The 121,896-nt window shown below is 37.2% G+C and overlaps 5 protein-coding genes and 1 pseudogene across 8 annotated transcripts; 1 reads left to right on the top strand and 5 right to left on the bottom strand.

The window, feature by feature from the left end:
* Positions 1 to 257: 257 nt before the first annotated feature.
* LOC105053003 (probable carboxylesterase 16) lies at positions 258 to 9,989 on the bottom strand. Its single transcript, XM_010934001.4, has 2 exons — positions 8,944 to 9,989; positions 258 to 1,006 (listed from the first exon to the last, which is right to left on the bottom strand). Exons 1-2 carry the CDS (start codon positions 9,756 to 9,758, stop codon positions 469 to 471), a joined length of 1,353 nt encoding a protein of 450 aa, XP_010932303.1. The 5' UTR covers positions 9,759 to 9,989; the 3' UTR covers positions 258 to 468.
* Positions 9,990 to 11,341: 1,352 nt separating this feature from the next.
* LOC105053004 (serine/threonine protein phosphatase 2A 57 kDa regulatory subunit B' theta isoform) lies at positions 11,342 to 19,235 on the bottom strand. The gene is made up of 3 exons (XM_010934002.4): positions 19,096 to 19,235; positions 17,174 to 18,940; positions 11,342 to 12,178 (listed from the first exon to the last, which is right to left on the bottom strand). The coding sequence occupies exons 2-3, from the start codon at positions 18,365 to 18,367 to the stop codon at positions 11,819 to 11,821; spliced, it is 1,554 nt and encodes a 517-aa protein (XP_010932304.1). The 5' UTR covers positions 18,368 to 18,940; positions 19,096 to 19,235; the 3' UTR covers positions 11,342 to 11,818.
* Positions 19,236 to 26,848: 7,613 nt separating this feature from the next.
* Positions 26,849 to 28,179, bottom strand: LOC140852098 (uncharacterized; annotated as a pseudogene).
* Positions 28,180 to 30,142: 1,963 nt separating this feature from the next.
* On the bottom strand, positions 30,143 to 70,746 carry LOC105053005 (probable thimet oligopeptidase). 4 transcript variants are annotated; one of them, XM_010934003.4, is made up of 20 exons: positions 70,551 to 70,745; positions 64,370 to 64,491; positions 63,447 to 63,610; positions 62,544 to 62,634; positions 58,844 to 59,023; positions 54,417 to 54,497; positions 49,325 to 49,405; positions 47,956 to 48,048; positions 44,172 to 44,252; positions 43,929 to 44,091; positions 43,675 to 43,795; positions 43,506 to 43,578; positions 42,026 to 42,133; positions 39,627 to 39,724; positions 39,492 to 39,537; positions 32,530 to 32,626; positions 31,772 to 31,845; positions 31,590 to 31,694; positions 31,410 to 31,490; positions 30,143 to 30,385 (listed from the first exon to the last, which is right to left on the bottom strand). In XM_010934003.4, the coding sequence occupies exons 1-20, from the start codon at positions 70,672 to 70,674 to the stop codon at positions 30,275 to 30,277; spliced, it is 2,094 nt and encodes a 697-aa protein (XP_010932305.1). In that variant the 5' UTR covers positions 70,675 to 70,745; the 3' UTR covers positions 30,143 to 30,274. The 4 variants fall into 4 exon arrangements, with proteins under 4 accessions (XP_010932305.1, XP_019708938.1, XP_073100153.1 ...); XM_019853379.3 differs by lacking the exon at positions 44,172 to 44,252; XM_073244052.1 differs by lacking the exon at positions 54,417 to 54,497.
* An 8,195-nt stretch (positions 70,747 to 78,941) lies between these two features.
* LOC105053006 (uncharacterized) lies at positions 78,942 to 90,030 on the top strand. Its single transcript, XM_010934004.3, has 6 exons — positions 78,942 to 79,172; positions 79,305 to 79,441; positions 81,284 to 81,642; positions 81,943 to 82,039; positions 82,118 to 82,405; positions 88,822 to 90,030. The coding sequence occupies exons 1-6, from the start codon at positions 79,028 to 79,030 to the stop codon at positions 89,833 to 89,835; spliced, it is 2,040 nt and encodes a 679-aa protein (XP_010932306.1). The 5' UTR covers positions 78,942 to 79,027; the 3' UTR covers positions 89,836 to 90,030.
* A 6,094-nt stretch (positions 90,031 to 96,124) lies between these two features.
* LOC105053007 (F-box protein SKIP14) lies at positions 96,125 to 100,396 on the bottom strand. Its single transcript, XM_010934005.4, has 2 exons — positions 98,997 to 100,396; positions 96,125 to 97,222 (listed from the first exon to the last, which is right to left on the bottom strand). Exons 1-2 carry the CDS (start codon positions 99,753 to 99,755, stop codon positions 96,761 to 96,763), a joined length of 1,221 nt encoding a protein of 406 aa, XP_010932307.1. The 5' UTR covers positions 99,756 to 100,396; the 3' UTR covers positions 96,125 to 96,760.
* Positions 100,397 to 121,896: the final 21,500 nt, after the last annotated feature.

Here is a 121,896-nt window from a genome sequence, read left to right as displayed (position 1 = left end):
GAAGGGTGACTATCAACGAGAATTGGGTTATTGTATTCATTTCTGTTAGGAAAAGCACTTACGATGAGCAAACATCTATCTGGTTGCACGATGCTGAAACTTATTAACATGCAGAGGGTGCAAGGCACATCAGAGAAAAAGCACTCATGGCATGCTTTTGTCAGTTAAGAATCAGCAGCAAGGGATTTGAAGAGGAAAAACTGCTGTTTTTCTGTGATTGAACTGCAAACATGAAAAATATATACTGGGGAAGCTCATAAAAGGGAATAAAAGAATCAACAACTAAAGGGAACGGCATCAGATTGAACTGAGCCTACTCTTCACATATTACATCATACAAAAAAATAAAGGTTATGAAAATTTTTTTCTCACAGTAAACTCACTAATCAAATTCACCTTAAGAGAGCCTGGTTTGAAAAATGTGCAGTGATGCCCTTCCCTCGTATATAATACACAAAACTACCGCGTCTAATATGAGAACTCGTGACCTCGGATTGATATATACTTCTTCACCCATATGGCAATGTCCTCCGCACAAGCTTGTGCCTGAGGTGTCTTGAGGAGCATGTCGAGTGTGGCAAATTCATGAACTGCATCTTTGTATTCAAGGACTGGTGCATCAACATTCACTTTTCGGAGCTCCTCAGAGTAAGCAATCGCACGGTCCCTCATCCAATCATGCTCGGCCACCACCGTCAGGGTTGGGGGCATGCACTTCAATGGAGGCCCCCTTCCGGGCACGAGAGGGTTTGCAGCTGGATGGTCTAAGCTGTACTCGGCTTCAGGCAAGAACAGTCTCCAAGCAAGTACGCACATGGACTTGTCATAAAAATAAGAGTTTGCAAGCTTTATTTCTGAGTGGGTGGGTACACTGCCAATGAAGAAGGGATACATTAGAACCTGGGCTACAACCTTGACAGGCTCAATGAGCTTCCCAGCTTCAACAGCCTTGCGAGCCACAAAGTCAGCAATATTTGCACCACAGCTCACACCAAGGAGAACACATCTGTGTCAACACAATAATAACTATATATTGAGCCAAATACTATAATGGAAACATAACAGCAACTGTCACAGAAATTAGACTACATAGAAATCATAGATCAAAAAAAATACAGTACACACTTTAATAGAAGATTGAGGAAACCAAACACCACAGCTAGATTTCATGCTACTCAAATAGACAAGAAATGCAGACCAAATTACTGAAATCTGTTTAACATAGGCCACTTATCACAAGAAAGGAACTAATCTCTAATCTAAACAACAGTCAACTTGGACTTTGCGGGTATGACTGTGTGACAGTTAACAATGGGCTAATACTACATGGAGCAATAGTAGAAAGTAATGGCCCAAAGAATCATTCCATGCCATCAAGATATATAACACTTTGGAACTCTTTAGTAGCACATCAGTCGAATTATTGCACATAAGATGAGGTATTCTCAAATGGTGACTTCCATATTGGTTCTTAAGAATTATAAATGCAACAACTGTACCAGGTGAAAAGTCACAGTATAGATTACAACTAATACGTTCAATGGACCATAAGACTGGTACAATTTGGATAATATGCCGGTGTCAATTTCAAATGACGCATCACCTTTGGGAGTTATATGTTGGCATCTGCTATAGAAAAATCAGATCTGGGTTGCTCCTACTATCTCCCCAGCCTTAATTAGATAACCAAGTTTAGCATTTCCAATGGTGTACATGATGATTAAAGTATTGGCACTGTAATGCAACTAGATTAACAGTTTTGCAACTGCCTAAACATTCATAAAGACAATTTTTTCGTGAGATATTATGAAGATGGTCCCCAAGATGATTCATTTCCCAGAAGCTGGAGATTGCAGCTTCCTAATGCAAATCCTCTTCAGTTTCCATGTATCATATGAATATCATCCATTCCACCTTTTCTTCATTCAAAATCAACAGAAGTATGGTGTGATCACAACAATATCTATATTTCACTCTAAGTTAATCCTGCAGGCTAAAAATAATTTGCAAACAATTAGAATCAAGCACTATGAAATTCTTTGATACGCTACGGGACATCCAGGCCTCTTCTGGTTGTCATTTCTTAATTTTAGTAGTCAACAAACCTTAAAAGAATTTGGAACCCAGACCCAATGTGTCTTTCTTCTGAGCCACTTATAACACTAAAAGAATGGTGATACATGAGGAATTAGTAGTGAAAATCCTTAAAGCCCACCATCACTAGGATGATTGGAAGTTGAAACCGTAATGGCCGAGGGCTATACCTGATATGGTAAAAGGTCACACAAGCCACAAGACCCTAAGCAGAATCTTAGGAGTTGAAGCGGCTCAAAATCTTAATTATGATGAAAAACTTTTGGCTTATAGATGATCCTATCCGTGAACTAGGAGCAACTTCCATTGTTATCATTTAAGGTGATGCTGCAACACATGAAAAATTTGCCTTTTCTTGAACTTCTCTATATCAAGAAGCAGGATAAGTCCCTTCCATTACTCACCCATTCATATAGCATCAAGAGTTCAAGACAACTAAAATAATCAAATGCTCTATTCTATATTTTGAATGCATAATCTTAATAGCATTCTCTTTCCAAAGGTTCACAATTGAGTCTAAGAGTCTGACATTTTGGTCAAATTGAAATTTACAATGAATCTAATTGATTATCCAAAGTATTTTCAGCCAAAGATTTTAGGTGATTATTCTGTCATCGAATGATGTAACGTTTTAAAAGGCATTTGGTAGGTATTTAGCAGCTGAGGAAGTTCATGGTGTATGGTGGATGGCAGGTGCCATGGTAGGTAACTTTAGACCAACGTGGGCCTTCAAAATATATTAGTTTTTTTACTTTACGAAGAAGCCCACATAATGTCTAATTCAATAATCAATATGATCAATTGTTAATTATATTAAGATTTAATAATTGTACATAACTATATCAATTGTTTTTCTTGTAGAGTTGCATTTAACCATAAAACTATGCAAGACTAAAGCTGAAAGAATAATTAGCTTTTAACCACTATCCAAAAACAAATAGAAGAAGCACAATGGTAGCTAGAAAAGCAGTCTTTCTTTCAGCTCTGAAGAGAGAAGTCAGGGAGGCAAAATATAAGCAAAGCACAAGAAACAAAAAACAAAAATATTGGGGGTGGGGGGAGGAATCTCCTTCAGCGGCCAGAAACACCTCTCTTTTCCATCAGCCGCCAAAAGAAAAGAAAATGGAAACAGGCAATAAGAACATTAACAAAATAAAAGAAAAAATAAGTGGCCAATATAAAAAACGGGAGCAAATTCCTTGACCTAAATAAAACTACCCACTCCTCTAAAATAGATAAGTCAGCCACCATCCGGGTATGGCCCCACCATACATCGACGATCAAGCTTGCCACGGACCTGGACACCATGCCCGACCCCCAAGGGTCTTGGCATGGCAACAACGGCTCAAAACCACCATGGTGGCTGCCAAAAACCTTTTCTTCAAAGAACAATGGATAGCAGCAACCAATAACAATATGGTTATTGCAATATACTGTTCATTCAATGAATTAAATTTTGAAAACGTGGATTAAGAGACACAACAAGGCCAATCAACATGTTAAACAGTTTATCAAGAAAGACATATTAGCATTCAATCTATCATAAGGTTTTTTAAAATTCATCCTAAAATTAAAGTTTTTAGTAGTACGTGCATTCTGACCACTACAGTAAAGCAAATATATTTTTTAAACTAAAAATTCTAAGCTCCTCACTCTATCTCAAGTATTGAGGTATCGTTTGCTAATGCTAATGTCAGTGCTTGGCATGCACCGGCATGCAAGTGTCATATATCAAATTATTAGGCATTCCCCCACCCCCCTCTCTCCCCTACCCCCTTCCCCACTACCACCCTCACCACTTCAATTATTAGGTTCAAGTCAAGCTAGTGACTCGAAAAACTCAGACTTAATTCATGCCTATCCAAACTTCTTAATTCAAGCCTGTATGACTAAAGGCTCACAAACATTTTTGGTCAAGCCCAAGCTAGGGTCATCTAGGCATATGCCTAGTCCAACATCAACCCTAGCATCAAGATATGATCAATAAAAACTTGAAAAAAATTTTTGGCTATCTGTTGACACCATTCCTTTGAATTGGTGTAGTAGTTCTTGCCAAGTTGTCCTTAGGACAAGAGGAAGCACATCATGTAACTTACAAAGCCACTTGAGACAAGGGAATAGCTACCTTCTTGATTACATAATTTCAGCTCATGCAATTATGAAGAAACACAATGTTCTAGGAGACTTGGAAAGCATCCAGAAACAGAGGGATAAAAGCAAGGTCAGATACAGAATTTATTGTCATTCTAACAGGCAAACCTAAGCCTCGTCTAAAAGTTTTTGCTTTTCTCCAATATCTTTGGAATATAAAGTATATAGCTGCAGTTGTTGCTACCACAATCATCAATGATGATTCAGTTCACTTAGCCTATGTTTGGAGAACAAACATGAGCTACTAAATAACTGGTAATAATGTTGAACAATTAGTGTTGTTTCTTAAGGATTCCAAGTAAACTACATGAATATTTCAGAGTTAAGCACCCGGAAACAAGAGGTGTAACAAATAAAACTAGGAGTAGATTTATCATTTACATCGCTCTAAAATATCTTGAGATCACACCAATTTACCTTGCCCCTTCTCACTCACATCTTAAATGCTCAATGCTTGTTATAAAGAATGAGATGCGGTATTACGGGTTGTTACTGCATGTATGATAGAATGCATAGCTCTGTATGATATGCATCAAATGCTATTATGCTAGTATGTATGCAAAATGGAATTTCGCATATGCTTGTTTTGGTTCAACTCAAATCAGGTTGAAGTTTGTATAACTTAATTAAGGATAAGTTCAAGTTTAGGCAGGTTGCCTAAGTCCGTTAGCCCTACCGTAACCTATCCTGAATCAGTTAATTTTTGATAGCATATTCTGAAGCAACACATCTGAAGTTTGAGATATCTACCCAGATTTCATTCTTACAATCCAACATCAATATTCAAAAAACTGGAGTACAATTATATCCAGTCTAAGATCAAAATGATTTAATCGGTTTGTTTTGCTTCAACATGTATGTTATAAGAGTTAATGCACCAGGTAAAGAATAACATGTGAAGAGAAAGGGGGAAAATAATTGCTTTTCCTTGCACGTTCCACATTTATATATCAATCTCCACTCCAAGTTTATTGCAAATAAGAGAAACTAGTATTTAGGCGGTCAGTTTAAGAAAAAATTATCTAATGGACTTATCAATGGATGAATTGTTTCTAAGTGAGTGCTAGAGACTTGAATGGATGATTGTGATCCTGTTGATGAATCAAGAGGAACTACAATCTGATGGACCATTATGATTATCAGCTTATGCACAACATGTGAGACAATTTGATAAATTTGCAAGGAATAGTAAGTGGATGATTTTGATCCAACCTTATGGTAGAATTTCACTTCACTAGCAACATAATTGACTGGAATAGATGCAGGATTTGATGGAAGGTTGTAATTTAAGATGAAGGAGAACTGATTGATGGCAGTGAGCCCATCATTAGTTTTGTGAAGTAAAGAATCTAAATTTCCATTTCCAAAGTTGGTATAATTATGTCAATTGATAAATATGCTCTCAATTCTGATGATGCCCTACTTCTCATTAACCCATAAGAGGTGCAAAAATTGAAATGCCTTGGACCCAATGAGTGGAAGAATCATAACGACACCCTTCAGAACTCACCCATTTGAATTATATGTGATGACATATGCTCATTATTAATCAACTATTTAATACCTCACTCATTCTCACAGAACTACTTGTGCAACTTCTCCAATGTAAATTTTGCATATCCTAAAGGAAAAACTATTGTATTTCTCTCTTCTAGTGATCTAAGTCTAGCAAAATACTATAAAGTCACAAGTAGTGCAAGACTAGTAAATCAAACTAGTAGCATTGTAGCATTAAGAAAACTAGAAACAGAATAAAATTCACATAGACTCATGTAACAATGGGTCCTGACAAAATTAAACAAATAGGTTCAACAGGTAAATGTCATTTAAAGGGAAAAAAGAATAATCAATGAAGGATGATTTAATATTTTGGAGGCAAGCCAAAACACAAACAAATAAGATGGCTTAAGTGAATTTGATCCATTATAGAATTGAACTATTGTTAACTCAATCACATGGCAGGGAGTTAAGCAAGTTTATATCAGTGCAAACAAGCACATAACATGAAACAGGAATTTTTACATTTTTAAAATAGAAGTTATTATTTCCCTCTTCCTATCATTCTAGAAAGAAAGGTATAATAGGCATCTATGAGAATCAAAATTCTATTATATCTTCTCTACCACTAGCATGAGAAATTCGAATGAGCCATCACATACAGTGTTGGCAATAAATCAGGTTGTTAGTTCTGGATCTGTTTTTGAAAAAAGAAAAGCACACATAACCTGTTTATAATCAGGCTGAAAGGTATAAAACCATATCCAACCATTTGTATAAACTCATGTGTAACCTGCTAATCCAATTAGTGCTCCACTTCTCAATAATATACCCGAGTGAAGAAAACTACAATATGGGCAAAAACGGGGAGCAAAGGTTGGTATCCAAATAAAATTTAGTGGAGAAGAAAATGTGATATATCTTAAACATGCCTCCATATTCTTAAATGGACAGAGTGTGTCTAATAAAGCAATTGGTAAGACTGCAAATAGTCCATCCATACAGAACCATATTCCATAATATTTTTCTTTATTTATAGCAAAACATGATTCATAACCATGCTCAATATATGCATTGTCCCTAGCATGAGTACTTTCACATCACTGATTGTCCACATAACTTCTTTTACTCTACTTGGCTTCACATGCATTTGCCCATACATTTTTACAAGCAGAAACAAAAAGCTCTGAGGTCAGGCAATGGATCATACTTTAAAATTAGGTTAGAAACTCCAAAATCCTTGTCATAATATTCAATTAACTCTTCTTTAATAATATTGATCCTTCAAATCCAGCCAAAGACCACCTCGCAAACATGAATCCCCAAGACCACCCTAAGCATGACTTGTATGAATTCCTAAACGTCTCAAGCACAATCTAGTAGATTCCATTCTTATACTAAGCTTACTCAATGCAATCATAGCTAATACAACTGTTGGGGTAGATCCTCGTCACTTGCCCGACTAGCCAGCTTCCTTGACTCTCGACCGACTATCTGCACTTCGTTGACCAGGTTGCTGCGATTCAACCTAACTTCGATCAATAGGCCTAGCCCCAATCGGCTTTCGACCGACTAAAATCGACGATACGTGGCCGACCAAGAGCAACGGCTCGGTCGAGTCCATCCTTTACGGACTTGGTTCGACATGCAGTTTGGACACAACTTACAGGTTGGCCGGCGATATTCGGCATGTAGCCGACTACATATCCGGTATCCTACCGACTGATTTAATCAACGATTGGATAGCACCGCTCAACAGACTCCTTCGGCCTACTACCGAGTCCACGAGCATGGACGTCAGCCGAGCAGCTGAACATCAAACATGACCTCCACACTATCCCATCAGGTCACATCAAATCCCACTATCCAAGAGCTATATCTTGCGCCGCCAGCTGCGTACTGTGATAAGAAACTACGAAGTCATTGATTATGCCCATGAGATCATTAATTACACCCTATATGCGATAAAGCGCGCTGCCGCAGCCACCTGCCCACCGAACAAAAGGTACGCCCACCGTCAGAGCCAATAGGTCAGCCTGTATTGCTCAGTACGGCCAAAAAATTCGAAATGGACCTTCTCGCTCTCTCCTTACCTTGATCCCTCTATAAATAGATGTAAAAAGGGACCCTCCAGGGAGGCAATGCATGCTCCAATGCTGAGACTCTGCTCCTCTTTCTAACAAGTTCCATCTCTAACTTGAGCGTCGAAAGAGAAGCAATCTCCAATGGGACTTCTCTTACAGGTCTTGCACCCCTGGCGGCCCGGTGCTCCACCAAACCTTAGCAGCTTCGGTATCAAGCGGAGATCATTGTCAACGCACATTATAAGTTCTCGCTCTTGTCCTTGACCATCTCTATTGTGCCCTATTTTCGGTGGACTAACTCCTTTCTTCGGCTTTCTGCCGCGCAGTGATCCGGTGCAGCGACTCGGCTCCTGGCCGACTATCCCATCAGAGACAGACCGCAACAACAACCATTCCACCACACATCCATTTCAATATCCTCATCTTCTTATGCTCACTGTTCTCTATTTTCCCCTGCTATGATTTGATCTTTGTGATAAAGTTATCTACCATCAAGATTTCCGTTCAGGAATTCATGTTATTCAAACTTCAAAATAGCAAGGTGTAAACGCATCTCCACTTCAATGACAACATTTCCGTTTTGGTTACAAAATCCTTGTCATTTTACCAGTTTACTCAATCAAGTGCATATTACAGCCATTAGTTCTATTAAGCTATAAAGTATGCACCATTGTTTCCATAGGTAGGCTAGTATGTTACGGCCTTAAAAAAAAAAAAATCGATGGTTCCACCTAAGAAATTGAAAGAATAAAAAAAGGGTACTCCGCCCTAACACTTCAACCGAAAACATGAAGCAATTTAGGACTTTTGGTAAATTAAATCACTTTCAAGAACAGAACATTTAATATTAAGTTTTGTAAACTTTGTGTCTTTGGTCGCATTGGATGGCAATAAATGTAGTTTTCCGTTCTTCTCAGTAAGAACAATTCAAGCAGAAGGCATCTACAAAACAACTACTTTTCAAGAACATTGCAACCAAACCACATTCTATATTATTTTCTCAAGAAGAAGAATGCAATTTATACAATCTCCAAACTCAATGGAATATGAAAGAAAACATGAGAGAGAGGGAGAGAAAGAGAAGGTAGAATATGCATCTTCTGAAAAGAAAAATTACCTGGAAGGATCAGCATGAGCTGCCAACCACGGCTCCACCGTTGACGCCCCAAACGTGTCAACAATGTCCGCCCTCTTCGAATCACCATCCCCTCCTCCCTTCACATCGCCCAAAGATTTACTGCACTCCGCGAGATTCGCCTGCTTCCCCAACCAATTCAGCACCTCCAGCCCGTCCTCGAACGCCGCCGGGTACCGATTCTCGGGCGCCAGCCTGTACCCGACCGCAATCACGATCACATCGCACAGCTTGGCGATCCGCCGACAGAAGACATCGTTCGCCGCGCACGTATTGCTCCCAGCGATGAACCCGCCCCCGTGGAACTGGAGGATCACGGGGAGCTTCCGACTACCACCTGAGCGGTGGCGGCCGTCGCCCGCGACCGAGGGGAGGTACCCGCGATAGGATCCACCGCCGACGCCGTTCTCGGCGGCGGATCGAGGCGCGTCGAAGCTGCTTCGACGGGCGGCGCGGTCGTTGGCGGGGGCGGCGTTGCCGCCGCAGCTGTTGCGGCGAGGGGGATCAAGGGATCGGACGGCGGGGTGGGGTTTGGGGCGGGGGAGGGAGGAGTCGGGAAGGAAGATGCGGAGGGAGAGGGAGGTGAGGGGATCGATATGGATGTCTTTGGTGGCGACGCCGTCGGGGCCGAAGGAGGGGTTGGCGGGTGCCATCGACTCCTCCGGGCGGGATGTGATGCCGAAGTGGCCTGCGGTGGCGGTGGCCGCCGCGGCTCCGCCGTCGATCCAGCCGTGTAGCCGGTGCTTGAGCAGCAGCTTGAAGAAAACGCTGTACAGCTTCACCGCCACGCTCGGCATCTCATCCAATCAATCTATAAATCCCTCCTTCTCTCTGCTTTTATTTTCTATTGGGGAGGAGGAAGAGGGAAAAAAGGAATAGGATGGCGTGGTGGACAGATGGGGTTCCAAGTTTGAATTAGGGATGGGGCGAGTTGAATTATGGGATATTTCTATTGCTTCTGAGTTGAATAAATCAGAGAGGAAGAGGAGGAGGAAATGGGGGTTTGGCTTCTCTGGATGCGTTTTTGGGTCCCTGCCATTCGCCGTCATCAAATTAATTTTTTCCTTTTTTATTTTTATTTGGCTTTTACTGCGTCGGAAAGCCCAAAAAAAAAAAAAAAAAAAAGGGAAACGTATAGGGATTGATTTGCGGTGTTATTGTACATGGGTGTTTTCTACTTTGGAAAAGGTTTGGCCCAGATGTTTTGAGTACGTAGGATCAGTACCTCTCTACCGCTTAAATTTGAGATTTGTGACAGGCCTGAGTTTTGGGTTGAGATTGGGAATTCCTAGCTTGAACGGTCATTGGATTTGCGACAATAATAGTGCCATATATTCAGTATATCTTATTTATAGTTTGGTGAAGCTTTTTCAAGCTAGACATGGCAATCTTGTGACTTGTCCTTTTTATTACTTGTCGAATCTTGTGAATTTTTTTTGGTAAAAGAATCTTGTGAAGTTTTGCCAGTGAGTAATTGGTTTTGCATTTGGCTGTGGGAGGAAGGTGCCTGCTAACTTGCTAATGGTTCTGTCTCAAGTGATCTAAAAGGAAAATCCATCCTATCCGGAGAGGAAGGATTAGGGCTTTCTACTTCCATAGAAAGAGCTATAATCTGCAATGTGCAAGATTTTATTCTGATGAACAGAAATTCCCTATGGCATGCTATTTACATCATACAATATTGTATAGCATTCGATGGCCGCCATCAGAAGATGAACAGCTATCAAACAAAATAATCATACATATCATACACAATGCATCACTGTTGATGGCCATCGATCCTTTAATAGCAGTCATGGAGTGCAAATTGCACACCCAAAGGATCCAACCAGCACTTAACCCGAAGTAACATAAGCGCTGAGGGACTTAGTTCATGACTCCATTATATAATTAGATCGAGTCAAACACACCAAGCCGTTGAACTCATCCCGGTCCCTGCACAACTTTGAATTGGTCCTGACGGATTCAGAACCCCTTTTTTACACGTGTTCTGTTTTTTAATCAGTCCGGCCCCTTGGGCTATTTTTCTAATTTCAGTTCGGACTCTAATTACAGAACATTCGTTGCACTTCATTCTTTTAAAAAATAAAAGAGTGTAACCTTTTGTTTGTCTCTTTATCCTTCCCGCATTTGCATCTCATGGGGGACGACAATTACTCATGGAAACTTGGCTCAATTCTTTAGCTGGAGGCAGCAAGTTTGCACCATATAGATAGCAGGGATAATACTGCCAAAATAGCAGAATAAGAGAATTTTCACACTTCCATGTACATTATTTGTTCAGATTCCATATTAAACAGCAGTTCAAATAAATCTAGATCCAAGGAACTAAGGTGTTCCTGATCCATTTCGAATAAAAAAAGAAAGAAAGAAAGAGAGAGAGAAAGAAGTGAGAATAATTGTATTCATGAGTCATGTGAAAAAAGTTTCATTCATCAACCATCAATTTTTCGTAAAAAGGACAACCAACAACAAATGAGAACTGCTCGCAGAAATATTCCAACAAATCATAACCAGAATCTGAAAAGAAGGTAAAGTAGACATCTGCATATTTGGAAGATAATAACTCTTTCACATATCGAGCAGAATGACGGAACTGATGGGTTGCGTTCTGTTCTACTGTGGTTGTCGAGCAGTTTCAAGAGGTTTTTGGCATTTTTGTTGCTTCATGTCTTTCGTTACTCCTATATACAGTTTAACCCTGTACAGTGTTAATGGATCTCCGAGGACCTGACAACCCAAACAATCCAGAAGCAAAAGGTGAGCAACAATCCATGAGGGATCAATATACCCATTTCCACGATCATAATCCAGTCAAATGATTGAGAGTATACTGAGCTACCAAATTGACATGGTGTCAACGAGAAGAAACTTGACGGGGCATGATACGAGGAACAAGAACAGCCTCATTATTTGCAGCTCTCGAAGTCGCAATTTCTTCTAGGCGCTTCCATGTGGCTTCACGTTTTGATTTGATCTCCTTTTCTTTCGCTTCATCTTCCTCAAACTTCTTTAAACACTCTGCAAATAGCTCAGGATCATGATCAGAGAATATCTTACGAACATTCAACGTGAGGCTCTGAACTGCTTGATTCCAGTGGGACTTCGCATTTCTCTCTAATGCAGGGTAGATGATTGGTAAGATCACATTACGGTTTTGTTTGATTAAGCTTTCAATATGATCATTGTTCCACAAAAATAATGATCTCTCTGCAACCTGCAGGAGGACCAGAAAAGGTTTCCAGCATAATTTTAGTAACAAGTTATTTCGAACGAAACAATTAATTAACATTATCAAGGTCTTCAAAAGCTTATTCAAATGCATGTTGGATGACAATTTTAATTTTAAACAGAAAGAGTGATATCTGAATATCCATGCCTTTCTAATTTCAAATAGCCATGTAAATATGTTTGGTCACCTTTAACACCAAAAGCATTTAATTTTCTTACAAAAAGCTTTCAAGCAAACTTGAAGATAATATATTTTTTTCAATTTTATATCTCAAAGATGCAAAACATGAATCATCAGTTTCCAATTGGCCATCAGACATAGAAACCGCAATTCCCTATGTCTGGTCATACTTGACAATATTCATAACCTTCGTTAACTTTGTTACTGTCTCACATCGTCATATTGGTAATAGAAATGATATTAGGGTCTATTTGGATATTCCTGTAGGAATATGCTGCAAGAACTGGGCCTGTTGGCATACCCAGCTTGTATCTTCTAAGAACCCACTGAAGCCCAAACATGAAGCCCAACTTGTAGGCCCATGGACCTGTAGGAAGCAAAAAAACACCCATGAAGGTTTTTTTAAATTACCACAGGATTTGGGATGGGCAGTGTTGGGTTGATATGGGCCATGCTCAAATGGACTCCCCAGTCCAAGAATTCAGCAGGAAATTCCATCCAAATCCTACTGGATTAGCCAAATAGACTCTTAGTAGGAATTTTCTGGGTTTCCTTCAATGAAAATAACAATTCCTTACCTCCTAAAAAGAAAAATCTAAAAGTATCTAGTGCCAGAAGTTATATTGGTGCCTTTGCTCACCAAAATCCTCAAGAATGAAAAAAACAAACTTAATAAACACTATGGGTGTGGTCAAAATAAAATGTAAGGATGCTCTTGAGATTGACGATTCATTTGGATTATTATCTTTCTGACAGGTCACTTGACTTTGTGAGATTCATCAAATTTGTAGGTTAATAAGGTGAATTTTTCCATAGACCATTCACAATTTCTCTCTCGGCCTCCCTCATCATATTCTGAGAAAATCAGCAATGAGGTTCTTTCTCCCAAGTATGCAATATAAATTTCAAAAATATGGAGATATATGTATACATTCACATTTTGAGATGTATTGCCAAAGTATCCTCTTTTTTCATTTTTCTTTTTTTTTTTTGGCTGGAGTTGCGATCCATGCAAGTCCACATAAACAGAGAGCAAACAGTCTGAAACCTAAAGCAGATTTCAAAAGAAACAGCTTGACTAGTAATGAGGTCTAAATGGATCATATATTGTTCACTGCATCTAATATTTGTGAGCTATCATATATGGAATGCAAAGTTGGATGGAGCTCTACACCTGAGAGTGTCCATCAGACGATGGATTCATATGAAGAAGAATAATAAATTGGTGAACTGTAAATCTACCTTATAGTGAGATTTGCACACCAAAAGAGGTTCATCGTAGAATCTCATTGCCATTGATCGTGTAGACCAATTCTACACACCTAAAAAGTCAAGTGTTGTCTTTTTTTTTTTGAAAAAAAAAAAAAGACAAAGTTTTCAGGTGAAACCCAGGAACCTGGATCCAGTGAAAAAATGTTAAACCTTAGTTAAAATGTTTTCCATGAATTAGTGTGATTTCTCGAGCCCAAATAGATAATAGAAAATTCTTTTGGTACATAGAAGAGTTAAAGAAAGAAAGACACAGCAACTTTCACTATTCATTACCCAAAAGTGATTACACCGTCTTCTTCTTTTGTAGCTGGAGAAATAATAAAACTTCTTAAATAGTAAATACAACTCCTTATTTAGTAAGGGCACCTGTAAACTTCCACTCTCGTAAACAAGAAAACAAAGCAAAATTGCACTATCAAACCATTCCTAACAAAATATTAGTTTTTCAAGACATGGCAAGATCAATCTCTATAAAGCCCAAAACCAAAAGCATCAAAATGAATTCAAAACATAATCCTAATGACTTAAATTTTTTTTTTAACCCAACCTAGATCTAAAGTAGGATACCCACCAAAAACCCTGAAAGGCACTACAGAAATTGCAAAAATATATAAAATCCAGGTCATGCTCCTACAAGACATGAACTTTAAAATTAAAAAAAAAAAAAAGGAAAAGCCTTGATAAAACAGTCTAGATCAAATTTAAATATAATTTACATCACCAATCAAAATCATCACAATGATTTAAGTATATACATAAATAGTCTTCCTTGCCATAAGCAATTAAAGAACATGTCTCAGTCAATGAAAAATTCCCAGTGTTGAAGAAACTGCAACTACTTAAGCCATGGTAGTCTGCAACTCTAGTTGCTAAGCTGCCTATGAAGGGAGCATGACCCATAGCGGACATGGATGGCTAAAAGAGGTTAAACGACAGCTCACAGTGGACAAGGGCGAAAAGAAACGCAAGTCCAACACTAGTTAAAATAAACAGCTTAGCAAAACTGCAAGAGCCTATGATCAGGAAGGATGTTGGAATTTAAACATTCATATTTGTGAACAGTTTATGTGCGTAAAGATAACTTCAGAAAGCATATTGTGGCAGCTTGGGAGGTAACAACCAGGAAACAGAATACCCATTAGAATATGGGAAAATTAGGGAGAACAAATGGCTTGAAGGGCACCTTGCCAGCTTTTCCAAAAGCTTAGCTTTAAAAAAAGAAGGTTGCTCAGGACAATTTTTCCCAGAGGGGATAAAAGGATACATTCAAATGGTGCCATGCCTGACTGTATGTGCATTAATATTGCATAAATAGGATGACTACATCTGCTCTAATAACGTATAGATGAGATGAAATACTGAATAGTGGAAAAAACCCACTGCTAAAGCTGATTGAATACTTAAGTGGTTCTGGTACATAGACCAATAGGGACTACCAAGGGGCTATGGGATTGGGTAAAATCATCTAGGCGACATAATAGAAGAAAGCAAAGCGAAGAGAGGGGATTGAGAGATAATAAGCAGCTTCTTCTTTTATGGTGGATTGGGTAGCTAAAAGCAAGAATGACCTTGTACTTGTAGAGATTTAGTGAATACAGCTGAAATGGACAGAGAAAGAAACAAGTGGAATAGGATAAGAAGATAGATGTGTTTTACAAGCTTGATCTGTTTAGGATTCATAAGGGACAGAGAAATGAATTATTGTAATCAACCAAACTACTCAAATAAATTCACAAAGAAGTAAAGAAGCTTTCTTAACCATATCAATAAGATGTAAGAAAGTAAGTTCCAATTCATTATATCTTAATCATGAACAGTACTTCTAATTAACTGTTTAATTGAAGATGTATCCTACATTATTTTATCTGTCAACTGACAAACTGGAATGCTAGAATGTATTGATCAACCACGATAGATGCTGCTACGAACTTTGAACTGTGACCTTTTGTGGTCAAAATATATTTAAATACAATAAATGACAGCCAATAAGATGGGTGTTGTAACTCTAGCAACCCAAATAAATCATATCTAACAACCTATATTTAGGTAGTCTTTGGTCATTCCATACTTTTTCCTAACCTGAGACAAATCTAAGCCACTCTGCATATCCAGTGCTCAACAAATCATTACAGGACATACTCATATTATCAGAATATGACCATATCTGTTACCAATCCATCATTCCTGGAGTAATCTCTGCTACCTCACACAAAATTTGTGTCAAGTTTGTGCATGTATGCATGCATATGTTTATACATCTACTACATGCATAAATACATGCATATATGTATGTATATGTAGTTGTAAGCATGTACATATATGCATATTATCTACACATACAAAATATATAATCATTGTATATCTACATAGTCATTGTATATCATTGCCATGACTAATAACATCTATCCTTACAGAAATTGACTTAAGAATCAAGTATGATTTATAAAGTTTGAAAATGCTATAAGAAAGACTCTAAATCTAAAGTCAAAAGTTTAAGTTAGTGCTTAGTTCCTGCCCAAGCATTGATAGAGTGGGGTGAAACTTTAGAAGGCCAATGGCGATTAACGAGACCTACCTTCTTCATTGTGCAATTTGAATCATGCAACTCAAAAGCAACTCTCTACAATTTGAAGGAAAGGGTCAAGTATGATTTTTAAAGTTTGAAAATGCTATAAAAGTGACTTTAAATCTAAATTCAAAAGTTTGACTTGGTGCTTAGTTCCTGACCAAGGCATTGATAGAGTGGGGTTTGCCATGAAATTTTAGAAGGCCAATGGCGATTAAGGAGACCTACCTTCTTCATTTTGCAATTTGAATCATGCAACTCAAAAGCAACTCTCTACTATTTGAAGGAAAGATCTACAGGGAGCTCAAAATAATCTCCAAGACCCAAATTTTAACCCAAGGAGTGAAAAGCATACTCACCAAAAGAAGTAACAAAAAGTAGCAACTGCAATCAGAGATGAGACAAGTTGATCTAATTGGCATTTTGCACTCAAAATCCATGGTTTAAACTTTAAATCATCGGGGATAGTATATATTAAGCCCACAAACATTGTGATTCCTAACCATATTATTTGAAAATGTTCCAACTTCCCAAAGAAACAGTCCTGTTTGTTTATTCATCTTATAATCCAACTACGACAATCTACGCGAGCGAAATATGCCTGAAAAGGTTTAATTCATCCCAAAACTGAACCTGATTTAGATATCACAGATGCATCTTAAGCCATACACAACTATAGTTATTCAGGTAGTGCTATTCCGATGGCACTAAATGCTGCACATAAGTAAAAATTCAGCATACAGACAGAGCCAAATTAAAGTAGTTCATAGATCTCAAACCTTCTGAACAATAAAGAACTATATCTTTTTCAAACAAAAAGAATTCATGTCTCCCAAGAACAAAAGAAGGATGCACCAAAAAGAAAGAAATTCAGAAGCAGAAAATGTGTATTTGGGCTAAACAAGTAGATAACTCAGTTCAAATACTCCCAATTAAAATTGAAACTGTGTTATGCATGTTACCTGAAAGTGAGAACTACTCAAGCAGCAGGCGATCTGGCAGAAGAGTGGAACCATACATCGCTGAAATTCTGCAGGCTGAGTTGCCTCTAGAACCTCCTCCAACTCCCCCAAGAACATTACTTCTTTTGAACTATTTGTGATGGGCCAGTATTTCAACAGACCCCTTATAACAGTATCCGCAAGCTTGCAGTCCTTCTCAACAAACTGAGTGATGCAGTATGATAACTGTTGATGGTACATAGCTATGCACTTTGGCTTGTGAAGTGGGATTAATGCTCGAACAAGGAACAATTTATGCTCTTCTTTCAGTGGCAAAGCAAATCCATTGATAATACTTCCCAAGATCTCCAAGAGCTCTGCAATCCCATTGAACTTTTCTGTTTCAAAGATAAACCGATAGAAAATATTGTTAATACTTTTCCTGATGAACGGGCGGTGCACCATAAATTTTCCATAAATGCGGTGAAGTATTGTCTTCAAGTACTCCCTCTCTCTAGGGTCTTCAGAGTCAAAGAGATCAAGTAGCCTAAGAATAAAGGAATGATCTACGTATCTTTTAGCCAACTTGGCATCGGTCTCAGGAGATGCAACAAACCTTAAAAAGAACTCATAAACAATTTGCAAGTGTGGCCATGCTGGCTCCATTACTGGCTCTTCCTCTTCCAAATCAAAGGCTTCCAAAACCTTATTCTCTCTGGGAGGCGAAGTGAGGCTCCTGAACAAGTTTATTGATACCATTCTGATGATATCTTGCATGAGGTTCTCAGGAAATTTCCCATTAGCCGAAGTGACATAGTCAACAAGCTCCAACAATGTCTGCCGCTTTATATCCTTCTCTTTCAGATTCTTTGTTGGGTCAGTGAAGTTAAACACAACACAACACAAATTCAACTTTTTGATAAATAAATTCTGCTTTTCAGAGTTTGGGACATCCCTAAAGCTTGGTAATGCTTCATAAGACAGGGAGACTGAACTGCCATTCAGCTTCGAGTTAAATGCTGGAGGGTGTTTGCTACCATGATTTAACCCCTGATTCAAGCCAGGAAGGACCTGACTGTTCAGACCCGACAAATCACTGCTTCTTGAACTGGTAGAAGAATTTGACAATGAATTAGCTGATCCACCACTCTGACCCCGATTATCTGCAGATTTTGATGGCTTCCGAGGGAGACGCCCTAATATTTGCTTAATCATAGCTAGAATAAGGCAACCAAACTAAGAAAAAGGACAACTTTGACACCTTAAATTCTCCTACAGGAAAAAAAAAATGCTTTTATAATGCCAAATGTTCTCCAATTCAAGAGCAAAGGATCCTCATCAGTTCCGAACAGCCTTAACCTTCAGATTTCTCAAGCAATTGGCTGTCCATCCTCAAGCCAATTTCCACAATAAGTGAATCGATACTGGTTCTTGCCTACATACACAGTTTTTCAGAAAAATCCACATCCAAAACGACAAAGTTCAGACACAGGAAAGCATTATAAGGCACAGATCAAGCAGAAAAAGACCATTCACTCCATTCCAGAGGGTCCTTTCTTCCTCCGAGATAGAAGGGTTCAGAGAACGATCAAGGACGCTCCTTTTTACCTCTTTTCTTCTTTCCTCTTCTCTACAATCCAACAAACTCGATCCCACCCACCACCCAGAAATCGAAATCGGTCCAAATTAAAGCCCAGCAGAATCTAAAGCCGCAATCTTCCGCCCCCAGATCGACGGGTTTGAGCCGAATCGAGGCACCAGAACAATCTAGAAGGATCAAGATAGCATCTTTTCGGGAAAAAATTGAAATAAAATACCCGTTAGGACGAGGTCAAAGACGAAGAAAAGGCAAAGAACGATCAAAAAAAGAGCTTTTTTTCCCCCATCGACGGAGGAATCCGATGCGGAAACTAGAAAGAAAAGGGGTTTTTTTCGATACTTACAAAGCAGGTTCTGGCTCTCTCTCCCTCGATCGGTTACTGGTCCTCCTTGCTTCGAGATTGGGAGAAGAAGACCCCTCTCTCCTTGGCTTGAGCAGTTGGAAGGGTACAGTGCCCGGAAACCAAAGGAAGCCTTCGGCTCCCCTCACTCGGTTTTTATGCACTTAATTAATACCCATAAAATAAAATAATAGTAATAATAATAATGGTCATTTTTTATAGTATTATCATATTCTTCAACAAAAAATAATAATAATAATCTTCATATTTATATTTATTTAGTTATTATACTATCAAATATACGGTCATCCATATCAGTTGGAATGTTCCTTCCTTCTTTTTTAATTATTTAGATGCTATAATGTTATCCAATGATCATATATGTTGTTTAAATATTATTTTTATAAAAAAAATATGATTGAGATCTAAATGTCAGTTGGTAAAAAAAAATTATAAATTTTTATAATAGAAATCAGATAGACTGTTTTGTAATAAGTCAGTAGTTGAGATGATAGTTGGTTCGATTTTTTTTTTTATTTATAAATTTTTTTATCTAAATAAAATAGGTAAGAAAAAAGAATTATATTTTTTTTTGATAAACAATTGAAACTATATTTTCAATTGCATCCCTTTATATATCTTAATATGTTATTTTTTTGTCGCATGTTATTTTTTTCATTATATTTTTTTTATTCTATTTTTTATCAAATTCTAATAATAAAAATATTGGTTATATATAAAAAAATAAAAAAAATTATGGACGCATTGAACTATTGATATCTCCCCTCCTCTACCATTATTGCCTTGTTTCAAGGGTTGTAAGAGTAGAACAAATAAATTTAAAAATTTGAGATAACAATTTACAGAACATCAAAATGATAAATGAAGAATTATAGATACTAATCTTATTAAATATGTTAATGACTGATTATTGTGAAGATTTATTATTTATTTGTTATGAGCTAACTTGGTACCTTCTATGAATCACGTGCACGTAATGAAAAACATTCTCAACTCTTATGCAAATATTAAAAAATATAATAACTTTATGAAAAAGTAAATAATTTTGTGTTTATTTTTATTTTTAATTCATATCTTATTTGTTATGGTGGTAGATCCAATGGAATAAACAAATTATGTTGCCAATCGTATATATTGCATGTTTTAGAATCATAATCCTTTTAAATATTTAAGCAATACTAAAAATCACAACCTAAATAATATAATATTTATATCTCTCTCATCTGTAATTGTATATGATAGTAACAAATAACCAGACATTATAATAAGGAAATCTTACATAAGGTCTTATCACTTTTTACCTAACAAGTTGCCTTTGACTTCTATTCCATTTTTTATTTGTCATCTTCCCCTTGTGGCACTACCTCACATACCATGCTTCATAACATGGGAAACTTTTTTTATAGGCTCATATATTTCAACAAAATATCTCTCAATAACTTCATGTCTATTCCTAAGTTTTGCTTTCACTAAATTAATTTGTATTTGATAAACTTTATCCAAAGCAAATATAAAATATTACTAGCTACCTAAGCGTATTCTCCATCTGATAAAAAAAACAAAAGTACAAAAAGCGAAAATTCGTATATCATAATTTCCAAAAAATCGATATAACAAAATTCAAAATCTAAACACAATAATCCCAAATCCAAAATTCAAATTCAATTCATGATCAAAATACTCCTCCTAAAAAACAATAAAACTCAAAATTTTAAAATTCAGAGGGTAGATCCACCAAAATTGAAGAGCCACCATAACCATGAGCACCGCAACAACGCTATTAATATCAATGCCAACAATAGGTAAAAAAATCCACAATTCCACTGGAAGAGGAGCACTACCAACACCATAGCATCGTTTTGTGAGCCACATAGTCAATTTTAAGTAGGACAGAAAATGGACAAGTAACGTCTATATTGGGCAAACTATCATCATCATAAATCCATCACCCGCATTTATCACTATCTCATTTTAAAATATACATAAATTTGTAAATGACACATAAAATAATAGCAACAAATGTATAGAGGTTGAGCAGATATCAAAAAGGTTTAAAAAATATTATACAAAAGGAAAATCAAGGCCAAATCAAATAATTTAAAACAAATTTTGTTTCAAACTTTAAGATTTTGAACTACTTAAGTGTTATTCTTTTTTTCTTTAATAATATCTATTGCGGCCAAAAACTCATGACTCGACATGTGAGGTATTGTTCTTTCTATCCCATAGGCTTCACGGTTTTGTTCTTCAAAAATCGCCTCACATGGAAAAGATTGTTCTTTTCTATATAAACTAAAGTCTCTCTTGACTTATTACCAATATGGGATTAATGATGTTCTTCTTTTTACACCACAATATAGTCCCCCAGTCAAAGAGATGAAAGGTGCCCTCCTCCTTATTTTTATCACAACATGGTATATGGACGAGAGGAGCTCCACAATTATAGGGGTGGTCCCCTATCTAGCATGCCATTATTATGATCAAGAGCTCATAGCTCGGCATGTAAGATATTATCTGCTTTGATCCATAGACCTCACAGTTTTGCCTTTCAAAATATGCCTCACGTGGAAAAGATGGTCTCTTCCTATATAAGACAAAAATTTTCTTAACTCACAATCAATATGGGACCAATAATACCATCTCTTCTACACTAGAACAATGTACACTAAGATAAATTGTTTTCTTAAACCTCTTAAATCCTAGCTAATAAAGAATCACTGAAATAGTTGTTAGAATTTCAGCTAATAAAGAATCATTACTTGTGTTTTAATCATGTCAACTAAGATAAATTGCTTTCTTTTTTTTAATCATCACATCCTGATTTTGTTAAAATGTAAGGGGAATGTTAAAATTTAGCTAATAAAGAATCTCAGGCCAACGATATGCTTAGTAATATTCATAACTTTGCTAGTAAAGCTGAAGAGGAAAGTTTAAAGGAATTGTTTCAGAAAATAAGTGACCAATTCTCAATCTCTTCCTTTAGATGGTTTAATAAAATTAACTACTTTCGTGTTAGATTACCTTTTTTTTTTTGGTACAATGCAAATCCATTTTGGTTGCCGCTGTTGAGTGGTTTTTGTTGCATGACATGTCTCTGTTCGCATTTGTTTCTGTTTCCATCTATAATATTGTTTGGTTAAGATTTGATCATCTTATTAGACTAGATGTTCAGCTTTCAATATGGAGTCACGGATCCTTACTCAAAATATCGAGTTATGGTTCTCCTTACATGTATCTGTTTCACTATTTCAATGAATGTCAAGGATCAGCTTGCCATAATTTGCTAAATAAAAGAAAAAGTGTCCATAAGAGTATAATTCTCCTTTTATACAAATAAGAATACCTCACCATTTTAACAAGATTGGGATCGTCAAACTAATTTTCTGTATCTATCAGTAGAACTAATAATCCTGCACACAAAATATTTTTGAGCGTCTCAAACCTTTCACGTGGTAAATATCGGCTATTTGTTAAAAATTTGGTTGGTTGTCAGAGGTATCAACCATCCCTTGCTTTAAGTTATGTAATCTTCAATATTGGCAGGTAAGCTAGGAACAATTGTATAAACTGAGTTTTTGACAAGATTAAGCTTGTTTTTGACAAGATTAAACTAATCTCATGAGGTTTCATCTGACATGGAAAGAGTCAAACAATGCTGTGTCTTTCGACTTAAATACAAAGTCAACTCACAACTGCACCAATAATAATCACTACTTGTATTCAAGTCAAGAAGTCCTTACAATAATTGATAAGGGAAGCAGGCATAACAAGCCTCCCCATTAAAGCCAACTAGACCAACTAAGCATGGGCTGGACAGCCAATAGTCTCATCCTTGTGGATAATAACTCCATTGATAAAGAAACTCTATGGAGTAGTATGTCTTCATCAACTTTTTACTTTTGAGGAATCTATAAAGAAACCTACTAACCAAGTCCTCTGAAACAAGCCATGAAGAAAGAATTCTTCACTGCTAATTAATCTCAGCACTCACATTAAGGGAGTGAAAGGATTCAGTCACCAAACACACTGGTGCCTTCCCTAAAACCCCATCCCCTTGCCCCGATCCCAGTAACTTCAACTTTAAAAAGTGCCTCCATGCTTTGGCCATCAGCTTGCCACTCTGCACATCATGGGACAAAATCATTTCCCTTCTGCTGACACAAAAGACTGTCACGTCCAGAGAGATAAGAACCGTAGCCCTGTCTTTCTCACAATAATTTTACAAGACTAACCAACAACATCTAAAACTTTGACCATCCAAGATCCATGTCATTATAGTTTGATATTACAATCATCATTTTAGCCAGCATATTTCATTTGAAAATGATGTAGCCCAGCTGTAATTCTCTATTATTTTTAATCTTCAAGGATGGGTTTCAAAGAAAGGAGGAAATGAATGGTTCATGGCCATTGAAAAGTGTCTTGAAACAAATAACTTAAATAATTTACTTTTATGGATCAGATTATGTTTTCCCCTTCTCAAAAAAAATATGCTAGACAGTTAATTGTAGAACAACACTTGGCTCATGGATTAGGTCTATTATTCATTCAATCACAATGACTTGAAAGTAGGAGAATCATCCTTACTGATGGAAAACTGCTAGCAATAACTAATTTACAGAAGGAAGGTAGCCCATAGGGCATGCTTTTTTCGCATCGGCAATATGCGAGAAATTACATCTTGCACTATATGCACCATGCCAATTACCATATCTCCCTCTAGGCTCCATTCATCATGCACACATCTCAGTGTTTAGCACACCGGAAGACATGGAGATCGCCATGATGAATGACCATGCTGGGCCAGTGTAAGATATAATCTCACACTATGATTAGCATGCAGCCTATCATGGTGTCATACAGATGAAAAAACATGCCACACTAATTATCTCACTAAAACTGTCCCACAAGATAATCTCCAAAAATCTTCTTTAATGGTTATTTAATATCAGAACTTATTCCGATTCATGAAAAGCATGACGACAAAATATTTTCAGGTATCAATTCTATAAGATAATTTTTTTCCTTTTTTTTTTTTGCAGGTGCTTCTAGTTTAGCAATTAACGCAGTTAGAGAGAACAAAATTAAGCACAGCAAGTTACCTAGAGAAGTTGTATGTGCGACCATACTACATATTATGCAACGCATAACTACCCCAGAAAATATCAACCATGCTTGACATAGATGCGGCTTACAAACAATTTGCTTCTAGAATATAAATCAGTAAGCATATTTGCACCCAAAAGCTGCAATTTCATAAAATAAGATGGATAAATGGGTGGCATCTTTGAAAACAAAGATCAACAATCTAATGCCGCTTAGTTGAAATGATCCAGGGCAAGGTTCGCTGTACCGGTACCGGACGGCGTACCGGTGACGGACCGATACGGTATGGTACCAGTACCGTACCGTACCGACACACGGTACGCCCATAATTTTTGATTTTTTTTTATTTTTAAAGTTAATAATTGATAAATACAACCTCAATATGGCATTATATTGCATATTATTGACATATTTGGGTTCAATTTGGAGTTAGATTGCGGTACAAAAACTCTTGATCCAAAATTTCAAACATATATTTATTTACATTATATTTTAACTATGTCATCTTAAAACTAAAGAAAAAATATATAAAATATATATTAAAATGTATCAAAATATTTAAGTACAAAGCGCAATAACTGATATACGAACCTTAAGTTGTACTCTGCATTTAATTTCTTGTCGAGTGTCTGTGACGCTCGTAGATATCTGGATCATCAACATAGTCTGAAGGGACATCAGTCCAACCCTCTAACCCAGCTTCACCGTACTCTCGAATATTCATCATCCCATAAGGCATCCTCTCTGGATTGTAAGACATCTCAGACCTCTCGCTAAAATTCTGATTCTGAGAAGTATCCTCGAGATGATGGTACGGTTGTGGAGGAGCCCATCCAAATATGCTAGTAGCAAAATCTGATCCTGGAGCTGCTCCAGGCTGCATAGGGTAGTAACCACTAGAAGATGATGCCTCGGATGCACCATATGCATATGGATCATAAGGTGGCTGTAGATAATAGAATCCATAATGCGAGGATGATCCAGATATATCCATGGACCCTACTCCACGTGCAAGATCGTCCGTAGCTGCATCATGTGCTGGACGACCTCTAGGAGCCCGTCATCTATATGAAATCGGCTCCCCACGATCTCTACCGACTCGTCCACCATGATCCCTATCCTGTATGACATGCGTAAACTGAGACTCACCGGTGAATCGAATATCACCCTGTGGCTGTGTCTCATAAATGGTGGTCTCATGTCCTCCAGTTCCTCTCTGATCATCAGATCCATGGCTACTACTACCAGTATCATCATCACTCTCTCTGGTGTCCGTATCTGAACCAGATAGCTCCTGTACTCTCGAGAGTGGTGCACGTGCAACTGTCTTTTCCTTTCCCCCCTTGTGCCCCTCTGTGACTGAGTTTCCTGTGATTGGGAGGATGGATGCCTTCTTGCTGGCTGCCGGGAGGAACGTCTATACATCTCTCGCTCGAATCTCTGGGAAGATGTATCGGATAGTGAGTCATGTGATGAATGAGTCCCTTGTGTCCTCTCAGACTGTGGCTGATCAGCTGGAACCCTATGTGGAATATTTTTTTCTGTCCATTGCCCTGGATCCACCCTGATCTCCCTTGCCACCACACTGGCTGGTCGTGGAGGGGATCCTGGCTCATCAAGCTCTGGCTCCTGCTGCTGACCTGCAAGCCATCCGATGATCGAATCGTCATCCTCATCGGCATAATCATCCAGCGTCGGATCAGTGTACTTCAACTGAACTTTCTCCTGAATACATTTTAGCCTCAATCTTAGATTGTAGTGAACATATACAAGATCGTCGAGGTATTTTTGTGTCAGACGATTTCTCTGTTTGCTGTGGATAAGGGCGAAAGTGGACCAATTACACTCACAGCCACTAGCAGAGACCGTCTGAGAAAGAATACAAACAGCTATATGTCTCAAATTTTCTGCTGACGTTCCAAAATGAATCCATCATTCAGTTACAAAAGCAAAATTATATATCAAATTTGATGATATTATTAAGCAAAATTACATATCAATCTACATTGCTCATTATTGATATATAATTTACCTGGATTCATCTGCTTTTTACTTATGACAGCTGATAGGACTCCAAAACTGTCTGATCCCTCTCTAAACTGTTTTGTCTGAAATAAAATATATTTATTATTTATAAATATATCAGATCGAATTCAGTTGAATAATTACATCTGTCTTAAACTAGCATATCTCTTGCAGACACAACGACCCGATTTATGAATCGGGCACCATCTTATATATGACATTGCGAAGAGCAGCAAGAAGCTCGCTATCCATATGTATCCCCGAAATAGTATACTGAAATCTCGGATTCAAGTAATAAGCTGCAGATAAATTTCAAGACTGATTAAGCACAATTTTATTTTCATGCTTCGAAAAAATATTTTAAAACATTCTTGAATCCAAACTTACCAGCTAGATGCAAATCTCTGCTCATCTGATAGTCCCAACAGCGCTCAATAATTTTAATAAATTCTTGAGCATGCTTGGGATCATTCTCACTGATCTGTTTCTTTGCCCTCTCCATCATGTAATATAGGAAGCCCATCTAGGGGTATCTCTCGCTGTCCACGGCACGAAACACCTCATATAAAGGCTTGATAGCCTTCACTATCTTTTCAGCCCGCTGTCAAAATGACTGACTCATCATCAAGTTCTCCACATGACTTCCATCAGTGCCGGCCCTCGCATATCTGCTCTCCTGCCACTCGGCACTGACAAACATCTGACGCAGGGCTGTTTTCTTCTGAAAAAGACTATCAAGTGCTATGTAGTTGGTAGCAAACCGAGTGATACTCGGTCGTAAGATCTCTCCCCCAGTATACGTCCGCATCAATGAAACAACCCATGTATGGTTGTAGATGAATCTAGTAATGGTCTGGGCAATCTCCACTACCTGCTGCACCCTGCGAATCTTTCCGATATCCATCAATATAAGATCAATGCAATGTGCAGCACATGGGGTCCAGTATATCTGCGGTCGCTGCTCCATCAGCAACTCTCCGGCAGCCTTATATTGTGGTCCGTTATCTATGATGACCTGCACGACATGCTGCTCACCCACTGAATCAATCATCTCCTCCATCAGATCAAGGATATATGTGGCATCGTGCATCTTATCTGAAGCATCGATTGATTTATAAAAAAATATTTTTCCATCACAGTATATCAAAAAATTAATGATGCTCTGCCTAGTAAGACCTGTCTAACCATCACACATCACTGTCAAACCATATGTAGGCCATTTATTTTTGTAAGAAGCAATCCATCTCTGCAGATCCTCCTTATTGCTGTCAAGAAGTTGACCATAGATGTCCTTAGATCCTGGAGGATCTACACCCTGGCCAACAGCCTCTATGGCTGAAATAGCAGATCGGTAGTAAGGATTGGCTGCTGCATTTGCTGGAATATGGCTGAAATGAAACCATGATCCAATAGCTCGCCACATATCCTTCTTCTTATCTTTTTTCAGCATACTGTCAATTCTCTGCTGCTTTGAATCCTTGCTGGGCAAAGCATGTGGATCCAAATCCTGAATGCTGGCTCCTTCTGGAATATCTCTGGAAGACCTCTTCCTACTACCAAAAGCTCCAAACAAAGAAGACATGCTGCGTCTACTCCTTCTACCACCAGGCTCTCTGACTGAGGTAGTCCTCCTGAACTCGAATTCTCCCCTACCAGTCGCTGATCCAGATCCTGATTCATAGCATGATGGTCCGAATCGATCTTTGTATCGAGCCATTTCCTCCTGCTGGTACTGATCCGCCAAGCTCGCATGAATGGCAGCCTTAATCTGTGCCTCATCATCTGAAGCAGAAGCCTCCTCTGACTCTCTAGAGTGATAAGAAGGTGGCTCTGCAGCTCGACGGTCTACTTCGATCTTTTTCTGCTTTGCCCTTTCCTTCGCTGCTTTCGAATCAACAAAGTGCTTTTTCATCAATTATCGGACCTCTTGCGGATATTTTCGACACATCGACATATCAGGATAACCACCAGCTAGATGCTGCTTCAACCTAGTCACTCCTTCCTTGAACTCTGTGTTGCACCATTTGCATCTCCAATGATGTCGAGCCGAGAGCATCTCGCCATGATCCCAACCAATGTCACGCTCTTGATTTTTTTTCTTACTCATTTCTGCAGATATAACAAAATACTAATTATTTTGAATTACCTGTAATATAACACTAATTACATATATTTTTTATTTAATAATATTTTTTACTATTTAAATATTTACAAAAAAAAATTAAAAAAATCTCAAGTTAGATCGAAATATTTTAATTGTTTTGAATCATTCTAAACATTATTCTCAATTTCAAAACTAACACTGATTTTTTATTTTTTTTTAAAATTTTTATATAAATAAATATATACTATAAAATAGTTGATTAATTGAAGTGAACGAACGTCATGCTCTAAATTTTTTTCTCATAAATATATGCAAGTATAACAAAACACGATAGTTTAACGATAATTAAAATAATTATATATAATTTTAAAATAATTTTAATAATTATTTTAAAACTTATAAATTCGAAATAAATATGTTATATGTTTAAAATAATATTTTTAAATTAACTAAAATATAATACTATTTTTATATATTTTTTATTTTATAATTAAATTTTTAAATTTAAATAATTAAAAAAAATAATTTTTTAATTTCAAATATTTGAAAAAAAATTAGAAATTAGATTTAAGTAGCTTTAATCATTCTAAACATGATTCCCAAACTCTGATTTTTTTCTCTAAAATTTAAATTTTTTTAATTTTTAAATAAATAAATATTTAAAAATATTTTAAAAATATATAATTAACGAAAATTAATAATTTTGGTGCCATCGTGTAGATCTTTCAAAGATCTATCACATATAATTAAATCATCCCAAAATCACAAAATTTTGATATGATTTTTTCTTATTTTCATTCTTTCTCATTCTTATCCTATTTTTAACAACAAAAATAAAAAAAAAATTTATTAAGAAAATAACATATTATCTTACCTCCGACCAAAGATCAGCCTCTCCTCGAACCGCTCCTACAATTTGACGAATTTTTTTTTTTCTATTTTTTCGAAGGTCTCAACGATTTCGTTGAGACCTTCGCAACCTTCGGATCTTCGAAAATTCTCTGAGACATCTCAAAGAACTCCAAAGTCCAAACCATTCTCCTTTTATCCATATGATCTCGGACCCCGACCCCACCCCCCTCCTCACTTTAGGCACATGGGACGGTCGGTACGATTCGATTCACACTGAACTGGACTGAAACGAACCATACCGTCCGATTTTGAACGGTATGGAAGCTAACCAAACCGAACCGCTCGGTTCGATACCGGTTCGAGGTATTTCTCGAAAAAAAAATCCGAACCGGATCGTTTGAGCACCGATCCAGCTCGATACGTCCTGTATCGGATGGTTCGGCCCGGTACGGCGAACCCTGATCCAGGACATTTCCTCGAAGACAAACTGATCACATAAACCACCCAACAGAGACACTTGCCTTCACAACAACCACTTGAACGTTGCATCATCCTTCGTATCCAAACATCTGGTGTCTGATCCACATGCTAACAACCAAGTGGATGTGCCCACCGTATCTTCTCAGTTTCAATTGGATTCAATCTCATCCACAACAATGCCGGCACTGTCCATTCCAATACCAACTAAATCTAGAGCACAATTTTTTGTCCAAAGTCATGGTCGAAATTTTCAGAATTGCCGAATCAAATTTCAATGCCATGATATCCTAAGCTGGAGACCATTTTGATGGCAAAAGTATGAACACCAAAAAATCAGCAGACAACATTAACCTAGGCTTTGATATGGGCTATTTCATCAAGGCAATTCATCGACCATTTCTGCTTCTTTGGTTGGCTTGTACTTTATTTCTGTTACTCAATGCTGGTAAGAAAATGGGCGAATATTTGCAAAATACTTTGAACCAATAAATTGAAAATACTCTGCACAATTTTTTTTTTTAACCCCAGCATGAAAGCATCAAAGTAAAATGATTCTAGAAAGATTTTTGTTCGACAAATAAGTTACATGCACTTTCACAAATTATTCTTGCTTTTGCATTCAACGAATGGCTGAATTGATGGTTCCCTTCCCAGATAATCTGATAGAATCTCGAGGGGGTCCTTAGCTCCTCCTGGGGCTAATACCTGCGTAGCACAGCAGTTCCTTACTTTAATTCCAGAAGTGACATCACATGCAATTAAGAATACTGGAGGACGACACCATTGTGCACTAGTTTCCAAGAAAAAATAAGAACACAAAAGCCCATACATGCTCGTGCATGCAGACATATGCACTCATCTTTTGAACGAAAAAATATGAAGAAGAGAATAATGTGGTGTAGAATACAAGGTAAGCAAACTTGGCGTTTTCCTGATGTATCATTAGCATGTACTGATTTGTATCATAAGCATAGTGTCAATTGGCGTTAGGGGCTCTACAAACCATTTTATCTGAAAGATTTGCACATCATGCCCGTGTCATGCATCACAGAATCACAGGATAAATAAATACAGTTGACTAAAATGCTCCTCCAAACTTGATCTTGTGCATATGAATACTCTTGTGAACTTGGATATCATTATAGGGCCCATGAATACTCTTGTGAACTTGGATATCATTATAGAGCCCTTCTTCCTTTGAAAGAAGGGCAAAGGAAGAAGGGCTCATAATCCATTTCTTTCAACACGCCCACATGTCGGAGACTACACAGACTTCTGATGCATTATTTCTAGCGTTATGTCATTTGTGTTAATGATTATCTAAGATCTTATACTTGATGAAGGATAGATCTGTACTGTTACATTTCAAGTATCAACACACGCATGCCCAATTTAAGTCTTGGAACCTAAAAACACAGCAAAGACATCTCAGTTTCTTCTGAGACTACAGGGAGTTACTTATTTAACATATTACATCATATAATGATGCTACAAACTAAGTGGTTCCAATCCACGCTTCAATTAGACATCAAATCAATTAAAATACAGAGCCCATGCACATTGAATGGGTGAAATCAGATTATTCACATTACTGAACAGAATATGCTGTGCTAATGCTCTCAAAAGTAATTCATTTATTAAATCCAACAAAAATGTAGAATGGTATCACCACAAACATGGCAACAGAACTAACTATTGCAAGTTTGACAAACATAGAAGAGGCTCTTACCTTATTCCTGAACTGCAACCCAGCATACTGGTTCATCAAATTATCTTGAAATTTTGAAGCAAATATATCAGCAGCAAAGACCTATATAATCAACAGCATATTATCATTTGCTACCAGTTTCAAAGAGAAGGCGAACATGCTGAAACACTGCATTAAATAAAGAAATGAATTAACACCCACTTCACTCCAGATATAAGTATAACAGACAGCTTCATAGCCGATAGCAATTCGAGGGAAACACGAGGCTGGGTTGGTCCCTTCCAACAATGGTATTCCTAACATTACCTGGAAAAAAGCAACCAATACAGTGCAACAGAACAGACATACAACCATCATAAAAGCATTCTTTGATCCAGCTATACCTTAGGATGGAGATGCTTGAGTAACTCTACTATGTCCACATTCTCACTTGAGTGAATAACCTGATCAACCAGACCTGATAAGGACAGTGGAAAAGGTTGTCATCTATACTTGATGTTTGCATATCTTACATCATGATTCCTACTTTAGCATATAAAGTGTCAAAATGTTGAAATAATGCAGCCAATCCATTGCGATGGGAAGCAAATCCCAGAAATAAACATTTAAAACAGGCCTCCAACCCAGAAATAGAGAACATGGTCTCCAGAAGGAACATAGGGATTAGGAGAACATGGGGGTCAAAACACAGATATATATATATATATATATATATATTAAAAAAGGGATTGCCAACAAATATATGTTTATATGCTATGATGGGACATGGTCAACTAGACAAGCTAGACCACTACGATTCAACCACATGTTCAGGAAATTACATTGGTCATCAATTACAAACTTTAAGATCCTAAGACTCATATACAACAAAAACAGAAATTAAAAATATATGTATATGTATGCATGTGTGTGTGTGTGTATCAAAAGACTTCGTAACAAAACTAAAAGAAAGAAATGCATGTTCTACAAGTCATTAGTAGTTTCAACATATGTACTTAGCATAGAATATTAAGTTTTACAAGCAGAAAATCAACTTCCTAGGCCAAAAAATATTCTCACATCCTTTGCAGTGCATTATGCATCTCATCTATGAGTGGTATTATAATATCCTCAATATCATATGCAAAAGAGTTACACTTACAAAGTAGAATTTCTTGCTTTAGTTTAAGGCCAGAAAACATATCTCGTCTTCTCTTCAGTGACTTACACATCTGACTTGTGACAGATCTTGTGATATCCTGCTTACCATAAATGTAAGGTAATCTTGTTAACTTAGGTTCATGGAAAATTTCATAAACTTGATCATTAAGAAGTACGTTGCCATTGTCATGGGATCAGTCGGATGCACTGATTATTAATATAAAAATCAGCTATGTATCCTTAAACAGATAAAGAGCGCCAGCATTATCTATCTGTATAACAGTTTCCCTTGAGTTCCTCGCAAAACATTTTAGTTTCCATTTACCCTTCCAGAACTGTCTGTGGTACAAGGAAAACCATGCAACTATTTTCAAAAAGGAAATCTGATGCCAAATTGCATGGAAGTCCAGAGAAATGTTTTATCTCAAAAATTGAAGTAAGAACAATATAAACTCTAATCAATAACACATGCAACAAAAAACACGTCAATTGACTGGGGACTTTGAAGCATCAGGAAGTGGCTGGATGATCAGGAAAGATATTCTGAAGCAGATGAATAAATGAGTAAGGTTCCTCCTACAAAAAAATAACTATAGTAAAAATAAATACAAGCCTAAGGGCCTGTTTAGCAATCCAGAAATACCATAACATTACTCAATACTATGGAATTTTCAGTCTTTAGGGACGAATTATCCTAGAATGGTGTTTGGGTGACAGTCTTGGAGTAAAAATTTTCTGGAGTACCAGTGCCAAACTCTGGAATTCTATCCAACATTTATCAGGCTCTTGGGCTTCCCCATCCATATTCTCATCGCCCGTCCTCACTCGCCATGCGTTCCCAACCTTCTCCTTTTGACCACCCCTCCAGCCACTCCGACCTCTTCCACATGATCTTGACACCCTTTGGCAAACTCCGATCCCCAGTATCTCCCTGTCAGTGACCTTGACCACCTCTGAAGACCCAGATCAATTTCCCCTTCTGGTAACCCCAACAACCATCATCATAATCACTGTCAGTCTGCCATCACCTCCACATCAACACCATCACCACCACCACAATTATTACAGCTATCACCTCCACATCAATAACATCACTGCTGCCACAATTATCACAGACATCAACCCCCCACTCCAACCCAACCAACATCATCGTCACCTCCATCGCCACCAAATCATCCTCCACGACCATTACCACCGTCAACATTAACACACCAGCACAACCACCAACATCATCACCAACTCCACCACCGTAATCACCATCAACATCTCCACCAGTAGTGCTAGCACAATCACCATGAACATTACCATCACCTCTTTTGGCACAACCCCAACCCAAATCAAATTTGGGCTCCTCCTATCTTGATGATTCTCAAGGATGAGATCCAAGGAATGAACCACATGGACAGTCAAAGGTCAAGATTAGCCAAGAGATTCCCGCTGCCTATGCATTCCATGCAGTCAGCATGGGATAGCCTTAGAGCTACCAACCATGGACAGAGAGATGCAGGATCGAGGTATGGATGAGTCTATGGTCAAAGTACAGCATAGGCTGGCCATGGGAGAAGAGGTGCTAATCTGGGTAAGGGAGGTGACTCGTGGGTTTTGGGACGTGGGTCTCATGATGAAAAAGAAAATTTCCATAAAGATTATCCTGAGAACCCAAGCGGCTAACAAAATCATATTCCATAGAAAACTTCATGAAGTATTCTGCTGATGGACTCAGTTACGATAGTATATTATTCTCTATTAACACCTTTTAAGGCATACACACAAGGCCTAACTCTAAAACAAACTGCACAGATTTGGTTTTGTGAAATTAACAGTCTGTTTTGCAGTCAAATGGCAATGCCGACATGTACAAGTTCAAATCTGACCTACTTTTAATAACCTAACTCTAGATCATGGACAATAAAGCCTACGAAGCAAAACAGCAATAAATAGGAGTACGTGCACCTAAGTATAACAACCATGCATTTCAACTCTGCATCAAGGTAATGCATATGTATCACCAATATCTGACTCACATCACATAATCTTGAAACAACAATAACCAACAAGTTTTGCAGTAACTCTCCCAGATTATCATCAGATTTATCTTATAACTCATACTAGATCTTCAATAGGGAATAAAAAAGTAACTTTCATACACTTAATTCTATAAGTTTACATTTAGATTGTTCTGATGAACAAGGAAGCATTAATAAAAGGAGAAAAATCATCAAAACTAGCTTATAAAGCATATAAAATGCTTTTGCATGAAATGACTCTCATATGCGATCTGAGCAGTCACCTTCAGCGTTTGGTTTACCCGAACATCTGATCATATATAATATAAAAGACGTAGTGCCATGTTGATACTACAGATACATGTACAAACCAATATTGGCTAGAATTAGACAACACCTACATGTCTGACTAAAATAAATTATGGTAAATATCGACTCAGCGATTGATAGAGAATCAAGCAACATTTACTGAAACTTAAGCAAACTCAAGTACATATGTGTAACTTCAAAGTGGTTCTTACAACCTGAAGAACTACAGAAATTTGATTATTTAGCTCAACTTCAAAGACAGAAGATTGAGGAAGAGAGATCACAGAAGAATTGAAGCAGCAAATCCATCTAGTATGGTTTTGATTTTTCTGCAAAAAAATGCAGCAACATTCGTCTTTTGTCCCACTCACTCCTAGGCTGAGGAATTGTGCACAAGTCAATGTCTGTAAGATCAAACTATGTTGAAATTATATTAATTCACAGGAAAAATAAAAGTTTTCCAATTCTCCACCTCCTTTCTAACCAAGGTTCACCATCTCAATACTGGACCATGAACTAGTATCATTCTATTAAAATGTCGGTACATCTAGCATGGTGCCCTATTCAGCATACCGAGAGTCAGTACATCTCTCTGTACTACAAACCAGTTTGGTACCAGTACAATATGGATACAGTCAGTATGCACCGATACCAACCGGTACAGCAAACTTCGTTCCAAACCAAAGATAAAGAAATGTCCAAAAATAACATGACATAAACACATCCAAATGGGTTAATATTTTGAGATGCGGTAAAGTTATTGCCAAACTAGTAAACCCCGAGATGACATCATTTTTTTTTTCCTGCTGTATGTATGCTAATTATTATGGGATCCAAATCTGCTTCTCGGGACGACTGCTCCATTGGGGAGACATGAGATGAATAATGAGTTAATTGACTATGACCCCATTAAATTCACTCTCAGCAAGGCTATTTTTTTTTTGTGTGTCCATGGCTTCCAGCAAGCTCAAGAGCCCACTGTTAACCACCCCTTTAGTATCAGGGCACCTCTAATTAAGAGACCTCAAGAAAACGTAAGTCAAAATGCAACATTATATTATTTCAATTCAATCGATTTTACATGGCTCAACCTGGGCATTGCCCTAGTGTAGATTAAGTGAACATATCTGCATTTGTCAGTTTAAGAGTCTAAAGTGAGAGATTAAGAACAGAAAATCATGGTATGAAGACCTTAAGTTTGAATCAAGTTTTCCCAGTATAAGGGTTTAGAGATCCATCTTGCATTTGGTGTCACCTAGTTTAAAGACTTAGAAGTCGCTCATGAATTTATTTCTACCCAGTTCAAAGACTTAGAGGTCTATCTTGAATTTAACTTTAGCCGGCAATAGAGACTCCGAGGTATGTGGTGAATTTGTCCAGTTTAAAGAACTACCCCAACTAGTTTGAGAATAAGTCTTAGTTAAGTTACAGAAGTAGAAGTGTATCTTGATCTTAACCAGTTTAGAGTCTTAGAGGTCTATCTTGACTTCCTCTAGTTTAGCAAATTAGACATCTATTTTGATTTGATCTAGTTTCAAAGCTTAGATGAGAAGCTATTCTTGAAGGTCATAACTGAACTCATTAAGTCTAATTTTTTTCCTAGAGTTAGACCAGAATTGGAAGTTTATGATCACAAACTCATTCTTTATATTTAGGGGTCTGGACTTCCTACACCCAAAGGTCATAATTAAGAACCCATTTTCCTGATGATTTGGGCTAAACCATCCTGAAGGACATAGCTATGCACTCATTCTTTGTGGCAACATATCAGACTTAAATTACCGCAAAGTACATGGTTTTGGCCTATTCTGCTATTAAGCCTCATGGTTGACTAAAAAAGCTCATGGTTTGGATGTTATTATACTTAACTCATGAATCTATCATACATAATAAGATTGGTAACTCATATATAATATTTACTTATATTTACTGGTAATTCTTAAATTTTTTTGATCAAGCAAAAGGTATTGGTACCAATACAGGAATCGTACACCCTACTATTGACTAAAACCATGTTTAAGCCTTTAAGGACCTTAAAATAATTAAAGATTCAATAAAAATAATCAAGATAAAAGTTAAAAAAATAAAAAAAAAACTAAGCATTCTGATATGGTATCGGGCTGCCATACTGTCCCAAGAGTCGTGATGTTAGTGTCCTGGAACCATATTGACCCGGAATGGAGGTTAGTTTCAAGATTTAAAGTTTAAACCAAGGTTTGCTGAACCGGTACCGCCGACCGTTTCGGCCGGCCGGCGGTACGGTTCGGTATGGTTTCATACCGTACCGAACCGACGACCCGAATCGGAAGAAAAAAAGAGAGAAATAGAGAGAGAGAAAGAGGAAGAAAAAAAAAGAGGGAGGGGAAGGAGCCGGCGGGGCCGCCGGACGGCCTCCGACTGGCCGCCGTGGCCGTCGGAGGGCGCCGTCCACGTGCGCGGCGCCGCAGGCGTGAAACAGGGGCATCGCCCCTGTTTCGCAATTTTTTTTTAAAAACATGGTTTTAAGTGAAGTCGGCAAACGATTTGCCGGCTTCACGATTTTTATTTTTTTTTAAAAAAATTCTTAAGTCGGCAACTCGTTTGCCGACTTCACGATTTTTGTTTTTTTTAAAAAAATTCTTAAGTCGGCAACCCAGTTGCCGACTTTATAAGTTTAAAATATAAAAAAAAATCGAAACAGACGTCGTCTGTTTCGAAAAAGAAGAAGGGGGCGGAGCTGCGGAGGGGCTCTGCCCGCTCGACCACCCTCAGGCCGTCGACATCGGCTCGTCGGCCACCGAAAGCCTCGCAACAGAGGCACCGTCTGTCCGATAGGTTCCCCGCCCCCCCTCCGAGCGCTTTCTCTCTTTTTTTTGCTCTTTTGAAAGCCCTATCGGGCGATACGGGGCTCGGAAGCCCTCCGACGGCCGCAGCCGGCCACCGCCGGCCTCCGGCGGCTCCCACCTCCCTCCCTTCCCTCCCCTCTCTCTCTCTTTCTCACTTTCCATTCTTTATTCTTCGGTACCGCCGGTGTACCGATTTTACCGGCCGAATCATGCCGGTTCTCCGCCGGTCCGGTACGAGATGGGATGTACCGGCCGGTTCGGCATGGTATGGCAAACCTTGGTTTAAACCCTTGAATAACGAGCTTTTTCATAAATTTCTATTAAGCCTCCATTTTGTTTTGTGATAAAGAAAGTTAATTTGCAAAAATGTCATAAGAATTATTCGCTATGTATATTATTTTCATTATGTAAAGTTCTACACATTCTACATAAGAAATATGAAAGTCTTGAGCATTCAGTTGCAAAAAGGCAAGGCAAAGACACAAGCACTTAGAAGAATATGACCAAGCAGCAAGATTTAGTTGTTTTAATAATGACTACAATGGTATCAATGCCCCGTCTAAGTGACTAAGGTTGCAAGTGGGAGCAAGCATGTGGATTAGTGAAAGTGGTAAATCATCTAAAAGGAGGTTTGCAATTCCAAATTGTTAAGGTGTTCAATAAATGTACTAGAGCAGATGATGAGACTTGTACTCCTATGTTCTCAGACAACAAATTAACATATTTGAGGAGTGATGATACTTATAATTGAGAATTTGGGATATTACTGCAGGTGGAATCACAAAATCCGATAAATGTAGAGGCATATTCATTAACACCAGGTAAGATATTCCACCCATGGTGCTCACATTAGTGCCACCAGTCATGATCCTTTTACCCAATGCTAGGAGTATGTAAGAATGTGCAAAGACAAGATAAAGGGGAAAATCAGGAAAATCAGACACAAGAAGCAGAGCAGGCTGAGTCATCCAAGAGATATCCTCGAGGCAGAGTTTGAAAAGTCATGGAGATGACTCAGCTGGGGATAAGGGATCTGAAGCATGACCACTCTTATTCTTCATAAACAACTAGAACCATAGATTTCATTTCATCTTTATCCACCATATGCATTCCTGTGTCTATAGTTATATCATTTTGACAAACTTTTCTACTTCTAATAGAAAATCTTGGAACACATAAAGAATAGAAAATCTATGAGAACATAATGCACATTTTATTAGACATTAATATAAGAAGTGCACATGAAAGCAGAGTAATTTAATCTCCAAATCAAATCAACTCAAAAGGATACAAATTCTACTTTCAGGCAAAACTTTGGTAAAATATTAGGATAGATTGACCTATGAAAATTTGGAACAAAAGAGTATTAGAATTTACAGGACTCAATAAAATTGGTACATTTTGTTTGCAATTTTCCAGAATTTCAAAAGAAAAGATGCATTACTACGTTAAAAGTGAAATCAACAACCACAACACTAAAAAACAAAACCTTGTTCCAGTTATTTTGGGTCAACTTATGAATCCTTATTGGCTTATCGATCCAGGTTAAAAACTACAAAAGTGGACATGATTATAAATTTACTATTTCCATGAGTTCAAGAAACACTTGAACATGCGCTTTGACTTGAATCTGGTCTCCACGAGGATTTTGAATGTCACATCTTTTGTACAGTTAGAAGAGTAAATATGCCAGTAGCAAATTTATGGAAATACAAAGTTATTCATAAATATTTTGCAATTACTAAATAGGGGAAAAACAAAAAAAATAGAAGGCCAAATAAATCATAGGGGTTTCAATAAAATAAGTGGGTAAAGTGTGTCACCTGATGAAAACCAGACATCATTTTCAGAGAGATGCTCTCATAACACCTACACAAAAAATCTATTTTTCAAGCACCAACTGCAGTCATAAATTTTATTGAAACAAAATAAAGAATATTGGCACCAACAAAAGTTACCAATTCTCAAGAACATGACCAGGAATTTCAACGAAGTCACCTTCGACACCTAGTCCAGAAAACCTTGAAAAAGTTGCTCGACTGCAAATATGATGGACCTAGGAAATAGCCATAGCATATGCACCATTTGTGGAAGTCAAACATCAAAAACAAAGCAGCAAGCAGAATCAACTATTGGACACATATTATGTAATTAACTATACAAAGTGTAATACAATGAAATCTGAATATTCATATTCTTGATCCAGGGCTCATGCAATACTCAAGTTTGGAAGGTCAACAGAATTTGAAGTTCTAACTGCGAACCTTTTGCTATGACAAAATTCCAGATGATCAATTCTCAGCAAAATAAGCATATTAGTACCACTGATATAGAACATAACTGTTGTACAGAAGGCCATGGTTATGAAGATTAGAACATTTAGCATCTTGTGTTTCTTGAGAAGCATGATAACTTGCTTTCAATTAGTCTGTGTGTGCACATGCATGCGAACACATTTAGAAAAAAAAGGGTGCCCCACTGCACGGGGATCTTGCCACTGTGGTGTCTAGGGAGGGTCAGATGTATGTATGCAGCCTTACTTTCATGCATAAAGAGATTGTTTCCATGTTTCAAATCCATGACATGCAATCACAACGGAGCCATCTCACCATCAAGTCAAGACCCACCATCATGTGCACACATTTGCTTCCATAATTTATTTGACGCCGTGTTAGGTGTCACATTGAATCATAACATCAATGATAGAGACCCAACCCAAACATAAGTGCAGTCTAGATTTAAAGCCAACCTGAACGTCATATGGCTTTGCTCTAGTCAAGGCCTAATCTAATCGCAGTTTGGGTGCAGCCTTGTCGCCATATCTTTCCTCAACATGAGCAGATATCTGATACTGATTCTATTTGTTTTGATCACTTGCACTCTAGCTACATTATCTATCAACAAGATGAAAATCTGTGCTTTTTGTGAGAGCAGCATTATGACAATATTTATCACTTGCAAATTTCGTATCTATTTAGTTCATAGAAGCCAATTAGTATGCTAGACAAGCACCACCATCTTGTCCAAGGTTCGCTATGCTGGTCCTAGGGCTTGGACTAGTCGGCTAACTATGGTTCGGTATGCCCCCGCACCATTCCATACCAAGCCCAAACCAACACAGCAGAGAGGGCGAAGGGAGAACAGGAGAAAGGAAAAAGAAAGGGGGGGATGGAAGGAAAGTTTCCAACTTCATCCGATAATGGCAAAATAAAAAACAAAACAGGGGCTTCTTAAGCCCCTGATCTAATCGCAAGGAGGGAGAAGCCCCTCCTCTGACTTTCCAGCGGGCATAGCGGCCTCGGTGGCCTCCAAAGGCCCTCTCTGCTCTCCCTCTCCTTCCCTCCCTCCCTCTCTCTCTCTTCTTCTCTTTCCATCTCCCTCTCCACCTCCTTCGCTGGTTTCTCATTTCGATTGCTGAAACCATCCCGATCCACTACCAGCACAACTCAGTACGCCCATAACCAAGGCAATTCAGGCGCAATCCTTGCCCGACGTAATTTATTTATCCTTGGTTCACCCATCACTTGACTATCACTAAATTATACTACAAGTGGTGAAGCACATCAAGCAATATTTGTTTACAAAACATGACAGATAATCAATGTACATATGCAGAGAGCACTAAATTTTACATAATTCTTTTGGAGTTCAGCACTGTAATTTATACAAGGATATGGATGGCTTGTACATCTATCTAGAATCTAAATGAGCTATTAAGTCACTATACAACTATTGCTTCCATGCAGTAATCTTTAAATTGTTGGAGAGACTAGTATAACCAACACAGGTCACTTATCTGAACTTAGAAGATCAAATAATGACCACTCAATAAATGGTCGAGGGAGCAGTTATAGATTTAGAAGGCCAATTTCATAAATGCATCACAATTCATTTAACAAAGCCCTAAGTAATGTGAAAGAAAGGATTTAAAACAAAAAAAGCCAAAAGGAACTCGATATGACCAAGGGATATGAATCCATCAGGATTTTATATTTGAAATAGTTCACTTTTACATCATGGTTCCAAAAATTGTTTGTCCAAAGAAATGTCATTATTCCAGCCAAAAAATAGATTTTCCACTTATGAAATTTTCCTGATAATATCTAGCATCATATTTGGGAACAAAGAAAATGACATAAACATCAGGTACTAATTTAAGATGGACAATCAAGCTCAAAAATGGCATCCATTGACTATCTAGAAAAATGATTACTGAACTGATAAAGACATTATTGCAAACCATGGAATAATTAAGAATAGCATTGAAAAAGACTACAACATCTATAGAGATATATGAAGCATATAAATAAAATTGAAAATATAAATAAATGCATAGCAACATTAAAGATCAACATACCACATGGCTGAACTCATGGCAAAGACTAACGACTTCGGAGAACCTCAGTAGCACTGGTTTCCCATCTATTTGTGTTGGATATTGAGATATCAATAGCGCAATTGGGATCTATGCAGAAAAAAGCAAACTAAAGAAATTAAATGTGATTCAATATGACAACAGAATTCGTTATTGGACAGCAAGGTTTCAAATACTGGTAATGGACCTTTTACCGCTTTTTTGTTAGAACAATATGGTACTGGGAACCGGCATACTGTATGAGACTACATCCCAAACTAACACACTGTATCAGTGCCAAAAACCTACTGGAACAGCATTGTATAGTTTGTACTATCCCATTCCAACGGTACTCGAAACCAAGGTTGGCTATGATCATATACTGGCGCCCAAACCACTTGGCTAGCGGCGAGGTTCGGTATGCCCCCATGCCATCCATGCTAGGCCTGAACAAACACAGCAGAGAGGGTGGGGGAGAGGAAGAATGAGAGATAGGAAGAGAGGGGGGGAGGGGGAGGCTAGGGAGGCTGCTGAAGGGCCATAGAGGTGTCTGGAGGACTGGAGGAGGGGTTCCACCCTCCTTCGAATCGAAAACATGGATGACTCCCCCAAATTTCTTTTTTACTTGCCAACTCACACTGAAGTCAACAACCCTATGAGTCGCCCCTTGTTTCGATCCAAAGGAGGGTGGGAGCACTTCCTCTGGTCCTCCCAAAGGCCTCCGTGGCCCTCCGATAGCCTCCACCCCCCCTCCTTCCACTCTTTCCTTCTCCCTCTCATCCTCGCCAATTTCTCGTTTCAAACACTAGAACTGTTCCGATCTACTGCCGGTACAGTTCGATATGCCCCAAATTGGGCGGTTCAGGGTGGCTCCTCAATCCTTGCTCAAAACCTTGTTGGACAAAATAGTCTAAAAAATTAAATTTCTGAATTAAAAAGAACAAAAACATGCATGAAAAATGAAGCACAAGATCTTTAAAGATACAACATATTGCAATAGCCAACTTAGCATCTACATGCATTTTCTTTCACAATGACAAATCAAGACTGTCTTAAAGACCTTTATCAAGTTACAGTGTTCAATCTTCAGTGCACAAGAAATAGTTGTCCTTGATCAAATTAGAAATAAAATGAAGCTATGAAATGCAAAGGCACTGCACAGGAGAAAGTTTCCATCATATTATTCTTTCAATCAAAACTAAACTCTATTGAACTCTTATACTTCAAAGAAGAACAAGAAAATGAAATCTCAAACCAACAAAACAACTTCCAATACTTGCATAATGAAACAAACCCTAAAAAACAGAGGAAATACACTAATCGCATAACACCATCATACTTTTTTGCAAATAGATCATACATGAGTAAATCAACCAAAAGGCTCAGTTCCATGAAATTGAAAAGATAACTAAAGATTGACATAAATAAATACTTGCATAGACACTGCGTTTTAAATGATTGTTCTATGTCAAAGGCCATTTACCTGATGTGTGCCATTAGAAGACAAGCAGCCATTTTGAAGTGGCAGAACACAAGTATGGGCAAATTTTCCTTCTCTAAGAAGCAAAGAATAGCAATTTTTAGCTCCTAATTGATTAATTGTGCAGATTGAAACAATAAGCAGAGATTCAAGCAGGAGAAAGAGAATGAACCTGGAAAAAATATCAAGATAAACGTAACCCAAAAGCTCATTGGAACTATAATCAAGAACAGAATACAGGCAGACAGTTTCATGCCAGACATCCACATCTTTAATTTCCTCAAATCTTAGACCTACAAAAGATAGTCTCATAATGAACAAAAATGTCAATAAATTTATTTTGTATATTTTTAAAAGCACAATCAACCAATTTCATCCTGCAAGAATGATTTGAGTTCAGAAATTGCTTTAAGAATCTGATAATACCAAATAGATCTTGAAATATTTTGAAAATGCCAGTCAGAACTAAGTTGACAGGAAAATATTGTTTAACTTCTCCAAGGTCTAGATCAAGCTGTTCTTCTTCCACCCTCCTCATGTAATATAGCAGATCTTCCATTCCAAAGGGAGAATCCCCTTCCTCCTCTCTCTGCGCCACAAAAAGATTGACTGGTTATAATTCAATGAATAAAAAGAAAGCAGCAGCACTATAGAACAGTCAATGCCAACCTTTAGATCCCTAAGTACATTAAGCTCTCTAGTTGCCAGGTTGCTCACTTTGATGGAAACATGCTCTAAAAACTCAAAAACCTGAACATTTTTAAGAAAATTCTATTAAATTTTTATTCGTTGGTGACCAAATTCTCAATATCAGAGTTTCAGCAATAAAATCAGTACAAGTGTCAAACAATATAGTGTGATATCAGCTTTATGACATGTTCGTGAGTGCATGCATAATTAACATCCTAAATATATTTCCAAGCAGAAAATCTACAAGCTATCACTTTAAGAATCAACATTGAATTTATTTCACATTGAATGCACGCATCCAAATAACAATTCATAAAAATGGCAACAACCTATATATGCAGCACTAAAAGTCACTTTTAACTAAAAAAAATGAGGGAAAAAAAATCAATGTCACATCATGCAGTGGCAAATTGTGGAACTTAGCAGGTTGGTGGTCAATACTGCACGACAAGTTTGGAATGCTACTACACTAACATGTAGATGGGTGTTCAGTGTTTCAATAGAATTTGCTCATCTAAAGAAAACCCTTTAATGGCTGGCAAAGTCTCAAAAACATAGAGAAAGATGCAGCATGTATATCTTGTAAATTTAGAATGTAACACAAACCGCTTTGCATTAAACAATAAAAAACTAATTGATGTATCAACAAAAGAAATAAAAAGGAGGGGGAAAAGGCAGACAGGTAGCATTTTCAACTGGCTGTCCATGGACAAGGACATAACAAACAATAGTTAAACCAGTCTTATATGTTTATATATTTTTGCTCCAACTTAACCCACTCCTGGTTGGGCCTTCTAATGACCTAAAGCAGAAAATCTTAAGCAAAGAACAAGGACTTCAGACTTTATTTCAAATAAAAGGAACTTAACCCAAAAAAAATTACTCAAATAGGATGTTGGCTAAATATATTCCACCTCAAATCCAGGGGTCCACTTACCTGCCATAGTTCAAAACCAATCACTCCCAGTCATGGCTCATGCCACTATAGCAAAAGAACATTGCAAACTAATGCTTCCAATTGTTTCAGTTGAAAAATTGTCCTCATGGCAAGCCAAAAACTAAGCATGAGATAGTCATGCCTTAATGAATTCATTCAACACAACAAAATGCAAATCAAGCTATTCTTCCTCTAGCAAAGCTGACGATAAGAACATATTCAAATGTGATACTATGCAGAATGATTTCTCAAGCAAATTATCTTCAAAGAGAAAAAAAAGTAGCCTATTGATGACAACTGAATGCTCCCTTCCACTTGAGTTCAGTTTCATTGGTCTTCTTTAGTAACTCACTGTAAACAAGATATGGTTCCACGGTTGACAGTCAGAGCACTCATTTGGGGGATGTACAGTGGTGTGCAACTAGATAAGCTGCAAGTCAATTTGCTTCAAGAAACTAGCAGGCATTTGGTTACCTGCAAGTCAGCAACTGACTTGCAACTTTTGGCCCTTTTGCTGCAAACGCAGCTCAATCTGGTCATGAGCGCACTTGTAGCCATTGGCTATGAACTTAACTTAGAAGTTAGGACTGAATGGCATTTGCTTGTTACGATGGCACCCCCTCATCCTCTTTATGCACCCTGTCCGAAATTAGTATAATGTTAAACCATTAAATGAGCAATATGCTACAATAATATTATGATATTATATCAGATTATATTATCATATATTTGTAATATATATAATATAATAATTATAGTATACTAGTATCATTCTATTGTAATTATATAATTAGCAACTATAATAGTTTTATACAATTTCAGATGTAGTATGGTAACATAATAACAATAATAATAATGACAATTCAATATATAATATGACAATATTATTAAATTATATGTTCAATAAAGCACTCCAATATTATATAATAATAAATAAATAAAATTACACAAATAATATAATAACATTATCAACATTTCTATAATATTATTCTATGATATTCTAAAAAGCATTACACTGAAACTATTATTTTATAATATAAACATTCGTACGACATAAATATTAAATTATTGACATATTATGTTATACCATCATGTTGTCATTGTTATCAATCCAAAAAGTTCTATATTATCAATAACATTATTATGACACACTGTTCTCAAAACATATTTTTGTTTACAACGGTCGTATTTTACTATTACGCTTTATATTTAACACATACTGTAATAGTATATGCAAAGTTTCAGGAACTAGTACCCAGGCCCGTACCGATTTCTGATCAGTACGGTACCATACCGTACCATACTGATAATAAAAAATTCAAAAAAAATCCTATCCAACGGCCAACAAAAAAAAAGAAAGAAAAGAAGCCGAACCATATCATACTGTCCGGTTTAGGCCATTTTTCGAAAAACCGGCCTAAACTGCACCGATTTTCCGCTAGTATGGTACGGTATAGGGCAAGATTTTTGCTATCGGTACCAGTGGCCAAACCATGATTTTTGATACCAGTAGCAGTGGCCATTCCGGCCGGCCGACGGCACAGTCCGATACGGTTCCGTACCGGATCAGACCGATGCGAACCAAATCAAGGAAGGAAACCGGGAGGAGGAAAAGAGAGAAAGAGAGAGAAATAGAGAGAGAGGGAGGAAGAAAGAAAATGAGGGAGGGAAAGGAGTCGGAGGGCCCGTCGGATAGCCTTTAACTGGCCGCCGGACGGCTTAGTCCACGCGCGTGGCACTGTGGATGTGAAATAGAGGCAACGTCCCAATTTCACGAGTTTTCTTAAAAAACAAAAACTTAAGTGAAGCCGGCAAATGATTTGCCAGCTTCACTATTTAATAGGTTTTTTTAAAAAAAATTCAAAACTGGAAGCCCGCAATCAGATTGCCGGCTTCACTAATTTTAATTTTTTTTAAAAAATCTTTTAAACAATGAAGCCGTCAAATGGTTTGCCGGCTTCATTGTTAAAAAAGGGCAACGCATGAACAAGGGCGACAGCCCCTGTTCCATGATCGCGATGACCCCCGTGCGGCTTCTGCCACTCGATGGCTACAGCGGCCACCCAGAGTCCTCCGACAGCCTCTCCACCATCCCGTCCTCCCATTTTTGGTGGTCTCCCCCCTCTCTCTCTCTTTCTCGCTCATTGCAGTAACCCCATCAGGCGAATCGAGCAGCGACGGCTTCCGCCACCCTCCGACGGCCGTAGAGGGCCACCGCCGGCTTCCGACGGCGTCCTCCTCTCTCTCTGCCTCTATTTTCCTCTCTTTCTTCCCCGGCAATGGCGTGTGCCGTTTTCTCCATCGGAACCATCCCGATTCCCCACCGGTCTAGTTCGGCACACCCTGAATCGTCCGATTCAGAACGGTTCTGAGAACCCTGGCACAAGGTGTACCGACGGGTTTGGGCCAGTATAGAATACCATGAGTATATGCAATTTATTATATATTATATTAACAATTTAACATAATGTAGTAATAAGTACATTATAATAATCCAATTATATATCATATTGACAAGATAACATGTATACAACAATTTTAAATTGTAACATTTGAAAATTATATAATACTATAATGATACAGTATATTATAATATAATATTAATATACTATAATAGTATCATCTGAATCATTATTCCACTAGTTAGTTAAATTTATAAGCAATTCCAACTCCACAAAATGCATATAATCATGACCACAAAATCTTTTAGAAAAAAATCTAAAAATGAACATATGCTAATATCACTGATTTTAACTTAAAATCAGATGTCGATCGAAGAAAGCAATCAAATCACCAGAGATATGTTGGTATGGAGCAAAAAAAAACCTTCAATGATGTCCTTGCCATTTTAGTTTCAACAGCAAAATCTGCATAGTTAGAATAACCAAGTAACCGAGCAAATTTATGGCGCAGTTGGACCTGATCAAAAGATAAACAATGTAATGTCAATCACACTATTAAATATTTCACTAGGTAACAAAGAGAATTACTGTTACTCTTTTGAAATATCATTATACATATATTATTCAGAAACTGGAAGGCAACCTGCATAAGACTGATCCCCATGAACATCTAGAAAGATAGCATTCATATTCTCAAAGTCATGTCAATATCCCTAATTCTATTATCTTCATCATTTTTTTTTTGTTATTGTTGATTCAAGAAATTGACAGCAATTTTACCAATATTCCACTTAATTTTTCAAATACAAGGACAAAAAACAATAACTACACAGGCAAGGAGATAAAAATGGTGAGAGACAGAGCTTTATGCAGTGGAACTAGAGCAGAATGGATGAGTGCTTTTTCGAGTGTTTTCTGGTTGTCAAATAACTTTGAGACTTACAAGAAACAACTTTGAAGACAAAACAAACAAAGTTATAGACACTGAGATTATGAGCAATAGGTCATACAAAAAATCAACCAAGACCTATGGATGGCAAAATACGGAGCACTTAACACATGCGAACATTAACAGCAAGTATTTATTGAACCACACAGAAGGAGGGACACCTTGTAACATGAAATTCTCAGTGAAATATTCACCAGCAAGATAGCTTACTGAGTCGCACAAAAGACATGATGCAATCCCACCCTTGCTAGCTTTAGTGGAAACCTGGAAATATTTTAGCAACACCAGTATGGTTTGACTTCCTTTGTTCATCGATGCTCTGGGTTCCTATAGTTAGGCTAACTTCCTGTAAAAATCGTTCATCACACCTCCAAGACCACAATCAAGTGATTATAAAAAATCCTTTTTGTAAGCATTGGTATCTTGTCATATTGACAATGAGGAACAATATTATGTTGTGGAAGCAAACCATATCCTGCATGGCTTCAATTATAGAGGAGAAAGGCTAGAATACTCCAAAACTATAGAAATAGAAGCAAATGGCATGTTCAAATAAGTATTATAGATTCTTGACATGAATGGCATGTTCAAATAAGTACTATGGATTCTTGACATTCATGTTTTGTATTGACTACATGATAGTTGGTGACCTGTCCATTCATCTAAATAAAATTCAAGCACTCATACAACCATAATTTATGGAAGTTACTCAAGAGAGAGAACCTTACCGAGGCTATAATGAATACATTATAAGCCATATAAATATAGAGTTTATGTACTATTTATTACTCTAAATATATTAGAAAAGTAACATAAAAGATTTCCTGAACTACCAAAGCATTACCAAATTTTCTAAAACATCAAGGTTTTCTTTTCCACATCGCTGGCCATAAGCCACAGCAACCAGCTTTCTGGTAGATCCTATCTGCAAGAAATAAAGGTAAAGCAATAGGAACAACAAATGGTAAATAGTAAATTTATTGCATATTCTAAATAAAACGGTAATCGATGCTAAACAGTTTAAAAAACAATAAGAGTATAAGTTTCTAACAAAGGCAAAAACCATGGTATCCTAAATCTGAACCTTCAACTGAAATTTTAGAAAATCATGGTCAGGTTGGACAGTTGGCAAATTACCTGACAGGTGAGGACTACTCAGAGATTTACACTGAAACATTTTACTTAAACAAAGCACCAGAGCACTGCCTGCAATTTTGCAAGTAATAACTGGACTTTTCCTATCGAACAAAAGATTCTGATAAGACCAAAATTTTGAACACTTGATCACACTCTAGTCAAGGCCTTTCCAACCACAAGAAAGGTAACAAAAATAATCCAAAGATTTCCTTTTAACAAAAACAGGTGATTTTACCATTCAAAAACAATTATGTACCTGAGAACACCAAACAAATGCAAGCCCAATTTTCCTCTCATGTCTAACAAGAATTACAAAAAATGATGGTCATAGGACTCTTAAAAATCCCAAATTACATATTAAACTCAGTTTTTTGCTCGGGTGGGCTAGCAGAAAGCCATCAACAAGAGTCAACTGAGAACAATCAAATGCCAGCTGATGATCTAATTAACAACCATAACAAGCCTAAAAGCAAGGAATAAGAACATCGAGTTGCCACTGCTGTTTAGGCATAGGTTCAACAAAACTTCAATAAAATAAATACCTGGTTTTTACAGAGAGTCTCTCGGATCAAATTCACATGAACCCCTGACTAAACATTGGATACATCATCCATAATGCAAATCCAAAATGTTTGACTCCAGAAAGTAAGAGAAGAAAAAAAAGGCTTTCATCCTAGGGCCATAACACTATCACACTATCTATTCCACCCCTTCAAGATCTAACTCAATCATCAGAATTAATTGATGACAAACAGCAGACCTATAATGAGAGATTTCAAGAAACAATGTAGTGAGATCTTCCACAACCTTGATCCTTATCACATTTGTTCATCAAAAACATTAGTTGGAAGCATATTTTTATCCATCTTCCTTCAGCTAAGCAATCTTCCATTGGTGCTCCACAGAGAATCTCTTATGCATAAAACAAAGGAACCTTCACTAGACAGTAGATACATGCACAGATGATGCACTTTCCATCCAACTCCAGCATTTGCTAAGCAGATATTACATTCTGCCCCACAGAGGTGCAAAATATTTCCCTTTATAATGCTCATGTTTGAATAGTTTCCCCTGGAACCATTCTGCTAACGTGTCTAGCACTTGAAAAATTGTAATCACTCTGCAACTAAACCACTGAAACTAAGATTCCAATCTACCCTGTGCTGATCATGAATTGAAATCACTCACAAAAATCAACTGTAGACAGCTAGATGCTAAGCTGAACAAGTGCCTGGTATGGATAGCTCCTAGCATGATAATCAGGTGTGAGTTCATTGCCATCTGATTGCAAGTGACTAGTTCTGGATAAGACAGTGCATTTGTAATACTGGACAAGATGACTTTTGAACCCCATTTAGGTATTTTAACATTAAGCAACAAGATTTCTCCCATTAAGTAGAAGTGATTTTTGAAAGTCAAGTGCGATCAGTCAGAGCCTGATATCATTTAAGGACCATCCTTCAACTTAACATCCATCCTTTTTGAACTGGTGCCAAATTCCTGAGAAAAACAAGTTCAGGCATGAGAGGAGGGATTTACCATGAATACTAAAGCCAAACTTATTAGCACAATTAAACATCACACAACCAGAGAGCAATCCTAAAAAAAAATCTCCTATATTTCAAAAGATTCAATGTGGAAAGTGAATAAGACAAACCTCAGGTTGGTAGACCTAATAAAATTAGATCATTATGTAATCACTGAATGGTTACGAAAGCCTAGCATCATTACTCCAAGTACAAAAGTAGAAGGTCATCACTTGCTACTTCTCCTTGGGCACCTAAAAAGGGGGGTTTCGAGGCTCCTGTCACTACAAGATTTTGGGAGAGATGTATGCAGCCTTACCCTGCATATGGAGAGTTTGTTTGTGTGTTTTGAACCTATGACAGCCAAGTCATGATGGAGCAACCTTACCATTGCATGAGGCCTGTCTATTGAGCACCTAAAGAATATGAGTTCCTTGCTAATATCCTACATCCAACAGATTGCGCAAAAGAAAACTAATATGCAATGCAAGGTTGGCAAAATCGGTACCATGACCCATATTGGTCAACTACCAAGTCGATAAGATATAGTACCACACACATGCCAATTTCTGTTAGGTGCCAGGTTCACCGATTCAGGAGTTTGCCCATAAATCTAAAGAAAGGGGGATGGAGAAACAAGGGCCCGCACCTTACTAGTGGTTTACTTGAGATGATGGTGGCTGGAGAAGTGGTGGAGGACCTCATAGTCGCCGCAAGCATCGAATTTGAGCAGATCTAAGCTATCGAATGACGTTGAGCATCTCAAGGCAAATCATTAATAGATGGGAGTTAGAGCTAGTGGAGTCAGAGGAGGTCTTAGAGGTAGAGCAATCATCAAAGAGATGTCCAGCATGCCTAGGGCTATAAATAGGTCAGGTTAGGTCGAGGCATGCATAACCTCCACCCGACGAATTTTATATATGAGCCTTGATATTGGACTTGGACCCAATCCAATTGATGATCGGATCAGGTCGGGTCCATGAAAAATATTTGGACTCAGCGAGCCATTTAGATCGGGTCGAGGTCATATATGATCCAAACCTAGCCCAAAATATTTAGGTCTCTGTCGGATCCCAGTCTACATTCGTTTACTAACAAGAATTCATGAAGGAAAATTTTGTTCTTCTGAATCAAATTGAATTTTGATTGCCAAAAATTTGTTTCGAAGCGCCATTCAAGGGAAGACGGTCTGATACTTTCAGTCAAGTGCTTTTATATTTTCTAGAACTTTAAATGAAGTGTTCTTAAGTTTTAATGTAAACTTCAGAAAACTTCAAGCAAAGTGTCATTATATTTAAGTTTTAATATAAAGTTAGAAAAACTTCAAGCAAAGTATCGTTATATTTTTAATATAAAATTATCATAGTTATATGAACCATTTAAATAAAATGTTATTATATTATAAATATATCATAGTTATTTAAAAATTTAAATTTCTTAAAACATCTTAAATAAACTTAACAAAAAAATTAAGCAGCTAGCAAGCTCATGGAGATTCCCTTAATATATTTATAAAATTCCATCTGCACACACATATACATGTGCATTTGTATGTATATATGTGTGTGTGTGTGTGTGTGTGTAATGTATGTATATGTATATTCTTTTGCACCTAAATATGTGTGCTTGCATATTTATACATAAGTGCATGTGTTTTGTGTGTCCGTGCCTAGATTTTAGGAGGCTGCCATGTCCGACACTTGAGACTTACAAGGTACTTGGCACTAGTGCATGGAGCCAATATAAACCAACAGATGAATCCTACAAACTGCAAAGGTTGAGCTAGCCTTCCAACAAATTTTAGTGGGCCAGCTTCACAAGACCAATCAAACTATCTTGTAAATTTCTCCATTACCTTCTAAATGAATTGCCTCAACCAGATTACTACCTGACAACTATAGAGAGTGCGAGGATCCGTGCGGATGTGTATTTAATCCTACATCGGTTATTTGCTGGAAAGATCTTGGATACTTATACAGGACCAAAGAACCCATATGATACATTCCGAATAGCCTTTTTGAACGAGGTCCTGAGTTGTTACAAATAGTATTAGAGCCAATCCAGCTCATAATCTATATGGACTAGGGGATACCGCAGCATGGGTTCATTGATGCTAACCATGGGCCGATTATAGTATTTATAAATGGATACATGAATTTGGATCCTTAGCCTGATGAGAATGCCAGGACTTAAACAGAGGGAGTATGTGAAGATCCGTGCAGACGTATATTTAGCCCCACATCAATTATTCGTTGGAAAGATCTTGGATACTTATACAGGACCAAGGAACCTACATAATACATTCCGGCTAGCCTTTTTGGATAAGATCCTGGGTTGTTGTAGAGAACATGCACACATATAAACTTCTAAAAGTTCATGTAAAAACAGCTGGGCCAGGTCTTATATAACACTAGACCAGACTACCACTCTACAATCCAAGGTTGGAAAACTTGCTTTCAGTTTCGATTTCAGCTGTAGCAAATGAACTTCAGTTTCAACGATTTTAATAGTTTCAAATCTCATTTAAGCAGTTTCAATTAAAAAGCAATAAAAAATAAAAATTCGATTATTATTTTTTGGGGGAAGGGGGATAAATAATTCAGCCAATTTCACATTGAATCATCAAAACATTGATTACTCAAATTAAAAATCAAACAAACAGAGAAATCTAACATAAAATATTTGCATGCTTATGAGGTCTGAGTTCTATCACAAACGAACTTTACCCAAAAGTGTTACTTTCCTCTAAATCTCTCCGTAATCAAACATTGCAATGATTTTGAATCTTCCCAAATTCATAAAAGTCCCGTTTTAACATAGAGAAGGTTATTCACAAAATTTATAGAATCAAAGCAAGGGCAAAAAATTAGCATACGGAGTTCAAACATAACTTAAGTTGGGTCCAAAAGCAAGTTTGCATGAAAACACCAGAAATGGCCTCTATTTTGGATGGATTCTAGCAATTATGTTTCAGTTTGGGGTGTTAAGTTTGTGTGGAAAGTTCAGACCATGGGATAAAGTCAAGGCAGTATACTATCAGAAAGAGAGTCAAGGTGTCCTCTCTGGACTGCAACAAATAAACAGAACAACAATAAATCATAATGCAGTTACTTTCTGGACCATAATAAGGCCAATTCAATGACATATAATTATGTAGTCAAGTAATGCTTCAAGTCAAATATTGCAAATATAAAATGGAGAAATGAAAGATGCCAAAAGGAACAGCACTTGAACTTTAAACTCAACTCACAGGGGAAAAAGAAAATGTCTTACCATACAGTGCTCAAGTATTGGAGTAACATGATAACTTTTCAAGAAAATCTTCAGTTTTGCACTTTCAGTTTTCTCCAAACTCTAGGTAACACAAAGAATAGAAAATATAAAAAAAGAAAACAATATAAACAATATAACATACATGTATACAATGAAAATGAAGATGAAATAAAAGAAGACCAAGGTGACACTATGAGAATAAATATGCTCATTTGCAACAATTAGCAGAAGATTCCAAAACAGAAGATATATAATTATAAGATATATTTAGCACCATATTTCCTTATCACCTGCAATTCTAGAAATTAATTTGTACTTCAGAAATAATGAATTATGATACAAAAATATCAAATTATGGAACACGAACAGTTAAAATATGGCTGGTCGAGGACAAGCCACGCTCCCATGCAATCACCATCAGGCCTTTAACATGAACTAGCAATAGCTCACTAGTTTCACCCCTCCTTCTAACAGATGAGGTTCTAGGTTTAAAACTTGGGACTTGGCAGAAAGGTTTAAAGTCTCAAATATACTGCTATCCTAGTATGGTATGGTCTAATAGGGTACGGTTTGCACTATTGGTGCCAACACGGTATAAATGAGATGCAGTACCAATGCAATAGACTTGGTGTAATACAGTATTAGGGACATACCAATAATAATACCTTACAGCTATGCTACGGTATGATGGAAACAGATCGATAGAGCACAGTACTTCAATCTGTTGCTTGGGAGGTTGTTTCTCAAGTATTTGAACCTCAGTAATTCCACTAGGAGGGCCTCCCTACCTTTTCCTCCAAACAGAAAATGTCTTAAGCACCCATTAAGTCAATTATAGTTTCTCTCATGCCTATTAATACAAATAAAAATTAACAAAAAAGGCAATGGCAGAGAATCATGAACTCTAATTACAAGGTTTAACTAGAGAGATTTAATGTGCTCATCAAAGCACACAATGATCCATATAAAGAGCAGAAAGAATCCTTTTACTAGCAGAAACATGAAACATCAACATGCTGTAGACCCCTCGACTTTTGACAGTCTAATAGACTAAATAAGTTTCAAATTATGTCATACTCAATTCTGATGCATGAGATCTTAAAACAACACATCATTTACGTGTTTGAGCACTTAAGTTAAGAAGGAACATTTTCATTTTGTTATTTGGGTGGTAAGACCTTTTCCATCCGAGTATTTAGACTCTTCACACAAATGCAAAGTCCCCGTTGACCCAGAGGAGAGCATTAACGATAGCAGTATGAGGTGGCAAAGACCCTGCCACCCAAATATTCAGACAGCATCTGGTTTATTGACCTACTTACTTTCTAACATAAGGCTTATCAAAATAAGCCAATACTGAGCTTTTCATGGCGAGTTTTCTTTGGTCCCATATCAGGTATCATAGCATAGAGATCCCCCAAGAACACCTCATAAATACCTTAGTAGCAGGAGGCACCTCCTACACCCACTGCACACATCCCAAAACTGCATTCAGCATGTCCAAACCAGATAAGACTAGGAAATGCAATTCAGAAGATCTCAAAGTTGATCAGAAAAATGGAAACACTTATATCGTGCTTTATGCATGTTATAATCCCTTTTTGGAATTAGGAAGCAAATTTCTGCCAGATGTTTTCATTGGAAATAAAAATATCCAACAGATATAGAAGATTACCTATAAATGTCAGATCCTCCGTCTTTATCTTGTAATCAATGGCTCCTAACCTACGGCTCCTCTTCATTCAAAGACCGATCCCTAATTTTTAGGGTTCTTTCCATCCCTCTAATATAAATCCAAAATAGGTTCGGATTGGGTACGGGTAATAGTACACCCCGCCCCGAACGCGATCCGGTTATCTTTTGTATATAAAGCCAAACACAAAACCCTAGCCATCTATCGGCTCTCTGCAGCTCCATCTCCTTCGGGCTCATCCACTCCATCACCGTCAAGCTGCTCCCTGATGACGCTAATGACAAGGGCGAGGACGAACTCGTCTTCAGCAAACTCTTCCTCCTCCTCCTCCCTTCCCACCCACTGCCGTCGAATCGTGCCCTCCTTCCCAAGGCTACACGCTCCCTTCTTGAGATCAGGATCAAGTTCCACTAGCTCTTTCCCCTTGCGGCTTTGGTCCTTCTCCATGCCTCGTCAACGAGTATGCCAACGATAAGAAGCATCTCGCTGTCCATGGCCACGGCGACAAAGTATCCACAAACGGCTCCAGGCCACCACCTATAGGAAACCGTGTCCGTGTCAAGTCCCACGAGAACTCCACCATCCGGTGCCATGGGTGGTCCTTAAGATAAAATTGCTTCGACCCACTCCACTTCCAGAACAGCCAAAGCTGGATTTGGAACTGGAGGATCTCTCCATCCTCATCATTCTCCTCCTCCGTCGTAGCCGCGGCTCCGCCACCAATGCAACAAAGGTCCACACAGAGGGAGATGCCCAGGACGATACGGGACCAGCAGAGGGCAGCAAGGCCAAAATGCATCTCGTAGATCAAGGTCATCAAGCTCGAACCCGTCACCATCGATGCCTGTGACACCCCAACAGCACTGCAGGTAAGCCTTCTTCCCACATTTTTCCTTTTTTTTTGCTTTTAGCTTCCTTCTTTTTCATTTCATTCTCTTTTTTGGAGATCTATGGGGAAGGAGAGAATCCTAGAAGATCAGAGGGGTTTCAACCGGTCAGTGGCGGTGCCATGGTGAGTTGGAAAATTTTTGTCGAAGCAGGTATGGGTTTCGTCTAAGCTTCCCAATTCGGCCGCTTCAAGCCCCCGACCTCCCATCCGATTAAGGTAAGTCTTTCTCCAAAATAGATTGATCATTTTTTTTTTTTGCTTTTCGCTTGATCGGAGATCGAAGGGACTCGGGATTTTTGATCAGAAGAGGAAGAGGATTTCGAGTATATCCGATCAGATCCATCCTTGTAGCCCGACCCAAGATGAGTACGGGATGGATATGGGTATGAAATTTTTTCCTCGCAGGGCGGGTAGGGATATTGGCCAACCCAACCCATTGCCACCCTTAAACTCACCCCTATATTGTCTAAAATTTTATCCATTCATAAGCCTACGGGGCTACAAACCATGTAAACAAACATACATGAAATAACAAATTGATACATACCCAATGTGCATAAATGCATCCAACACTTTTCTGGTCATTTTTAACTCCCCAAGTTCTTATTCATGCAATACATTGATATTAATAATAATCAAGATTCATGGACTCAGTATCGGAACCCGTACCGGCCAACCAGCGGTATGGATCGGTATGGGTCTGTACCAAACCAGACCAACACGAACCGATACAGGACAAGGAACAAATCGGGAGGAAAAGAGAGAAAGAGAGAAAAATAGAGAGAGAGGGAGGGAGGAAGAAAGAAAAGAAGAGAGGGAAAGCCATCAGAGAGGCCGCTGAACGACCTCCGACTGGCCGTTGTGGCCGCCGAACAGCGCAGTCCATGCACACGGCACCGCGAGCATAAAACAGAGACGACACATCGTCCCTATTTTATGGAGTTTTTTTTAAAAAAAATCCGAAACAACATGAAGCTGGAAATTGATTCGTCGACTTCACTTAAGTGAAGCTGGCAAACCAAGTGCCGGCTTCACCATTCATCGTCCTTTTTAAAAAAAAGATAATGAAGAAACAGGAGTGGTAACCATTGTTCCGCGGCCGTGGCTCTGCCCCTATAGTTTCCACCGCCTGATGGCCTTGGCGACCACACGACAAGCTCCGACGGCCCCTCCACCGACTGCACTTCCCTCAGATACGTCGCTCCCTCCTCTCTCTCTCTTTCTCACTTATAAAAGCCCTATCGGGTGATGGTCAAGCTGCGGGGCTTCTACGGCCCTCCGACAGTCACAACGGACCACCGTCGGCCTCCGACAGCGTCTATTCTCTCTTCCTCTCCTCTCTCTCTCTTCCTCTCTTTCCCTCTCTTTCTCCCTCAGCGCCGGCGTCTGCCACTTTCCCAGTCAGAACCATCCTGATTTCCTGCCGGTCCGGTTTGGCACGCCCCGAACCGTCCGGTTCGGGACGATTCTGAAAATCTGACTAATAATTATCACAAATGCCATAAACCAATCAAAAATATGCGCTCAAAATAATGGATACAATTTTATACGCTTCAAAGAATCAAAATTACTGATTAACATACACCTTTGAAGCAACAAATGAGCACGTTATGCCATACAAGTGTTCTTTTAATTATTTCCATGTAATTCATCAATTAATCTTTTCATTTATGTAATCCCAAAACACATTCTATTACCAAGGTATAAAGAGACAGTTCGCAGAACTATTTGATTATGATTGATGCAAATAAAGATAATAAATTCAGGAAAAGAAGCATGAAGCTAGTAGATATGGAATGAATAGCAAAATGAATTCAGTGAAATGATAGAATTCTGAAAGCTAACCTTGATGAATTGGGGAGGCATCCCAGCTAGCTCTGGCTCACCAAAGAGAATGAAACTATTATCACTATTTAGGTTCTGGACATACCGCAAACTTAGTTCATCTATCTGTGATTTTAATTTCTCCATTTCCTCTATCTTGCTCATAGTCAGGTTAACACCATTCCGTTCAAATTCTCTAACCTGTCACTGGACAATGAGGAATCAGTATGCAAACTTATATTGTTTATTGCTAGGAACAGATGACTGAAAATAGAAAAAATAAGATGCCTGCATATCATTTGACTACAAAGAATCATTTCTGTCACTGTATTGAATACTTAGAGCTAACAAACACTATTTAGTTATATAAATGAACATATACCAGTTATGAACCCAATAATGGAAAAGATCAAACAACCACCTTCAACAGGTCAAATGCTGGTAATGAGTGGCATCAGCACACAAAGTCCAGTGAAATGCACTTATAGGACATCCTGACTTCTAAGCTACCAAAAGCATCACTCAAACTCTAACTTGAGTCATGTGACAGAGCTCTGAATAGTAAATGCTTCTTGATTTCCTAGAAGATATTCAGCTCTCTAAAAAGGATGTAGATCAGTCACTCGGATTCCTAGGCATCAATGACACAAGCAGCTATTGAAAGGGGTGGTAAGGAAAGTGAGTAATGTTGAGATCTAAAAATGTGACAGAACTAACAATGAGAAAAAAACTGACAAACTAACAATTGGAGGCATACATAATGTCAAAGAAACATAGCAAAATAGATGAAAAGAACCACTGACCAAAGATAGCTAAGTTTTTGACCCCTTCACATGAAACAACAAGGCACACTACATATTGACATAATAAAACTGGAGTTTTATTAATCTCGTGGTTGATTTTTGTCCAAAGTATCTTCCATCCTTTAGTTGAAGACATTGTGTCTTCCTTTCTTCCAATAACTTATAATAAGCAATTGGTGAAAAGGATTATTGCAGAAGCAAAGTAGGAACAGGGAAACAATGCGGAAACAATGATACAACAGTCAACAATTGAGGTAAAAATATTTAATCAATAGGGATTGGTCAGATATGTGTGACTAAGATGGAGCAACAATGGGTACAAGTACAACTACTAAGTACTTCGCATTCAAAAGCATTTCTTAAGTGAATGTGTCATAATAGATAGGAGCACCTTGCAACTTAAGCAAGAAGATGCAGTCATCAATTAAAAATCATACATGTCAACAAGGGCTAAACAGTTAGATATTATGTATGTGGAGTCAGTAGTATACCATGCCAACCCTTGCTACGTGCTAGCACAAATTGGCATGGAAAAATATTCAAGGATGATGGAAAATGCATCTTAGAAATCCTATAATAAAAGTAAGAACTAAACATGCTTTTGACATTCAAACATGGATTCTGGCTTTGAAAACACGGAAAGAGAGAATCCTAAATCATTCTAAAGGAGCACAACATTGTTGAAGAAGAGATCTTAGACATGTTACACTAATTTAAGATTTTGGAATCCATAAGAACAGATCTTATGGCACAATGCCCACTTACACACTATTTCGGGACTAAATTCAAGTAAAGCTTATTAAAATGTCTTAGACTTCCTACATCCAAACCCTTCCTATTGACAACCCTAACTATATATAAGAAGCACATGAAACCACCAATTTCCTAACAAAAACCCGAGTATGTATGACACAGTACAGATCATTACTTCTCTTAAAAACAAAGGATTTCTCTGTGCATATGCATTGATAGCTAGGCAATACTAGATTTATGTGTTATCTTAGCTTTAACTATTAATGTGTCATATCTTTTAATCAAATATGTAAAAAAATGCATTTCCACCTGATAGCCATCATATGATGGCATTTATTCAATTACTCCACCAAATTTCAAGGCAGTAGTATAGAAAGGATAATTCTGTAAATTAAATCGGCTACTTATGTGCAAAGACATTCTTGTCAAGCTTATGTTAAAGGTAGTACAGGCTAAAAATATTAGCTGGGTGACAAACTGACTACACTCTGAGAAGCAGATAGAAAGAATACCGCTCACCGTGGCATTTATGTGGACAATTTTGTTGTCACTAGAATCATCTTGAATTCTTAAAGAATTCTTGGAAACTAAAGTTTAAATCAAAAGGTCTGATAAAATATTTCCTTGGAAAGGAGGTAGTTGTCTAGAAGGCGCATATAGATTCATCAACAGAATTATCATCTGAAACTACAAAGTGAGACGGGGAAAATCAAAGTCAGATGTATAAACACTAGTTCTATTAATTTCACTCAAACATTGAGTGGATCATTTAGAAAAGAAAAAAGCTTGGATTTTGGGATTTTTAATAGACATACAAACTTATAATATGGATTGATATACTTCATGTTGTTATACGAATGTTTGCAATATGTATTCTCCTTGTATATAACCTTACATGTGATGATCATCCGGTACACCAATATCCACATTAGGCAATTGCATAGATATTGGTAATATACTTAGTTGCAATCCATGGCTTGCCTGGAGCTATAATCCACAATATGGGAGCAGCACACCTCAATACAAATGCCAAAAATTTATTAAAAAACGTATGTGTAGCGAGCTGTACGGGTTTAGTACACGGTTGATATGTTCTATACAGCATGATATGGGCCAGATTCACCCATACTGATGCGCAAAGATCCCTACCATACAGGAGGCTGTGTTGAAGTGAAAAACAAACAGTTATGAATAGATGAACGCCAGAAATTGAATAAAAGGCATGGATGGTGGAACCTTTCAAATTATTTCGCAAGAATTAGGGCATCATGTCGAAAATGTTATAAATTTTTACAATGATACAATGTTCAGCCTATTAATCTTGCTAGACATGATGGTGTCCAACAAGACAACCTGGGTGAGAAGCATCAGCCTGGACCAGCAAAACTTATATTGTTCAAGAGAATCAACATATCCAAATATTTTATAACAGGACACAAGTGCAACAGCTAACATTTTGGAGTATGAACAGATCACATGCAGATTGGGTTTAAGAGAATTGTACAACCCTTCAGTACCAAAAACAAGTTGATATGGTTTCTGTAGATCAACTAATATTTTACACTCTCAACTCTCAAGTACTATTAATTTTTTATTTACATAACTGCAGGAAAAAAAGATCTCAGAAAACATATGAAATTCTATTTTTCCTCCATTTATACATAACTCTTGACATGTAATGCCATTACAAATCAACCAACTTATCTTTAATGACTCATACTTACTTTAATGGTGTATATTAATGTTCATATAAAGAAAGAAATGGATTATTGTTCTGCAAATGTATAACAGAAGATTGTATGCATACAGGAAGATCACAGACAATTACATATCGAAAAAAAACATAACAAATGAAAGAGTTGCCACATTGCCCTAAGCAAAGATATTGCTTACTGGATTTTTTGCAAGATACCATAAGAAGCACAATAATAAGTAGCGCTTTGCTATGCATATCCTTATATTTCCTTGCACAAGCGAGCATTGGACAAAGCAATAAAACCAAAAAACTGTAAGTTCGTAACATAAGATGGTAAAAAGATTATGTCCATAGGTTACCATTTTTAAAGACAAATTTAAGTAATACATCCCTTAAATATGAGAGGTAAGTAAATAACATTGTATTTAGCTAGCAGAAGTATCATAAGGATTTGTCAGAATCTCTATACCAAGCATTGGATGTATCGTTTTGCTTCAGAGCTTAGCCATTCTCCTCTATCAGCAAATGCCTTGACGACACGATATACATCCTCTCGCTTTCTGGTCACCTTGCACAAATTATAAAGATCTTATACCATAGACGCAACCAAAACAAATTCTAACTAGCAGATGCCTATAAAGAAAAAATATTATTTCTTTTCTAGTAATGAAAGCCAAAATATTCAGTTTAGAAAGTCCAAACATCATCTGGAATGCATGAATATGCAATAAGTTATATATTATGATTTTCTTTGTTCCATAAAGCAAACTCAGCAGCTTTGTTTGTTATATGGTTAGAAAAACTTTAGTGTCTGGTCATGCCGGATCAATTTTATTTCAGAAAAAGAATTAATAATATCAAAAATGCAAACCATTATTGTATAGTGAAAAATTATACCATTATTGTATAGTGAAGAATTATACTTACATAAGGACACCTAGATTGCATGACATTTACCATTAGTAGTTTTTATAATGCGTCATTCATTATACAAAATCCAAGTTACAATAATCATATATAAAGCAAAAGCACATATACAGTACAAAATTTACTGCAATCATGTGAGAGTGACACCACCTAAGCCCAGGTGAGATAATAGGAATTGCAGCAAATGACAGGTAGTCAGTCTCTAGGAAAAATGACATTATGTATGGAGGGAAATAGAGTGCAAGACATAAGAAAAAGACATAAATGATGAGTGAAAATTATATTAAAAAAAATGAGACTCCTCTAGTGAAGAATGGTACATGTGCGGTAGGTAAGGTGAGTGTGTGAGACCATTCCCTTAAAGAGCATACTGAAATTGAAAAGCTAAGGCATACTAAGAATCAAATAATGCAGATTGGTAAACGAAAAGGGTAAAATGCTACACCTGCACATCAAAAAATGTAAATCTAATCGTTTCTCAGCTTCAATACTGGCTTTGCGAACATCATTTGAAGTAGATACCATTCTTGGAAACAGACAAGATTGCACCAAAGGAAATTGGTAAGCCTCTAGTTCTGCCAAAGGAGCGATAACATTTGCATATGTTACCTGCACAAGATATTGTTTAGAAAATCAAAATGATCATGAGTAACCTCTTCTGCATGCATAATATCGAATAATTAACAATTTGTTCAAGGGTAGACTATGTAATTGAAAGCTTGTCTCCAAGCAACCAGCACATTCCACAGTCAGATGAAGTCATCAATTTGTTCTGATGCAAGTTATCATGTTTTGCCCACATGTCGTGAAAGACTGTATGGATAAAAATCAAAATGGGGGCAAGAAAGTTTAACATATAGAATAGCAAGTTCAACTTATCACAAATATAATAGCTGATTATGCATAAACTTCATCAGAGAGAACTCCAATATGACTTTGGAAATCAACCTTCATGGGTAGCAATGGAATCAGAATCTAAAAAGCCAAATCCACGTGGTTCAAATAATTTTCCTGTCTTAAATGGATCTGGCAGAAGGCCAATATGTCAAATATATACATGAAGAGAACCCATTCCATATTGTTCACATTTCAAGCTTGGGCATAACACATCCGATATGGCCCAAGAATGCCACTTATCACCAAGAGGCCATCTAGAAGGCGGTCTAATAGATAATTACAATTCAAAAATTTAAACCAAGTGAAAAAATAAATTTGTCATAAGAAAATGAATTTCTCCACATGATTGAAAGAACCTCATTAAAAGCAATAATGGCTTCTGATGAATGGAAGAAAATGTCAAAATTGAGAAATGGTCACTACATTGCATATGATCGCTAGCATGGAAAAATATTTAAACAAAGCACATACTTTCTCAAGGGGAACCGAAGCAACCAAATCATGTATTTCTTTTGATTTAGAAATGATTTGGTCAGTCAATCTCTGAATCTCTGATGCAGATAGATTGACCCGGACACTTGAACCCAAAAGATCTGCCATATTACAAAACAAAAGTACTCAATATAATTTACATATACAAAAGAAACATATTAGTGTAAAATTTTCAGATGTCAAACAAGTTTAAAAACTGTGACTAACATCTTAATTTAAAGTAATATCATATAGCAATGGTTGACAAAGAGCATCCTTTATAAAGAATAGACCGGACACCCCCACATTACAGGGTAAACTCTGAACATAGAACTAGAGCAGCACGAAAAATTCAGCCATTAAAACCCCAATTTCTTCATTTCAATTTGCCATATACTCAATTAACTATGTCGGCGATGAGAAAACAATCCACCGCCTTGTCATCACCATGTCAAATATGGTGTCATGCACAACAAATAAGCCGATATATCATTTATCTTCTTCATATGCAGGGAATACAGTAGTGTGCTTCATAGATTAGTACAGATAGTTCAAAAATGTGTCTGCAGAGATAAGACATTAAAATTGACAGCACCTAGCCCAGAATTAGTAACATTTTAAAACCATGGATCATATAGAATAAGTTTGTTTTTGATGTTTTGATGTTGCCCGTCGAGGCTTCACTTAAAAATCATTTGTCAAGCAAATTTGGAAAATGGTTTCTCTCTACCTTTACTGTTATGAAACTCATTTAACTAACGTAATTTTTTAACTAAAAAAATCTGACTGAGGAAAAGTCAATTTGATTTAATAATGCAGCATATGATAGTTATGCAATCCATACCTCATGATTCATGGCCATCACCTTCTGCAAGCCCCATTTCTCAACAAAGTTCGTGACAAGAGGCCTCGAGATATCAAAACATGTGTTGCACAATCATGGAAACTTAAAAAGGAAATTATGGTTCCATTGAAAACTATATTTGCAATCAGCATAGAAGCCCATGCCTGGAGATTCATGTCAAAACAAGTTGGTGGGTTCGAATACCCTAGGCAAATTCTGGACCATAGATAGCAATTGGTGGTGTAATATTTAACTCATGCATCCAAAAAGGTCAGAAATTGTAGTTATAGTTATAAGAATATGTAATAGAAAGCAGCCACAACAGAGCTTCATCAAATTGGTGGAGGTCTTGATTGGAACAACTTCAATTTAATGCAGCATCGAATTATCTTTATCTTGAATCACATCAATCAGAGTCTAAATAGGGAGATATGGACAAAATAGTGAAGATCTATTTTGCTTAAAGTCAATGACAAACCCAGTGATGATTACTGTTTTGCCATTCCACAGATTGCTCAGCCCTACTCTTTGTTCCTTTTTTTTCTTACATTTCTCCATGAGGGAAGTTTGTGTATTAGACTTATAGAAGATATCTTAGTTTATTTTCTCATTGAAACCGAATCTTATATGAATTAGGTGATGAGTCTCCTACATAAATCAGACAGTGAGTCCTAACAATTTAAGGAGAAACCATATCCTGAACCTAGCAGTACATAAAAGTGGTAATCTTTCACAACTTTCCAATTCCCCTGAGGCAATGATATCCCTAAGTAAATTTCTCCCTTAAATGGTGTCTCCACTCTTAATTTTAAATCTTCTTAAAATTTAGAAATTAATTAAACAACCCGATATGCGAAATCCTCAGCAGCAATTTGTATTTGCAAATGCATCATAACCGGTACTACAAATACCCAATATGTACTCTGAGACAAAAACAACTTGAATAGAATTTAATTTCAATGCCTTTGCCTTCTTTCTTCACAGTGAGGTGGTGACTCCCTATTGAACCTGCAGTGTCAATCTGGAAGGAATTTGAAGGTGTCTTGGTGGTGATTCCAAGAAGGGCAATGTGCGACCCTTTGCCAAGCCAGTATACTGTTTCCATATGCTAGCGAAGGTCAAGCAGCCATAGTTCATTTAAAAAGACTCAGTGGCATGCTGATACGTTGCTAATTATTCCTTTATTTTTCCACTCTTATTGTTGTTTATATAATAGAAGATACTTATTGCTTGACAGGTCCTAATGGTGCCAAAGTACTGAAATAAAATCCAGGTGTGTTCTCTACCAGCAGACATCAAAGTCTGAGCATCTGCAGCCCATAATTTAAACTGCTTCTGCAATCATGCCCACAATTAAGCTCTTGCCTCTGCATGTGCTCGCATAAATCTCCCACAGGCCATTTCAACCCAAGGAATGCTTTTTTATATTCCCATGGGCCTTCATATAATTCACAAGCGTAGACCATGCAGACCAATCCAATTTTAAAGTGGGTTGGTTTAAATCCAGATGTTGAACTCAAATTTTAAGTGGCTGGTATCTGGAGCAAGCAAACCCCTGACCCAGCCCTACCCATTTGCAGCCCTAGTTGAGTCACATCTGCAATATTTGATTCTTCCTCTCTGTCCATAGCACATCCACTGCAGCAGCCTAAGCAATAACAACAATGGAACAACCATACATATATTTCCGCAAATAAATCTGAAACAAAATTTGCGGCCTATTTCACCCTACTAGCTCGCTTCCCTATGTTCATGATAAAATTTTCTGACCTATACAAATCTTGTGCCTTACCTCATCACTATTTCCACTATACTGCTAACCCATCATAGCAGAACCCAAACATAACCCCCAAATACTGCAAATAACATAAAATTGAAATCTTGAAAAAAGATCATAATGCCATCTTGAAATACTTGGGAAAACCCACAATTCAACTTATAGTACTCCAAGATCTAATTCATATTGTAAGAACCAGCTGGTTCAGCCAGCCCAACACCTTTAACCCAAACAAATTTGGGGCCCACCCGTAACCCAAACCAAATAAGGGATTTATCCCCCGTTCCACCGCCTCCCACCCACGTGCTCTCTTTCTCTCTTACACACGCACTCTCTCTTTCTCTCTCGCACTCTCTACTCTCTCTTGTTCCCCACATATCTCTTGCTCCGCCCTATACTTTTCCATCATCATCATCATCATCTTCTTGTTTCCTTCCTCTTCTTCTTCTTCTTCCTCCTCCTCCTCCTCCTTTTCCTCCTCTTTTCTTCTTTTCTCTTCTTTGGTGTGGTTTGCTGCCTCGAGGTTCTCTTTTCCATCAAAGTGAGTAAACCCTAAGCCTTTCTTGGCATTTAATCTGATTTAAATCTGGATGCAATTATTACATGGTTTGGGGTAATAGGAAAAATATGTTAAAGGAAGATTGTTGCTGATTTTGGGACAGACTGAATCTACCTATGATAGTCCGAGATTTTTAATTCTTTAATGGTTAAGTATTTCAATCTGAAAATTTAATTGAGGGTTGTCAACTCATTGCTCAACCACTTCACAAACTTTAGAAATTTTTAGATGTTATTTGGTAGAATAAATAAATCTTAGATTGGGACTGTTGTACATGGAAGAGCAGTTAATCAGAAATCTAGATTTTAGAATTTTAAGAAATTCGATAGATTATTGCTAGAGAATGATATGATACTGATTTTAGATATACTTGTATGTTTCAGATTAATAGGTTCCGAGGAGTATCGGTAAAGCACTAGATAACCTGATAGTGGATATCTGCAAGGTCAGTAACCTCTACCTAATCAAAATAATTGCATAAAATGATAAATATATATAACTTGAGAATGTTTATTGATTTAATTGCTGCCAAATACTTAAAAAATTACACCATTTATTGGTTGTACCGGTGTTACTGAGCCAAGCATGAATCATAGAAGTATGAGTATTTCAAATATCGAGTATTCATAGTATTTTGCAAATTGATAATTATAGGTTTATTAGAATGATTTCTAATTGATAAAATTCTAAAAAAACTTGGTATGACTCTTCAGATTCATGTTAACAAATATGAATATATTAATTTAGAAAATCATATTTGCATGTGGATCTTGAACATATGATGATTATTACCTTCATAGATTTTACATGTTGATTCAGAATCTTATACATTACAACTCTATATATGTGTTATGGTAATGATTGTTTGAATTAAGTTTGTGTATATGTACTGAGCTCTCAGTCTACCTACGTTATGGACCCTACCACATGAAGATTATACATTGGCAATTGATATTGATTGTTCCAGAACTTGGCACTATAGACCTACTCTATAGGAATAAATACGGTACTATGGACCTACTCTGCAGAGGTTAAATATAGTACTATAGACCTACTCCGTAGGGATTAAATGCGATACTATGGGCCCTATCACGGGGATTATGTGGCCATAGTGTATAGACTGATGAGCTAATATAATGCTTTTGAAAGGTGCAATCTTGTGATATTATCTGAAACTTTGGTGTAATCGTCTGATTTCTATGTAGATTCTAAAATATTTTGAATTTATGCATGAGTTTTTGGTTTACATGGTTATATCTATGTTGCAGGGCTATAAATTTGACTCTAGCTATAAATATTTTGTTGTTATATTAATTACCATATCACATGCTTATTTGGCTACAGCTGCTTGATTTTTTTAATTATGTCTTAGCTACTTACTGAACTATTATCTCATTCTTTTTAATTCCTATATTTTTACAGAGCCCGAAGCTTGATGAGGATAAGTAGAGGTTGGATTGTGAGACTAGAGCAAGGATCTAGTCAGCCGTCTCAGACCAACCTTCCAAGATTTTGTAGAACCATCTTTGTACTACTTTATGTGCAAATATGTAAATTATGTGACTGAAGTTATTTGTGTACGACAGATGTGAATGTTTTATTTTAGAATTCGAGTCAATCGATCTTAATTGTGAGTACCACTTTATTAGTTTAGTATGTTATTAACAGGTTGTATGCCTTGCATGCCTACAAAAACAGTTCTTTGTAGGCATGCGGCAGCTGTTTATGTCCTTGATATCTAATTTCATGATCGGAGTGTGACAGTTATAGTGGCATCAAAGCATAAATTTGGACCCTTAGGAATAAACCCTAGGATAAGCATACGAGAATGCTTAGGTTATTTTAAGTGTTAAATTTTTTGAAATAAACCCTAAGATGAGTGTAGGTGGGGTAGACAGTTGGAATTAATTAGTCTAGTAGTTGGGATAGTAAATTTGAGATTTTAATGTATTGATGTTGTTTGTCCTCTCAACTATCTAGAAATTTATAAATCTTTATTATTGTTGTTTATTATAAATCAATTCAGCCTACATTGATTAAGAGAATTAAGGAAGCTCAGAGCAGCAATTCTCAATTGCAAAAATCAAAGGTGAAGTAGAAGTAGGTATTCAACCAGAGTTTTGTATTCACAGTGATGGTTCTTTAAGATTTGGTACCAAACTATGTGTGCCTAATATTGTAGAACTGAAGAAGGAAATGTTGAAGGAAGCCTATGATATGGCTTATACAGTATACCCTGAGAGCACTAAGATGTATAGGGACTTAAAGCAAAATTTTTGGTGGAACAGTATGAAGAGAGAAATTGCTCAATATGTGGCATAGTATTTGGTATGTCAACAAGTGAAGGCTAAACATATGAAAGTAGCAGGACAGCTATAGCCTCTTGACATTCTCAAGTGGAAATGGGAACATATTACAATGGATTTTGTAGTTGAGTTACCTAGAACCTCAAGTGGTAATGATGCTGTTTGGGTGATTGTGGACAAATTGACTAAGTCAGCACACTTTCTACCGTTCAAGGTTGGCCATTCACTTGAGAAATTGGTGAGGCTATACATTAAGGAAATTGTACGATTACATGGAGTTCCAGTAACCACAGTGTCGGATAGAGATACTAGATTCGTGTTTCGATTTTCGAAAAGTTAGCATAAGGCATTGGGAACCAAGCTAAATTTTGGTACCACCTTTCATCCTCAAACAGATGGTCGATCAGAAAGTTCAGATCTTAGAGAATGTGCTGAGGGCTTGTGTTATGGATTTAGGAGGCTCTTGGGAGGACACATATATTGTTAAAAATCAATCTTTCCAGAAGGATAGCAACACCAATGTATATCATGACCAAGCCTTGCCAGACTTCAAAATTAGAAAACAATGTACGCATTCTCCAAGAAAACAAATGGAAAAAGATGTATAGATACAAGAAAAACGCGTGCATCAAGATAAAATGCCAGTCTAATTCGAAGAACATCAGTCTAGTTCCCAGAAAGGAAGAACAAAGTACCTCTCTTCTTCTTCTTCGCTTTCTGGGCGTTGATTGCTGAGATGAGGAGATTTAGGCCGACGGCCACAAGCGCCGCTGCCCCCGTGAATGCAAGTATTCTCCTCTCTCTCTTCCCCTTGGCCATCTCTAGGGATTAACCCTCAGAACGAGGAGAGAGAGGGAGGAAGGAATTGGGATAAAAAGGATCGGAGGGCGACCAGGGAGCATGAAAGGGTTAAAAAGCCGCCAGCTGGTTCGAATTTGGAGGGATTCGAACATCTGGGTTGGAATCAACCGTTGGTTTGTACTTAAACGGCTGGATTTTCTCTGGCAGAATGGCGAGGAACCGGTTGTATTATTAGAATAGAACCCGACGGATTTTACGAAGAAGGGAAGCGTTCGTTAGGAGCACCAGCGATACGCCCACGCCTGCACCCACCCTGGTTGGGTCTTGCTTTCTGGTCCCACGATGTACGTGGTTGTGAAGGGCTTTGGGGTAATGGAGGCAATGGTGACAGAATTGACCTGATCCAAGGAGGCCAACCTGACAGGGCCCTATTTTGGGCTAGGTTCAGTGTATTTTTGGTATGGTTTGATATGGATAAAATTTTCTAACCTTAATTTGAAATGGATCAAGTATGCCTTAAGTTTTAACCTTATCTGGATCACGAGAGTAGATTTCTCTTTGGACCAAAATAAAATAAAATAAAATTAGATAAGTTGAGTCATGATAGTGGATTATCATGTATTACGGTTGAGAACTCATGGCTCGATACGTAAGGTATTGTTCGTTCTGATCTATGGATCCATGATTTTATTCTTTAAAAAATACCTCACGTGGGATGGATAGTCCATTCCTATATAGGAAAACATTCTAACTTACATAGAAAGAGATCATCCATCCTACGTAACGCATCTTTTAAAGAATAAAATCATAAAACTCATGGATCAAAACGAACAATACCTCACGTGTCGAGCCATAAGTCTTTAGCCGCAATAATGACACATCAGATAGGAGACCACCCTTGTAATTAAAGGGCTCCTCTAGCTCATACATCGATTTATGATAAAAATAAAGAGAATGACATCTTCCATCCTTACACGAACTCCTATTTGACTATGAGATTATTTTGTAGTATAGAAGAGAGAGCATTATTAGTCTCACATTGATTGTAAATTATGTGGGATCCTTACTTATGTAGAAAGGGACTATCCATCCCATATGAGATGCTTTTTAAAAGATAAAATTGTGAAGTTCGTAAGCTAAAACGGAGAATACCTCACATATCAAGCCATGAGCTCTTGATCGCAATATCATGCTGACGTAGATGATTTTTTTTTTATCACTAGTTGTTTAGGTTATTCTAAAAATTAATCTTTAGGAATTTGCATCCACTGTACTTGATGGATTAAGTTAGGACCTGCAAATTAAAATTTGCAAAACAGTTTGGATTTGGCATAAGGCATAAGTCCAAAAATGGCGTGGGTGGGTATGGGTTGAGAGGTCTTGACCTCTTATTAAGTCAAGTTGGATATCAATTAATACTTTGGAAGGCACCTGATGATCCAATTTTGATTTTCATGATGATCTAAGATCCAAATTCTAGGGTGATCTAATCTCTAGTGATCTAAGATCATGATGTTTGATTTGCTATAGTGCAGTGATTAAAGATCTCCAGATACGTACATGCTACTTGTTTGGTATATTATGAAAATTTAAGATTATAGACTATATAATACTAAAAATATCTATGACATGGATTGAGAATTGAGGTAGAGAAAATTTTAGAATAAAATCAAATAGATGTTTTCTCTTTCTAATTAGCACGACAAGAGCGGAAAACAAAAAAAAAAGATTTTCTTCTGTTCCATGAAGATAACATTTTAAATATTCGTGCACATTTCTTCTTTTCCGTGATGCCACAACTGCTTACCCCATGCGAAAAAAATAAGCAAAAAAAATAATTTCTTCTTTCCGAAAGTCTCTCAATGATGAGGATACTTTGGTTAATATATTTAATATAAGGTGGTTGTGATGGAGTGATGTTGGATATCCACATTTAAGAGTGAATTTTCTATCATCATGTTGGACAATGATTTGAGAAGTGGAGGTGATTTAAAATTACTATCACATAGGATTATCATAGTGCAATCAAATACGATGATTTCATCATCTCCATTCACATCACTGTTGATTTTAGATGGATCATATACCAAGATCCCCTTATATATTATTATATTTATCTAGCGTGACTTAAACCTGGTTCAGCTCGTTGCTAGCCTTGGAAAGAATGGGCAGAAAGGGTTCAGGATAGGTCAAGTTAAAGAACGTGCATATGATGTAGAAACCTTAATCCTCCTATACAATGTTGGTGGCCTTTGATAGGACGGGATGAATATCCTGATGTTATTCTCCCATTTGCGCCTCCCCAATTTTATACCCACCATTTGCACTATCGCCGATCTCTCCAATCTCATTTCATGCAATTTTGCAACTAATCTGATTTCCTTGCCATTGAGTTAGGTCAGAGAGGAAAATAGTACACCAGCCACCACCTCCAAGTAAAGTGCAACAAGAGCATGCAATACATGCAGAGAAACTATTTGACACACCAAGCTCTCTTTTTTTTCATCTATTATTTATCTAACAATTTGCCTCATCGAACAAGCTGTCACGATCATTGCATACAATGTCCAATCACCACCTCATCCCGCTAGCCAATGAATGCAACTTTCATGACTATAGTATCAATATTACTATTAACAAAATATTGACCTTCTTATGCGTCGATGGGCGAATGAAAAGCTTTTTCTATAAAAATTATTTTTTTTTCTAAACACCGCTTAATAAATTAGTTGCTTAAACCACCATGTGGCTTAGATTGTTATAGGAACTACACAATATATGAGATTTTTAAGTGAATATTTAAATAGATACTTGAGAATTCTAAAAGGAGAGTCATGGTGGGCATATTTTGATTTAGAAATGCATATGTAAATTCTCTATGTATCTCAACAAGAATAGAATTTTTATATATATTTTTTTTATTTTCAAAGTTAAGGTATGGACTCCAGACTCCAGCAAATGTTGCATGAGACTGATTTCTTCATTTTTTTTTTCTCATTGTTGAAGTAGGATTCACGTTCACACTGAATGAGAGAAGTGACACATGCTAAAGAAAGTTTCTCCCTCTCTATCCTCTTCTCCTATTGGAAAGGCATGAGCAAGTTACATGTAAAGAACTAGTATGTACAAATATCTTAAATATTTTCAAGCAAAGTATAGCAATTTTTAATTTTGGAGAGGCCAAGAAGTAGTTCCATTCAACTATATCAAAACTATAGAAAAACCTTTAAACATCAATTCCATATGCATATAAGTTGGAGAAATTAGTCTACAATTTTCTAGAAGAGCAAAGGAAGAAAGCATCAACACACCTACTAGACAATATTATATAAATTGTTAGCAATCAACAAGGACTTTTCTTTTTATACAAAAGCTATAGAAATCTAGCTATAAAGGAAAACTTGTTGATGCAATGAAGAGAACAATTTTAGAGTTTAACATGAAGTAAAAAATTACACCTGATTGGCATGAGCCACATGCCTGCCAATTTTGGGTTTCTATTTTTGTGTTTTGTAAATAGTAAAAATTGAGACTCAAAAAGTTTCTTGGTACAATTTTATGTTTCCAAATTTTATAAAAACCATGGTTTAAATATTAGAAATGATCTAAGAGTTGTGAATCTTGACTTTTATTTTTATAAAAATATACTAAAAATTGTTCCTCTCATGTCCCTCTATATTTTCACTATCACTATTATAATCATTGTCATCCTATCCTAGATAGCATTAGAAATAAATAGTAATGATAGTAGTCATAGAAATTATGGTGCAGTATCAGAAAAATAATAATTTGATGCAAACAATTAATAAACTCATTGCTATGATACCAAGTACTTGGTATCTAAATTTTTAGATCACCAAATCATATCAAATGTGAGAGTCAATTTTTTAAAAAAATTACATGATAGACGAAAGTGAAAATGATCTTGCCAATTAGGCCATTTCCATGGAAGCAGAATAATGGATAAATTTTTATATAATTTATCTACCCTTTGTATCGTAGCATTTTATATATATCAAATAATTTGAGTAAATAATCTTGCATTTCTCTATTCGTTCGTTGCCTTGGACTTATCTGGACGTCCCATTGTCTCCTAAGGCCTTGAGAATTACTCAATGCAAATGCTTTATAAATAATATCTCATCAAAAATTATTGCTTGAAAATGGTGAATATTATCTTTTGCTGGTAGAGCCATGCTTGTTCCATCCGTGTTATTAGCTTTGCCAACTTATGTCTTAAGTGCTATGCATATTCCGATTACAATCTTAAATCAAATGGAAAAAGAATTTAGGGCGTTCTTATGGGAATATTTAATGGATACAAGAGGTTTTCATCGTATTGCTTGGGATAAGATTTGTTCACCAAAATCAAAATGGAGGCATTAGTTTCACATCTTTACTGTATCACAAAAAATAAAATATTAGGAGGTTGGCAGCTCATCTTATCTTACATTTGAACTCTTTATGGATAAGACTAATTAAGGTCAAATATCATTTTTCTAGCTCCAAGATTAATTGCCTCCCTCTGAAATCTAGCTCTATCATCTGGAAGAACATTTGTATAGAAGATATCAATGTGCAATTCTATTTTCAATACATCGTAGGATCTGGTCTTAATATTAATTTTTATAATGATCCTTGGATTTTGTAGAAAAATCTTTCTAAATATGTGAACAACTCTCGTCAGTTGTTGATTGGAAGCTTGTCTCAGCTCTTATCTATCAATTTTTTGCATCAGGTACTTACAATACTTCTTTCGGTGTCAACAAATAAGAATATTTTAGTTTGAGGACCATCAAAGCTCTCTTATATCTTCCTTAAAGACATATCTTTTATGGAGGAGCCAAACTTTCAGGAATATGGGCATCTTTTTAAGCTTATTTACCATTTACCTCTTCCATCTCTTGTTAGGCACTTTTGGTGGTAATTAATATGGGTTCGTTTACCAACTAAGCACTATCTTGCTCATTGTAAAATAATTTCTTCTACTAATGAGTTTTGTGATATTTGTCCGGATTTTATTGAAGATTATGAGCATGTTTTTACCGCATATCTTGCTGCATATTATTGCTGGAGGTATATTTTTCATATGCAACTAATACATACTGAGTTCATTTCTTTGACAAGCTTATTTGATTAATGACAATGCTAGCAAAGAGGACAAAACTCTTGTGGCTTGTATTGCTGGGATAATATGGCAGGTAAAAAATAAGTGAATTTTTAGTCATACTACTTCTATGCCCGTGCAAGTTCATTGTAGAGCCATGAGTTACATCAGTGGTCCTTGTTGGTACCCATATAGGCATCAGGATAGCATACAACCTTCTATTGCCATGAGCAGTCCATCCTTATCGGTCTCTTAGCTACCCCCTTCCTATGGATTCATTAAAATAAATTTTGATGGCTCTCTTATATCTAACCAGGCTTCGACAGCTTATGTTCTTAGAGATCATGCAGTCTCTTTCTTGCAAGCCGATGGAAAAAAATATTTAATATTTTTATGCCTTTTGCTGAAATGATAGCTGCTTGATTATGTACGTATGTTGCTGTTACTCAGTTTAATGCAACACATATTTTTTTAGAGGGAAATTCTCTTACTGTTATTTAGTGGATTAAGGCACTTGAAAATCAATAGGCTCAATTTTTTTTTTTTTTATAGGATTTTTTTTTTTGGTGGACTCAATTGCAAGACTTTCGACTGGCTCATATTTATAGGGAGAGAAATCAAATGGCTGATTATCTGACTACAAAGGCCAGATTTGGTGAGTTCTAATGGAATGGTCTCAATGAGGTTGACCCATATTGTTTATATCTTCTGAATGCAGACATATAGGAAGTTCTATATCAATGAAGGGGATGACAAGATGACGGATATAGAGGCCAGGAACATTAAGAAAGTTTTCAAAAGTCACCTTTGCATATCACCAGCTACAGGGTTGTGGTGCAAGATCAATGTTCGGAGAGGACGCTATATGATAATTAATATTAATTTTAGGGTCGGCAGCATAAGTGGGAAAAAAAGAAAATACACTGATGTTGGGCTTCGGTATCAATGCTTACTGATGGTGGCCAACAATTCTTTGGTCAGCTTGCTGAAAGAAGAGGATATGTGCCTCAGGTTATGACATATCTCTTTCACTGGGCCCTAATGTTATTGGACGATATTAAAGGGGGTTCAGCTACTGATTGAGATACATTTATCATGTATAAGAGCTTCTGAGAATCTTGATAGAGCATCCAAAGGCACCTACTCAGTGGGGAAGTTCAGCATCACATTAAACTGTGAAAGGTTGGCCACAATCACCGTTCTGAAGGGATATCAGGGTCATGTTATGGTGTCTCGCTGGCTCGATATTCTGAGCCCTGGATCTATTGGTGGTTGAATGCGTACTATACTTACCTGGGTGCCTATGACTCATTGCCTCAAATTGGACAGTTGCTGCTACTGTCTAAAATGGATTACTGTATTGCTCTACTGATTCATATGTCTCAGCCATCTAGCACATGTATTATTTTGCGGCAAAAACAAAACAAAAAAGAACAGAGAATGAAAATGAGATGGAATAAAGCAAAAACAAAAAGAGAGGAAAAACACAAAAAAAATAAAAAATGTACAGAAAAAGATCAAAAAAAGAGGATTTTTTTTTTTTTTTTTACTAATATTAGCTATTGTTTGTTGTGCAGGGTTAAGAGGAAGACATTACAGTCAAGAAAGTAACCAATTTTGGCTTCATATGTATCATCTTTATGCTCTATGTTCCAGCACATATTTAAGGATCTTCAACATTATGTGGCTTTCATTTGTCCATGGAACGTAGCAGTGATGTTGTATAGTGTACATACTGCTGTCAGCATACTGGTATTTTATGCATAGATCTATATTTTGGCACATAGGGGGAGTCTCCAGTGTTTTATAATCAATCGTCGGTTCAAGAATACATTGGCTCTTCCCTGGGAAGCGTGCTTGGCTATTGCTTCATTGAATGCACATCTTATTTTGTATTTTTGTTGGTGGGTGGTGGATTTCTGTAATTCTATTGGAATTAGCAATTTGATGTTTCATATAGGGCATCTTCTTCTATTCTCTGAAACGGCTTACTGCATGGGTGTTCTGGTTTCAATGGTTCCGACATTGCCCACATGTATCATATCTTTGGAAAAACAAAAGAAAAAAGGAATAGAGATTGAAAATGGAAAAGCAAAAAAGCAAAATCAAAAAGAAAGAAGAAAAAGGAAAAAAAAGAAAACAACAGCAGAAAAATATCAAAAAAAGAGAAATTTTTTTTTTTACTAGCATGGCTTCTCTGTTGTTGTGCAGGATTATAAGGAAGTTCATCAATTTCTTAATACAAGTAACTATTTATTTAATTGTATCTTGTAAATGGATGCAGCAGCTAACAAGTAGACAAAATTTGCAATGGTGCATGACCTATGGCACAATTTCAAGTTCTCAATATTTTTGTTCTCTGAGGATGCAGCTGGTGACAGTACTATATTTTCTCCATGTTTGCCTTGGGTATTACTTTCATTATGGCACATGACTATCTTCATGGTGGTTATAATCTATTAATGCTGTCAGTGGCTCTTTCTTCTGCATATCTGATGCTAAGGAACAGCTATAAGAAGATACATAACAATGCAGATAGCGAACCTTCAAATGATTTTCGTTCGGTCTTTTGGATACATACCTTAATCATTCTTTTGTATGGTATACTTTTACATATTGCACAAAATATATGGACTGTCAGAGTAGGGTGCAGTAAGGGGTATGTTCATCGCTTTCAATTTGTATCCCCTCCCATTTTGAGCTTGTATACGTTAAAACTGTCTTTACTTTTCTATTTTCAGATGTAGATTGTGATGTAAACTTACGTTTCTGTGAATGAAGTTGCAGTTCTTATCGGAAAAAAAAATCTTAAAGTTGGAAAAAATAATTTATCAATTATTTTTATTTTAAATTTTGTGTGGGATATTGTAATCCAGTATTGGCATGGACACTGAGCAGAGTTCCAATAGTGCTTCGATCTAAAATCCTGGCCGTGAGACTTAATCGTGCCCTGGCATCCCAAGAAGGATCCAACAGTACGGCTGGCACACTCAAAACACCAGTTTGTACCGGTATGACGAAATATCGTGTATCATCATCTCAAAACACCAGACATCGGCCGAAACGCATGTCGTCTATCAAGTCGTCAATCAGGACTTTTGGAACCGATATTTATGTCAATATCAGTGTCGGTCTCTCACTGAGATGGGCGACATATCGGCCTATAAAAGCCCTCGGGCCTCAGCTGGTCCACCCTCAACGCCTCTCCCGACTCGCTTTCTTCCCTTCTTTTCCCAAACTCCTCTCCCTCCGCCCCCTTCTTCCATGGCACCTAAGGCCAAGGAGAAGCCCAAGCCCTCGCCGGCCTCGCCCAAGCCACCATTCGTCCCCATCGAAGACCTCTTCTCCTCGCTCCACAGCCATGTCCAGAACTACGAGTACGAGCAGGCCGCCAAGGTCGCAGATCAAGGTCTTCTCTTTCCTCCCGACCTTTCATTCACTCTCCTCCTTTTCCCTTGTCGCCTCTTCGGGTTTCGCGGGACTTGATTTGATCCTTTGATGTGAATCGCCTTTTTTTTTATTTGCTGGCTTTTTGTTTCAGTCCTCGCGATCGCCCCTGGAGATGAGGACGCCGTGCGGTGCAAGGTCGTGGCTCTGATCAAGTCAGATGCCATTGATAAAGCTTTGTCGGCGATTCAAGCTTTCAAGGGGTTGCCAATAGATCTTAGATTTCATAAGGTTGGTTTTCATGTGATGAAGAGAGATCTATTGTTGGTTTATTATAATGAGAAATTTGGCGAATTTTTTTTGTCTATTAAAGAGAAGCGAATCTATCTATGTATTCTTCCTACTCCGTGTGATTTATAATTCAATCTTTTTTTTTGGTGGTCAGGCAGTCGGATTTAGGAACTGATTTAATTTTTTTAAAGGCTTAATGGGAATGGAAAAGGAATAACAAGCGCAAAAATTGCAATTTTTGAGAACTTCTTAGAGAATTATCATTTTATTCGGGTAATGAATTTTAATGGCTCTTCAAGGGTGGGGATAAATTGCTTTTTATGTGATTTAGTTTTCAGATGAATTGTGTACGTGATTTGGGTAGATTACTTTAATCAGGTATTCTATACATAAAGGAAATAGTGAGGATTTTAAAGGAATGGATCATGTGTTGAACGTAAAATATCCAGGGCGGTCATTTGCTGCTAAATAATAGGGGATGTATTTTCTATCCTTTTCTTCTTGTAACAAATAGGAAGAAAACTAACCTGTATGAATAGAGACGAAGGAAAAGAAACATTAAAAGAAACCAGCCAGATATTTTAATTTTTTGAGCAGAAAAGGAAAAAAAAAAATCAACCATGTCTATCATGAAGATGAAGATAATGTATAAAAAAGGGAGAAATCTACAAAACCCCTACACCATGTGGAAAAGAGGTCATTGCAGGTTAGAATAATAGGAGAAAGGAAAGAATTCATAAACTGTCTTCTTGCTTCTATTAGCATTACAATACTGAAAATGTAAAACCATGCAAAAAACTTAAGAAGTCTATTTATTGATAAAAATAGAAAAGGAAAAGAATTATGCCTGTCGATTCTCTAGCCTTAACAAAAAAAGATGTAAAAGTGGGAAACAAAAATAGACCTGCAATATGGGGTACACAAGAGAAACTGAGATACTTTTGCCCATGAGAGATGGAATGTGGGAGAGCATCTGTAGGCTAGGGAAAATCTGCACCGGAGAAAATTGAAATCGTTGATACGATACATACAGGGAATTCTGTAGGATCCATTGGATGAGAATTGAGATGAAGAGAGTGGATTCTTGGAGAAAGAAATTCATTAGATGATCTTAAATTTATTATTGGTCAGTGAAGGATCTGTATGCAGAGTATATATTTTACTTTAATTTAATACAAACCCATTGTGGCTGTATGCCCTTGCTAGCTTCTTAGACTTAGAAATGTAGTTTCCTTTGCAAGTGGGTGCATGTTTAGGATTTATCATCCCCACTTCTGCCATGCTTGTTTATGGATCCTTGGCTTGGAATTCTATTCATTTCGAAAAAGTACAAGTTCAAGTTACATGTTTTTCATTTTGATGTATTTCTTTGAAAAAGTTGGTATATGGACAACTATAAATCTTTCTGTATGGCTTGGGTTGTGTTTGAAGGTATAAGAGGTTTATTAAATGGAAGCATTTAAGAAACTGTCTAATAATATGGGAGTGATGAATAATGTAACGCCATTTTGATGATGCTTTATGAGACATGTAATCTTATGGTGAAAATGATATTGGAGGATCCATTACTAATCAAAGTGATACATAGATTAAAAAAAATTAATAAGAACAGAATCTGGTTTGAACTATAATGAGTTGTAGGTGAACTTAATAGATCGATCTTGCTAAAATATTTTAGATGCCATAGTTTGAATTAATTAAAACATGAGAAATTCAAACTGATACTGATTGAAGACAGTTCTATCCAAACTTATTTTCATGTCTGTTTAGCATGCATAATGGCTTTTATACATTTTGAACCAAGAATTTTTATGCCTTACTCTTTCTTTTGCCTATGTTCAGGCATATTGTTTGTACAGGAAAAACAAGCTAAACGAAGCACTTGAGTTGTTAGATGGTCTAGAAAGAGACCCAATGGTTCTGCAATTGGAATCTCAGATACTTTATCGGTCAGGAAGAATGGGTGCTTGCATGGAAAGTTATGAGAAGATTCAAAAATTCAAGATTGACTCCATAGATTTAAAAACGAATATTGTTGCTGCTTTGATCTCTGCTGGAAGGGCTACTGAAGTTCAGGGAATGATGGATGCACTCAAAGTCAGAGCTTCTAGCAGCTTTGAGCTAGCATACAACACTGCCTGCTCCTTGATTGAAAAGAAAAAATATGCTGAAGCTGAACAGCAATTGCTTTCAGCTCGAAGGTAACCACTTCTATGAACCGACACTACAAATATATTGTTAAGATTACTCTTGGGATCTTGATCATACTGTCCAACTTTGGTAAAAAAATGAAATGCCTTATTTAGATGTCCTTTTGCATTATTTACATAATATAACATTTACATATCTTGAGTGTCAATTAAACTGAAAATTGGATCTGGTGTAATATATGAAATTCCAGAATGCACTAGATGATATGTTGCTTATTTCATTATATTGTAAACAATATCCTTTGTTCAAACGAAGCCTCCTTTGGAGCCAACCCATCTGTCTTTGGTCAGAATTGGCCAGGAAATGCTAATGGATGAGGACTATGCTGATGATGAGATTGAAGCTGAACTAGCTCCAATTGCTGTCCAGATCGCTTATGTGCAGCAGGTGAATAACAGTCCACTTCTGATTTGTTTAAAGGCATTATGTTCTGGCCTTTAATGCAAACCATTTTTCCCTTTTCAGTTGCTGGGACGAACTCAAGAAGCAGTTGAAGCTTACATGGGTATAATAAATCGGAATCTGGCTGATGCTTCATCGCTTGCAGTTGCAACAAATAACCTCATTGCACTGAGGGGTGGAAAGGATGTTTCAGATAGCCTGAGGAAGCTTGATCGGCTAATAGAGAAAGTTGGTGGTGCACAGCCCTTCCAGCTTGCTAATGGTCTTGACTTCAAGCTATCCACAAGACAAAAAGAAGCTATATATTCAAACTATCTGCTTCTACTTCTTCAGGCGAATAAGATAGATCAGGTTTGTAACTCATATTTTAACTGAAAAAGAAAATTTTTTTTTTTTCCCCCTTAAGAATTAGGATGGGAGTAAGCCACCGAAATAGGGTGAGTGTGGGATATGAACCTAGGTCACTGGTATCCAAGACCCTCCTTCTTTCCCATTTTTCTTTCTATTGAACTGGCTTAATATATTGAACTTATCATTTTCTTTTAATGGGAAATGATTTCTGAATATCGTGAAATCATCTTTGTTTCTACAAAAATTGATATTGTCAGCATCATGCTAATCATGATATGCATAGTGCCATTTGAGGCAACCCAGGAGAGTTCCCATTCTAGCCAGGAATTGACATTCTTTTGAATTGATAGAGTGAGTGTTTGAAGTCACAGACCCCATAAATTTACATGGTGCTTCACCATGTCTCTACATATGTATGCTACTTCATAAATAACATGACATTTTTCACCTTCAAGCTGTCAGCCTCCTTCCATTAACCATCATGAGCCAACAATTTGGTATAATTAGTGGGAGAGTTGATGTCAAGATATAGCTGGCTGCAGAAGTCTAGTTAATTCTTCTTTATTCTTACTGATACAGTTCAATTCCATGTTCTGATGTACAAAGGAGGGCTCGAAATGATTGAGGGCTCTGACTGTTGGATCAAGAACATGGAAGGATATTGTAGGTCATTATCCTACTACATGGATCTCTTATGGGATCAATCACAGCACCTGAGTTATTAATGGTCCGGATTTGATCATAAATAAGTTTTTATTTTTAGAAATATTATATTGGATTATTTGGTCCTTAAGTTGCTTGGTCCCAAGTTGCGTGTTTTTGTTAATATATTAAGTTATTTGGTCTTTAAGTAACCCAGAGTCTAAGCTATTTGGCAGCCTTTTTTTCTTTTCGGGTCAAAATTTGGTTGCTTAGGGCTCATCTGGGCTATACGTGTTTGTGGATGGATAGAGAGGTCATTGAATTGTATGGTATGAGTTGAGTTATCAAGTAAAAAGTTTTCTCTCTCTCTCTCTCTCTCTCTCTGTCCCCCCCCCCAAAAAGCTCAGTAGTATCTTCTTTACTGCTTTCTCTTACCTACTCTGTTTCCTTGACTTTCTCTCTTTTTTATCCATTTGAATCTCCTCTCTTTAACCTGCAGAAATCTTTGTTAGCAGAAATTTGATCTTAGGTCAATATTGAACCCCTAGCTTTAACCTCAAAACCCTAAGAGTTCTCTTCCTAACATCAAACCCAATGCCCTGAGCCATAGGAAGCACCTAGAAGCCTACCTCTTGCATTTAGTTCCTTAAATTGGTCACTTCTATGCTGTTTTCTCCAACAGGACAGCAAGCATAAAAAGGTAGCAAAGCCCGTAATTTCTTAACCCTGTCAGGTCCATCAATGCATAAGCAGGTCATCCCAAAGTTGTCCTGCATCGTGGTCATTTTCATTTGGTGGAAGAAACTTGGCTGCTGTTGCTGTATGTTAATAGGGAAGAATAAGAAGTTAAAAGCAGACTGTTTTTCCCCTCTTTGTGCCCTCGACATAATATTTTTTTAATAATTGTAATCATGTTGCCGTCATTGATTCTGTTTTAATGCATTTATTCCAGTGAGATTTTGTAACGAATGTATAAATAGATGTACTTATATCAAGCATTATTCTTCTCATACCGTGCTTAAAATTCATGTTAGTGCAGTATGTTTTTTTGTAAATTGGTCAAATCATCCTCATTTAGTTTGTGTATCCAGCATCTCTCTCACTCTATTTGTGTGTGTGTTTTTTTTTTTCTTTTTTGTTTTGGGGTGGGGTGGGGGGGTGGTGGGGGGTTCTCTGGAGGACTTTTTTTTAAAAAAAAAATTTAATTTTTTTTTTGGGGAGTTTGTACTCCCAACAAGTGGGTATCTTATGTGGGAACATGGGGGTTTTAATAATTGTGAAAGGATCATACTGATGGAATATTGTCTAAAAATGAAAATTGGTCCTAGTTGTTTCTCCTAGCAATCTTTTTTGAGACCCTTGGCTGTGCCTCTTTTAACATATGTAATTAAGGGCTTAGAACTGCAGGAGGTTCATGGTGCTTTTATTTTTTGAAATGAAGAATATGCTAGTTGCAAAGGTCCAAGAATGTTGAATTAGTCTTATCTCAAATATGATGGCCGCCTTTTGGATCGAAATCTTTGGGTTGGAAAGGTATCTTTACTAATGTTCTGGCTTGAACAGTCCATTCAACTGATAAATTCTTGGCTGATCAATAATTTGGCTCAAAAACACCAGATTTAAAAGGTTTTACCAACTTTGTCGAAGATAAGTCATTAACTTGCTTTTTGGTGATGTTTTTTCTCTTTATTTTTTTTAAAATCTATTGTTTTATCTTTTGTGGTCACAGTTCCAAGAGCATCCTACTTGTATGAATTGGATAAAATGTGTTGTTGGTCGTTACACAGCAGTTAAAGTGGCTTCTGTTAGACCACTGTTCAAGTTCAAAAATGTCTCTGAAATAACTTCTTTTCTTAACTTTTCAAGGGTGGTCTAGAGGGTAGATTGTGATGATATGATCCTTTTCATTTACCTATTTTTGATGGAAGAATCACTTTAAACAGTCTAAAGTCCTGATGGTGTTGTGCTAAGTTTCGCTCACTAATATCTGTATATTCTGCAAGATAATCTATCTAGTTTAGTGTTTCTATAGTTGTAGATGGCAGGATGAGAATGCTAACTCAAACTTCAGCATACACAGAAATGAAACTTGTGCTGGAAATCAAAGTCCTGTTGACTGTTAGAAGTAGTACCCAGGTTGTTTATTGACTAACTTGATTAAGTGTCATGTTTCTTGGCCTTATCTCCTATAACCAGGGGGGATTTGCCAAGAACTCCTTAGAAAGGAAAGGGGTGAGTGGTATTACTTGTCAAAGTGACGTGTGGAAAACAAGGAACAAGGTGGAATGCTGATTTTGATTACATAGGTACTATGACTGGATAGTAAAAGTTTTTTCAAAGGTTAGTTTCAAACACTTTAGACTTGAGCCAAGGTTATTTGATTTCTCAATCCTTCTCTATTACCAGAGAGTTGTTTAGGTGCCACGACAACCATGATGCTTTTTCTCAAAATAGATTCCTAATTTTTTCATAAATAGTTTGCAGGATGTTTTCATTTTATGCGAAAGGGTATGACATTTATGTGGAACGTGCACCTAATCTGTGGTGGTACGATCTCCAAATCTAAGGCCAAATTTACTTAAAACTTTCACAGTTGTTATGAATGTGTATATGCTGGCTAAGGTTTTAAATTGCTTTGTTTGTGCTTTTCCTTTCTTCTGGCTTTGTCTTGGTGGCTTTTTGAGACTGCTACCCACTTTGGCATTTAGTGATTATATATTTTAAATTAAGGTTCAGGAAATATCTCCTTCTGCTTATTGACACCATTTTTATTGAATTTGGGCTCCTTGCTGTCACCATTGCTAGAATTATGATCTTAATTCTATCATAAATTTGGAGAGATTGTGAGGGGCATTATAGGTCACCAGCTAGAAACTTCAAAGGGCTGAGTGAGTGGATGAATGAGAAGCACACAACGGGTATTTGCTCGAGAAATTAAGGGCATGTTTCGTTGGGGGGAGATGTGCTTGAGAATGGGAACGGGAATGAGTGATTCCCATTCCAACCATTTGGTGTGGGGGGATCCCATTCCCATTCTTGTTCCTAGGGCGAATGGGAATGCCCTAATCCCTCAAAATCCAATCCTGACTCTCTTCTAGTATTCAAATTTCATTTTGATTCTAATTTCAATTGTGAACCAAACACATTGTAGAATATGGTCATTCTGATTCGGATTCCAATTCCAGTCGCGAACCAAATGCACCCTAATTCGGGGTCTTATAGGATTTTCTAAGATAAAAAAGGGTCTTATTTTGTGAAATGTAAACTTTTTTTTGTTGGGGAGGGGGTTGGGGTGGGGTGGGGTGTGGAGGGTTGATTATGCAATTAAACTCTATGTGAGGTGTATATGGAAAAAAAAATTGTTAACTAAATGGATCCTCGTAAGGGTAGATTTTTGGACTTACCTACCTAACTTATTCCTCTATTTAAAAATAACTAAAAATTTTTAGTAGGCTTGGAACTCAAAAGCATATACTAAAGTTTCCTTTTATTTTATTTTACTTTTCTTTGGTGTTGGGGAGTGCGGTGGGTTGAGATGGTTCCAACATATACTCAGTATATTGGAGATTTGTTAACTGCTAGGGAAGATTCATGTGTTGGCAATTTGACTTGTAAAGAGTAAATCCTTAATGTTCATCTTCTAGAGAATGACTTACATCCTAGATTATTAATTATTTTTTAGTGATGCTTTTTTTCTTTCGAGTAAGAGGAAGGTGAGCCTCATACTAGTGATGACTATTAAATATTGGAATGGTTCACAATCTCATATCAAATAGATATTTTATTGGAAGATATGACTTACCTTAGAGTGGTTTTAGATTTGCCTTATTTCATCCTCCAAGTCTTTTCAGATTTTCTTCCTTCATAATATTGTGATATTCTCTAGTCGATGTTGTCGTCTGTAGTGTGTGTGGAGTAGACAGGCCACCTTTTTGCTGTTTTGTGATGTGAATAAACCACACTCACTCAGGTTCTGCTTCATTGCTCCATTTGCTTTATGTGCAAAGATTAAAAAAACCTGCTGATCATTTTTTTAGCTGCATGATTTCAACATTTTTATGTGCACAACTTCATGAAGTTGATCAGGATTTGTTGTCTTTCCTAACATGTTATGGGATGTTGGCCAATTCTTTACACTTTAGGAAAAATTTTAAGCACTCAATCCAAAGGTGGCATGGAGATCTAGAAGGGGAGAAATAGGAAAACTTTTAAAGGACAATATTTTGGTAAACAGTATTGTCAAGAAGATGATACTGTCAGTTCTTTGGGTCACAACTTGCTGTTCTGCAGAAGTAGTTGCTAAAACTACTCCAAAACCAAGATTTACCCTTGAGCCAAGATGATACTGCCAGCTTGTTTAGGTGAATCTCTAACTCTGATGCTTGCCTTTCTAAAACCATGTTAAATTTGGTTTTAGAGGAATAGATAGGAATGGTAATGATCTGATATGCTTGCTTTCTTCATACCTTGTGTATAGAGGTCAAATTTGGCTGTGGCATTTGCTTTAAGGATTGGTAATGATCTTTATGGAAGGAAACAGATCATGCTTGGTCTGGAACTAGGCAAGATTTTGCCAAGACAGATTAAATGGTCCATGGACTTGACTTTTAGTTGGTTATATTTGAATTATTATTTGATTATATCGCATAAACTTTATACATGTAAGCTTCAGTGCAGAGGAGATAAAGCCATATCTGCTAAATGCATTTAAGATTGAACTTTTCCAGCGGTTATTTGTCACCACTTCATGTGAATCATCTTCGAATCCTCATAGAGGAAAAATATTTTCTCTGAAAATGGCTAATACTTCTGCCTTCTTCTAGATTTGACTGAAATGCTTGTTTGGTAGAAATATCTGTTATTCAGTTTGCTCTGTCTTTTTCTTATACAAGTTTTATGCTTCAAAGATAAGCATAGTTCAGTATGTTAAACCTTGTCATCTTTCCTCTTGACTTTTGTGAGCTTAAGCTTGAACCAATAACTTAGGTCTTTTTAGCTGCAAACTAGTCTTCAATTGCAGGTCCTTCTCTTTCCTCATATTGCTGTAATCAGGAAGGTGTTACAATTTCTTTTAAAGTTCAGCCTTAGGCTAATAGCTGGTTTTAGAAATCTATTCAGGCCCTCTAAGAGACCTTCCCATGATGATGAGAGAAGGCTGGATTATGATGATGCTTCTGTTTGATGGAGATTTTTTTTGTCACAATGTTTGCATATTTGCATTTTGGAGTGTGCCATTCTCTATTAATGCCATGAGTACACACTTACACGAGTTGGCTTGGAAAAATTTAGTTTCTTAATGCATAATATTGTGCATGGGTAATGTACATTTGATGAGTAACATTTACATGTGAGATCCTGCAATTTTCAATACATTGTGCTTGCTGAACTGCAATTGGTATAAAGTTTTTTCCTATAAATGCAACCATGTTTTTTTGGCATTAAAAAGGAAAACATAAGGAATCTTGCAACATCATGGTTTAACTTTGGAATGCTATTAGATACATAAATGCTTTCATAACAATATTCAGCTGAGCTGTACTTTTTCCATCATATTAATTAAAGTTAATCCTAGAAGTTTGCTTTGGAAAAGTTTCATTTAATTATTGACTTTCATAATTCATCTCCCTCACATAATTTTTGCTTCAGCGTTTCTCCAGAAATCCTAAACTTATTGTCATATATCTGTAGAATATTCTATATTGAGAATGACGCATATAGATAATTGCAACAATAAGGATGCTAACACATATAATGATGGTTGTGGATTGTTGCAGGCTCAAGAGCTTGTGTCTGCACTCCCAGGCATCCTGCAAGATAGCTTGACACCTGCTCTGCTTCAAGCTGCAGTGCTTGTTAGAGAAAAAAAGGTTCCAAAAGCTGAAGAGATCCTTGGTCAACTTGCAGAGAAATTCCCTGAAAATTCCAAGCCTATCCTTCTTGCCCGAGCTCAAATTGCTGCTGCCGCCGGTCATTTCCAGATTTCTGCCGAGTCCTTGTCCAAGATACCCGATATCCAACACATGCCTGCCACTGTTGCCACCATAGTTTCTTTAAAAGAGCGCATCGGAGATTTTGGGGATGCTGCTGCGGTGCTTGACTCTGCAATACAATGGTGGAGGAATGCTATGACAGAGGACAATAAGCTTGATGTGATAATGCAGGAGGCTGCATCTTTTAAGCTCAACCATGGATGCGAGGAAGAGGCCTCTCAGTTATATGAAGAGCTCGTGAAGAGCCACGGGAGTGTTGAGGCTTTGGTGGGTCTCATAATGACCGCTGCACGCACTGATGTCGAGAAAGCTGAGCTTTACGAGAAGCAGTTAAGGGCATTGTCAGGTCTGAAAGGAATCAATGTGGAGAGCCTAGAGAAGACATCTGGGGCAAAGCATGTTGAAGGTGCACATGTGGCCAGGCTAGAAGTTTCCGAAGAAACAAAGAAGACGAGGGCGAAGAAGAGGAAACGAAAGCCTAGGTACCCAAAGGGTTTTGATCCAGCAAATCCAGGACCTCCACCAGATCCTGAGAGATGGCTGCCCAAGAGAGAGAGATCGAGCTACAGGCCCAAGAGGAAGGACAAGAGAGCTCAGGTAAGGGGTTCTCAGGGAGCTGTTCTTAGGGAGAAACATGATGCTGCTGCTACAGCAAACATCACTGGCTCCTCAGGCAGTGTTCCTAGTTCGAAATCAGGCCAAGGCACTGCAGGCTCGTCGAAAGGTGGGTCTCAAAATGTGATGAGCTCTGAGCAGCCCAAAGGTTCTGGCAAGTCAAGGAAGAAGTCTAGATCATAGGACAGCGGAGTTGCAATATTTTAAACTTTTTTGGAATTTTTTTTTTCCAAATTTTATTATCTCAGGACTGTTGCTGCATTTTTGAGGCTTGATTGTCTTTAGACTCCAGTCTTTCAGTTTTTGTCAGGTGGAAACTAACAATGATAGAATGACACATGATCCGAGGTACTGTGCCGTTAAAGTGCTGATTTGCTATCTTTCATGCTTTTTGGGTGCAAGGTTAATTGTGTAGCAATAAAACCAATTCTTCCAATCTTGCACGCTTGGGCAAAAATGTGTTAGTGTTTGATTACCAGTCCGGCTATACATTTTGTCCAGGCAAAAGACATTCCAGACCTAGGCTATGTGGAAGAGCCTGACGATGTTGGGAAGTGCTTGGAATTGTTCTTGTTTTCCTTCTTGGCTCTTTTGTTGCTTTCATGATGAGTCATTAGTTCTTATAGATAAAGCATGCCATTTGTGCTGTACAAGTGTATAAGCTGTGGAGATCGACGTGCACCGAGTGGGGCTTAGCGCACCAACTGCGATGTAATTTGTTGGCAATGGCTGACAGGTGATATCAGAGACATGGAGTTTAGTTGCTTTCGCCGATATGGACATAATTTTTACGAGACGGAGAGGCTGTTGAAATTAAGGTTTTGCATCTTGTAGGAACAGGGTGTTCCGGTTATTCTGTCCCATTTTTGGGATAGGTTCGGAATTTTAAAAATCCATCAAAATACGAAGAGAAGAAGGAGAAAAAAAAAAAATTTTTTTTTGGATAGATTCGGAACTTTGAAAATCCATCAAAATACGGAGAGAAGAAGAAGAAAAAATAAAAAGAAAGAAAGATGAGGAAAAGAAAAATTGAACGGAAAGAAGGAGCAAAATGAAAAAAAAAGAGAAAGGAATGGAGAAGAAAAAAAGAAAAAAAAAATAGAGAAAAAAATGTAAAAAAAAAATTTATTGTTGGAATGGAATAAGATGACAGACCGTTCCATTTCATGATCAGGACATCTTTTTTCTCTAAAATTTAAAATTTTACTTGAAATAACTCAAACTAATACGAAGCAAAGCTAAATCTGATAACGGGCATCCAGAAACTACCTCTCTCTTATTCGATTTTAGGAATCGTACTCTTTTGTACCACTTAAGCATTTAAGGCTACAAAGCTTGCCCCTCAATTGCGGATCAAGGAGACTGCCGACTTTAAGAAGTAATGCATTTGAGGTTTGTGTAATTGTTGCCGACTTTATATGTTCTATAAGATCGAGGTTTCGCATGAAGTCGCCAAGCTCTGCGCACAAACGAGATAACGGGAAGAAGAATCACCTTTTGATAATTCTGAGACTCATCGGTTCTCTGTCATTCACATTCATATATATAGATATTCTGAGACTCATCAGTTAAGCAATGAGTTATGAGAAAAAGCTTGCCAAAAACGATGGAAGAGCAACTAACAAAAATCCTCTTGATCGAGCTTTGATAATTATGTTAATAAATTGACACTTAAGATCATGAACTCATGCATCTTTAGTTCTCAATCCTAATGGATTTATTTAATTAATGATTAGTAGAAACAAGAGGTTCTTAGAGACTTTACCATACAAAAAATTCAAAGGAGTAAGCTTTAATCCCACATTGATTTTGAATCGAGAGAAAATATGACTTATATAAAATAAAACCTTCTCTCTTTCGTAAGGTGTCTCTTAAAAGTAAAATCGTGAGGTCCAAAATAACGATCCAATCTGCCACTTTTCAAAGGCACGAAAGACAATACTCATTCAGGTACAGAACAAGCTACATTTATGCATAATACATAATGCTTGATTGTTGATTATTTTTGAAATTAAAATATATAAATATAAAATTTTTCAACACATCTTCGGTCTTAAAAATAAAAAACAAATTTATATCATTAATCAAAATATTGACGTGACTTTCATAAAACAAAAGGATTCCAAAAAAAAAAAACAAAATTGGGATGCTGAAAAATTGTTAATTTTCTCATTTGTTACCAAAAAAAAATGAAAGAACTTGGAAAAAAGTAATAATTAGAAATTCAAACAAATTTACATGAAAGGAAGAGGACGTATATCTAAAATATTCTAATATTTGGAAATAAAGGAAAAAATTTGCGAGAGCCTTGTTAGGAAAGATATATTTGTATATATCTCTCCTAATTTTTCTAGTAGCATACAAACCATCAACCAAGGAAACCGTATAACGGACCGTCCATTCCTCCAATCACGTGCACCACACGTGATAGGAAAATCTACAAGTACCTGGAGAGAAGAACCCATCGTCCCGCCCACCCAGACGCTTCGTAGTTTCCTTCGTTCGAGAGCGAGTTTCCGACGGCGATGGCTCCTCCTCTCGGAAGCGGCGCCGCCACCTCCGGCGGCAACGGCGACGGTCGCGGCGAGAGATACCGGTGGAAATCCATCGAGAAGCGGACGTGGGGCCTCTGCAAGAAAGCGTACGAGCTCGCCACCCTCTGCGACGTCGACGTCGCCCTCATCTGCTACCTCCCCAGCGTCGACACGCCCACCATCTGGCCGCCGTACCGCCATAAAGTCGAACAAGTCGTCCACCGCTACGTCGACATCCCCGCCGACAAGAAGCTCCCCAAGAACCAGATCACCCTCCACATCCCCAACTCCACGGCCGGGAACACGAAGGACGCAGGCGAGGCGGCGGCAGTGGCGGACGCCGACCGCATCCGTGTCCCCTTCCCCTACGATGAAGACAAGCTGATAGCTATCGTGAGGTATTTGGATTCGAAGATCGTGGAGGTGCGGAGGATGATCGCGGCCCGTCGGATGGAGCGGAGGAGCGAGCCGGCGCTGGCGGTGGCGAGCGGCGGTGATGGGGATCCTGGGACGGCCGATTGGGATAGGGGGAAGAGGGTAGCCCGGGATTGCGGTCCGGTTTGGGGACGGGGGCGTCCGGATTTCTCGGCTCTGGCGGCGGCGGCGGCGGCGGCGGCGAGGGGCGGTGGCAGCGGGGGAGCACCGAATTCTTCGCGCTCCTGCCTGTGCTGTTACTGCCCCCATCACGGGCACTGGTTCACTGGATTCGACGGTAGAAATGCTTCGAGAGATGGATCGGACGGCATTTGAGTGTTCCTCCTTTAGAGGCAACATTAAGTTTGAGATTTTTTTTTTTTTTTTTGTTTGGGTTGCGTCCTATATGTATGTCTTAAACTTTTTTTTTTTTTTTTTTTTGGCGTGGTGCCTGATATGACCTAAGATGACTACTTAGTAAAATTTTGGTTCACGCCGGCTAGGGAAAATCTGGTTGAACAATGGGTTGATATGACCCTTAGATACATGATATAAAAGAGTTTGTCCACTCGAGCCCTCGGCCTAGGGACCATGGCTGGAATTTTTAATGTGCCCTTGTTCACATAGATTTTGTCTATTCTTATACTTTTGGGATTGCATTTTTTTTATTTTTTAAGATTTTTGAGAATTTGTGAGATTGAGAGTTTTTGCAATTGGAAACTTCTGCTTTTATACCTTCTGGTATGTGAAGTTTTCTCTAATGGTCGGTCTCCACTGATAGACACATGCCATAGGCTGAATCACACATTAACTTTTGTGTTGTGTGTGTGTGTGTGTGTGTGTTTGCTTTGCTATCTTGGGATCCAACCTCTTTAAATAACCTTTTTTATGTTGATCTAGTTAAAATTGTTTGCCACTTAGTAGAAATAATGAGTTATTTACGAAAAATGCTCTAATTTATTTAAGTGACTCACCACACTTAATGAAAGTTACAATTTATTAAAAACTAAATAGAATGTTTATTTGTTTAGCCGTAGAAGTTATCTGGATATTGATCCACGTAATGATAAGACAGAGAAAATGGTTCCCAATTAATGAGGTGGTCTGTCTCTTGCCTTGATAGAAGGAGGAGAGGGGTCCCCCGAGAGAATCAACGTTTTAGCATTAACCATTTAATAAAATCCACAAGGAGCAACTTATTGGTTGGCACAAGAGCCTATCTGGATAAGCCGAACTTGATAAATGATCACTTTAGTAGTAGATATTTAGTAATAATATAACAAGTTAATATTAAAACAACATTTTATCAATAAAGTTTAAGTCTATCTTTGCCAAAAGGTAGCTACAAAAGAACGATGTGCGGAAGGCTGAAAAAAATAGTCTTTAGTGGACCATCAGCAAAGAATTGCTGCTGATACCTTAATTTCACTGATCATAAAATCCATCACCATTTGCAGTGTATATGAAGAATATGCCATAAGAAAAGAGATATACAACTGAACCTTTCACTAGTTATGGTTCCTAAGGCCAAGTTTCACGTACCCATATAGAAGATGTTGATAAAAATAAGTCCCCAGTCGGACCTTAGTTATGTGCGGCGAGTTCAACTTCACCAAGAGTCTGCAATCGGATTTCAAACGTTTTTTGTATGGAATTTGTCAAAGAAAACTTGAAATCTTTAATTATTTATGGGTTCTTACGATCAAGTATCATAAAGAAGCTGCATAAATCTTAGTCCCTAATCTAATATCTCAGCCTGTCTTAATATCAGGACCCTGCTGAGATGACCATGATCCCTGGGTTTAAATACCCTCTGCAACAAGGACACCCGATTGTGTTAAACTGCCCACGATGTGCCTAAACCATGCTTCAAGTGGACCTAAACCAACTCTCAAACAACCTCACTTGGAGCTTGCTAGATCTACACTCATCAAAACTTGCAAACTGATGTGGAGATTCAATTCCAGCTAGATTTACTATTAGCAAACATGGGTTTATCAATGCCAAGATGATGAGAAGTGTTACAGAATATAAGTAACTCTAACTTAAAAAGTGACAGAACCCTTTTTTGCCTCTAACAGTATTGCAACTTCTATAAGGTGCTTATTGGCTTGAGAGCTTGTCATAAGACTTTCTTAGAATTCATTGTCTGTGCTTTGACCCAACTTGTTGCCTCTGATGGTTTTGGATAAGGCTTGCTTGTTAGAGTTGAGATACCATCTGAGGCATTGCAGTGCAATGAATTGAGTTTCTTCTCTTTACTTGTTAGTTACAAAATAATTTGACATACAAGAATTTAGACTACTGAAGAATAAGACTTGCTATTTTCATTTAACCATCAGAAACTGACTTGTTAAAGTCATCAAGACAATCTCGACGGTGTCCCAGATTACATATCTCAAAAGATAACATATGAATGAATGGATTGTTGGTTAGCATTCAACGTCATTATGATGTGCTGCAACACAAACATATAAACAGTCTATATAGTGAATGTGCAGATTGCTCCAAAAGAAATTGAAATGCACTCTTAATAAATCCAGATCAACTTACTGGACATACTCAGAAAGATTGGTACACACACTCCAAATTCTCACCCCTACCAGTTCTTCCAGATCATGAAACACTGGCTGGCTCAAATGCCTATCCCCCTAGCTTCCATGGTCCACAAACCCTAACATCGCAGAGATTGAACATGGAAGAGTACTTATGTCAAGGACAGTCATGAGGTTGGCTACCACACCACTCCTGTGGGTAATTGTTATATACATATTTTATCCACAGAAGAGGTTTTGTCACTAATAATCCACTGTCCAGTTTCCATTTCGTTATCAATCAGGTCTCAAAAGACAAGAAGCCTGCTTGACCGGTCTCCAATTCCCACAGATCATAAGAGGAAGCATGGTTAAGAAGTATTGACTTCTCATTTTACTCTCACGATGATTAATCATAAGTCTTGACAAAGTTACATCCATAGTAGCTCTTCAAAATCTAGGCACAACAGCAAATGCATCAAACCTCACATAAATGTATAAGGCAGATTCTCCAGAATATCCAAATAGGGTCTCCAGAACATTTAATTTTTCATGTATCAGAATTTTCAGTCTAGTAGATAAAATTCAACAATTCAGATTTGTAATTCTCGAACCCAAACAATGAAAGAGGCATAATGTATTCTCTGTACCTGTATCGTACAGGTTAAAAATGCTTGAGCGCCCAAAATCATAAATAACTGAAAAAAATCTAACACATCGCATCAAATGTATAAAATTTGAAGCAAACCAGCTTTTTCAGTAATTACTCACATAAATGAAATACATGGATTCCTTGTTCCAGCTAATCTGTTTGGTGTCATATCAACCACCCGACAAATTAAACCTGAACTAGATCCATACTTTTATCTTGTTCTCCTCTCCTATAGGTTAAAGGAAACAAACATGTCCGAATACACCAGTAAGATATGGAGAACAATGAGTAAAAGAAGAAGAGTGGCATAACACATAGCTAATAGACTACCAACAATATAAAGATAAATCAACAAGTCTCAAATTATCTTTGCATAGTATGATGACACTGAAACTTTGCATAGACAGATGTTTGCATCGAGAATTTTACATTTAGATTTATTTATAAAGTTTTCAACAACTAAGATAATTTATCAACTCTGGCAACAACGTACCACCACAAGGAAATGAGAATGGAGTGACAACCTACCAATCCATGGCCACATGACCAACTCCAAATCCAGCCGGTGAGGTCCACTTTCCATTTTCAGTCATATACCAGCATGCAATTTTAAGTCCAAAGCTAAATATCCACAATCAGGCTCAGATTCAGCTTCCCTTCCTTTTTTTCCTCCTCTTTTTTTTTTTTTTTCTTGTCTTTTCAGAGCATTCAACTCTCTTATAAATTCTCACAACTCCGTTTTTCTTTTTCATTTTTTTAACAAAAAATAGAAAGCCTTGATTAAGTGGGATAAAGAGGTAGGCTCATTTACAAACGTAGCTTTTGAAGCCAACTGCAATTTCTTACCCCCACAATGACATGCTAGCCCTACAAAGCTAGCGCACAATCCTTCAATAAGAGATCAGCCAGCACGTCAAATGACTTACAGAGGGCATGGAGTCTCAATAGGCCATTCCCTTCCCATTCTCTCGACACTAGATTGGTTGCTTCCAACAAGCTAAACAAAGATGTTCAAGACAAAACGTCTCCACATACTTGTTGTTCTTGATGCAACTCCCACAATGCACGCACCTAAAAATGCAAGCATCACAAGCCCTACACTGCTCAGGCCCCTTTTCTTGGCAGCTTTGTGAGGGGCAATCATAAACAAGCTTTAACTTCTGACACATGGGACAGATTTCAATATCTATAGCCCGCCCATCATCACAAGACAAAAAGGAATGTCCACTATGGTAATACCGTGGCTTGCAGACTTCAGAATGGTGGAGTTGGTCTGCACCTAATAATGTCCTCAGCTCTTCATAGTGTTTGTTTGTTATTTTAAAAAGCCTGCCAAGTTCTAGGTGCTTTAAACCCAATACACCTGACAACTTCAAAGCCTTCAGGTTGTTGATGAGGGCCTCAACATTAAGCTTCAGACATCCAGGAATGCTAAGCTGCATTAGCAAAAAGCATAGGTAAAATCACCTCATTCATTAAAAAAAGAAGATTAATTAAATAGAGATATCACGAAATAGATAAAGACAGCTCAAGTACTAATACAAAATGAATCTAATATTAATTATCCATATGCAGCATTTCCCTGAACACTCAACAGCTGTCTCCTTACTGTTTTTGTTTGGTAGCACATCTGTTTGTGTGTATATATGTACAAACACGTGCATGCAAATATATGAGTCAAGAGAAACATCTGTGAGTGTAATATATCAGAGAATAGGATCTACTTAATCACTAGTAAGTAGATCTTGCTGAATCAGGTGACTTGTCTCGCGCTCAAAGGAAATAACTTGTCCATGTCCAAAGAAAAGAAGGAAATAACTCATCTCTTCCTTAAAGAGAATGAAGAATTTTTTTTGCCAAAATGGGTCTCACAGATCCCAAATTTTAGCCAACGAAGAAGGAAGAAAGCAAGAAAAGAAAGCCTAAAGCAAAGAAATGAGAAAAAAGATGGAAGAGGAAAGGGGTTAGGGCTTTGCCATTCATGTACCTTCCTCTTTACCTCCAAGCCTTGGCTTTGTTTTCTTCTCCTCTTATCCCCCCCAACCCCCCTTCCCCCACCCAAAAGAAAAAAAGACCCACCTTCTTTTCTTCTCCATCTGAAACAAAGAAGGGCATGGTTCAGGGGCTGTTTGACAGCTGCTGACCAGAAAAGGGTCTAAACCCTTGTGGACATACATCACCCCACTTGCATAGTGAGTGGGATTTAATATAGGATCTAACTCTCATGAAGAAGGACATTTCAGGAAATTCACACCCACCCACCCATGCACACACACCCCCCCCTGCAGAGCGAAATTAAAAAAAAAAAAAAAAAAAAAAACCAGTTTTAACTTGTTGGAGGATGGCACTCAGTGAAAATATTGTGGTTATTTTTTCATCTTTGGAGACCCATTTATAAGCATATGTGGTATATGTGGGTGTATGGAAATGTAGACATGCCCATACATGCATGCATGATGTATGCATGTATGTATGGACGAATGTACATACCTATGTTGCATTATTTGAACTTTTTTGTGCTAACTTGTAGGTTTTTCTATAGCTCCTGAATGAAATTGGAGGATGGCTTTTGCCGATGTCAGGATTACAGTCACTTCTTGTCAATCTACTTGGTAGAGATATCTCATAACGTTCAAAGATAGCCGCAATAGCACCTAATCTTAAAATTTGGATTTTACAAAATTTGGAAATGGATGGGGTTTTGATTGTTTACCTTCCAATCATTTTTAAAAGGGGAATCTAACACTTGGTCCTTTCTCCTTTTTTGGAGAAGACAAGAAAAGCCCATTGAAATTTCGTTAAGATCATGAAGTTTGATCAAAATTCATGGGCTATATCTGCTATGGTATTTGGCCCTTTCTCCTTTTGTGAAGACATAGCACCCAATTACTATTGCAGCTATATTGAAATCAAATTTCTTATCACCAACGATATATTTCCACATAATCACCCCATAATAAGTGCCAAAGAATCACCATGCAGAAGAGACTCGACTCATGCATAAATTAATAAGAACAAGAAAATGAAACAGCATAAAAGATACATGTGAGGCCCCATATCCAAATTCCAAAAATGCACTTCAAGGAAACAGCAATCAATGATAATAGGAAGCGATAGTAAAGGAAATGCAAGCACAAATGATTTAAAGCAAGAACTTGTTCGTAGATTAATAATTATCAAATCCATAATGAATGGCATTCAGCAACTTACCTTAGTGAGCCTTGGGTTGCTTTCAAGCACGCATCTCAGTCCATCGTCTGTGACCCTCGAGCACCCTACCAGGCTCAAGCAATGCAAATTTCCCTGAGCTCTCTGTGTCAATTGCAGTAGAGTGACATCAGTGATCCTCTCGCTCAGCTGTGAATCAATGTGGATGCATCTCCATAGTAGTGGGTCATCTTGCACAGCAAAACGAAGAGACCTGCAGACCATCTCAGCAGAAAGGAGGTCCTGGACCCCCAAGTAACCAAGAGCAAAAAGCAAACCCTGGTGAGGAGACCCCTCCTCTCCATTGAAGTCAGATAGTTCAACCCTGCTAGAGTTGAAAGCCTCCGCAACATCTAAGTTGGACATGAATTCCTCCTCAGGGGATTCATTCTCGCAAAACTCAGAGAAGCTCACCTCTTCCCAACCATCAAATTCATCATCAGAATTCAACTGGGATCCTGAAGAATCCCCTGAAGAACTATTCCAAACATAATCCCAGCCCACGAACAATTCTTGATCGCCCAGCTCGCAATCTTCAAACATTCCAGCAAGCACAGCAGAAAAGGTATCGCTGTCCATCCCAAAAGGATCGGCCGGCAACAGGTCGATCGGATCATACGAATCATCATCATCATCATCATCAGACCATCCATTACTCCTTCCATAACCATAAATATTATTGATCCAGCGGTCTAGCCAATGATTATCCTCGGAATTGGTTGGGATCGTGAAGGAGGAGTTGGGTGCAGAATTTAGTGCCATTCCCCGCCGCAAGCAACCCCAAATTCACCCAACAAAAACCCAAAAAACAAGAGCAATCCCTAGGTTTATCAAATCTATGCAATTACCACCAATATCCCCTCTTCCTAAATTTCTCTCTCTCTCTTTTTTTTTTTTTTGCTTTCTAATATAAAACTAACCCTTTTTTTATAAATGGAAGCAATCAAAATTGAAAACCCTAAATCCCCCAAGAAAACTCTCAATTTTCGATGGCAGACAAAAAATTAGCAACCAAAAATCTCACCGAGCCTCTTGTTCCGGAATCTCGAATCCGAAGAGATATAGAGACCGTAAAAAAAAGAGAAAAATCAACAAAACCAACAAAGAAGAATTGATCCAACAAGCCCTACATAATCTAAAAGAATCTGAAATCCAACAAAAAAATAAGAGAAATGAAGGAAATCACTAAACTAATACCGACCAAAACCTAGGGTTTTCACCAATTCGGATCCAATCCAACCGATAATCCTAAATAAGTAGGAGATATCTGACCTACAGATCGACCGCTGGGGCGCGCGAGCGAGGAGGGTAAACGAGGAAGGGACGCAACCTCGAGGGTCGGGAACGCCTCGGCGAGGCCTCTAACCCTCTTTCTAATGGAGAGAGAGAAAAGAGCCCGAAGCGTGAGAGAGAGAGGGCAAGTCGGCCGTCTTTGGTACTAAAATGGGTAAACCTAACACGAGCGAGACGGGGCTCCGCACGAGTGGGGAGCACGTAGATTTGGACCGTTGGATCGGCAGCCCTTTTCCGTGGGCAAGTTTATTTATATAGATGGTATTATTTTATTAGCATTAAGAAGGTTGGTTTAGGTTGGGATGGGTTTAGAAGGAAGGAGGAACGTTTGGGTGAGTTTTGAGGTGTGGTTGGATTTTAGGGAAAGGTGGGGCGGGTGGAACACGGTCTTGGACGCGTTCAAGTAACCCCTTCTCCAAGACATCTCCTCCTGTCAGCATTCCCATGTTTGAAAGTTTTGACAAGTATCTGATTCTTGCATGCGATTTTTTTTTTTTTTCCTTTAGAAGAAATAAAAAAGGGTCAAACATAGCAGAATGCTAGTTGACTTAATAACTCATATTCCTATCAATCCATTGTTTGGCTTTTTTTTTTTTTTTTTTTGAGTGAAAATCCATTATTTGGCTATTGTTAGTGACGAATAAATTTCACTTTTGTTGCAGTTTTTTTTTTTTTCCACTTGAAGATGGATATGCTAAAAGATTTGTGGCAAATCTCATTATTAAGTATAGATTAGTGATCATGCTGCTAATATTGAATTAGTCGATAAAAAGATGATGATGAAAATAATATATATTTAAGTATCTTGATCTTTAAGGATTTTTGTTGTTATCGTTATAGGATAAGATATAATCAGAGCTACAATCTAAGTATTTTACTATTAAGGATTAAATAGAGCCTTACTTTTAAACTATGAGCAAGAAAAAATAAAGGTAACATGAAGATAATTAAAAATAAATTGAATTCATTGATGTATCAAAAGGCTTGTGCTTCAATTATTTTTATTTATTTATATTTTTTAGATAAAAAATATAATAATTGCCGATTCCAATAATAATAGGCCACATTTAACCTGAGCTTTTTTGATAATTTTGATAATTGGTACTAATTATTCTCACCACTTACGTCTATCCTAACCACCAGATTCGATATCGTCTGTCAGATTGATTACTATATTTCATCGGCTTCAATGCTATTGCTGTATCTTTATTCGGCCTATTTTGTTATAGTTCATATAAGCTACTTATTGCTATTTGGTTTATTGCGTAATACCTTTCGATCGACTTAGTTATTATTTTTATGCTGTCTATTATCCCAATCTTAGCATTTATTGAGATATTCATTTAGGCCTTTATTACACTTATTGTGTTCTAACCTAACATATAGCTAAATGAGCATGTGTCTCCCACATGACTTCTTCTTCGGTACCAATATGATGTAAACAACTTTAATTCAATTAGGAAATAGAGCAGAGCGACAATAGTGTCTTGACTTTGTCAATCTTGTTGTGCATCAAGAAAAGATAGAAGCACTTATAATTTTAGCCTATAAAAAATAATTTTATCATAACTTACTCCACCAACATAAAATGATTTGCAATGGTTTTTAGTGCATCAATCTTCAAATTATAAGACATTTTCTGGGATTTTAGAGGCTCATATATTCTTGTATAATTGGATAAATACCAACATACAAAATCATTTTCTACTTCCATTCTATGTTGTGCTATTGAACATTTGACCCTTGAGCAAGATCCAACTATCATGGATCAACCGATTGTTGCAAGTAACCTACATGTTGATAAAACTGGTCTCAGATTTTGAGAGCTAGAACCTTACAGCCTCTGTTTAGCTTAAATGGACCACTCCAACATTTCATGGTACCTATCTTGCTAATTTGGCCAAAAATATTGTTTGTGATGTCCAGAGGACATGCTCGTACACGATCGAATCATATATTACACCATCGATCAAGATTACAAAAAGATTCGCCTGTTAATTATATAAGTTAAAAAAAAATAAATAGTGCTCATGTTTGATTTGCTGCAAGCGATCGGGAGATCATAAAGTGCTAACATAACTTCGCTGGGGCCTGCTCTCAAACCACCTTGAGCAACTTACAACCTTCACTTCCAACCAACCATGGCGAAAACATGGTTCATAAATGCCAAAAATCCTTCAAAATGAAATCCCTTCAAAGATTTTCTGTGAAAGCAAACAACTCCTTTAGACTTACCAAATCTATAACAACTTCTAAATAAAATTATGTCATTGATATTATTGGTATCAAATGGTATCATAACAATATTCTATGCATGGGCCAAACACCAGTCTTAATTAGTTCATGCGGTCCAGACATCAACTCGCATGGGCCATTAGATTGTAACCACTATCTAAGAAGCCACAATTCTAGACCAAAGTAACTTGCAATTGAAAGCAATTAAACTCGCTGACATGTTTTAGTTCTAAAGCACTTCTTTTTTCAAAAAAAGAAAAAAAAGAAAAGAAAAGAAAAGAAAAAAAAGAAAAAGAGAAAGAGAGAGAGAGAGAGAGTAAAACTCTAATCCCAAACAACCGGCAAGGTAGCTAATATTAGTTGTCTTCCGAGTTCCAACATATGATTGAAATATATCAAAAAAAAAAAAGGAAGAAGAAGAAGAAGAACACCGCGCTTTCAGGCCAGCTCAGCCTAATCCCACCAGCAATGTCCTTAGGCTGGGTTCGGGCTTGGGCCCAAGCTTTAATTCGGGGCTCAGCTCGTGCCTAACACTAATTGACACACATTGATGAGATGCAAAACTCCAAACATAACCTCGCACTCATGCATGAGGTCTTCAACTGAGTTTGGTTAATTTTATGCAGGGTGATAATAGAGCCAATTTGCTAAACTAAGCCAGTCATGTTGAAATCCTAAGCTTGAGTTGGACCCTCAGCCGATCATGGTAATGCAAAAATCTTGCATTTCTATCATGGGGCACATCAAATGACTGATTGGTTATCTAAATGGGTTGTTGAACGGTCAATGAGTAAGATATGAAACTTTGAATTTCTAATCAAATTTATGGGTCTTATTGTCATTTATAGAGACCATCTGCATTTTAGGAGTTTGGTTTTCTTATTAAAGTTGTATTTAGCATCATTGTCATTTTTTTGTTAAAAGAATTTGAAAACAAAAATTTTATTTTTATATTTTTTAAATTTTTGATAACAGAAAATATATTTGATATTTGGTTTACTCTATGTTTTTTTTTTTTAATATAAAGAGACGGCAATGAGAGAGAGGGAGGAGAGATGGGGATGGTAATGCGGTCAAGAACAAAGAAAAGTTCGGTGCTAGGTGGAGAGGTGAGAAAGATGGAAGAAAAAGAAACAGAGATGAAGTTAGTAATGTGGCTGGAAACTAGATATAGCTCAGCATTGAACAGAGAAATGGTCAATAAGGCCCAAGGAGCTGGTGTGGTTTTGCAATTGAATTGAGGGGAAAAGGATGAATTTTTTTTTAATAGTAAATTTTTTTATTTTTATTTTTTAAGAAATAATGAAAAATGTTGAGACGAAAATAGAAACAGGAAGGGATAATAAAACATATTTTTTTACATTCGATTTCATACTTTTATTTATTTATTTTTTTACAAAACTAATACTTCATGGACACTATGGAGACAGTATTCCCTATCTGGGCTTGTCCTCTTGTAGCGCACGTTTCCGCCCAAGCAGGCCTAAAAGCCAGGGTCAAGGCAAAAATGAAGACTTTCAACACCCTGTAGCGCTTTCGACGAAGTCCTATTAATGACGAAGCCTATCAGCATGCCGAAGGTCCCACACTTCCCAGGCTCGGGAAAGAGACAGAGAAAGCTCCACATGACCATAGTGATCTGAGTTCTTAGCCCTCTTTCTCTCTCTCTCTCCTTTTTGTATTATTATTATTATTTTTTTTAATTTTAAATAAACCACAACTCTTTTCAAACTCGATACGAAGCAGGGACGGCTAAAGGACAAGGCCACCGAAGCCCTTGCCTTAGGCCCCCACCCTCAAAAGGCCCCTCGCTCGCTCGCATCCGGCATCGCGGTCCAGTCTCCCGCCTCCGCCTCCGGTATCCCGGTCCCCCCTCCAGGCCCTCCACGCTCTATCAGTGACCCATTCCGGCGTCCCGATCCTGCCTCCAGCATCCCGATCCCACCTCCAAGTCCAGTTGCTGTCCAGCCTCCACCTCCACGCCTCCACCTCCGGTCGTCCGACGTCCCGCCGTCCCAGTCCCGCCTCCACGCTCCATCAGTGACCGTATCGACGCATCCCAGCATCCCAATCCCGCCTTTGCCTCCATGTCTCCGCCTCCGGCGTCCCAGTCCCGCCCCGCCTCCAAGTCCACGCCCCACGGCTCCACCAGACCCGATCTCTCCGGCCCAATAAGGCGGCAAGACAAGACCATCAGGAGCCAGGAGGTGAGGAGGTCCAACTGTCCAGGACCACCACTGCTTGTCGGCTCCATAGTCCACACGGACCACACCTTCATCGCTGAGCAGAGCGGTCCACCCCCCGGCCTCCACCGTTAAGTTTCTTCATTTTTTTTTATTTTTCGGCACTCCCTCTCCGCCCCGCTTGGTGCGCCGGGCCGGCGGGCCGTCGGTCCGCCGGAAACGATTTTTTTTCGTTTATCGAAAGCCGGAGCCCGGAAGAAGGCCCCTCCCTGGCCCCTGCCGGACCTTGCGGCCTGCGCAGCCCCCAAGTTCTCCCTTCCCGCTCGGTCCGAGAGTGAGAAGTCGCCTGTCGCGGCTCACCGACGGCCGATCGGCCAGTGATCGGTCACAGCCACAGAGCAGTGGAAGACGAAAGGGCTGTGGTATCAGTTTTTTTTTTTTCAAAAATCAAAACACGTGGCAGATTACAAATGGGTGAAAATGTGATGGGCAGGTAGCATGGGACGGTGGGAGAGCGTGGGAGAAAATGAAAAAAAACAAAAAGGGCGGCGGACGGCTTTCAGATTAACAGCGGTAATTAATCTGGTTCAACGGTAAATTTTTTTCAACGGTCTTTTTTTTTTAATAAAATTAACCTGAATTGCTTCTTTTTTTTATATTATTATATTTAGACAATTGATAAAAATATTGTGGAATAGTGTTGCAGTGGATGCTCCATATTTTACACAGCATTCAACAATCGGGTGCTATTATTCTCATTTGCAATCAGCATTGAACAATTGGGTACTATTATTCTAATCTTTATCTATTTTTTATTTAATTTAAATTTTATATTATATTATTATATATTATCTTTATTTTATTTAATATTTGATTCATTGAATTAAAAATTTTGATTGTTGATCTTGTATTGGCTATTTAAGAAATATAAAATAATTATAATAGTTATATCTTTTTGATAATTCATAATAAGAATTTAAATATATCAATTCGAAAATATGAATTTGGTTATTTAAAGCTTCAAAAAAAAAGAAGAATTGAAAGTTTAATACAATCTCAAAAAGGAGCACTCGATAAATTCTTTACAAGTAATAAAAATAATAAATTTAAAAATATTGATGAATATTCTTTAAATGAACAAGTTAATAATCTTTTAGAATTAAATGATAATAAAATATTAGAACAAGAAAAAGTCAACGAAGAGATTCAAGATAATCTTCAAAGTCATAGTGAAGAAAATCAATCGGTTAATTTAAATGATTGCATTCCTAAAAATATTTATGATCCAAGTCAATGGACAAATATTGATACAAATTTGAGAGATTTATTAGTAAAAAAATATCCAATTAGAATTGATGATATAGATTTTTCTAAAGATGAATTTTTAAGATATTTTTCTACTACATACTATATTCAAAAGTTGATAAACGGAGAGAAGCATGAAAGAAGATGGCTAGTTTATTCAAAAGACTTAGACAGAGTATTTTATTTTTATTGTAAATTATTTAATTCTACTTCTAGTACAAGTAAACTAGCTAATGTTGGTAGTAGAGATTGGAGAAATCTTAGTGCTAAACTTAAGAGTCATGAGATGAGTAATGAGCATGTTATTAATATGTGTTCATGGATTGATTTAGAAATGAGACTATTGAAAAATAAAACAATTGATAAAAGTATTTAAGAATAAATAAATAAAGATGAAGAATATTGAAAAAAAATCTTATTAAGAATTTTTGCTGTAGTAAAAACTCTTGGTAAAAATAATTTAGCTTTTTGTGGAAAAAATGAAAAGATCTATCAAACAAATAATGAAAATTTTTTAAGTCTAATTGAAATGATTGCATAATTCGATCCAGTAATGCAAGAACAAATTTGACATATTAAAGATGATAAAATTCATACCCATTATCTTGGACATAATGTACAAAATGAATTGATAAATTTGTTAGCAAATGAAATTAAAAATAAAATTATTAAAAAAATTTTAAAAATAAAATATTTTTCAATAATACTTGATTGCACTCCAAATACAAGTCATCAAGAGCAAATGACTTTTATATTGCGATGTGTAGATATTTCATCAAGTCCAATCAAAATTATAAAATATTTTTTTGAATTCTTAAAAGTAGATGATACAACTGGAAAAGATCTTTTTGATGTCATTATGGATGGAATAAAATATATTATACTTGATATTAATAATTTAAGAGGATAAGGATATGATAATGGATCTAATATGAAGGGCAAACAGCAAGGAATATAAAAAAGACTTTTATATATAAATTCTAGATCCTTTTATACACCATGTGGTTGTCATAGTTTAAATTTAGTACTTTGTGATATGGCTAATTCTTGTATTAAAGCTATATCATTTTTTAGAGTGGTACAATGTATCTATTCACTATTTTCTTCTACTAAACGATGAAAAATTTTGCAAGATAATATTTCTGGTCTAACTCTTAAATCATTATTACAAATACGTTGGGAAAGTCGTATTGAAAGTATTAAAGCAATAAAATTTCAAGCTCCACAAATAAGAGATGCTTTATTGGAATTGGCAGAAGTTAGTGAAGATCCTAAAACTAAAAGTGAAGCTAATTGCTTAGCAACATATGAGCTTGAAAATTTTGAGTTTTTATTGGGCATGACTATTTGGTATGATATATTATTTACTATTAATTTAGTTAGCAAAAGTTTACAATCAACAGACATGCATATTGATGTTGCTATAGAACAATTAAAAGGTCTTCTTTTTTTTTTGAAAAATATAGAGAAGATGGATTTGCATCTGCTATGATTTCTTCTAAAGAAATTGCATCTGAAATGAAAATAAAACCTAAATTTCATGATAAGCATATCATTCGCAGAAAGAAACAATTTGATGAGAATGTTGACAATGAAATAACAAAATCTCTTGAAGAATCATTTAGAATTGATTATTTTTTATATATAGTAGATTAAGTAATTTTTTCACTCCAAAATAGATTTGAACAATTTAAGATATATAAAAATATTTTTGATTTTCTATTTAGTGATAAAAAATTGAAGTCATTAGATAATGATAATTTGAAAGAATATTATCTTAATCTTGAGTGTTCTTTAAAATATAATAACTACTCTAATATTGATGGTTTAGATTTATTTTCAGAGCTAAAAATTTTAAAAAAAATTATACAAGTAGAAGATAACAGTCCAATGGATATACTCAATCATATAAAACGAATGGCGTTTTCTCCCTCTCCTCCCTCTTCTTCCCCCTCTTCTCCCTCTTTTCCCTTCTCCCTCTTCTCCGGCAATCTCCGACATTTTCTTCTCTCCGACGGCATGACGGCGAGCTTCCGATGGCGGTGAGTTGCCTTCTCTCTCTCTCCTCTTCCTCTCTCTCTCCCTCTTCCTCTCTCTCTCTCTCTCACTCTTTTTCGTTGGCCGTCGGTGCCAGAGGGCCGGCGACGGGCCGTGCGCCTCGGCCCTCCCCTTCCCTTGACCGGCCCCCTCTCCCTCTTCCTCTCTCTCTTCCTCTTTTTCCTTGGCCACCGATGACAGACGGCCGGCGACGGCCGACGTGCCCCGACGGTGGCCCCCCATGGCGGGCCCCTTCCCTTGGCCGGCCCCTCCTCTCCCTCTTCCTCTCTCTCTCTCTCCCTCTTTTTCGTTGGTCGCCGACGTCAGAGGGCCGGCAGCGGGCCGCACACTCAGGTGGCGGGCCCTGACCGTCCCCTTCCTTTGGCCGGCCCCTCCTCTCCCTCTTCCTCTCTCTCTCTTCCTCTCTCTCTCCCTCTTTTTCCTTGGCCGCCGACGACAGACGGCCGGCGGCGGTCGATGTGCCCCGACGGCGGTCCCCCGCGGTGGGCCCCGGTGGTCCCCTTCCCTTGGCCAGCCCCTCCTCTCCCTCTTTCTCTCTCTCTCTCTCTTCCTCTCTCTCCCTCTTTTTCCTTGGCCGTCGGTGTCAGAGGGCCGGCGGCGGGCCGCGCGCCCTGACGGCGGGCCCCGGCCCTCCCCTTCCCTTGGCCAGCCCCCTCCTCTCCCTCTTCCTCTCTCTCTCTTCCTCTCTCTCTCTCTCCCTCTTTTTCCTTGGCCACTGGCGACAGACAACAGGCGGCGGCCTCGGCGGTGGCCCCCCGACGGTCCCCTTCCCTTGGCCGGCTCCTCCTCTCCCTCTTCCTCTCTCTCTCCCTCTTTTTCCTTGGCCTCTGGCGACAGATGGCCGGCAGCGGCCCACGCGCCTCGACGGCGGGTCGTGACAGTCCCCTTCCCTTGGCCGGCCCCTCCTCTCCCTCTTCCTCTCTCTCTCTCTTCCTCTCTCTCTCTCTCCCTTTTTTTCCTTGGCTGCCGGCGACAGACGGCCGGCGGCGGTCTTGCCGGGGCCCGATGGCGGTGACGGCGGCGGGCCCTCCGACGGCGGGCCCGTGTGGCCCTGCGGCACCCTTCTATTGTGGCAGCCGTTAATGATCAATTTCAATATACAGTGTCATACAGGAAAGCATGGTGTGGAAAGCAAAAGGCATTGGTTGATATTTATGGAGAATGGGAGCCGTCTTATGCTAAATTACCCTATTATATGGCTGCACTTCAACATGCAAATCTCGATACAGTTGTTTCATAGAAATTTTTTCAAACTGTGAATTCCAATGTTCGAATTTTAAATTATATTTTCTGGACTTTCAAACTATCTATCCAGGTTTTTACGCACTGCCGTCCTGTAATCAGCATTGATGGCACGTATTTGTATAGAAAGTTTAAAGGTAAGATGTTAATTGCCACAGGAATTGATACAGAAAATGGGATATTTTCATTAGTATATGCAATTGTGGATGAGGAGACGACTGCAAGTTGGAGTTGGTTTCTTTTCCAGCTCAGAACATATATCGTCAAAGATAGAAATGAAATATGCTTAATTTCTAACAGGCATCCAGTATATTAAATGCCATCGCAGATGAGTCTATTGGATGGAGTCTACCACATGCCTATCACCGATATTGCTTAAGACATATCTGCAGTAATTTCAACACTCATTTTAAAAATGTACAGCTGAAAAGAGCAGTATGGCAAGCAGGAAGTGCTCATCAAGTTCGCAAGTTCAACTTTATCATGGGTAGGATCAGAACAGTGAATGAAGAGGCTTGGAGCTGGTTGTCCGAGATAGAAAAGGAGAAGTGGACGTTGGCACATGATGATGGCTTGCGCTATGGTGTCTTAACTACAAATTTGTTGGAGGTTTTTAACAGTATTTTATGAGGAGCTAGAAATGTGCTAATTACAGCTTGTGTTCAAATGATATTTTATTATCTTGTGAAATACTTCAATACGAGGCATGCCCAAGCTTTGAGATTTGTAGAGGAGAATCCAAATAATCTTTTTACTCCTCATGTTGCAATTAAGATTACTGAAGATCAAGTTAAAGCTAACCAGCATCAAGTAACAGCATTCAACCTTCAAAGAGGTATATATGAAGTGCTTACGAGGAGAGCAAGTGCAGGATTACGAGGTGGAGAAAATTCTCATACTGTTACTTTAGTTAAAAGAAAATGTTCTTGTGGAAAGTGAAACATGTATAAATATCAATGTTCACACGTTTTAGCTGTGTGTCAAGAAATTACTGTACATTTTAGTGGTTTTGTGGATGATGCATATATAATTATAGCATATATGAATGCTTGGAGTGGTGACTTTAATCCATTACCACATAAAGATTATTGGATGCATATACGTATGTTCAAATGTATTTCTGATCATCATCGTTTGAGACCCAAGCAGAAAGGTAGACCAAAGTCAACAAGACTACGAAATGAGATGGATGATAGGCAAATAAGAAGTAAGAACCACTGTGGCATTTGTAAAGAACAGGATCATGACCGCCGCCGCTATCCTAGGATACTTTAACACACTTCAACTTCAAGCAGTGAAAGAAATTAAAGGCTCCGAAGATGTATTTTCATCATTGTTTTATGTATTTCTGTGAGATAAACTGAATTTTGTGTTTAAGTTGTATTGTGTGATAATATTGTGTTTAAAATATATTTCTCATAAAATGAATGGCTATCATATCATATTTTTTATTTTTTAATATACTTGTGATAATATCATTATTTTAGATTCATTAGCGTATTATGGCTTACGATCTGCGGTATCCCGATCCTCAAGGCAACAGTATTCTTACATTGCAAGAGCACCATCGATCACAGACTATTTTAGATGACGACGTAAGCATTCAAATCCTATTTACTATTTAATTTTTTTAAAAGTCATATACATTATCTAATTATTATATTTTATTGTAGGAGCCTAGACACCTTCGTCTACGATGATCCGATGTTGACTTTTGAAGGACAGAGGACATCCCACATAGAGTGCTGGATTATTTATGATATCTTGGATTCTATGGAGTATATCGGATCGATCGTATACAGATGGACGTTGGTCTTATTACTGTTTTGCTTGAGAGATGGCGTCCAGAGACACACACATTTCATCTTCCATTTGATGAGGCGACCATCACTTTACAGGATGTCAGCATCCTTACTGGACTACCAGTTGATGGTGATCCAGTTACCAGAGTTGATCCTACGCTTACCATTCTGGAGTGGCAGGCTTTGTGCTTGCGATTGCTAGGGTTTGAGTCTGACGTATATTTTTTCGATCATTCATGACTCAGGATTGAGTGTTTGGATGATCGTTATCGATATTTTCATATTGCGGATGATGCACTAGAGGAGATGGTGCAGCAGTATATTAGGGGTCAGGTGCTGTAGTTGTTAGGTGGTATTTTGTTACCCGATACTTCATCAAATAAGATGAAGTTGATGTTTTTGCCATTATTATAGGATTTAGATTTCGCTCGTAGACTCAGTTGGGGCAGTGCAGTACTAGCTTGCCTATACAGAGCTATGTGTCGGGGTTCTTATGCTGATCAGAGCGAGATTGGTAATTATCTTGTATTATTACATGTATATCAATTATAAATTTTTATTTTTAATATTCATATTTTACATTGGGTATATCGTGTATGAATTTTTTTAAATTTACAGATTTGGGTATGGGAGCGTATGCCGACTATCAGTCCATTTCGACGTCAGTTGCTCGAGATGCCATCAGAGCAGCATGATCCTGATGTTCCATTCAGACTAGATGGATCATTGGGATATAGGTATAAACATATTATTTTTATTATTTAAAACTTACTTTTTAAATTTGATAAAATTTGTTTAACATGAGTAGATTGTGAAACAGATTGAACGTTGCATTCAACGTTCATCACGTATCGACGAGAGTGGCACGGATTTATAGGTGTCAGTTGGATACATTAGTTGATACATATAGATGGGTAAATTTCAAATTTTTTACAAATATCATTTTACAGTTGTCATAATCTATTAAAATTTTAGCTTACTAATTTTTTTATTTTAACTCTATCAATGTTTGTGGGAGCCATATACAGATGAGATATTGGCTATATTGCCGCAGATGTGTACAGTTGGACATGACATATGGACTGCTAGAGTGCCACTTATTTATTTTGATGTGGTAGAGTGGCATCTTTTCGATCGTATTCTGCGGTAGTTTGGTCAGATTCAGGGCATCCCAGAGTAGTTTGATACCAGTCAGAGACTTCATCATATTGATCGATGCGGTAGAGCTCGTATTGACTGGTGTATCAGACATACAGTGTATATCGATATTTGGGATGCACGTCAAGATCACGTTGTTCATGGTGATCTCATTTTGAGAGACCATTTATATACCGATGACTACATAGCTTAGTTTTTTAGTATTACAGTGCGAGTCATTGGATAGTCTCGGTATGTAGTTCCCGGATACGAGGGCGAGAGTTTTGCTGTGCGTCTTTTGGTAAGACTACAAAAATTAGTTTATGTTGTTTGTGTTATATTTTTGTTTTATATTTTATAGTATATTGACTATTGTATTTTTATTTTGTAGACTGATTCTATGTCGGGTCTTGTGTTGAATGCTCGTATGCTTTATCTACAATTGATGAGGACGAACGGATTTGGATATTACATGAGATAGAGAGAATAAGTTCTGGAACATTGGTGGCGATTGGTGTTGATTCATATAGCTGTGCACCTTGGTATGGAGCAGCGATGCACCAGATATGAGATATACGCCGTCACCATATGTTCCACATTTGCCATCATCGCATATTCTGCAGATGACATCATTAGATGCTGCACAGATGCCACCGTCTTTTGATCCATAGATGGCAGCATCTTCTTCTTCCTAAATCCCCCAAATAACATCATCGGATACTAGTTGGCCATATGAGTATGATACTTTCTTTTCAGGCCCATCCGTGTATCCAGATGAGAGGGTTGAGCGGATCGTTCAGTCCGTAGATGATCCGACAGCATCAGTTATTCTTGAGCAGCATGACCAGCAGACCTCCTCCACTGATATAAGGGAGGAGCCGTCATAGCAGGAGCAGCCGGCGAGGATCTTCCTGAGAAGGTCCAAGCGACCACGGGCACCACGACGTCCTTGTGGGACTTAGTCTTTTTTAGATTTGTACTTAGTATTTTTGTAATATTTATTATACTATTTTTGTATACTTGATATTTTTATTCTATTTAATATTATTAAATATTAATTTTATTTTATATTATTTAATTTTAAGTGATCGGATATTATGCTTTGTGGATATGGATACACATATTCGAATATGTCTTAGAATATTAGGAGAAAAAAAGTTATGCTAAAAGGGCTATAGAAATTATAACGTAAAGTTATGCTAAAGTTATTTCAAGTGAGGGATATTTTTTTTTTCTCATTTTTTACTTCTTTGTTTGGAATATTTTTTAAAAAAAATAATTTGAAATGGAGAAAGTAATTTGAAATAATATTTTTTATTTCAAATAAAATTAAAAATTTTATTTTTTTAAATTAAAAAATATAATTTTTATTTTTTTAATTTTTTAAAATATTTTACTTTTTTATGCTATTTTATTTTAATTTTTTATTATATATATATATTTTTTAAGAATTATTTTGAAATGAAGAAAGTAATTTGAAATGATGGTTTTTATTTGAATTAAAATTAAAATTTTTATTTCTTTATATTTAAAATTATAATTTTTATTTTTTCTCATTTTTTTTTATTTTCTTTATGGTATTCTTTATTTTTTAAATTTTTTAATATTTTTTAGATATTTTTTTAAAAAAATTAATTTTAAATGAAGAAAATAATTTAAAATTATTTTTTATTTTAATTAAAATTTGAAATTTTATTTTTTAAAATACATTCTAAATTGATATTTTTATTTTTTTCTAATTTTTTTTCTTTTTTTATAATATTTTTTTAAAAAAATTAATTTGAAAAAGAAATTATAATTTGAAATGATGATTTTTATTTGAATTAAAATTAAAATTTTTATTTTCTTAAAATTTTGAATTATAATTTTTATTTTTTTTAATTTTTTTGATATTTTTAATTTTTTTAATAATAATTTTTTTATATATTTTTTAAAAAGATAATTTGAAAAGATAATTTGAAATAAAAAATTAATTTTTATTTTTATCAAAATCATAATTTTTTTAAAAAAAATTTAAAATTAAAATTTTTATTTTTGATTATTTTTTTTATTTTTTTTTGAAAAAATTTAAAAGTGTCAAATAATATGACGTTTTTAAAAACGTCATTTGGAATGGTATTTTTTAAAATGCCATATCAAATAGCATTTTTATTTTTATTTTTTTGCATGGTCTACGTGAAAATTGGGGGTGGGTGGCGTGGATAATAAAATATTATTTTGAATGATGTTTTCAAATTTTTGTATCAAATCAGTAAATAAGTTCAAACTTATATTATTTATGAAAATAATTTTTTTTATATTATTTTGAAAAAACACTCCTTCGAAAGGGCCTTTTGGAAAAGGTATCACTGCCGTAGTATAAATTAGTAGGCATGTATAAGAGTATTCCCCCTATGCTGTCTTGGTTCACAGCCACATGATCTCTCTCCTGACTCCATATGGTCGAGAGCTCTTTTTCAAAATAGTACAAAAAAAATAATAATTACATAAGTAATTTAAAATCTAACGTTTTTATCAAAATAATGCAAAAGAAAAAAACGCTATTTTGAATGGCGTTTTCTCCCTGCCACATCACCCTTTTTTTCCACGATGGCATTGTCTCAAAAAAAAAAATGAAACGCCATTTAAAATGGTGTTTTCTATTTTTTTCAAAAAAAAGAGAAAAAATCAGAAAAGAATGAAAAAAATAAATTTTAAAATTTTAAATTAATAAATAAATTAAAATTTTAATTTTGATTGAAATTTAAAATATAAAAATTTGAATTTATAATTCAAATAAAAAATAATTTTAGATATTTTTTTCCAATTTTTTTTAAAAAATATCTAAAAAAATCTTAAGAAATTAAAAAATTAAAAATATCATAGAAAAACAAAAAAAGAGAAAGAAATACGAAAGAAATAAAAATTTTAAATTTAATTGAAAAACATCATTTCAAATGCTTGTAAAAAAAATTTAAAAAATAAAAAGTACCATTAAAAATAAAAAAATTTTAAAAAATTGAAAAAAATAAGAATTATAATTTAAAATAAAAAAATAAAAATTTTAAGATTAATTGAAATAAAAATATTATTTCAAATTACTTTCTCAAATTAAAATTAATTTATTTAAAAAGTATTCAAAAAAAATAAAAAAATAGCATAAAAAATTTCATAAAAATAGAAAGAAATGTAAAAAAATTGAAAAATTATATAATTATAAATTTGAATTAAAAAAAATTAATTTGAATTAAATTTTGATAAAAAAAATAAATGCATAAAAAAGTGGAAAAAGGAGGAAAAATATGGAAAAAAAATTTGTAAATTGAACTTTAAAAAAATAAAAATTTTAACTTTAATTCAAATAAAAAATATCATTTCAAATTACGTTGTCCATTTCAAATTATTTTTAAAAAAAATTATCTCAAGAAAAGAAAAAATATTGTAAAAAAATAAAAAATACCCTAAAAAAAGGAAAAAAATAGAATTTAAAAAAATAGAAATTCTAATTCTAATTGAAAAATAAAATTTATAATTTTTAATTTTAAAAAATAAAAATTATAATTATAATTGAAATAAAAAATATCATTTTAAATAACTAAATTAATTTAGATATAATTGTTTAAAAAATATTTTAAGTAAAGGAAAAGAATACGTAATAGAATGCTAAAAAGATAAAAATGGAAGAAAACTGAAATTATAATTTCAAATGATAAAAATTTTAAAATAAATTTTAAAAAAACTATAAAAAAAAATAAATAAAAAAATTATAATAAAATAAAAATTATAATTATAAATTAAAAAAATTTAATTTTAATTTAAATTAAAAATTATCATTTAAATTATTATCCTCATTATTTAATTAAATTTATTTGTTAAAAAATCATAAAAAAATAATTAAAAAAATTAAAAAAAATTAAAAAAATAAAAAAAAGAGAAAATACCAAAGAGAATGACGTTTTCTCCTCCCCCCTTCTTCTCTCCTTCTCCCTTCTCCCTCTTTTCCTTCTCCCTTCTCCCTTCTCCCTCTTCTCCGACGTCTCTTCGGCGGCACGGCGGCACGATGGCACGACGGCGAGCTCTCAGCGGTGATGAGCTGCCTCCTCTCTCTCCCTCTTCCTCTCTCTCTCTCCCTCTTCCCCTCTCTCTCTTTTCCCATTTCTCTCGTGCCGGCGGTGGGCCGCACGCCCCGACGGCGGGCCCCATGCCCCAACGGTGGGCCCCGGCCCCCTCCTTTCCCTCTTTCTCTCCCTCTCTCTCTCCCTTTTCCTTGGCCGCCGGCCACAGACGGCCGGCGGCGGGCCGCGCACCCCGGCGGCAGGCCGCGCGACTCGACAGTGGGCCCCGGCCCCCTCCTCTCCCTCTTCCTCTCTCTCTCTCTTCCTCTCTCTCTCCCTTTTCCTTGGCCACCGGCCACAGACGGCCGGTGGCGGGCCGTGCGCCCCGGCGGTGGGCCCCACATCCCGATGGTGGGCCTCGGCCTCGTCCTCTCCCTCTTCCTCTCTCTCTTCCTCTCTCTCCCTTTTCCTTGGCCGTCGGCCACAGACGGCCGGCGGCGGGCCCCGGCCCCCTCCTCTCCCTCTTCCTCTCTCTCTCTCTCTTCCTCTCTCTCTCCCTTTTCCTGGGCCGCCAGCCACAGACCCCTGGCGGCGGGCCCCGGCCCCCTCCTTTCCCTCTTCCTCTCTCTCTCCCTTTTCCTTGGCCGCCGGCCACAGACGGCCGGCGGCGGGCCGCGCGCCCCGATGGCGGGCCCCGCATCCCGACGGTGGGCCCCAGCCACCTCCTCTTCCTCTTCCTCTCTCTCTCTCATCCTCTCTCTCTCCCTTTTCCTTGGCCGCCGGCCACAGACCCCCGTCGCCGGGCCCCGTGTCCCGACGGTGAGCCCCGGCCCCCTCCTCTCCCTCTTCCTCTTCCTCTCTCTCTCCCTTTTCCTTGGCCGCCGGCCACAGACGGCCGGCGGCGGGCCGCGCGGTCCGGCAGCAGGCCCCGCATCCCGATGGCGAGCCCCGGCCCCCTCCTCTCCCTTTTCCTCTCTCTCTCTTCCTCTCTCTCTCCCTTTTCCTTGGCCGCCGGCCACAGACGGCCGGTGGCGGGCCGCGCGCCCAAGCGGCAGGCCCTGCGTCCCGATGGCGGGCCGCATCGGGGGGCAGGGCGGCGGGCCCCACCGTGGCACAGGGGCGCCCCTTGTGGCGGGCCCCGACCCTCCCCTTCTCCGACGGTGGGATACGGCAGGTCCGACGTGATGGGCCGCGATGGCGGCAGTGCCCACGGGCTCCGGCGGTCACTCTGTGATGGTTCCCGGCGGCGGCTCCACGACGGCCCCACGACGGCTCGTGCGATCGGTCGTTTATTTCAATCTTTTTTTTTTTTATCTCATGTTCTTGTGGAAAGTGGAGCATGTACAAATATCCATGTTCACATATTTTAGCTGTATGTTAAGAAATTGCTGTACATTTTAGTGGTTTTGTGGATGATGCATATACAATTACAGCATATATGAATACTTGGAGCGGTGATTTTAATCCATTACCACATGAAGATTATTGGATATATACACGTATGTTCAAATGTATTCCTGATCATCATCATTTGAGACCCAAGCAGAAACGTAGACCAAAATCAATGAGACTACGAAATGAGATGGATGATAGGCAAATAAGAAGTAAGAACCACTGTGGCATTTGTAGGGAACAGGGTCATGATTGCCGTCGCTGTCCTAGGATACTTCAACATACTTCAACTTCAAGCAGTGGAAGAAATTAAAGGCTTCGAAGATTTATTTTTGTCATTGTTTTATGTATTTCTGTGAGATTGTATTTGAATTTACGTGTTTAATATCTTGAGATGAACTGAATTTTGTGTTTAAATTGTATTGTGTGAGAATATTGTGTTTAAATTTTTTTTTTAAAATATATTATCTTATTTTTTAATACATCTGTGATAATATTGCTTGAGACAGCATATTATGGCTTACGATCCACGGTATCCCAATCCTTGAGATAGCAGTATTCTTACATTGCAGGAGCACCATCGATCACAGACTATTTTAGATGGCGGCGTAAGCATTACAATCTTATTTACTATTTAAATTTTTATTTTAAAAATTATGTACGTTATCTAATTATTATATTTTATTACAGGAGCCCAGACACCTTCGTCTACGACGATCCGATGCTTATTTTTGGAGGACAGAGGACATCCCACATAGAGTGTTAGATTATTTACGATATCTGGGATTTTATGGTGTATATCGGATTGGTCGTATACAGATGGACGTTGGTCTTATTACTGCTTTACTTGAGAGATGGCATCCAGAGACACACATTTCATCTTCCATTTGGTGAGGCGACCATCACTTTACAGGATGTCAGCATCCTTACTGGACTACCAGTTGATGGAGATCCAGTTATCGGAGTTGATCCCACGCTTACCATTCCGGAGTGGCAGGCTTTGTGCTTGCGATTGCTAGGGTTTGAGCCCGACGCATATTTTTTTGATCATTCACGACTCAGGATTGAGTGTTTGGATGATCGTTATCGACATTTTCATATTGCGGATGATGCACCAGAGGAGATGGTGCAGTAGTATGTTAGGGGTCAGGTGCTACGATTGTTAGGTAGTATCCTATTAGCCGATACTTCATCGAATAAGATGAAGTTGATGTTTTTGCCATTATTAGAGGATTTAGACTTCGCTCGTCGACTCAGTTGGGGCAGTGCAGTACTAGCTTGCCTATACAGAGCTATGTGTCGGAGTTCTTATGCTGATCAGAGCGAGATTGGTGGTTATCTTGTATTATTACAGGTATGTGAATTAAAAAATTTTATTTTTAATATTTAATTATATTTTACCTTGAATATATTATTTATTTAATTTTTGAAATTTGTAGATTTAGGTATGGGAGCGTATGCCGACTATCAGTCCATTACGATGATAGTTGCTCGAGATGCCATCAGAGCAGTAGGATCCTGATGTTTCATTCAGACTAGATGGACCATTGGGATACAGGTATCGAAATATTATTTTTTTTATTTTAAATTTACTATTTTAAATTTATTTAATATTAATATATTATGAAACAGATGGAACGTTACATTCAACGTTCATCACGTATTGACGAGAGTGGCACGGATTTATAGGTGCCAATTGGATATATTAGTTAATACATCTATACGGGTAAATTTTGAATTTTTTACAAATATCATTTTACAGTATTCATAATCTATTAAAATTTTAGCTTACTAATTTTTTTTATTGTAACTATATCAGTTTTTGTGGGAGCCATATACAGATGGGATATTGGCTATACTACCGCAGATGTGTACAGTTGGACACGACATATGGACTGCTAGGGTGTCACTTATTTATTTTGATGTGGTAGAGTGGCATCTTCCCGATCGTGTCCTGCGGCAGTTTGGTCAGACTCAGGGCATCCCAGAGCAGTTTGATATCAGTCAGGGACTTCATCGTATTGATCGACGAGGGAGAGCTCGTATTGACTGACGTATCAGACATGCAGAGTACATCGATATTTGGGATGTACATCGAGATCACATTGTTCATGGTGATCCTATTTTGAGAGGCCGTTCATATACCGATGACTACATGGCTTGGTTTTTTAGCATTACAGTGCGAGTCATTGGATAGTCTCAGTATGCAGTTTCTGGATACGAGGACGAGAGTTCTACTGTGCGTCTTTTGGTAAGATTACGAAAATTATTTTATGTTATTTGTGTTATATTTTTATTTTATATTTTATATTATACTGATTTTTTTATTTTTAATTTGTAGACTGATTCTATGTCGGATCTCGTGTTGGACGCTCGTCGTGCTTTATCTACGACTGATGAGGACGAGCGGATTCGGATATTGCGAGAGATAGAGAGAACAAGTTTCGGAACATTGGTGGCGATTGGTGTTGATCTATATACCTGTGCGCCTTGGTATGGAGCAGCTCCGGCGCCAGATATGAGTTATACGCCGTCACCATATGTTTCACATATGCCATCACCGCATATTCCGCAGATGTCATCATTCGATGCTGCACAGATGTCACCACCTTTTGATCCACAGATGGCAGCACCTTCTTCTTCCTACATCCTCCAAATGACATCACCGGGTACCAGTTGGCCACATGAGTATGATACTTTCTTTTCAGGTCCATCCGTGTATCCAGATGAGAGAGTTGAACGGGTCTCTCGGTCCGTAGATGATCCGACAGCATCAGTTATTCCTGAGCAGCATGATCAGCAGATCTCCTCCACTGATATAGGGGAGGAGCCATCACAGCAGGAGCAGCCGGCGAGGACCTTCCTGAGACCTTCCTGAGAAGGTCCAAGCGACTACGGGCACTACGACGTCCTTGTGGGACTTAGTCTTTGTTATATTTGTATTTAGTATTTTTTACATTTTTATTGTACTATTTTTTTGTACGTCTGATATTTTTATTCTATTTAATAATATTAAATATTAATTTTATTTTATATTATTTAATTTCAAGTGATCGGATATTATGATTTATGTATATGGATACACATACTCAAACGTGTCTCAGAACATTAGGAGAGAAAAAGTTATGCTGAAAGGACTATAAAAATTATAACGTAAATAATAATATATCGAATGTTGCTCTTTGAATTGATTTTGATGGTTACAAAGCATTTGAGGGGATTACTAATGATTTTGACTTGAAAAAAGATTTATTATATTTCAGGGGTAAAATCATAATTTTATCAGATTTGATTCGGAAGTCTCAAGAGCAAGAACAAAAGATGTGTAATCTATTGGAAGTAATTTCAATATTTTTGGAAGTGTATTTTGTAAGAAAAACAGGTTTATATTTTTGAGTCGACCCCATGAATCGACTCATGGCTAAAAGGGCTGAATGGCACGCAAAATTTTTGACTGGCATACTCTGTGAGTCGACCCCTTGACTTTCTTTCTGGTAATTTTTATTTTTTAAATTTATTTTTTTTGATATATTTTTTAAAAATTTTAATTTTAAATGAGAAAAGTAAGTTGAAATGATTTTTTTATTTCATTTAAAATTAGATTTTTTTTTAAATTCAAAATTATTCCTTATATTTTTTTACCGACCTTCTGACGTCGGTGGCCAACGAAAAAGTGGGAGAGAGAGAGGAGGCAGCTCATCGCCGTGCCGCCGTGCCGCCGGAGAGACGCCGGAGAAGGGAGAAGAGGGAGAAGAGGGAGAAGGGAGAAGGGAGAAGGGAGAAGGGAGAAGAAGGGGGAGAAAAGAGAAAACGCCGTTCCCTTCGGCATTTTCTTTTTTTTTCTCTTTTCTTTTTTTTAGTTTTTTTAAATTTTTTTCATAATTTGTTTAATTATTTTTTTATAATTTTTTTAATAACTAAATTTAATTAAAATTTATTTATTAAATTTTTTAATGAGGATAGTAATTTGAATGATAATTTTTAATTTAAATTAAAGTTAATTTTTTTTAATTTATAATTATAATTTCTATTTTATTATCATTTTTTCTCTTTTATTTACTTCTTTTATGATATATTTTTATAATTTAATTTATAATTTTTATAATTTGAAATTATAATATTAGTTTTCTTCCATTTTTATCTTTTTGACATTCTATTACATATTTTTTTCTTTATTTAAAATATTTTTTAAATAATTATATTTAAATTAATTTAGTTATTT

The sequence above is a fragment of the Elaeis guineensis genome, chromosome 10 (genome assembly GCF_000442705.2).
Source record: "Elaeis guineensis isolate ETL-2024a chromosome 10, EG11, whole genome shotgun sequence".
NCBI lineage: Eukaryota > Viridiplantae > Streptophyta > Magnoliopsida > Arecales > Arecaceae > Elaeis > Elaeis guineensis.
Note: the sequence above shows the minus strand (reverse complement) of the source record. Positions and strands in the feature narration are given on the sequence as shown.

Coding starts and splice junctions, on each gene's coding strand:
- LOC105053003 (XM_010934001.4), bottom strand. CDS start 9,758: ATGCCGAGCGTGGCGGTGAAGCTGTACAGCGTTTTCTTCAAGCTGCTG. Junction 1,007..8,943: donor GCTCATGCTGATCCTTCCAG/GTAATTTTTCTT, acceptor GTGTTGACACAG/ATGTGTTCTCCTTGGTGTGA.
- LOC105053004 (XM_010934002.4), bottom strand. CDS start 18,367: ATGATTAAGCAAATATTAGGGCGTCTCCCTCGGAAGCCATCAAAATCT. Junction 12,179..17,173: donor TGAGTAGTTCTCACTTTCAG/GTAACATGCATA, acceptor GTCCTCCTGCAG/GTTGCAGAGAGATCATTATT.
- LOC105053005 (XM_010934003.4), bottom strand. CDS start 70,674: ATGGCCAAGGGGAAGAGAGAGAGGAGAATACTTGCATTCACGGGGGCA. Junction 44,092..44,171: donor ATGTACTTAGGGATCTAAAG/GTTGGCATTGAC, acceptor TTTGTGGCGCAG/AGAGAGGAGGAAGGGGATTC. Junction 31,695..31,771: donor TCAAGCATCTCCATCCTAAG/GTATAGCTGGAT, acceptor GCTTTTTTCCAG/GTAATGTTAGGAATACCATT.
- LOC105053006 (XM_010934004.3), top strand. CDS start 79,028: ATGGCACCTAAGGCCAAGGAGAAGCCCAAGCCCTCGCCGGCCTCGCCC. Junction 81,643..81,942: donor CAATTGCTTTCAGCTCGAAG/GTAACCACTTCT, acceptor GTCTTTGGTCAG/AATTGGCCAGGAAATGCTAA. Junction 82,406..88,821: donor AGGCGAATAAGATAGATCAG/GTTTGTAACTCA, acceptor GGATTGTTGCAG/GCTCAAGAGCTTGTGTCTGC.
- LOC105053007 (XM_010934005.4), bottom strand. CDS start 99,755: ATGGCACTAAATTCTGCACCCAACTCCTCCTTCACGATCCCAACCAAT. Junction 97,223..98,996: donor GCAACCCAAGGCTCACTAAG/GTAAGTTGCTGA, acceptor TTGCTAATGCAG/CTTAGCATTCCTGGATGTCT.